Source organism: Giraffa tippelskirchi, chromosome 5 (genome assembly GCF_054371585.1).
Source record: "Giraffa tippelskirchi isolate mGirTip1 chromosome 5, T2T-mGirTip1v1.2.pri, whole genome shotgun sequence".
Classification (NCBI taxonomy): domain Eukaryota; kingdom Metazoa; phylum Chordata; class Mammalia; order Artiodactyla; family Giraffidae; genus Giraffa; species Giraffa tippelskirchi.
This window is the reverse complement of record NC_137279.1, coordinates 5,833,341-5,971,891: the sequence shown is the minus strand read 5'-3', so window position 1 is coordinate 5,971,891 and position 138,551 is coordinate 5,833,341. Positions and strand designations below refer to the sequence as shown.

The window sequence follows — 138,551 nt, the reverse complement described above, 5'->3', positions numbered from 1 at the left end:
CAAGGAATCCTAGCTATAGGCACTGGGGCAGGTCTAATTGACTTGACTGCCACTTCCTGGTCTGCACAGTGGGGAGAATAATATTCCCTAAACCAAAGAGCAAGTTCTGGGAGATGGAGGACAGGGAAGCCTGGCGTGCTGCAGTCCATGGAGTTGCAAAGAGTCAAACACAACTGAGCTACTGAACAACAAGAGCCAGAAAATGCAGGGAGTCTTGGCACTGTTGGGCTCACTCCTGCTGTCCTGTGTTACACTAGCCCTCTGCTGACTGCCCGGCCCATCTCTCCCTGTTGGAATCCCCTCTGCCCTTCCTCTGAGGATACTGTCCTCTGTAGAATCCCCTGTTCCTCCCATTGCCAATAAACAGAGCCATGCTTCTCCACGTGTGGCCCCAGACCCCGATGGAAGGAGTCACAGTCACTGAAGCAGCTGCTCAGCCCTTCTCCCCACTCACTGTGTTCTCACTGTGTTCTCACGATTTGCATGGGAGAGGCCTGAAGCTCTCCATTTCTAGAAAACACTGCAGGTGATTCAAAGTGTGAGATGTCTTGTTACAGAAGGATCCACATCCATGGCCCACTCAAGATCCTTCATGAAAAAAACCCATCCTCTATTCTTCACCTCCAACATTAATTCCCTCTACTCCATGAGGAACACCACTGGCCACCCCAAGGTGTGTGCTCACAACTCCCCATGTCCAACTTGCCAATTCCTATTTCAAGGTCCTCCTCCTCTTCCTTCAAACCTCACTTCTATTAAAATTTGAGTGTGTATTAATTTGTGAGATTAACTGCATTGAATACCCTCTGATGAAGGCTCTGTGCCCTCAAGTTTATGACAACATGTAACATATGGTTCCTGCCCTCTGGGAGCTCTTAAGTTCCCCCGGGAACTTCCTGCTCTAAGGTTGAGCAGCAAGATAAGGCGGAAGACATCAGCAACCATAGTAAGAGGTAAAATGAAAAAGCAACAAGAGTGCTACAGAAGGGAGGGGGCATCGGTTATCCAGAAACCGGTATTTTCTCCAAAGTCTCTCAGCACGGATGGAACTAGAGACGAGATGAGAGATATGGGAGAGTGAAGGCAGGCAAAAAAGAGTGTGAGCACAAAGGTGGGACAGGACAGTGAAGACGATGAACAGGATGAGAGGTAGCACACAGCTTGGCTTGTTTGTGAAGAAATGTGAGAGACTCGGCTGAAACCTCATTAGTGTGTCTTCAGCTCTCCCCCTCCTTTGAACTCCTTATATTTTTATGATCTGAGTTAACTCAACTAGAACACTTAGCACAGAGGCCTATTCATTTCTTTGAATTGCTATCAGTATGTTTCTGACGGCAAAGATTTTTCTCTTTATGAAACATTTTCATTGGAGGGAATTTGGACAATATAGAAAATTGGTAAAAATTAAGTTACTCCTAAATCTACCATGTGGAAATACCACAATTGGCATTTTGGTTGATCCTCAAAACATTTTTCTTCTATACATCTATGTGTGTATATATATATATATATATATATATTTTTTTTTTTCCTAAAAAGTGAAATAAGACTGCCTACAATTTTCTACCTTAATTTTTAACTTTGCAGGTTTGAGTACAAACCCACGTCATTAAATATTTCTTGAAAACATTGTTGGGAACGGCTGCCTAATATTCTAACATAAGGACATTCAAGTCTATTTTATTATACCTAGTATTTCCTCAGTGTAATTCTATGTGTGCATGTGTGTGCTCAGTTGTGTCCAACTCTATGCAACTCCATAGACTCTAGCCCACCAGGCTCTGCTGTCCATGGAACTTTTCAAGCAAGAGTATCGGAACGGGTTGTCATTTCCTTCTTCAGGGATCTTCCTGACACATGGATCAAACCTGCATCTCCTGTGTCTCCTGCATTGGCAGGCAGATTCTTAACCACTGCACCACCTGAGAAGGCATAATTCTATGGAATGTCAATAAATGACTTAGTAACAGATTAAATCAAGTTAGCATAATTCTTTTTTCCTTCGGGCTTCTATAAGTCTTTGAAGAATCGCAACGTAGGTTTTGATTCTTCAAGAAGGAGTTTTAGCAAATAGTAATTCCCAAATGTATTAATAATGAATTCTTTTTTTAAAACAAGCATTTGATGGGATTCATGTTCCATGAAAGTTTAGAAAATACTGGTTTAACCTTTATTCCTTTGTAAGACATTTAGATCGTTTCCAGTTTTCTAATATCATAAATAATGCTTAGCTAGTGATCTTTGTGGGATTCCCAGGTGGCACTAGTGGTAAAGACCCCCCCTGCTAATGCAGGAGATATAAGAGACTCAAGTTTGATCCCTGGGTCAGGAAGATCCCCTGGAAGAGAGCATGGCAACCCACTCCAGTATTCTTGCCTGGAGAATCCCCTGGACAGAGGAGCCTGGAGCACTACAGTCAACGGTGTTGCACAGAGTCGGACACGACTGAAGCTACTGAGCACGCTTTTATTATTTTATTTATTTATTCATTTATTTATTTTTTTATCTTTGAACATAAAATCCAGGCTCCAGTACTCAATGTTTCTTTAGGATAGATTCCTAGAAGTAGAATTGTGGGGTCAAAGAGTGTGGCTTTTACACTTTTTAATAAATAATCATGTTCCACCCACTCTGCCTGATGACCACCAGCCTCCTGACCTCTGTGATGGTACTGAGTGGTTTTCGCACCTCCCTGTTGAATAGCCTCCTGCCCTTCCCTTAGAAAGCCCTCAGCAAATGTTTGATGATGGTGATAATGATGTTAAGGAAGAAAGAATTATCTATTAGGGGAGAGGATAGATTCAGAGCAGGGGGAATTACTTCCTTCAGTAGAAAATGTCAGTATAAAATAGTCCTCGATGCAGGTTATTGCACGTCAGCCAGCCTGAATTCAGCTGTTCAACTCATTCTCTGAATGACCTTGGCCAAATTACAGTGACAATAACACCTAACTCATAGGTGTGTAGCAAGAACTAAACTAGAAGATAGGTGCAAGGCTTACAGCACAGGCCTGGCCTCATAGAAGCACTGAATAAATAGGACTGTTACATCACCATCATTGGCTAATGTCTAGAACCCAAAGGAAAAGTGACCATTTCTGTAAGAAGATGAAATCGTATGAGTTACACAAGATCAGAGTCCATAGCAGCTGATTGGAACAAACCTTGCCTCTGGGGAGACACCAAGGAGCAATGGCCAGGGAATGGACTGGGTCAGTTAGGGACGGCCACAGTGACAGCAAAGGTGGCCAGTGGGGAAAGACGGGAGTCAGCCAAGGCAACCAGAGACATTTCAACATTACAGTTGAAAAAAAGTCAAGTCTCTTTTGGCATGGCAAAGATTAACATTTATCTCAACTCCTCTCCCCTGGGAAAACGCCGTGATCCCATTTCCACTTCCAGAGGTAATCGACCATCTCCCCCTGGACACAATGTAGTGGCCACTAGCCGGCTCTTACCTGGCAGGTCCCTGTCACTGCCTAAGTGACTGTGGGCCCTCCAGGCTGGGAGCCCCAGAGGAGACACCGGCAAGAACAACTCATGCCTGGCAGCTCCCTGGGCCCTCTTGTTTATTTCTTTATTTCAAAGGATTCATACTTGTTTCATTCATTCACTAACTACATTTTTCTGGCTTCCCTGGGTGCATCCAACCCAGAACCAAATGCTTGACCATTTGACTGCATTTCTGAAATCTGAAAAGAACTGTAACTGAACGCTCTGAAATGAGCCCAGAGCAGGGGCACTGATGGTAGCAGACTGAGTCCCACCCCCCTCTTCGGAGCTTCTTTCTCCCCTCCATGCTCTTCCCCATTACTCTCAGCGCTACTGAGAGTTAACGAGTGTTAAAAGCTCTTAGATCTATTTAGAGGGAAGGCCAATTTACTGTGATTAAATGCAAGGTAACGTTCAATTAGCAGAAGATAAACACAACATATCAACCCACTACGATAATTTTTAAATCAAAAGTTAGAGCACACATAGGCTGCTGCCATAATAATTTACTAATTTAATGACGATGGGGCTTTTTAAGATCTTGCCATTCTCTAGGAGTGTGTACGGAGGACACCCCTAATGTTAATTAGAGCTTGCTTCATTAACAACTTAACCAAAAGGCCACACTTTGCGAAATTATTTGGGAGCCTACAAGGAATGAGAGTTGATGAAAAGAAATTACCAAGAGTGTCTTTCCCATCAGTTAATGAAGAGTATGATGTATAAATCATTAGCAGGGGCCATATGGTGACAGTTAGGAAAAGAAAGGAGAATTTGGAATTTATGGGTGGGAGCAGGGCAGATGGCTGGGAAGAATGTGTGAAGGCACATGCCTCGTCATATATGTGCCCCCTGTGGCACCAAAGACCCGCTCTGCCATGTAGACTGGAGGGTGGTTTTGTTTGGCAGACTACACCTCTGGGCTCTGCCTGACAGTCAGAGTCACCTCCCACCGAGTGCCAAAGCTTTGACAGACAGTAAGTGCTCCCGAACTTATGAGGAATTCATTGGCCGGCACTCCAGTTGCAAGGACGTCTCCCAGGTTCAGCACAGTCCTTTCTGCACCAGGTGGCCAGCTCCTTTGAAGATGCGTGCACTGATCCATTACCTGTTCAAGCCAACTTGGGATTCTAGAGAGCAGCGCACCCTGACAGTCTGGGAAAGGGGTTCCAAAGATTGCTGCACACAGGGATCAATTGGAGGTCTTTTAAACATGCAGTTTCTGGCTCCCACCCCCAGACATTTAATCCAAGTGGGGTATGCTATGGACTAAATGCTTGCATCCTCACCAAAACTCACAGAGTGGAACGCTACTTTTCAAAGGGATGGTATTTGGAGATGAGACTTTGGGAAGATAGATAGGGGGAGGGGTCTATCTTTTGGGTCTTCAAGCCATGAGAATGGTGTCCTCATGGTGGGATTAGTGTCCTTTTAAGAAGAGTCATGAGAGAGCTTGCCTTCTCTCTCCATGTTCTGCCATGTAAAGGAGAACACAGCTGCAAATCAGACACCAAGCCTGCCAAGCCCTTGATCTTGGACTTCCCAGCCTCTAGGATTGTGATTCTGAAGAAGAGAAAATTCCTATTGCTAAAACCACCCAGTCTAATGGTATTTTTGTCATAGCAGTCTGAATGTACTAATATAGGGTATATCATCTGGAGACTTTTTAAAGCTCCACCTGCCTCAGTGTTTCTAACATGTACCAAAATCTGGAATCATTGGTCTAGGACCCAAGCCCAAAGTCTAAGGCAGATGAAAGGCTCTGATTCATACTAAGTCCTGGAAACTGGGAGGAGAATACCCCCAGCAAGGCTGCTGACCATCGAGGGATGTGGTCTTTGGAAAAAGCAAGGTCTTTAGAATGAATAAAGCTTGGGTTAGAACCCCAGTGCCACTTCTTACTTTGGGTAGTTATCCTCTCTGAGTTTTCTGCTCTGTAAAATGGAGAAAGCAATGCTTTCGTGAGAAGTTATGTTAGTATTAAATAAAATAACTATATAAAGAATACATAGCCTGAAAAACATAAGTAGAGCAATGGTTTGTTTAACCAATGAGACTTAACTCATTGACACTTAACTAGCAGGAAAAAAAAAAAAAAAGAGGATCATGGGCCAATAGTATCTAGTGCTTGTCTGAAATTGCTAAAGGAACTGTAGAAGTGCCTGCAATAAACCCAGGATACTGTGGTAATAAGTTTATTTTGTGGTGTGTCAACTGGGAACCAGACGCTACTGTAGGCACTTCATAAAGACTTCTTAGACTGTTGATTGGTAAATGTGTCAGTCAGGATTTTCAGACAAGGAGCAGGCCAGAGCGAAGCTGTTCCTAAGGAATTCCACTAGTCCAGAGCGCATGCTATCCATGGCAGTAGGCCATGGAGGTTGAGAGAATACCTGTTCATTTCCCGAGAGGATGCAGTGTGATCTGGTGGAAAGAGACCTGGTTAGAACTACTAGTCTGCAACTCCCAAGCTGACCAATTGTGGGTACATTTCTTCACCACTCGGACTCTCGGTTTGTTCATTATCGTAAGGAACAGAGAAAGAGTTCACCAAGCGGAAGGCACAAAATGAGATAATATAGGTAAACGTGCAGATCACGGTGCCAGGTCCACAGCAAGAACTCAATCACCAGGTCTCTGAATTACGCATTCTGCATAAGCAGAGGGCTTCCCCGGGAGTGGGAGGAGTATGGAAGGCAGCCTGGGAGCCCAACTCCTGGACCCGTGAGGACTGGGGAACTCGCATGCACTTCCCTGTTTCCCAGCCAATGTCAGACCTAATGAGCCCTTGAAACCATCCTCTTCTGGCTCCCAGACACAGTCATACGCCCGTGGGCACTTTGTTCTAGGCACACCCCTCAGCTGGAGCTGAGAAAACCAAAAGGGCTCTGCAGTGGCCGTGCCATCCCACAGGCATGACGTTTGGCACCTCATTTAGACTGCAGTCAGAGAAAAAGTGGGTGCCACCCCCACTCAGCACCAATCCTTTCTGCAGAAACCACCAACCCCCCTAACTAGGGGATCAATGGATTCTTCTCCCTGCCGATACCCATATAGCTATTTGAATGTGTTCTATAACAGGAGGAGCTGTTGAACAAAAGGTCAGGGCTGATTTGAAGTCAGTCTTTATATCAGCAATTGCTTTTAAAGACGTCATTCTCCCAACTCTGTGAACCCTTGAAGATAAAAAAAAAAAAAAATTGTATAAATGTACAAATGACTTTATGACTTTGATTATACAACTTCTGAGAAAATATCCCTATGAACTGTTAAGGAAGACTAAAGATATTGTGATAAAGAAGGCCCTTTGAAATGCTGCTTTAAAAAAAAAAATCTATGTCATGAGATATGAATGTAGCCCAAGCCCTGATAAAAGTCGTGTCATCCTTTTGCCATGGAAGCTGCTAAGGCATGAAAGGGACCACAGGCCTGGAGATCTTTGCTGCCTTTAAAGTCTGGCTTATTAACATGCATTAGAGTCTTCCTGAAGATGGGTCTGGCCAAAGGTTATCAACAAAAACTTAATTTAATGAGCCTGGAACACGGGGAGAGGAGCCCTGCCAAGCCAACACTGGGAGGGATTGGGAGCAAGGGCATTTCATTTTCTGAAAAGGAGAAATAAAGACAAACTCATTAAAGCAGAAGGTACTGCATTGCTGGTTTTTATCCTCAGAGCACCACTCTCTGTGGGGGTGTTGCTCACTCTCATTTTGGGGACTAAAACCTCACCCCACCCAAAATAGAAGCAGATGATAATAAAGGCTTTGGGGGTAGAGGAGAGCCACAAGGAAGGCTGTTCTATAGGCCAGCAGCAGCGCTGAGATGTGACAGCCACTGCACACAGGGGGCCGAAGGGCTCCTCGGGGGCAGAGGCTCTGCCTCCTGAAATCTGGTTACCAGTGGATCTGGGCCATTGCTTCCATCACGGCTGTGTGAATGCAAATAAGAATTCTGGGAACCCTGAGGACAGAGAAAACTGCTCAAAAAACAGAGCACAAACACTTTCCAACCATGGAAGTGAATTGTTCTGAGGCTAGAATGCTGAGGACATCTTTTGGAGTAAATCACACGGGAGTCCCAGACCATATGGCTACAAAATTCAGTTCATTTCAATCACTTAGTCGTGTCTGACTCTTTGTGACTCCACAGACTGCAGCACGCCAAGCTTCCCTGTCCATCACCAACTCCCGGAGCTTGTTCAAACTCATGTCCATCAAATCGGTGATGCCACCCAATGATCTCATCCTCTGTTATTCCCTTCTCCTCCTGCCTTCAATCCTGCCCAGCATCAGGGTATTTTCTAATGAGTCAGCTCTTCACATCAGGTGGCCAAAATATTGGAGTTTCAGCTTCAGCATCAGTCCTTCCAATGAACCCAGGACTGATCTCCTTTAGGATGGACGGGTTGGATCTCCTTGCTGTCCAAGGGACTCTCAAGAGTCTTCTCCAATACCACAGTTCAAAAGCATCAATTCTTCTGTGCTCAGCTTTCTTTATAGCTCATCTCTCACATCCACACTTGACTACTGGAAAAACCATAGCTTTGACTAGACAGACCTTTATTGACAAAGTAATGTCTCTGCTTTTTAATATGCTGTCTAGGTTGGTCATAGCTTTTCTTCCAAGGAGCAAGTGTCTTAATTTCATGGCTGCAGTCACCATCTGCAGTGATTTTGGAGCCCAAAAAAATGAAGTCTCTGTGTCATTGTTTCCCCATCTATTTGCCATGAAGTGATGGGACCAGATGCCATGATCTTAGCCATGATCTCCTGAACATGGCTACAGGAGACAGGCACAGGGTATAAGTTAGTGAACCAGGCCAGCAGTGAGATAACAGGGCATGCTGAGGTGAGGGCAGGGGCTCTTTTTAAGGGAATAGAAGATCCTCAGCTTTAATGAATAGCTGCCCCTCCTTTGATTATTTAATCAGCTGGAAACTAGAGTTTTTATGTAAAATCTCCTGATTTTAAAGTCTTGATAGCTATTTTATTTTTAAAAAACTTTTTGTGGGCTAAGTAAGACAATTCTGTGGAATGGATATAACCAGGAGTCTGTCAATTGGGGCATTCTGACAAGCATCCGATGACAGTGGATAGCCCAGCCCAGTACTGAAAGTCACAGGACTAAGTATTGCTAGGAGGCTGAATGAGTCATGTGTTTAGTTGTTCAGTTGTGTCCGACTCTTTGCGACCCCATGGACTGCAGCCCGCCAGGCTCCTCTGTCCATGGAGGTTCTCCAGGCATGAATAATGGAGTGGGTTGCCATGCCCTCCTCCAGGGGATCTTCCCAACCCAGAGATTGAACCCAGGCAGATTCTTTACTAACTGAGCCACAAGGGAAGGAAATGAGTTATACCATTTGCATTTATTTGTGGAAGAAAATATCATCCAGTGAGGACTGTCATGAATGGTCATGCATGTGGTATATTATACAACAGCAGGAGGCATCATTTATAACAAGACTATATAAAAGGCACCTCTTGCAGAGTGCACAACCTGCTCAACCACACCCAGCAGCCTTGGTTGTAATGCACCATGATCCTTCATTTCAGTAAGTTCCCGAGGGACAGAGAGCAAACCCAGTCTAGTTCCAGTCCACTGACTCAGATGGACCAGCACACTTGTTCTTGACCTTCCAAAGAACTTCCATCAAAATCTATTATAAAAATAGCTCTTTGGCATTGTAAGCACTACCCAGAAAGAATGAATTTTTCCCCTCACTTTGTTGACCACAAAGCAAGATGACCTCAAAAGCTGCATCAGCATGGACCCAATAAACTGTACTTTAGTAGTGATTTAGCCTAAGTATAACAAGTATGGAATTTTTTTTTACATAGAAAAAAATATGTAAGTTCTAGTGGCTTTCTTTGTGGTAGGTTTGTAAGAGCTGCCACTTAAGATTGATTGTTGGGCTATATGTTTTGTCCTGGATTAATACAATAAACCTTCACGGGGTATAGAGGTGCATCTCCAGTAACCCAGAGGCTTCAAAGACAATGACAACATTGGCCGGTCTTGGAGCAGGAAGCCAACTGCACATATGATCTCATGGGAAGGAACAGAAAGGGAGTTTCCAAAATTGTCAGAAGGAAGTTTTCCTAACATCCTGAATCAAGAAAGGGTTATTCTCCTTGGAAGCTCAACAGGAACATAAATACATGGCTGCAGTAAGTATCTTCAAGGAAGAGAAATATGGGAATGTGTTAGTGAATGTGATGAGCTGTATTTCAGTGGCTTAGAAAATATGTAACCAGTAATTCCCATAAATATTTAATAATAAGCCAGATATATAAAGACAAAGGAGGATGCAAACGCATTTGTTACACAGTATTAAAAATGTATCATAAACCTTTGTTGACTAAAATGATATTTCAGTTTACATAATCTCCAAAGACAGAGTTTCATTCTTGATGATAAACAGTGACATTGCTTAAAGGAGGGGATGAAAAAGAAGACTGGAGCTCTCAGCTGACCCTGCTGTCGCTGGCCTTGGTGGAAGTGATGGGGCATGACCCGTCTCTGGTCCACTGGGTCACTAATGAGGACCTTAATACACACTCATCTGCATAGGGGCTGTCCTAAAACATAGTTTTCAGAATGTAAGAAAAATAAAATCTGTAAGACACCAGTCTCCTCTATTAAGACTTGGTCCGTCTGCAAATAAAAACTGAGTGGTCAAAGTACCAATGACTCTATCTGACTTGTTCCATGCTTTCAGTTCAGTTCAGTCGCTCAGTCATGTCCAACTCTTTGCGACCCCATGAATTGCAGCACACCAGGCCTCTCTGTCCATCACCAACTCCCAGAGTCTACCCAAACCCATGTCCATCGAGTCAGTGATGCCATCCAACCATCTCATCCTCTGTCATCCCCTTCTCCTGCCCCCAATTCTACCCAGCATCAGGGTCTTTTCCAGAGTCAACTCTTCGCATGAGGTGGCCAAAGTATTGGAGGTTCAGTTTCAACATCAGTCCTTCCAATGAACACCCAGGACTGACCTCTTTTAGGATGGAATGGTTGGATCTCCTTGCACTCCGAGGGACTCTCAAGAGTCTTCTCCAACACCACAGTTCAAAAGCATCAATTCTGTGGCACTCAGCTTTCTTCACCGTCCAACTCTCACATCCATCCATGACCACTGGAAAAACCATAGCCTTGACTAGATGGACTTTTGTTGACAAAGTAATGTCTCTGCTTTTAAATATGCTATCTAGGTTGGCCATAACCTTCCTTCCAAGGAGTAAGCGTCTTTTAATTTCATGGCTACAATCACCATCTGCAGTGATTTTGGAGCCCCCCAAAATAAAGTCAGCCACTGTTTCCACTGTTTCCCCTTCCCCATCTATTTCCCATGAAGTGATGGGACCAGATACCATGATCTTAGTTTTCTGAACGTTGAGCTTTAAGCCAACTTTTTCACTCTCCTCTTTCACTTTCATCAAGAGGCTCTTTAGATCTTCTTCACTTTCTGCCATAAGGGTGGTGTCATCCGCATATCTGAGGTTATTGATATTTCTCTCAGCAATCTTGATTCTAGCTTGTGTTTCTTCCAGCCCAGCGTTTCTCATGATGTACTCTGCATATAAGTTAAATAAGCAGGGTGACAATATACAGCTTTGACGTACTCCTTTTCCTATTTGGAACCAGTCTGTTGTTCCATGTCCAGTTCTAACTGTTGCTTCCTGACCTGCATACAGGTTTCTCAAGAGACAGGTCAGATGGTCTGGTATTCCCATCTCTTTCAGAATTTTCCACAGTTTATTGTGATCCACACAGTCAAGGCTTTGGCTTCTCAATAAAGCAGAAATAGGTGTTTTTCTGGAACTCTCTTGCTTTTTCGATGATCCAGCGGATATTAGCAATTTGATCTCTGGCTCCTCTGCCTTTCCTAAAACCAGCTTGAACATCTGGAAGTTCACAGTTCACATATTGCTGAAGCCTGGCTTGGAGAATTTTGAGCATTACTGTACTAGCATGTGAGATGAGTGCAATTGTGCGGTAGTTTGAGCATTCTTTGGCATTGCCTTTCTTTGGGATTGGAACGAAAACTGACCTTTTCCAGTCCTGTGGCCACTGCTGAGTTTTCCAAATTTGCTGGCATATCGAGTGTAGCACTTTCACAGCATCATCTTTTAGGATTTGAAATAGCTCAACTGGAATTCCATCACCTCCACTAGCTTTGTTGGTAGTGATGCTTTCTAAGGCCCATTTGACTTCACATTCCAGGATGTCTGGCTCTAGGTGAGTGATCACACCATCGTGATTATCTGGGTCGTGAAGATCTTTTTTGTACAGTTCTTCTGTGTATTCTTGCCACCTCTTCTTAATATTTTCTGCTTCTGTTAGGTCCATACCATTTCTGTCCTTTATCGAGCCTATCTTTGAATGAAATGTTCCCTTGGTATCTCTAATTTTCTTGAAGAGATCTCTAGTCTTTCCTAGAGATCAACTAGAACAACTTTCTAGTCTGTTGTTGTCCTCTATTTCTTTGCATTGATCACTGAGGAAGGCTTTCTTATCTCTCCTTGCTATTCTTTGGAACTCTGCATTCAGATGGGAATATCTTTCCCTTTCTCCTTTGCTTTTCGCTTCTCTTCTCTTCCCAGCTATCTGTAAGTCCTCCTCAGACAGCCATTTTGCTTTTTTGCATTTCTTTTCCATGGGGATTTTCTTGATCCCTGTCTCCTGTACAATGTCACGAACCTCTGTCCATAGTTCATCAGGCACTCTATCATATCTAGTCCCTTAAATCTATTTGTCACTTCTACTGTATACTCATAAGGGATTTGATTCCATGCTTTACATGGGAACAAATTAAAAAATGACCTGCCACAAACATTAGACCAGAACAGTGTGGGAGCTTAATAAACACCTACATGAAATGTTAAAACGTCTGCCTCAATTGTCTTCAGCATGAGTCAGGCATCACTATAAAAGCGCTTCTTGCTTCCTTTCTAAATTAGGGGCAAATTGCTGGCTTAAAAAAGAAAAAGGGAGGGGACTCCGTGTGATCAGTGATTTATTCATGGGGCCAAGAGAACTCTTCCCCTCTAAAATGATGTTTTTCCTGGGTTTGGACCCTTCGATCTTCCTCCAGTCTAAGAATATATGTTTCTCTCCTTTTCTTTCCTCTGTGAATTTTTCAGTGGTTTCCATTATTGCATGGCACACTCAGTCTATATGCTGACATCTCTGCAGGGTTGCCCATCCTCAGAGACTTTTGCTGCTCCAAACTCCTAACTGATGCTTTTTCTCACCTGAAGAGCTGAGCAATGTCTTCTTTAGAGGAAGGCCTTCCCTACCCCAACAGGAGGCTGTGAGTTGAGCACTGGGAAGCAGTATCACATGCAGTTGGTCATGTCCACAGTTCGTACACAGTAACTTTTGAAAGAATGAGGAGAGATGGGTGGATGATCGAGTGTCCCAAGAGATAGCCTGTTTCTATATAGAGACAAAGACCTTAGCCCATACTCTTAGAGGGCTTTGTGTTGCTTCAGACTCTAGAATTATTATCCATAAACACATGCAGATTTGGGGAATGGAGATATATAAGAGGCTCCCAGCTATGACCCCCTGGACATGGGTTAACTTGTATGTCAGAGAATTCAATGTAAGCCCAGGGCTGATGCCTCAATATAAAAGTAGGCAGCAAGGTGGGACTGAGCTTTCAGCACTATATAAATAACATGATGAGATGCCTCTTAGCCTAAGGCCCAGAGTCTGGAGGGAAATATCAGTTGGGATTGAGGCATGGAGCCATTCACTTGCTTCTCTGGCGATTATGAGAGAGAAACAAATTTAAAGGGGTTATGTTTACTCGCAGAATCATTCCTTTAGGTAAATGTCCAATGGTCTCTCATTCCCTGCCCACCAATCTGCTTAGAAAAGTGGTGATACTCCAGAACTCAACTCCAACACCACATTCTTGAAGAAGGCTTTTCTCTCTGCTCTGTGTTCTGGACCTACCTCAGTTGCTTACGTCACGCCACTTAAGGGATATATCTCCTATCAGAACGTGAGCCCTTGCAGGCAAGGTGAAGACTTCTTCAGCTCTGCATCGTTAGTACCTAGTGCCACTATGTGCCTGACATATAGCATGGAATCACTGTGTGTGTATGTCTGTGAGTTAAGTCGCTTCAGTCATGTCTAACTCTTTGCAACCCTATGGACTGTAGGCCACCAGGCTCCTCTGTCCATGGGATTCTCCATGCGAGAATATTGGAGTGGGTTGCCATGCCCTCCTCCAGGGAATCTTCCCAACTCAGGGATTGAACCCATGTCTCTTGAGTCTCCTGCTTTGGCATGTGGGTTCTTTACCACTAGCGCCACTTGGGAAGTCCACGTAATCAACAAATATTCTCTAATTCGGCTTGTTAAATGGCATTTCATTCTGATTTCCAGTCTCCTTCCCCTGCCCACCCTAGTAGTGTGGGTATTTATTTCTGACACTATTGTTTCCGGTCCTCTGCCACTCCCCATTCAGGGCACTTCTTTTTTCTATTTCTTCTTCCACTCTTACCGTTTGTCACTTGGCTCCCTTCCCTCTTCTCCAGCCCTGGTTTTGAGTCTACCAATGACTCCCATGGATATTTCCTAACAAAAAACTCCCAGAATTTCTTGAAGACAGGCTATCCTTCAGTTGTCTGACATCCCTTGGAATAACTAGAGAGAGGAAAGGATATGGAACAAAAATCTCTCAGGAGAGTACTAGAGAGGAGAAAAATAATAACATTTATTTACTGATGGGCTAGGGAGCTGGATAGGGAATGAGGGACCTTTTGGTGACAAACCAGCTTTGAACTTCACCAGAAAATACCCCCAGATCCATAAAGAGACCTGCAGCCACTGGTCAGGGATCTCCTCACTCAGCACAATATGTAGACATAGGTGGCCAGCTCTACTTTAAAGAATGAGTCCTGGGTTTTTTTTTCCCTACTCAGTAGGGCTCAACCAAAATCCATACAGTTTTTTCTTTCTTAGAAAAGAATGCTCTCACGAAGTCCAGAAGTCAGGACATGAATAGAATCATCCAATGGCAGACTCCATTAGAAACATCTCAATGCTCTCTAAACATAGTCCTCCCCGAGATGCCAGATTCAGCAGTTCTGAGATGTGCCCATGGAGCCTGTGATATTAATCAAATTCATGAGGGGAGGCTGAGGCCAGAATGCTGAAGGCCAATGCATCCTAACATGCTCTTCCCCCATTAAGGCGGGGAAAGCAAGCCTCAGTGTAACATGACATCATCAATCTAAGTAGGCAAGTGGAATAGATTTCCCGATTACCAGGTTAAGTGATGCATCAAACAGGAGCAAGCCTGGTCATTGCTAATCATTTAAATTTAGGAAGACTGAGCTCAGTGACATTATCAGGCCCACATTAAAGAGTGACTTCTCTCTGCTATCAGGAATGTATTGGTGTCTCCTCCAGGATTTATGACTCTGGGAAACTGCAGGATGCGCTGAGGCAGCATCTATCTATGGCACCAGCTGCCCATCTGTCATCCCACAGCCCCAATTGTGCTCAGCCTCAGGGTGCCAGGGCCTCAGATCTCTCCTCTCTGCTGGGGTCCTTGGATGGTCAGGTCTACAGGCAGACTAAAGAGGAAGCACCCAGAGATGAGTTCAATTAAAATATTCTTTGCTATATCATTAAATCTCCAATCAGCTTATTTCCCTCTGGTTTTCATTTTGGGAAAACACAACACATTCTCATACTCCAGACTACAACAGCCACCTGAACCCAAAGATGGTTTTTTCCCAGGACACACATGCTTCAAACTCATTGCCAGAGATTCTATTTAATTTGCTCTACAGTGGAAACCAGGTATCTAAATTTAGGATAAAATTCTCAAGTGATTCTCAGTCATACACATCACTGATAAACACTGATATCCAAGGTCCCCTTTGAGGAAAATTAGGCAGTAGAGCAGATATTTGGGGACTACCCACCAATAAAATCACTAAACAGACTCACAGCTGGACTTGAGAATCAGAGTAAAGGCATGACTTTGGAGCAAAACTTTGAACATTATCAACTATCCCAGTGCTTCTCAAACTTCAGTGCACCTATGAGTCACACGAAAAGCTTGCTAACAGGCAGATTCTGATTCAGTAGGTCCAGAATGAAGCCTGAGTTTCTTGTCTCATAAACTCCCAAGTGATGTCAGTGCTCCTGGCTCATGAATCCCACTGTGGGTAGTGAGGCCCTATAAAAATGGCGTTTAACCTTGACCTCACATTAGAATCATCTGGGATGCTTTTAAAAATTCCAATGCCATGCTCACCCTAGACCGGTCAAGTTGTAATCACTAAGTTTAGGCCCATGCATCATTATCTTTTAAATTTCCTCAGATGATTTATTTGTACACCAAGGCTGAGAATCATTGATCTATACTGATGAACAGCTCTGCTCTTGGGCAAATTCAGTAATTACCGAGTCTTCTATGTTGAATAGTTTTGATGGACATTTAGTATAGAAATCTACCCTCACCTGAAATGCATGGGATCCAGAGAAGCTGACCACGCTTCTAGATCAAGGTAAGGGTCTGAGTTGTCCTAAGCCCCACACCCTTGTCCAATGGTAGTGGAAGAATATACATGTCACTTAACATGAGTCAATGGGATGTAAAGAGATATTCCTGTATATAGTCTTATAGATATATGTAAGCTAATAAATTTGTTATTACTTAAGCTAACTTTACTTGGATGAAGGTGTCTAAACTCATACTGTCACTTGCTTTATGTAGAACAAAGGACTGAATAATGCAGTTCAGTTCAGTCACTCAGTCTTGTCCGACTCTTTGCAACCCCATGAACTGCAGCATGCCAGGCCTTCCTGTCCATCACCAACTCCTAGAGTTTACCCAAACTCATGTCCATTGAGTCGGTGTTACCATCCAACCATCTCATCCTCTGTCGTCCCCTTCTCCTCCTGCCCTCAATCTTTCCCAGCATCAGGGTCTTTTCCAATGAGTCAACTCTTCGCATGAGGTGGCCAAAGTATTGGAATTTCAGCTTCAACATCAGTCCTTCCAATGAACATCCAGGACTGATCTCCTTTAGGATGGACTGGTTGGATCTCCTTGCAGTCCAAGGGACTCTCAAGAGTCTTCTCCAACACCACAGCTCAAAAGCATCAATTCTTCAGCACTCAGCTTTCTTTATAGTCCAACTCTCACATCCATACATGACTACTGGAAAAACCATAGCCTTGACTAGATGGACCTTTGTTGACAAAGTAATGTCTCTGCTTTTTAATATGCTATCTAGGTTGGCCATAACCTTCCTTCCAAGGAGTAAGTGTCTTTTAATTTCATTGCTGCAATCACCATCTGCAGTGATTTTGGAGCCCCCAAAAATAAAGTCAGCCACTGTTTCCACTGTTTCCCCATCTATTTCCCATGAAGTGATGGGACCAGATGCCATGATCTTAGTTTTCCGAATGTTGAGCTTTAAGCCAACTTTTTCACCCTCCTCTTTCACTTTCATCAAGAGGCTCTTTAGTTCTTCTTCACTTTCTGCCATAAGGGTGGTGTCATCTGCATATCTGAGGGTATTGATATTTCTCCCTATATAATGCAGTAAATTATGCAGTAAAACCCTACTATTGTCCAAAAAATGGGGACAGGTCTACCAAATTTGGCTAAAATCATTCTATCTCCCTTAATATTTCCTCACATCCATTTCTCCCATCACCCTCCTCTCTCTATGGCAGGGTAGAAAAGTAAAGTGAATGTCTAAGGACTGTATTTATATTTCCAACCTCTCATAAGAAGAATGACCTTGGAAAAGTCCCCAGGTTTATCTAAGCCATGCTTTGCTGATATTTAGCAGGATAAGAATATCTGTGTCACAAAGCTTTCATGAGCATCAAATGAGATAATGGATGGGCAAGCATCCTGCAAATGGTAAACTGCTATGAAAAATGTCATCTATAGCTTTTTTGTGGTTGTTTCTTGCTGTTAGGAACAATAAGCAGCGGTTTCAAAGGTGGCAGTTTATTCATAGCACTAGCTAGTATGCATCCATGCATTGTCTCATGAAGAATCCAGGCAAAGCTGGGTGTACTGCCAGTTCTGGCAGCATTCCCATCTGAGGAAATGTCCCTGAGTTATCTAGAGCAATCAGGTTGGAGGAAGAGACATAAATTGCACTGTTCCTTACAAACAGGGGGGAGTCAGACAGAGGGGGAGAAAGGGAGGGTGCAACCTAAATGATTTTTAATTATTTTCTGATTCACTACATCATTAGAGAGACAGAGAAGACTCTTAAGACGTAAGACATGGTGATCTAATGTCATTGATTTTCACATATATTTTACGAGTTATGAAATACGATGAAGCTGCGAGAGAAAAGCTTTTCAAATATAACACTAGAGAATCTCTAAGCCCATTTATAAGAAAAGAAAGTCAAATTCAGGCTGAGGCTGCAAAAGCTGGGCTAGAGAACTCCCTAGCTACCCAAACCTACTGCAAGGGTGGCTGACTGTCCCCTTCTCAATGATAAATTTAGGAATTAGTTTGTGTTTGCTAAAATATAAGTTTCTCTATACCATTTGCCTCTGTATCCTCAACCTCTAGTATAGCAAGCCCTCAGTATATTTCAAATGAATGAAACTTAAATGTCTAACACTGCACTGGGTCTTTCAGGAACAAAGGAGTATGACTCCCTTACAGTGAGGTTATAATTATTTGGAGCCCTACATGCAAAAATAATTTAATAAGAAACATAGACAATGGTGCAAATTACACAAGTAAGCCCCAAAGAGCTACTGTAAACAGTGAAGTACTAGCTTTAACCTAGCAAAGAAAAAAGTAAGTATCGGCTAGTATTACATAGGATGACATTCCAGATGAAGTAGAATATATACTTAATTCTCCAGTGCTTAGCATGCAGCCTTGAGCGACTATGATGTCCTTACATATTCAATCAAGCAGCTTTATTCCTAGTCAATTAATCTCTTCATTTTATCCAAAGGAGAACATAAGCAAATGTCAATCAACCCATCTAAAGTATAAATGATCTGCAATGTTAAAATACATTCAGTGACAGATGCAGAGCAGAAAGATGTGTGCTCACCTACCCCCTCCCCCAGCCCCCGCTGCAAGAACTCCAAAATCACAACTAACTGCTGAACAACCATTGACAGAAGGATGCTAGAACCTACCAAAAAGATAGCCCATCTCCAAAGGCAAAAGAGAAGCTGCAGTGCGACACAGGAGGGGCACAATCATGATAAAATCTAACCCCATACCTGTCAGGTGGGTGACCCACAATCTGGAGAACAATTATACCACAGAGGTTCTCCCACTGTTGTGCAGGTTCTGAGCCCCACCTGAGGCTTCCCAGCCTGGGGATGTGGCAAAGGAACTAGGAATCCCCAGGGAATCTGACTTTGAAGGCTAGCAGGATTTGACTGCAGGAACTCTGCAGGACTGTGGGAAACAGAACCTCCACTCGTGGAGGGCACACATAAAACCTGGTGTATATGGGGACCTGGGGAAAGGAGCAGTAACCCCAAGGAGACTGAACCAGACCTGCCTACTAACGTTGGAGGGTCCCTTGCAGAGGCATGGGTCAGCAATGGCTCATCATGGGGACAAGAACCCTGGCAGCAGCTATTCTAGGAAGCACCCACTGGCATGAGCCCTCCTGGAAGTCATCACCATTAGCCCTTCCATAGACCCTGTAGACTCCAAGGCTGGGTCAGTTCAGATCAAACAACTACCAGGGAGGGAGTGCAGCCTCACCCATCAGCAAACAAGTAGGCTACTACCCAAGGCAATACAGATTCGGTGCAATCTCTATCAAATTACCAACGGCATCTTTCACAGAACTAGAACAAAAAAATCCCAAAGTTTGTTTGGAGATGCAAAAGACCTCGAATAGTGAAAGGAATCTTGAGAAAGAAAAATGGAGCTAGAGGAATCAGGCTCCCTGACTTCCGACTCTACTACAAACCTATAGTTATCAAAAGAGTATGGCGTTGGCACAAAAGTATTTCAAAATATAGATAAATGGAACAGGATAGAAGGCCCCAAAATAAATCCATGCACCTATGGTCAATTAATCTACAACAAAGAAGGCAAGACAATGTTGGAAAGACAGTCTCTTCAATAAATGGTGCTCAGAAACTGGACAGGTACGTGTAAACAAAAATGAAATTAGATCATTCTTTAATACTATACACAAAAATAAGCTTAGAATGGATTAAAGACCTAAATATGAGACTGGACACTATAAAACTCCTAGAGAAAAACATAGGCAGAATACTCTCTGACATAAATGGCTGCAATATCTTTTTTGATGCATCTCCCAGAATAACGTAACTAATAACAAAAATAAACAAATGGGACCTACTTAAACTCCAAAGCTTTTTCACAGCAAAGGAAATAATAAACAACATGAAAAGACAACCCACAGACTGGGAGAAAATATTTGCAAATGATGTGGCTGACAAGGGATTGGTCTCCAAAATCTATAAGCAGCTCATGAAGCATAATATCAACAAAACAAACAACCCAATCAATAAATGGGCAGAAGACCTAAACAGACATTTCTCCAAAGAAGACATACAGATGGCCAACAAACACATGAAAAGATGTTCAACACTGCTTATTATTAGGGAAATGCAAATCAAAACTATGAGATATCACCTCACACCAGTCAAAATGGCTATCATCAAAAATCTACAAACAATAAAAGCTGGAGAGAGTGTGGAGAGAAGTGAACCCTCCTACACTGTTGGTGGGAATGTAAATGGTACAGCCACTATGAACAATATGGAGGTTCCTTAAAAAACCTGAAAATAGAGCTACCTTATGACCATGCAATCCCACTCCTGGGCATATATCCAGAGACAAAACATGGTCCAAAAGGACCCATGCACTCTCCCCAGTGTTCACTGCAGTGCTTTACAATGGCCAAGACATGGAACAACCTAAATGCCCATCGACAGGAGCAGGTAAAGAAGTGTGGTACATGTATACAATGAAATATTACTCAGGTATCAAAAAGAATGAAACAATGTCATTTGCAGCAACATGGATGGACCTAGAGATTGTTATACTGAGTTCAGTAAGTCAGACAGAGACACAGAAACATAGGATGACATCCTTATATGTAGAACCTAAAAAGATATGACACAAACGAACTTGTTACGAAGTAGAAACAGACTCACAGACCTAGAGAATGAACTTATGGTTGCTGGCAGGGGAAAGATCGGGAAAGGGACAGTAAGGGAGTTTGAGATGGACAGGCACACACCGCTATAGTTAAAATAGACAACCAACAAGGACCTATTGTGTAGGACAGGGAACTCTGCCCAATGTTAGGTGGCAGCCTGAAAGGGAGAGGAATTTGAGGGAGAATAGATACATGTATATGTACGGTGGAGTCCCTTTCCTGTCCACCTGAAGCTATCACAGCATTGTTAATTGGCTATACTCCAATAAAATAAATAAATAAATAAACCAAACATTCAATGAGGTTTACCATACAAGAGCATATTCGTATTCCAGCTTTGCATTAAGAATAAGACTGGGACGACAGGAAAGGTGGTAAAAGTGAGACCCAGCATCCCCATGAGAACAAAGCCTTCTTGTATTGGAGGACTCCCTCTGTCAAGTCATTCCAGGCATAAACTGGGTGCAGGCAACATAAAGGGGAAGTTAGAAGGATAGAACAACTTCAGCCATAACAAGGTCTGTGATATTCTCATTGTATTGCTATTCTTGCCTTCCCCAACCATACCAACACCAAAGACCTAGGAAGAGAAACCTACAAAATGATGATTCAATAACAACAACACTGCCATTTATTTAAGAACATTCTATTCCAAATAATCAATGAATGATTTAATATTTTTATATTATGGCAATAACTCTATTCATATCCTGCCCTTATTTCACTGATACTCTAAGGAACACAAAGATTAAGTAATTTTCCAAATCTTTTAGTCAATAAGTAGTAGAATCAGGATTAGAACCTAGATCTATCTGACTGCAGAGACAGTGCTCTAAACAAGATGGTACATCACTTCTCTCTCCTGTTGCATTTCAAAATCATAGTTTCTGTAGGAAAAGAATAAGGCACCACTGCTTTAAGACTTGCTTGGAAAGAGACAGCAGCCCAGGTATGGGAAGGAAGCCATTTCCTCTTGTTCTTCAGGGTCAAGGAACTCTCGTCAATAATTTGGGAACATATGATCCACAAGACAACTGTAGGAAAGCTAGGTTTCAAAAGATAACTGGAGTTTACTTCAGCAGTCAATTAAGTTTGGAACCCAGGCATCCTTGCTATGGTGATACAAGGGCAAAAATGATATATTAAAGCCAAGAGAATGATTGGCTGCCTCAAATAAAAAAAAATAAATTCAGAGTTCACTAAATCTGCACATGGGGTGGGGGCTGGGGGAGAACTGGAGAATCATGCTCCTTTCATAAGATAGGGAATTCTCACACACCCTTCCCCCAAAGAAAAGGCCCGTCTAGTCAAAGCTCTGGTTTTTCCAGTGGTCATGTACAGACATGAGAGTTGGACTATAAAGAAAGCTGAGTGCCGAAAAATTGATGCTTTTGAACTGTGGTGTTAGAGAAGACCCTTGAGAGTCCCTTGGACTGCAAGGAGATTCAATCCAACCAGTCCATCCTAAAGGAGATCAGTCCTGAATATTCATTGGAAGGACTGATGTTGAAGCTGAAGCTCCAATACTTTGGCCACCTGATGGGAAGAACTGACTCATTGGAAAAGACCCTGATGCTGGGAAAGATTGAGGGCAGAAGGAGAAGGGGACGACGGGAGATGAGATGGCTGGATGGCATCACTGCCTCAATGGACATGAGTCTGAGCAAACTCCGGGAGTTGGTGATGGACAGGGAGGCCTGGCGTGCTGCAGTCCATGGGGTCACAAAGAGTCAGACACGACTGAGCAACTGGATTTAACTCGTGACTGGAAAGACAGAATGTGTGTGTTACTTCCAGGCAACAAAGGTTAGAAGAAATCAACACATGTTTTTGAAAATAAGAATGACCACTTGAAATACCGTTTGGGGAGATGAATCTGTTAGTGAAGTACGGACACACTAAGGAGGAAGAAGCTGTAGTCAGTGTTTCAGGGATTCAACAAATGTTTGCTAAAGTGACAGTCCATTTAAAGTTTATTATAATGCAAGAAATGTTGAAAATGATGATTGATTAAAAAAAAAACAACCCAGTGGAATGGATATAAAGCAGGATTGAAAGGTTTGTTCTGAGGTATAAGGCCTCAATACTTAAAGAAGACTAGTATCATAAATTGACCCTAAAAAAAAAAAAGATACAGATATCCAGTTAGAAGAAAAGTTAAAAAATAATGGCTTTTGTTTACTGAAATATCACTGTGTGCTACTCATTGTAGTACATGCTCTACAGACCCTATCTAATTTAGTCTCCACAAATACCCTGTGCCTTAGTGTTAATTATTCTCTTTTACAATCAAGGAAACAGAAGCTTACCTTAAATAATTTGCCAGAAGTCACAGAGGTGTAAGTGATGGTGTCAGGTAATGAAGTCAAGTTTAAGCACGTTGAGTGAGACAACATCACAAAAGAAATGTTAAAATACAATTTGGAAATTGAAATAGAAAGAAAATCAACTAGAGGTAGTATTGGCATGACTCTATTGTCTCAAGGTACCACCAAGTACTCCTGGCTTCTTAACAGCATACCAAAGTGAGGGTGTGAGGCTGGAAAGACAAATTCAGAATTTTTCATGGCTCTGCCCAAGAAAAGGCTAATAAAGAAATACCAAAAAAAAAAGATGGAAAAAAGACCAGAAAATTTTATGTACTCCCATAAATTAAAGAGTAGTTGGCCAATAAGATGGCCATTATTTAAAAAAAAAATAAAGTAATAAGTGCTGGTGAGAAGGTGAAGAAGTTGGAATCTTAGTGCATCGTTAGTGGGAAAGTAAAATGATACAGCCACTGTGGCAAGCAGTAGAGCAGTTTCTCAAAAAGAAAAGCAGGCAATTATGATCTAGGAATTCCATTTCTGGCATATACCACCCCCCTAAAGAACTGAAGGCAGGGGGAGGAGTCAAGATGGCAGAATAGGAAAATGTGGAATTCTCTTCTCACAAGTACATCAAGCATACGTCTGCAAATGAAAAAGTTCTCACAGAGTGACCGCTGAGCACAGGTGGAAGACCTCAGACATCTGAAAGGACAAGAAAAATCCTCACGCCACTTGGTAGGATGAAAGAAAGAAGAGGTGAAATGGGAAGGGACTACCGTGTGTCTCTGTGGAGAGGGGGCCGGGTTCACGGGCCAGCCATAGCCCTGTGCACCCCAGCCTGAGTCATGTGGCTCTTTGTGCAGAGGGAGCTGGGTGCTGGAAAGTGGAGTTTGGAGAGCAGACCAATGGAGGGGACAGCTGTTGGATATTAAGAGACAGCCTGAATGGACGGGAGTAAGAAATTCCCATCACTTCTGGCAGAAGAAGCCTGGGCCAGCAAAGAAGCAAGGTGCCATTGCAGAGTGACGCACCAGGTTGGGGGGGACTGCCATGGTAACCCCCTGCCCCACCCCCTGGCCCCTGCCTTCATAATCACTGGGAGAGGTACTCACCTGAGCAAAAACAAGACCTAGAGCTGACTGTGGCTCAGTTCATCAGGGTCTTATTGCAAAATTCAGGCTCAAATCGAAGAAAGCCGGGAAAACCACTAGGTCATTCAGGTAAGATGCAAATCAAATCCCTTATGATTTTACAGTGGAGGTGACAAATAGATTCAAAGGACTAGATCTGGTAGATAGACTGCCTGAAGAACTACAGAAGGAGGTTTGTAACACTGTACAGGAAGTGGTGACCCAAACCATCCCCAAGAAAAAGGAATGCAGGAAGTCAAAGTGGTTGTCTGAAGAGGGCTTACAAATAGCTGAGAAAAGAAGAGACATGAAAGGCAAAGAAGAAAGGGAAAGATAAACCCAGCTGAATGCAGAGTTCCAGACAATAGCAAGGAGAGATAAGAAAGGCTTCTTAACTGAACAATGCAAAGAAATAGAGGAAAACAATAGACTGGGAAAGACTAGAGATCTCTTTAAGAAAATTGGAGATACCAAGGGAACATTTCATGCAAAGATGGACACATAAAGGACAAAAATGGCGAAAAACTAACAGAAGCAGAAGAGACTAAGAAGAGGTGGCAAGAATACACAGAAGAACTGTGCAAAAAAAGAGAATTCTCAGAATGGGAGAAAATATTTACAAATGAAGCAACTGATAAGGGATTAATCTCTAAAATATACAAACAGCTCAAGTAGCTGAATATTAAAAAAAATCCAATCAATAAATGAGCAGAAGACCTACATAGACATTTCTCTAAAGAAGATATACAGATGGCCAACAGACACATGAAAAGTTGCTCAGCATCACTGATTATTAGAGAAATGCAAATTAAAACTGCAATAAGTTATCACCTCACACAAGTCAGAATGGCCATTATCAAAAAGTCTACAAATAAGAAATGATGGAAAGGGTGTGGGGAATGTAAAGTGGTGCAGCCACTAGAGAGAATAGTATGGATATTCCTTTAAAAGCTAAAAACAGAATGCCCATATGACCCAGCAATCCCACTCCTGGGCAGATTCCTGGAGAGAACTAAACTCCGCAAGATACATGTACCCCAATATTCACGGCAGCACTGTTTACAGCAGCCAGGACATGGAACCCCCTAAATGTCCATCAGCGGACGAATAGATAGAGAATGTGGCACATGTATACCACGTAGTATTATTCAGCCATAAGAAGGAATGAAACTGTGCCATTTCCAGATATATGGATGGACCTAGAGACTGTCAGAGAGAGTGAAATAAGTCAAATAGAAAAACAAATACAATATTGCTTATATGTGGAATCTAGAAAATGGTACAGATAACTTATTTGCAAAGCAGAAAAAGAGACACAGATGTAGAGAACAAATGTATGGATACCGAGGGGGGGGGAAGGGGAAGGTGGGATGGATTGAGAGACTGGGATTGACATATATACACTACCATGTATAAAACAGATAACTGTTGAGAACCTACTGTATAACACAGGAAACTCAATGCTCTGTGGTGACCTAAATAGGAAGGATATCTAAAAAAGTGTAGATCTACGTATACATGTAGCTGATTCACTCTGGTGTACAGCAGAAACTAATAAAACATTGTAAAGCAACTATACTCCAATAAACACTAATAATTAAAACAATCTGAACCCCTGCCAAAAAAAGTTGAGCTCAAGGACTCAAAAATATTTGTATGTTTGTTTCAGAGTAGCATCATTCACCATAGTCAAAAGGTGAAACAACATAAATATTCATCAAGAAATGAATAAATAATCTAACTATGGTACATACATGCAATGGAATATTATTCAGCCTTAGAATGAAATTTTATCACATTCTACAACATGGATGCACCTTGAAGACCTTATACTATGTATGTGAAATAAGTCAAATAAAAAAGATAAAATAATGTGTAAGTCTACTTACGTGAAGCACCTAAGAACAGCCAAATTCATAGAGACAGAAAATAGAGGAGTGGCTTCCAGAGACTGGGGGAGGAGGGAATGGGCAGTTATTCCTTAACGGGTACAGAATTTGAGTTTAGGAAAATGAAAAAGTTCTGGAGTTGGGTGGTGGTGAGAGCTGCACAATGATGTGAATATATCTGATGTTACTGAACTGTAACGGCATGGCAACCCACTCCAGTATTCTTGCCTGGAGAATTCCATGGACTGGTGGGCTACAGCCCATGGGGTCTCAAAGAGTTGAACATGACTGAAGCGACTTAGCATGCAACATGCATGCACTGAACTGCAAACTTAAAAGTGGGAACAGGAAACAACTACTGAGTTTCTGAGTTTCAACATAATAAATACAAGGAAAAAATTAAACAGCTAAAGTGGTAAATTTATAATATATGCGTGTATGTGTGTGTGTATGTGCATGTGTGTGTATTTTACCACAATTTAACAAAAAAGAAATTGGCCAAGCATAAAGTTGGAAGATGAACAGTTTCTCCTCTCTCTGTGTTGTGAGGCAGGAGAGACCCAGCTATTTAATATGTTCACCCAAAGGACAGTCCAACAAATCATCCTAAAGTGGCCGGCATTAGGGAAACAAGTTCAGCGTGCGGTTGCTGATTTTTGTGCTATGATCCATCTTATTAAAACAGAGATGTACACCCATGGCGGATTCATGTCAATGTATGGCAAAACCATACTGTAAAGTAAATAAATAAATAAATAAAAATATATAAAAAAATAAAAATAAATAAAACAGAGGCACTAGGATCAACAAATCGATTTCAAGAATCTGGTTGACAAATTCATTCGTTTAGTCCCTCCAAGAAACATCACCTTAAGTACAGTCATAGCCATCCCTGGACCCAAGGTGGCATCAGAGGGAATCTCAATTAATCATAATTGGGATTAAGGAATTACATAGAAGACTAAAAATAAGAATGTCTTCAGAGTGAGAGTTTTTCATCTTGGCACTGTGTGCCTCAGGCAGCATTCCAGCTCCAGTTTCCTGGAAGTATTTAGACACAGGATAGGACCAGATCTTCTGGGTTAAGGTAAAAGCAGGGAATGGACACCATCACTCAGAAGCCTCCTTCCCCGCCCCGTGACCCTGTAGGTAGGTCGTTTAGCCACGTGTTGTTTTCTGGAAAGTGTCTCACACAGACTTGGAGATTCCTCAAGCCTTCCTAGCTTGAGCAAAAAGACAAGGCACAGAGCTCCCAAGCTGGGCGAACACTCAGATGGGGTGAGGGAAAGCGGGCAGCATTTAGTGGAGACAATTCTCACAAACATTTCTCATCTCAGAGATGTTACAGCTCCTGACGGCTTCAATCTTTCATTTTAGAGATTTCTATTGATTAGGTAAGAATCACACACGTTTCGTCCACTGCACAGAGTTATCAAAGCAAACTTTTCCCCTAGGGCCATTTCCACAGGGGATGGGAATGATTGATTTTTATTGGTTCAGCTTCTAGGATACTCACATCTCAATCCAGCCAATTTTCTTTGGAGAGAGCCCACTCCAGTCCACTTAATTGTATTTTCTAACCAAAGACTTGAGAGAGATTTGTCATCTTTACAGTCCAGAGGGGATGAATCTCCAGACTCCTCTCCCAATTGTGTGTGCTGGTTTCTAAAGTTGGTGATCGAAGAAGGGAGTCAGGCTTCGGGGAAACAGAAATCACATGAAATTATAAAGCTGAAAATACAGTGACTGAAATGTAAGCAAAAAAAAAACACCTAATCTGGGCATCAAGGATTTCAAAGGTCTGAGAAGAAACAATTTGCTTTATGCTTTCAACTTTTATTGGACAAAAATTACTATAACAGTCTTTTACTTGGATTTGAACAAAGAAAAACCATACATTGACTAAGAAAGTCATCCCTTCAGTTCTCTGACACATCCTCCTTTCTGTTTCCCTTCTCTTGGGGCTCACTCTGGACTCCCACGAACCTCTCATCACCCCAACCCCTGCTTATTTTAACTTTCATTTAACTCATACCAAATTTCCCAAGTCTCCCTGTCTCAGCAATAGCTTGCTCTGGGGTGTGGAAATGAAGATCCAGAGAAAATTAAGAACATTAACCTAGCTTGGAACTTTGGAAAAATTAATGACCATGGTAAAGGGAAGTCCTCCTCCATTCTCTTGCAAATGGAAAAGGAGCCTAACTTAGAATGAGATTCTCTAGCACATGGACACTTTCCAGCCCTCAATTATGCACTTTCTCCTATTAAATATGCAAGCAGCCCTGACAGTTTCTTCACAATGAACTTCTCTTAGCCCATAGATTCTGTAGTATGTTGCATCTTTCTGTTTTGTACATCTATTTCTTTTCATCTTCCCTATCACACTGCAATATTCCTGAGGACCAAGTAACTGTTTCTTAGCTTCTTCTACAGCAACACAAAAACAAAAACTCCCCACAACGTTGGGCGAGACTTCGAAAATGTTACAATATACTGTTACAAAGTGATAATATCACTTATGATTTTTTTAATAAATTTTTGTCACAATAAATTGTACAACCAAAGAAGTACTAGACTTCAAAGAACTCACCAAAGAGTTGCTTGATGGTTTCCTTTTCCTTTCTTTTCTTTCCTTTTTCTTTCTTTCTCTTTCTCTCTCTCTTTCCCCCTCTCCTCTCTCTTTCCTTTTTTTTTTGTAACTCTCACAGCCATTTTGTAAACCCCTGAAAATATTAGCTAATGATCAATCATAATTTTCAACACATTGTTATCAGCTTATTTTTTAACCTATGTTTTCATACTACTAAACTTGATATACTGCTTTATTTATCCCACTGGCTCAAAATCATTTTTTGATGACTTCAAAATTACTGCCAATGATTCCCTCCAAGAAAATACTTTACCTCTACCAAAGTAAAACAAAGGAACAGGCTATCCTCAAACTGGAACACAATAAATTTTGACCATTGATAACTGCAATCAGTTCCATCAAGGAGCAGAGGGCAGGTCCCCACACCAAACAATTTTCTGTGAGACCGCCTGAGGGTCCTACAATTCAACTCAATTCTGATACTATCTATCTGGACATAGCATCAGATTCCACAGGTTAAGGGATCAGTCCTACAAGACTGCCCCTCCCCTCTTAGACATCAATCACAAGTCCCACTTGTCACCTAGGCTTGTAACCAACCAGCTATAGATTGAAGGTTCCGACACCCCCTCCTCCTCAGGTTTGGTTAATTTGCTAGAATGGCTTACTGAGTCAGAATAACATTTTCCTTACTAGATTATGTTTCCTTGCTAGATTATGGGGCTTCCCTCATAACTCAGCTGGTAAAGAAACCACCTGCAATGCAGGAGACCCCAGTTCGATTCCTGAGTCAGGAAGATCTGCTGGAGAAGGGATAGGCTACCCACTCCAGTATTCTTGGGCTCCCCTTGTGGCTCAGCTGGCAAAGAATCCTCCTGCAATGTGGGAGACCTAGGTTTGATATCTGGGTTGGGAAGATCCCCTGGAGAAGGGAAAGGCTATCCACTCCAGTATTCTGGTCTGGAGAATTCCCTAGTCCATGGGGTTGCAGAGTCAGACACAACTGAGTGACTTTTACATTCACTTTTCACTTACTAGATTATTAGTTTATTATGAAAGGACATCACTTTCTCTGAAAGTGTGTCAATTTGGCCAAATTTCCATGTGTTCACCAACTGAGAATCTTTCCAAAGTCCATCTTTTTGGCTTTTTATGGTGGTTTCATTGCACAGGCATAACAGATCAAATCACTGACCACGAGGATTGATTTTTCTTTGGGGGATATGAAAGCCTCTGCTTGTGGTCCAACATTCTTGAAGTTAACTTCTATATGCAAGGTAAGATCAGTGCCTTTGGCACTACAACTGTAAACACAGCACATCCTCGGTCCTCAAGGAGTATTACTGTCTACAGGCGAAGAGGAGGTGCTTACTCAAAGACAAGAGAAACTGTTTCTGTGAGTGAAATGTTTATGTGCTAGGAGAGAAAACAGGAAAGAAGCAGTTGTTACTTTAGTTGTGTATGTTGTGGGCAAAGAGACCCTAACAGAAGTTCTCATGAAGGGAAACTTTCAATATCTATATCCATCATTCAGGTAAAGCTACTAAAGACAAGCTTCTTGAATTTGTGGGTAACACAGAGCAGGGCACGATGGCCAGTGAACTGATTAGCAAAAGCAAGATTCTGAAATGATTCTACAAACCCAAATGACAGGGAAAGTTAACAAGATGAATCTACACAGTTATGAATGTGGAGTAACAAATGGGTTCACACCAGTGCTTATGGGGGAGAGATCACAAGAGTTGTAGCAGATCACATAAACTCAACAGCCATAAAATTTCATCCAAATATTCCTCCCAGAGCTCTTTCAAACCCCTTCATGTACCTGCTCATCTTTGAGGTTCACACAAACTCTATGAGGGCTGCGCAGGCAAGTTTCACTATTCCCACTTTAGCAGGGGGACATGGTCACAGGACATAAACGACTTGACCAAGGTTCTGCTGCAACTTAAAAAAAGTGAGAACCAAGCTTTCCTGGTGACTCAGACAGTAAAGAATCTGCCTGCAAAGGGGTTCAATCCCTGGGTTTGGAAGATCCCCTGGAGAAGGAAATGTCAACCCACTCCAGTATTCTTGCCTGGAGAATCCCATGGACAGAGGAGTCTGTCTGGCTACAGTCCACGGGGTTGCAAAGAGTTGAACACAACTGAGCAACTAAACTTTCACTTTCTTTCACCTTGGATCACATAGATTTGATCACACAGAATGACTTCACAATCAAGGAATCTCAACAACAATCAGAATTCCATGGTCAGTTTCAGGCACATTTTATAAAGGATGTTGACAATAAAGGATCCCTCCATCCATTGGAGGTAGTTAAGGTGATGAAACCTCTGGACATCATGGCATATAAGAAATGTTTGGAGGAGTTTTGCCAAGAACAGAAAAGACATAAGAACTACTGTCTGCAAATATCTGAGGATCTGTGATGCGGAAAAAAATTAGACTCATCTGTGAAGGTTCACGGGGCAGAACCAACACAACTGTATGAAAGTGACAGCAAGAGGAAGCTTTCAGACACTGTAAAGGAGGGCATTCTATCATTTAGAATTAGGAAAGATGAGCCTGCAAGAGTGAATCCACCATCCAAGGGCAGATTAGAGCATAGGCTGCGGACAGTCATAAATTGCAGTCGTTGAAAGAATTCCTGCCTAAAAATAAAAACTTCATGGCTTCTCAGATCTCTTGCAACTGACTCTATTACTTAAATAAAAAACTACTTCACTAGGAAATTGACATTCCAATGCTAGACCTTCAAAGTATGCTTAAAGAACATGCTGACACCATGAGTTAGCACCATCTTCATCTGGGTCATAAAAACATCATAAACAGTCATAAGGCTATTCACATAACATGATTTTTGCCATTTGCTAGTCTTCATAACCTTCCATGAATGAGAAAGGGGCTTGAATGACTATCCCAGAGAACTGAAGTGACAAGTTTAAGGTGATGTGGCAAGTTAGTAGTGAAATCAGAGCCAGAAAACTAGTCTTCCCTTAGATTTATTGAGATCTCGGTAACAATATTAGTTTTTAAAAAATTGACTACTAGTTCTAGCTCTTACTATGGGACAATTACTTCTTTAAACCCTTTACATCTGTGATGTCACTCAACCTTCACAAAAACCTATCAGATGAGAACTATTACATCCCCATTTTATAGGTTAAGAAACTAAGAGCAGAGAGGTTAAGTAACTCACCTAAGAAAACAGGTCCTTCGTGGCAGGGTGAGATTTCAAACCTAGGCAATCTGACTCCAAAACCCATTACTCACAACCACTAGCTTTGTTTTCCTTCCAGAAATTGTTTTATTTGTGAGAGAGAAAGGGGAAGTCCCCATACTTATACATCACAGCTTCTGTGGAATGTGTTGCCAAAGGAACCAGATAAGCAGGTTTGGAAGCCATGAGAGCTGGGAAAGACTCTACCTTAGGAGACATCTCCCTGTCTCCTTCAGCTTATCCCTCCCAATATGAAGGATGGCTGCAGATGCTTCTGCTCACCGATGGGATGACGGAAATGAACGGAGCAAGCTGCAAACTTGAGACTCAGCAGTTCTGATAATCAGCCCGGACTGAAATGTGGCCGAGGTTCAGGCAAACTCTGTGAAGCAGGGGTGGTCCACAGAAGAGTAGAAGGCAGAATCCACGTTTGACCCTTTACCGGAGAGAGAGAAAGACAAAAGTGAAATAATGGGTACCACAGATAACTGTTTATTCCTTTCCAGCACAACAAGCAAATAAACTGCCACTGGTGCCTCCAAACTTCATACAGGGTAATATTCCTTTAATGGAATGCTTTTAGAGAAGAGTCATAAAAATAAATTGAAAAGTGCTTTCTGCTGGCTACAGCTGGCATAAGCAGCATCTGAGCAAACAGGATAACACAAGGCTTAACTTAGCATCGCCATTTTTATTACTCACCCGCGACAGGTCTTACAATAGTATAAATTCACTTAAAAAATGGACTCTTTTCCCCATCACCACCCCTCCTCTCAGCACCGCGCACCCAACAGCCTCCTGTGTTCATTCTGAGCAGCATAATTACAGGTCTTTTTATGATTTAGGTTTGAGACCAATTAGCTGATACTGCAAGCCTTTCAAATGCCAGCTTCCCTCTCTTGGCACTCCCTGTTCTGCTGGGATTTACCTGCGCGCCTGTAAAAGGCAAATGTTTTGTGAGGAACGGAGAACTCGGGTCTGTTGGTGGATAGGTTCCCTCCTCCCCCCTCTTCTCTTGCTCTCATCTGCCCTTGCGTCTTGGGTGCACCTGGTCTCTAAAATTGTCACAGTGTGAAATACGCACTGAATATTCATGCCGGGTGCCCACACTGCTGCTGAGAACAGGTAGTTGCGTCGTAGAGCTGCCAGTGGCTGCCTCCTCCAATCGCCTTTCCTATTGGTGGAGCTGCAGCTGCATGCTGCGTGGTGCTCTGCCGCCATTTTGAAGCCTGGTAGCCATGACGGAAGAGTTCAAGACTCCGGAAAGGCACCACCTGCGAGCCTGGCCTCCCCCGCTGCCCCGTCCCTAATGTCTTCCCCTCCGCAGTCATCATAGACTAAGGCTACAGCAATGGTCGTAACGTCATATATTCAGCAGAGATCTACGTCATTAACGAACAAGCACGAATTGTATAAAGCCCCATGGACCACTGGAGGATTCAAGGGTGAATAAGGTTCCCTGCTCTCAATGTGTTTTTAACCGAATGTAAGGAGACTCAACTTACTCACATAAAGGATAACTTAGGATACAAGGCAGGATGTGGCAAGTGCTCTATGGAATAGACAGTAAGTTCAAACAAAGATTTTGCCACGGGGACCTGAGCAAACAGAGTCTCTAGCCATCTACCCTGTAGCAAGCACTTTTCAAAAATTGTGTTCAACCCTTATACAACCCTTTAAGATACATATAGTATGTATAATTATAATCCTTTATGGTAAATATAAGGCTTCTCTGGTGGCTCAGACCAGATGCAGGAGACCTGGGCTCTGTCCCTGGGTCAGGAAGATCCCCTGGAGGAGGAAATGGCAACCCACTCCAGTATTTTTGCCTGGAGAATCCCACGGACGGAGGAGTCTGGTGGGCTGCAATCCATGGGGTCCCAAAGAGTAAGACAGGACCCAACGACTAACACTTTCACTTTTAGTTTCAAGGTATACATAATTATATGTTATACCTGAAGCATTTTCAAAATTAAAAAAAAAAAGCCTCGCAAAAACCTTTCCAAGATCACACAACTAGTAAGTGACAAAAACTGAAATTGTGATTTCTGGTGGGACACCAAAAGCTTTACCATCGTATCTTGTTTCCTCCCTACAGATCAGCAGAGATGAAGTTTAGTGTACATTCTGCTGGTGGTTGTGGAATGGTTGTAGAAGGAAGTATAAGAATATTCGAGAAGGAAAAGTGGGCTAATTTGGATAGAATAGAGGAATTAAGAAGACCATAAAATACACAATATGAAGCTAGAAAGAGATTTACAAAGCTAACCTGAGATACATTATTAAATTAACAATCCAACAATATATTGGGGTATTACATAGCCATTTAAAAAACTCTGAAGACTAGGTAGAATTATGAAAGATGCTAATGCTGTAATGTTAAGTAAATGAAATAATAGGAAGATAAAGCAGAATACAAAGTACTTTCCGGTTGCAACAATGTGGAAGTAAGTATTGATAGGGTTTTGCATAAAACTTTTAGTTAATATTGTTTTAGAGGAAAAAAACAAGTCCATCCCCTGGGCATATGCATGACTATATTTACACTTTTCCAGACAGATGGTTTTCTTCCCTCTGCTAACAGATTTCCATGGAGAGAAATCTAATGCCCTCACTGTGTTATTTTAGTGCCTTGCAACCCCATTTCCTCAAGTCTAGCCTCCATCCCCTACCGATGCAATTTCACCCCACAGTTGGCTTCTGTCTCTGTGAGCTAACCACTGGCTTAAAATTTTTAGCATGCTTTGGGTTCCAGAGATAGTGAATGTAAGATTGACGTTCCCCCCAGCTCTCTTTTTGTATTCTGAACCCTAGCTCTGATGATACTCTTGATATGACTGAGAAGGTAGAAGGAAGGGAATGAAACAATCTAAGCGTCATAACTTACCAAACCGATTATTTTCCTATCTTCTGCTTTTTTCATGCTACTTACAATGATTCCATTTAATCTCCCAATATCATTCATATCTAGTCACTGAAAAGCTCCCTTACTCTCTAAAATCTATCTCTCTACTATTTACCAGTGATAGTGTTGTTGTTGTTCAGTCACTCAATCATGTCCGATTCTTTGCGACTCCGTGGACTGCAACACACCAGGCTTCCCTGTCCTTCACTATCTCCCTGAATTTGCTGAAACTGATTTCCATTGAGTCAATGATGCCATTCAACCGTCTCATCCTCTGTTGCCCGCTTCTCCTCCTGCCCTCTTTCCCAGCATCAGGGTCTTTTCCAATGAGTCAGCTCTTTGTGTCAGGTGGCCAAAGTATTGGAGCTTCAGCTTCAGCATCAGTCCTTCCAATGGATATTCAGGACTGATTTCCTTTAGGGTGGACTGGTTTGAGCTCCTTGCTGTCCAAGGGACTCTCAACAGTTTTCTCCGGCACCACAGTTCAAAAGCATCAATTTTCTGGTTCTCAGCCTTCTTTATGGTCCAACTCTCTCATCCGTGCATGACTACTGGAAAAACTGTAACTTTGACGATATGAACCATTGTTGGCAAAATGTTGTTTTTGCTTCTTAATACACTGTCTAGGTTTGTCATAGCTTTTCTTCCAAGGGACAAGTGTCTTTTAATTTCATGGCTACAGTCACCATCCACAGTGATTTTTGGAGTCCAAGAATATAAAGTATGTCACTGTTTCCATTGTTTCCCCATCTATTTGCCATGAAGTGATGGGACTGGATGCCATAATCTTGGGTTTTTGAATGTGGAGTTTTAAGCCAGCCTTTTCACTCTCCTCTTTCATCTTCATCAAGTTCCTTTTTTTTTTTTTTTACCTTTAGATCCTTTTTGCTTTCTGCCATTAGGTGTCATCCGCATATCTGAGGTTATTGATATTTCTCCTGGCAATCTTGATTCCAGCTTGTGCTTCATCTAGCCCAGCATTTCACATGATGTACTCTGCATATAAGCTAAATAAGCAGGGTGACGATATACAGCCTTGATGTACTCCTTTCCCAATTTGGAACCAGTCAGTTGTTTCATGTTCGGTTCTAAGTGTTGTTTCTTGACGTGCATGCAGATTTCTCAGGAGGCAGGTCAGGTGGTCTGGTATTCCCATCTCATTAAGAATTTTCCACAGTTTGTTGTGATCCACACAGTCTAAGGCTTTGTAGTCAATGAAGCAGAAGTAGATATTTTTCTGGAATTCCCTTGCTTTTTCTATGATCCATCAGATGTTGACAATTTCATCCCTGGTTCCTCTGTCTTTTCTAAATCCAGATTGTACATCTGGAAGTTCTCAGTTCACATACTGTTGAAGCCTAGCTTGAAGGATTTTGATCATTACCTTGCTAGTATGTGAAGTGAGTGCAATTGTGCAGTAGTTTGAACATTCTTTGGCTTTGCCCTTCTTTGGGATTGCAAGGAAAACTTTCCTTTCAGATGTCATTACTATTATCCCTTTACATCTTCCCATCTATCCTCATGCCAGAATAGTATGACTCTTGACAAAGTTAGATAAACCCCACCCATTTCCTTTTATGAATTGATATCAATAAGCCCTATTAAGAGAGTTCTTTGCCCATTCTGATTCTCTGTTCCAAGGATAGTACTGAGCTCTACCATACATAGTCACTGCTAAGATGGGAAAATTAAAACATAGCCTTGAATAAAAAGGGTTATATGAGAGGATACGAATATATCAGCAGAGATAGATAGATGAATGGATAGATAGATAGATAGATAATGGATGGATAGATAGGTAGACAGATAACAGATAGAGATAAATACAAGCCAGGATCACCTAAGCAGAAAAAGGGATGCTATGAAGCAAAGTTAATAACCAAACCCATTGGTAAGTCCCCAGATCTGTGGCAGCCAAATGGGAAAGGCAAAGCCAGAAGAGAAATCTGAGCTCAAGAACCAGCTGTAGAATTTTCCAAGTGAAAATCAGAATCCTATGTAAGGAGTGGCTGAATTATTTGGATGCATTAAATTTTGTTGCTGCCTCTTTACAAGGTCCATGATTTCCCCCTTCCCTTGTCTCACTAGGAGGCACTCTGAATCAGACACCTGACCCTCACACAGGAGGAGGTCTGACACCATCAGCTGTCAGGCCCTTGTACTTTTTCAAGATGCCCCCTTTACTACTTCTGACCCTCACCCACATTCTGCCTGGTTCCATTGCACTGCTTGTCATCGCTCCACACTTGAGAGCTGCCTGTCTCTAGAGTGCAGTGGCCCACTTTCTCTGACATGCTCTCAGTCACTCACAAAACTCATTCTTTGTCACATTGTCCCCAGCACCCCTTGGCAATTTGTAACTCCATCTTCAAGGCTCCCATAGCATTTTGTCAGAGGGCTTATCAACATGTTATAATTGCTTGCCTAAATGTCTCTCTTCTGGACTCTATAAGGAGTCCCTTATAGACTGACTACTTTTCTTGTCCCCATGCCTAGCATTTTGCTTGGCATACCATAGGTACTCAATGTATATTTCTTAGATAAATGAATCAAATATAGCTTATTCCATGTTCACCTATTCACTTCATTATCCTCTAAGATCTTGCAAATCAAGAGTGGCAATTTCCTAAAACAAACAGTATGACACTTAATAGATGTCGCTATCACAGTTAACAGCCAGCAAATAGCCTCAGTCAGGAAAAATAATTAACGTGCCCAGATACTGTGTTTCTGTGCAGCTCTTTATTCCCAGGGCAACTCCTCTAGGTAAGAACTCTGTCTCTGAAAGCACATGCAAATATATTTTCTGAGACTAGTTCTGGAGAGTACAGTGCAAGATTGTGAAATTCGAAACACACCTGGGAAATTCAGACATGATCTCAATAATAAGAGCTGTAATCAAGGAAGAAACCCTTACTTAAGCAAATAATTTGCCTTGGGAGTAAAAAGCTGAACACGATGTTCTTCACACACAGGGACTTCAGTTGGCATTTTGTCTTCACTCTGCATAGATCTCGCTGAACAAATCACCAAAATAAAATATTTACACTATGCCTACCATAGTAGAAATGGTCTTCCAATCAGAGAAGAAATTGATGTGGTGGGAATAAGAGAGAGAGCGAGTAGGATAAAGAGTGCTTAAAATTAATAGAAAGTGCCATCCAAGGGCAAAGCAATTTGACCCAAATTCTCCCCAAGTGAGGGTAACATGAATGGTAATGAATTAGGTCTTAACTCTGCAGTTTTGTGGATGATTTGCAGACATCAGATTGTGCGATGTTATAGACACAATCCTCAACTTTCAAGAGAGAGAGAAAAGTTGATGCAGAAAAATACACTTTGACTAGATAAACAATAGCCAGACAACTGTATATCACAGCAAGATATAATGTCAGGTGTGGAATCAGATAAATTGCAAATAACAGTGGAGAAACAACTGAACCTTGAGGACTATCAGCAGATAAACCAGATGAAGTGGATAAAGGCTCATTGGGTGGAGATGAAGGTGAAGCTTTCCTGGCAGAAAAGCAGGGGTAAGTAGACAGAGGAAGTAGTGGATTAGCGATGGAGCCTGAGCATCTAGATTAAAAGCTGCAGTCAACTTTCCAAAAGTCAGAGAAAATAATAGCAAGAAACGATAAAGTATAATGGTAGTAGTGTCAGTTGTGATAAGCAGATAATTTGTTACCCCATACAGCCTGAGGTCCCTTTCCAGAGGCAAGCAGAAATCCAAGTTCCTGGACTTATCAACCTGTACGGTCAACAAGAGAAGATGCAATGCAAAGAGCAGCAAGAATCATAGACAGTTTGCACTGAAAGGGACCTTTCAATTCAGTTCAGTTCAGTTCAATTGCTCAGTCTTGTCTGACTCTTTGCAACCGCATGTACTGTAGCATGCCAGGCTTCCCTGTCTATCACCAATTCCTGGAGCTTGCTCAAACTCATGTCCATGGAGTCAGTGATGCCATCCACCCATCTTATCCTCTGTTGTCCCCTTCTTCTGCCTTCAATCTTTCCCAGCATCAAGGTGTTTTCAAATGAGTCAGTTCTTCACATCAAGTAGACAAAGTATTGGAGCTTCAGCCTCAGCATCAGTCCTTCCAATGAATATTCAGGACTGATTTCCTTTAGGATTGACTAGTTGGATCTCCTTGCAGTCCAAGGGACTCTCAAGATTCTTCTCCAACACCACAGTTTAAAAGCATCAATACTTCAGTGCTCAACTTTCTTTATAGTCCAACTCTCACATCCATACATGACTACTGGAAAAACTATAGCTTTAGCTAGATGGATCTTTGTTGGCAAAGTAATGTCTCTGCTTTTAAATATGCTGTCAAGGTTAGCCATAGCTTTTCTTCCAAGAAGCAAGTGTCTTTTCATTGAAAATCTTTTAATTTCATGGCTGTAGTCACCACCTGCAGTAATTCTGGAGCCCAAGAAAATGAAGTCTTTCACTGTTTCCATTTTTTCCCCATCTGTTTGCCACGGAGTGATGGAACTGGATGCCATGATCTTAGTTTTTGAAAGTTGAGTTTTAAGTCAACTTTTTCACTCTCTTCTTTCATTTTCATCAAGAGGCACTTTAGTTCTCTTACTTTCTGCCATAAGGGTAGTGTCATCTGCATATCTGAGGTTATTGATATTTCTCCCAGCAATCTTGATTCCAGCTTGTGCTTCATTCAGCCTGGCATTTCACATGATGTACTCTGCATATATATGAAAGGGACCTTAGCAATTATATACAGCAGCCTCCTTTTCCAGGACAACAGACTATCTTGTTTTCCTTCCCACCTCACTGGGCATGTCTTCTCAACTCCTTTTCTGGTCTCTGTTTCTCTTTCCCTCTTCTAAATATTGGGACGGGTCCCTTTCTTCCGTAAGCACTCATTCCCTAAGTGATCTCTTTCAGTTTCCAAGATTTAGATATCTAAAAGATTACTTCCACATCCGTATTCCTAGCCTTGATGTCTCTCTCAGCTGAGCTCCTAACTTGTATACTCAATTTCATGCTTGGCGTCTCCCATTGAATGGCTTCCAGGCATGTCCAAAAAATAGAGTTCTTGATTCTGCTTTTTCTACCCAGATCAGTCCCTCTCTGGTTTCCTCCATCTAAATGAAGTTACCTCAATCTACCCATTTGCCCAAGCCAAAACCTGGGTTCCATCTTTGGTTCCTTTTTTTTTCTCTTTCTCTCTCATCAACCATATTTCATCTGTTGACAAGTCATACTAATTAATTTGTTAGTGGCAAATTGGTGTATCCATTCTATTTCCACGGCCACTACCCCGACTCAAGTCACCATTCAAGTTCATCTAGAGTAGCTGCCCACTTAGCCCTCGCTTCTGTTCTGAGAGCATGTCCTTGAAGTTCATTCCCTACACAGTGGCCAAAGTGACCTTCCAGAAAGATTTTTTAAATAGTATAAATGGGATAAATCATTGTTAAATGCTGACTGATACACAGAAACAATTGTTGGGCAGAACTTAGTGGCATGATAATCCTAAGTGAATGTAACTTCAATCCGGCCAAATCTTTCTATCGCATCATGGCCCGCTGTGCACTCAGTGTTTCTGCCGGCCCTGCCACGTGTGCTAACATTGCACCACCCCTTCTTAGGGGCTGCTTGGGCTATACATCTGCCTGCTCAATTTTGAACACAAATAGCAAGCATGCTTTCCATTACTTTCTCCTCCCTCACTTCTGGAACGTTATTTCTAAATTGTCATATGAATGCTGCCAAAAATCTGGACTTTAGAAATATGCAAATGGTTAACAACATTGCTCACATTTCTTTTGGATATCGAGTGAAGCACGGTCATTGCTATAGAGCCTCCTAGCCTCCTTCTTCCTAGCAGAAGCAACTCTGGGTTTTGGGGACTTTCTCATTTTCATTAACTCCCCACACCACACACACACACCTCTCAAATTGTAACATATAGGTCAGTGTTTATGTCCAAAGTTGCATTAAACCCATTAAGCTAGGGATGAAGGGGAGAGAGAACGCTGCTTGTTTGCCTACTTATGAGTGTTAGAATAAGGGTTCTAACGTGCCCCAGAGACTCTGGATTCTGAATAATATAATGATGTGCACTGCTCAAAGCACTATCACAGTCATTATGTCATTATTCAGCCCAATAGTGCTACAGCTCTAGGTCCTAACACCTCTATTTTGCAAAAGAGAAAACTGAGGCTCACAAGGCAAAGTCGCATGGTAACATTACGGAACCGTGACGAAAAATCCTGAGAGCATGGTAAAAGCACTCACATCGACCCCTGAATGAGGTTAGGGGGTAGTATTTCAGCAAGGTTCCCTATTACTTATTGGAAACCAAGGGAAACCCCTCCCTGTCACGGAGCCCCTTGCCCGGCACCCTTTCCCGTAGCTGCAATGAGCACCTGGTGACCCCATCCCCAGGGGCTCTATTTCCTGGAGGGAGATCCCCAGGTTGTCTTTCTGCCTCCTCCCTCACCAGGACCGTTCTGTGGGTGCAGGCGTCCTTGCTGCAGGGACAGCCTCACATTCACAGTCCCGGGCCCACCCCGGGGAAAGGCCACTGATTAGACCGTGGGCTCTTGCCACCCACATTCCAATCTAAGGCCGGAGGCCCTGTCAGACGGCCCCTCCATCCTCATCAGCTCTCCCCACTGAGTGTTACCATGCAGACAGAGAAGAATGACAGTTTTCATCATTTCCTGCTAAACGATTCCATGCTGATTCAGCCAGTTTCAACGCCACAGCGGTGCAATGCAGAAAAGGGGGGGAAAGACCCAGAATAGAAGAGCAAGTGCTTATCAACCATTTTCAGGTATTGTTGTAGGTGGGCCCTTTCTTTCCCTTCACTCAGAAAAGCCCTTGTCACCCTTTTCAAGGACAGATGGCTGCGTGGAAGAGGAGCCCCCTCAGAACCATCCCTTCGCTTACCTGACTGATTTCCCCGTCAAGGGCTCTTTTTTTGGAAAGACACAATTGTTTCTCATGCCCTTGCAATGGGAATGCTTGGTGTAAAAACCAGTCGGCAGAGCAGAAATAGAGTGTTCCACCAAAGAACCGAGCCATGACCTTGGGTAAGTCATTTCCCATGTCTGGATCTCAAGTCCTCTCTGCAGAGCAAAGATCAATCCTCTTCAAATGGATGCTACACTATGCAAACTATGAAGCATTGGAAGAAAGCAAACTGCATGGAGTTGTCTTTCTTCAAATCCTCCATTTACTTATACTGTAGGATCTCCCCACATACGAGCCGGAGGGCAGGGTTGCCAGATAGGGGCTGCCATGCCTGAAAGACGCTCCAGAGCGAGTCATGCTCTGGGGAGGACTTTGTCTTGCATCTTCTTTCTGGGTGAGAGCACCAACGGGTATTCGTCCCCGCACTTCTGCTTCTAGCGCTTTGCCACTTCTGAAGACCTCTCACCACCCTGGACAGCCCAGGCGTCTTCCTCCAGCTGTGGCCCAAACTCCCTCTCCTGCTTTATTCAGTCAAACCTGGCCTTCAAGGAATAATCCCCATTTCTTTAATCCCTGCCAGATCACACTAATTCACCCCAAAATGGATGTGTTCCTTCTCTGTTCTCCCCACTGCAACTTTTAATTTAATGTAACTAATTAAGCTGAGCTGATAGAGCCACCAGGTTGATGGTTTGCTTTGGTCTAACAGCCCAGCTAAAGAGTGATCCCATGGTGGGACTTCCCTTTCTTCCCTCCATATTGTGAAATATGTGGTTCTCTTTGCATGGGGTCTTCTCTTTTTCTTTCCTCCTCCCTGTTCCTACGTAACTCCTACTGGCAGTATAGGTCAGCCTTACAATCACTCCCTCCACGCTGTCTGCCCTCACTTATCAGACCATCTGCCTAGGGCACCCGCCCCAACACCTGCCCTTCGTCTTCATCACCGGCACCCCTGTAACTCCTGCTCACTCCCTGTCTGTCCTTTGGGAGCAGGTCCCTGGGAGCAGGGTTCACCCCTGTGTGTTGACCTCCCCCCCATGTCCCCAGGGCCAAGCACGTTGCCTTGCACAGAGTAGGGACCGCATAAAGAGATGTTGAATGACTGAATCATGGTGACCAAAATGATGTATTTTGGCACTGACTTGGAACTGGTAGCGCCTCGGATGCCACCCGGAAAGGGCCTCCACTGAAGCCTGGCATCCCTCTGCAGCGTTCCTGACACAGACACAACTGGCTCCTGCAAGACTGGGAGCAGGTGTCCAGATGCCATTTCTTCACAAGCCCATTGATGTGCCACTTTGGCGGTTCTGCTAGCAAGTTCCTCCTCATCCAAACTGGCTCCTCCGCACACTGACCGTTCCCTTCCTGCCCGCAACGGAGGGTACAGATGTTCTATGACAAGCGCTGTGGGTGTGCCCAATGCTGATGGGAGTGGTCCCCCTTGGCATTTCTTGATTTCTTTCTGAAGTCGTCAGTTGAGCCCCACCACCTCCTGTCTCCACTCCACCGCCTGGCGTCAGATCTCCATCATTCAGATGGAGGCTTCCTTAAGACTATCTGACTTTCACTTCCTGATTCTCCCCAGGCACTGCCTTTCACACCTCCATTGACTCCATCCTCCCCGTTCCATACCCAGACTCAAGTCCTTAAAGTTTTGGTAGAGCCCTCTGGATGCTCTTTTCTCTGAAAGGTGAGTTGAGACGTTAGTTAAACTGAGAGTGTTTTCTCTTAGGAAATGTAGACATTAGTCCAAGTATGGAGCAACATGCCCCTCCATGAAGGACAAACCATGCCCACACAATCATCTCCTTTCCCGCAAACATTCCACCTACGAGTGTCTCTCTTCTCTAACTCCAACAACCTCAGTCCTTCTGCTGTTTTTCATATGGCGTGATTTCCAAAGCTTCCACAGCTCCAGCCATCCTTCCCGGGATGATTATTAACAGGGACTTCCCTGAAAAATCACAAACCTGACCCCAGCCAGATCCACCTGAGTCCCTAGAGTAACATATAGGTCCCAGGTTTTCATTTATACACACAGAACACTAAGAAGGTCCCTATCACTATCAGATAATTATTCTTTCTCACAGTGTAATATGTTATGTGCAGCAAGGCAGAAGTCGCCCTGGGGAAGGACTAGGATATATACAATCTGCTCTCCATTTAAAAAATGAAAAAGAAAATTAAAAAAAAAATTCCACAACTTCTCCCTTTCTGTGCTGTTAAGATAAACATCCTTTTCCCCAGTTCCAGAGCTCGAGCTGATGGTGAATACTTTTCTCCCTACAGAAATCACTTCTGAAAAGCAGACATTTAACGTTTCCAATCTGTCTCTGAAGCTGAGATTAAATTACATTCTGTTTTGAAGGAATTGAAAACACACTTGTTAATATAATAAATGCCTTCCGATGGTTCTAGAATTTGTCTTTGTTAGGCACATAATTCAAGAATTATCTATTATGGTAAAAAAAAAATTGAGCCATCTGGGTCTGTGCTAATATCTGTGAGCAATAAGTCTTCGATTTCCTGCATACTTCATTACTGGCGATACACAGAGAGCAATCATTCCAAAATCAGAGCTTGTTTTCTGTTGTCGGACTATTGTTCATCAGGATTTATGAAGCAACAAAAAGGCATTTTCTTGATTTTCATAAGTTAAGCTAACAGTCCGGTGATGACAACCCCATTAAAACTCAGCAAGTTAGATGTTTAAACCATGGAGTTTTATACCATATCTATCATTTTTACAAAGCGGTTTTCTTTCCTCCAACTTTCCATAGAATCTTTTATCAATAGAAAAGACAGGAAAAAATGCTTATTTACCATATATTTGTTAAACCGTATACATTTGCAATGTATCTTACCTGACAATGTGGAAAGGATATAAAGCGTTATCAAACTGACCAATTTTGATGATGTAGAGATAAGAGATGGTAGGCAAATAGCATTCTCTCCGAATCAACTCTGCCACAGTGCTTTTTAATGCGCTTCTTGCTGCGGATGGGAGCAGGGGAGAGCCAGCTCACTGGTAGCTGGGGTCAGCCACACAGTGTCCTCTGGAAATAGCATGACGGCCTATCTCAGGGTTATTGGGTCTACACTTTACAAATGCACAACCTGTACACTGTCTGTTGTGAGTCTTCTTGTGACTTAGGATGCTGGAAGCATTCAGTACCAGTTGAGACTTTGGGAATAAACGCAGGAAAGGAATCTCTGACTGGCAAAAAAAAGAGATACCTTGACTTTAAAGCCTTGCATTTAGGAAGTTCCCATTGGCGACAGAGGAATTCCTGTTAGGTACTGAGAGCGTTAGTTTATTCTCCGTGGCTCATTTCTTCCTCAGGGCTGCCTGTTGGATTTACAGCAAAAGAGTTAATCAGGGCAGAAAGTTTTTTGTTTTTGTTTTTTTTAAGAAGGAAGCTCTTGGCATCTAAGAGTCAAAGAGAAGGCTCTCAGGTCAGTTCCATCTTAAATCAGCCTACAGCTTGCTAGTAGCCATGACCTTAGTAGCGGGGGCCTAAGAGGCACTCGTGGATGGCACTGAAAGCAGAGAAGGAGTTTGAAGACATTTCATTCTGAGAAGAGGTGAGCTTCCCAAGTGGTGTGAGTTCATTGTGAACTTAGGTAGAGGCAGAGAGATGGATTGAGTCCCCAAGAGCCCCTCAGAGCCTTATCTCCAGGCCTCTTCCATTATCTTGCTATTCTAGAAACATGGCTGGAAAGGGTGAGGAAAACGGGCTCACATTTTTTTGTGCCTATTGTATTCTACACACTGTACTAGACATGTTTGTATATGTGATCTGTGGTTTTCAAAGATGCCCGATCTGCTGTTCTCCCAAACATAGCCTCCCATGAACTCAGAGCTACAATTTCCAGCTGTGATGGGGAGACGTGAAAAAAACCGTGTGCCCAATTGTGCTTCATGATCTGCCCCCAGGAGGTGACTGATGTGGATCCGGCAAAAGCACAGTCACTTTGATAGATGCCTGGCTCCTCCAGGCTCTGTTTTTAAGAAACTCAAAGTCTTCCTGTGGGATTGCCTAAGATTCCAGAAAGCCTGGGCTTTGTTTCTCTCTGCCATCGTTGCAGCTGAGGTCAGATGCCATCTTCTGTGTGACAAACTCCCTTTCCTGAAATGAAAGCCAGTAGAAACAGCTCCCAAACCCAATCAGCGTGGACCGCTTGGTAGCTGAATTCCCTTGTCCACCCGTCTTTGCTTCTTGCTTGTTCTCTTGGTGAGTTATGCCATAAACTTCATTCCCAGTCATTCTATCATTACCCTTTATTGGGCTTCTCTTGGGATACCCAGTAGAATAATGGAACACAGACTCTATTTTTTCTTTTCTTTTTTTTTATGAAACTGCCCTGTAATAAAATAATTTTTAAAATGATAGATTAGATCTTAAAGTATATGAACAGCGTATGTTATCGCTTGCCTGAGAGACTTCATCCCTCCTGTATGGTTCTGACTCTGTTTCTGATTAAATAAAGAAAAAAATGCTGTTGTGAGCATTTGGCTTCTGATTTTCCATAATTCTTATTTGTAAGCACTTTTGTGCTGGTTCCTCCTTATGATTTACTAAGTGCTCTGCTCTTTGAGAGCACTTAGCAGAAAGAGGTGCAGGGAAATTACATCTGGCAATTATGCCGGTAAATTTAACTCCAGGGTTTAGGCTGTGCAGGTCATTCTTTGCTTCAGGTTTCCTGTCCTTGTCCCTGGCAACAGGTTGCCTGAGGGCTGCTCCTGACCATGTTGAAAGAGGCATGAGGCAATTTGATTGCCTGCTGTTAAGCTGTCATTTAGGGCTCTGATGGCCCTGGGAAGGCATGAGTGGGACGCATTCAAGAGCCAGAACAAAGACAGTCCTGCCAAGGCAAAGCTCAAGAAGCCTACATTCCAAGAAGTCTTGTGGTCTTAGTTTCTTGGGGCGCCAACTAACTCAGCCCTCAAAAAAAGAATATGGCCAATTTTTTTTTCTGCCTTAGAGAAGATGCCAATAGTCTTGTCTATGATCTGCTCCTCTCACTTGCCTAAGCATTTTGTATGCCTTTTGCATAGAACAACCATCGAATGTATCTCCAAACTCAGGTACTTCTGAGAGTAAAAGAAGGACCTTGACAATCACATAAGAAAAATGGATGTTACCAAAGATGCCTGGGCGGACCAGGGGTGAGTGGACACCACCTCCCAAAGATCCCCACTCCTCGGGTTAACAAGAAATGGGGACATAAAATAAGACTGGAGAATGAGTGGTTTGAGTCATCAGCTCTGAGTCTGCTTCCCCGTGCTGCCTTTTCCAAAATGCTGGTGGTTTCAACCTTCTTCCTGCCAGGGAGAGAGAAGACATTTGATACCATGTATACTCAGTCTTCTGGGGAGTTGGTATGGTGAAGCATCAAAACATGTGGGCTCTAAAGCCAGACTGTCTGGGTTTAAATCATAGCTCCCCACTTACTAGTTGGGTGACCTTGGGAAAGTTACTTACTTTTCTGTGCTTCAGTTACTGAGTAAATAAAGAAGAGAGAACTCAGGAAGATTATAGAAACGGAAACACATCTACCTGGAAACAAGGGGCAAGAGGAAAGGAGGTGGCTGCTTAACAGGGGTTACCATTTTTTGTTAAATGCCCACCAACATCAAACCCTACATGATGACTTTTACCTTAATAACAACTCTGCAAGGTACATATTCTTATCACCCTTACAAGCATCAAAACCGTTGTTACATCTGTTTGACAGACATAAACATGGAAGCTTGAAGACATCAAGTATCTTGCCCAAGGTCATAGAGCTGGCAAGAATTATCCCAAGCAAACTATCCAGGCTCTGAAGTCTGCTTTTCTTCTAGAATACGTCTCAACTGGAGTATGCATGTTTACAACAAGGGTATTCTGCTTCAGTGAGACCCCTGGTCAAGCTTAACTCACCACTGCCTCAAGAAGTTTACCCCAGATTGGAAGCCCCTCTTGCCAAAGCATTTCTCCTTCCTCAAGACTTTAATGGTATCACTGTGTGACCCAGGATGAGTTACTTCATCTCTCTTTGATTTGGTTTCCTCATCTATAAAATGAGGCTTATATACACACCTGCCTCATGGGAGTTTTGTGAGCTTTCAGTGAATGAACACATGCAAAGCCCTCAGAACGCTGCCTGATACATGCAAAGCACAAAATGATTTGCTGTCGGGATCATGCTCAGGGGACATCAGAGAGCTAGAGAGACAGTAGCCGCCTCATTGGGTTGGAAGGAATGTGGAAAACTTCAGAATTCCTCTGCCAAAGAAGAAAGAGGTAAAGAGGTAAATGGGACAAACAAAAAGACCCTCCTTTCCTGCCTCTATAAAGAACCTTCTCGAGATTCTGGCTCATATGTCATCCTTTCCTTCAGTTTCACAGCAGCAGCAAGGAATTGGTCCACATTCAGCCTCATTGAAACCCAGGTGTGTGGTTTCTGCCCTTGCCTGCTGACTCTCCTCCTCCCACGTTGCCTGCACATTAGCAACATTAACCAGCTTGAGAACCTCATAACCCCGCTGACTGCTCTGTGTCTCTGGGAAAGGCGAGCCAGAGCAGAGTCCAACCTGAGAGGCACACACATCTGAAGCAAGGTTCTTCATCTAGAAAATGAGGTTGGAGGTTGGACTCACTCAATGATCTCCAAGGCCAGCTCTGACACTCTATGGGTCTGTGATTCAAAGGTGCCCCCGGATTACCAGGGCTGAGCCGGTTGCATTTCTCATGCATAATAGACTAGAGAGAAGCAATTGGTGGGAATTAAAGTCTCAAGTCCCAAGCACTGCTGTTTGTCCTTGACGCTTATTGGGAAGCCGAAGGTCATACTTTGCCAGAGTCTTAAATATGAGTCTCATCCATAAACCTCATTCAGGCTGCCTGGAGAGTCAAAGGCTCTTATTCCAGAAGAGAGCAAGGTGGGGAAAGGACAGAGGACAATGGAATATTTTAATACCGGCCAGCAGCTTCTAGAATCGAATGGCCTTGTTTAGCTTTCTTTTGCAAGTGTGCTGTTTGATCTCCTTGCCATTGGGTTGGAAACTAAAAATATTTAACTTGCAAAACTCCATGGTGGATGTGGTTTTTCCATCCACCAACTTTTAAGAGGCATTTAAAATCCTGGAATGCTATGATAACCAGAGACCGTGGGCTGAATCCTCAAGGGCAATAACGTCCTGGAAACAGGGATGAAGGTCACAGGCATTGTCCTGTCCAGCCTATGGAGTGTGAACTTGAGAATGAGCTGGGAGAGTGGAGAGGGAACAGAAGGCAGGCTTGAGTGCAGACTCTGTAGTGTCAAGTGATGCTTTCCTAAATGTCACGTTCAGCATGGAACTGGGTCAAAAGGGAGAAGGGTTGCTCCTAGTCCCTGGAGACCTAATTCAATTCCACGTGCTGTTGGGATTCCACTTCCCCTCAAGCAAGTTGTGTCTCTACCGCATTATGATGGCACATTCTACAGTCTGATGAGCCCTTTGCCATGGGGTGCTCCTGCCAGGGAACTGCTTAAATCCTGTCTATACCAAGTGTCTCTCTGATTCACATCGTATCCCTTGGCTCTCCTGAAGTCACTTGTTCACAAGGTTCACTGATGATTTCCAGAGATCAGCACTCCATACACACTTACAAGAAAGAGTATAATAGGTTGACAAGCACTGAAACCCACAGCCAGACGTCCCCGGTTAAAACCTCACTCTGTCTCACGTGAACAAGTTACTTAATGTTTTGACTCAGCCTCTCCTCCATAAAATGGGGAATAGTCTACCTCAGCAGGTTGCAGGAAGGACTGCAGTATATGGGTATTTATCTATGTATCACCTATTTTTTTCCTCATTCTCATCAAATGAGGGCTAGATATATTATGTCAGAGACTCCTGGGAAGGCTTTTAAAGCTCTGAAAATCCTCCTTCACCATTTGAGGTCTTCTGCCCTTCACCATCTGAAGTTTAATTCCAGATTTTTCTGCTGCAAAAAGGAAGAAGAGGTTACTTGTCTAATGATGATCAGCGATTATCTCACTCTCTTGGGGAGATCAAACCCTGTCCTGGTTTGAAAGGAAGAGGAAAGGAAATAAGAAGGCGCTAAGTGCTGTGAAGCAAGAGGTGAGGAAGCCAGGGGCAGGGAGAGGAGAAAGGGGCCAAGACGGAGTTGCTCAGAGGCCTGAGAGCGGCTTTCCTCGATGGAGTAGATTCGCTTCTCTGGTGTCGCTAACTGTGCCCCTTCCCCTCCGTCATCAGAAACCCCCACGTCTCTCCCTGCCCTTCTCCTCTCCACCCCCCACCAGCTCCAGAGTGTCCTGACCCCCGAGCGGCCCGTTCAGAGCTAAGGGAGAGAAGGAGGTGGGATGAGGCGGGATTTCAGGTGATCTGTGCCCACCATCTCCAGCACTGGCCCTGCTGTGATGACCAGATATTCAGAAATAAGCCTGGGACACACTTCAAACCAGGGCTAAGACCGACACCGACGCTGCATCCTCCCAGCTTGGTGCAGAGTGGCAGGGTGGATGGAAGCTGCCAGCGAAGCGTCTAAGAAAGGGGGCTCCCACGTCCAGTGGAAAAGAACAGGGAGCCCCCTCCCCTCATGCTGAGATTCGCTTCCCACTCTTGGCAGCTCCAAGGCATTAAGAGTTGTGTCAATGGCACATTTTATTTTTTTAATCAACTTTATTGGAGTGTAGTTGTTTTACGATGTTGTGCCTGTTTCCACTGCACAGCAAAGTGAATCAGCCCCATATGTACCTACCCCCTTCCCTCCTGGACTTCCTTCCCATTCAGGTCACCGCAGAGCGTTAAGTAGCGTTCCCTATGCTATGCAGTATGTTCTCATCCATTGTCTACTTTATGCATAGAATCAACAGTGTACTTTATACATAGAACCAAGTCTATGTATTTTATACGTAGAATCAAATGTGTCCATCTCAATCTCCCAAGCCATCCCCCCGCTTTCCCTCTTTGTATCTATAGTTGTTCTCTCCATCTCTGTCACGACTTCTGCTTTGCAAATAGGGTCACCTACACCATTTTTCGAGATTACACATATCTGTGTTAATATATGATGTTTGCTTTTCTCTTTCTGACTTAACTTTCACTCTGTATGACACTCTCTAGGTCCATCCAGTACTGTTCACAACAGCCAGGAGGTGGAAGCATCCTAAATGTCCATCAGCATAGGAATGGGTAAGAAGATGTGCAACATGTATGCTATGGGATATTAAAAGGGAGCAAAACTGGGGCGTTTGTAGAGATAGGGCATGTTTCATTGACTAGGCATTAGTTCAGAGGCCCGGGTGGGCAGGCTCGAAGCCCCCATTTTTCATGACCTGCGGCAGGTTCCTTCTTCTCCTCCTGTAGCTCATGTTTATTTTCTCCACCTCCAGAAGAAAAAGGCCCTGGGTTGTAAAAGGGAGTTGAATTTTGGGAGGAGAAATGTTTTTTACAAAAATAATGGGGTAAAAAATGAAATAGTCAATTTGTAGGAAAACAGAAAATAGGAAAAAAGCAAGACATCGGCATATTGACCTAACCCAACAAGTTCCCTTCTCAGGGGTAGTCTTGTTGAACAGCCTTGTGAATATTCTTCCAGATGCTTTGTAGGTACATGTAAGCACTTGAGAATAAATACAACAAGGTTTTATGAATAAAGTAAATGTATGCTATGCTTATGACTCCGAGACTCCATGTTCTGCTCAGTGATAGATCATGGATACATTTGTTTTAGGGTTGTTGTAACAAAATATTAAAAATTAGGTGGCTGATACACCTTAAATTTATACAGTGAAAAAAGTGAGGTGAAGTCACTCAGTCATGCCTGACTCTTTGCTACCCTATGGACTATAACCTGCCAGGCTCCTCCATCCATGGGATTCTCTAGGCAAGAATACTGGCGTGGGTTGCCATTTCCTTCTCCAAACTTATACAGTGCTGTAGGTCAATTACATATTTATGAAACAAGAAGAAAATGAATTAAAAATAAACAAAATATTTTGGAAAAAATTTTTAAAAAGCTAACTTTATTGAATATTCTGGGGTTTTTACTAAATACACTTCAAATGTAAGGGAGAAGAATGTATCCCTTGACTCCAATTCGCCATTGGTCAAGAGTGGCCCCATGAATATCCGCTGTAATTCTAGGTTGGGCCTTTATGAGTGCAAAACACATTCTCACCTGCATTCTGCATGATGTTCCACAGCAAAAAGTAAAAGAGAAGTGGTAAGAACCAAAGACAAGCACTGTCTGATCTCACCTGCATGAAGCTGGTCACCTTACATGCATGCAGCCAGTTTTTACAGAAAGCCCTTGAACTCTCAGCTAGTAGCATAGTGCTTTCCACAATGAGAGAAATGGTCTATATCTGCACTGTCCAGTGTGGTAGTCACTAATCCCTATATGGCTCTGGACTGTTAAAACGTGGCTTGTGCAACTGAGGAACTGAACTGTTAATTTTTGGTTAACTTTAATTAATTTACATTTAAATTTATGGCTAGTGGCTACTTACAGGATGTCATCGGACTGGAATAAAATGTGGATGAAGAAGATTCTGAAATGGTGCCTAAGTGGGGCCAGCATATCTTTTATTATGTACCAAGCACCATAAAAATTTAGAATTTTTCTATGGTATCCTAAGATCCTTACATATATTATGCCATTTAACTCTCATACCAACACTATTGTCATAGACATTGCTATTCATGTTTTATAGCTGAGATGACTAAAACTTAGAAAATGACTAATGCTAAGTAACTTTCCTGCATTTCCATAGCTAATAATTGTCTGGAGCCAGGATTTAAAGCCAGGCAATATAATTCCACAGGGTGTACTTTTAATCATTACACTATCAGATCCCCTTTGCATCAAATTCCCATATATATATGAGTCTGTATCTGAATTTTATTTTCCCTATTATGCACCAGTACCACACCATTTAAATACTGCAGCCCTAGAGTGTGTTTTGATCCCTGGTAGCTTTTTAGCACTCTATCATGCAACATTTTAAAATATGTTGGTCATAGCTAACTGCCTTCTTTATGTGAGACAGAAATAATTAGAGAGGCAAAAGATGACTAAGACACTTTGCAAGTGAAAGTGTTAGTTGCTCAGCTGTGTCTGACTCTTTGTGACCCCATGGACACACCAGGCTTTTCTGTCCAAGGAATTCTCCAGGCAAGAATACTGGAGTGGGTAGCCATTGCCTTCTCCAGGGGATCTTCCTGACCCAGGGATTGAACCTGGATCTCCTACATTGCTTGGAGATACTTTAACATCTGAGTCACCAGGGAAGCCCAATATGCTTTGCTTTGGGCATTATGTAATCAAAAACTCCACTAAAAATAGGTGTTTATTAGCCCACATATTAAGACGTCTATAGGCAGGCATTTCCAGAATTAGCTAATAAAGTTGCTCAGAGACATAAATTTTCAGGTTCATTTATCTTTCTATTTTTCCAGATTATTGGCATTTTCTCTAAAGCTTGTCTGTCCATGGTCCAAGATGAGTATAATACCTCTTTTTTTAAAATTGATTTTTAATTGGAGGATGATTGCTTTATGTATATACAATGGAATATTACTCAGCCATGAAAAGAAACACATTTGAATCAGTTCTAATAAGGTGGATGAACCTAGAGCCTATTTTATTGAGTGAAGTAAGTCAGAATGAGAAAGACAAATATCCTATAATATCACTTATATGTGGAATCTAGAAAGATGGTGCCATAGAAATAGAGTCACAGATGCAGAAAACACACTCATGGTTACCAAGGGGAGAAAGGGAGGTGGGATGTTTTGGGAGACTGGGACTGACATATATACACTGGTGTATCTCAACTAGATGACTAATGAGAACCTACTCTGCAGCACAGAGAACTCTAGTCAATGCACTGTGTGACCTAAATGGGGAGGGAATCCAGAAAAGAGTATGTATATGTATATATATAACTGACTCACTTTGTTGTACAGCAGAAACTAACACAATATTGCAAAGCAACGATACACCGATAAAATTAGTTTAAAAAAAAACTCAGAGAAACAAAAACACCCAGTATGTACCACCTGTAGTTATTGTTAACAATCATGCCTTGTATCTTTCCATACTTTTGTAGTGCATATTTATATATGCTTTTTTCAAATGGAAAAGTATTGTATCTTACTTTTTCTTAGTCTCCTTTTTTAAAAAAAATTTAAAGATAGATAAGGGGCATTTCCACTATCAATAAATAGTTCATAGCTTGACTTTTCTTAAGTATATTATTTTTAAAAAGTATGCTTAACCTAATCAATTCCCTATGGTTCAACATGTAGGCTTCTTATTAATATTTTAGAGACATATCTTTATGCATTCCCAAAGGTAGGAAAATCCAGTCAAAGATATGCACCTTATTAAGGTTGTTAATACAGTTTGCCAAACCGCCCTCCAGAAAGCTTATATCAATTTACACAGCCCTTAGCTGTGTATGAGCTCCCCTTATCCCCCACTGCCTTACCCACATTAGGGGCTATCATTCATGGTAATCTCAGCCAAGGGCAGCTTTTGTAAAAGCCAAGCTTACCTTTCTGACTGCATTTTATTTGTAACCCTTTGCAGCTCCCATGAATTCCTGCTTCGGCCAAGGTGGTGAGAGGGGTTTCTGGCCTCACTCGCTGTGCTGACATTGATTCAACAGTTTTGCCGAAAGGACAAAGCTAACGGATGTGATCGCTGGGGAGACCTGCTAGCAACTGACCATGTAGAGGTTTGGGGGAAACAGCAGTTTCTCCGAAGTGCCTCGGACATTCTGGAGTGAGGCGATCCCTTCTTTAATTGCCATCACCTTCCTCTCCTGCACGTTATTTCCCTTCTGGCCTGAGATTTCCCCAGGTAGGGGCTCATTTGCATTTCCTTATGCAGTTCATGCTAGTGGACACACAAAGGTGAATCTGAGAGCAAATTTAACAAACTGGCAGGAGAATCTATTCCGGACTGTTCTGGAATAGCCTAGTAGAGTAGGGTATTTTATTCGCTACTAAATCCTGTGCAAACAACAGGGTGCTTTATTTCTTTCCATGCAAGCTTTAATAACCCAACCCAGTCATAATGAATTCTAGGGCAGAATGAATATAAAAGAGTAATGGTGATTAGGTAATTATCAAGTACAGAGAGTATTTAACCTTCCCAGTGACGGGACTGCCTAAGACTAGCTGATACCGTGTATGCACTCTGGAAATAATTAATAATTTTAAAATTATCCAATCTCTACTATTAATCAAGAAATAAGGATCCAGGAGCAGCGTCAATCAAGCTGAGTTTTTTCTCCATTTAACGTCAACAAATATGCTGCTTCTCTCTGGTATCTTTGAATGTGTTGGCCTTTCTGATTTTTATTTTAGGCTGGCCAGACTTAAGCTGTTGCAAGTCTCTCAGAATATCTCAACAAGCTGAGACACATCACCCTCTAAAATTATCCACCCCAAGCGAAATGCCAGGGAGTAACCTTTGGCCTCTGCCTTTTTTAATTGCAGCTCAAGCCATTTTTAAGCTACAGGCTGTGACAGCCCCATGTTCTGCTCCCCTTCACCCATTCTCCAACCCCCCACCTCTCTTGGGCGGTCTACTCCAAAGAGATTGTGTATGTGTGTGTATGTGTTTGTGTGTGTGTGTTATATAATGTATGCTGCTGCTGCTAAGTCGCTTCAGTTGTGTCCGACTCTGTGCGACCCCATAAATGGCAGCCCACCAGGCTCCGCCGTATGATAGTCTAGCAAAAAAAAAAAAAAAAAAATAGATGTATGCCTTCTCCCTAACATACAATTTAATTCCATAATAAAGGCAGCTATACTTAGATGGGTCTTATGAGCCCAAATATACATGAATGCCTGTGTACACCTACAAATACTCACACATGCAAATATTACCTGGAGAGTAGAACAACTTATTATGCTAAGTAACAGCATATGTACTACAGGAAGATTCGGAGTAGAATAAACTAGAAGGGATTATAAATCTCTCCAAACCCCTTACAGAGAAGACAATCTTGAGACTTTAAGAAAAGCAGTGACTCTTTCAGGATCATACAACTAACAAGAAAAGAAGAAAAATAATTAAAATACAACTTTCTGACTCTTGATCCTAGAACTCTTTTCCCTAAATGGAACTGAGTCTAAGGCCAGGATATTCAAATAATGCAGGGAATCTAAGTACCAAAACATCTGTTTCTGTACATGCTGCTTCTTCCTCCTAGCATGCTCATCAGGCTTGGCTTTCATCCTTGGACAACTGACTCTTTCAGACGCGGATCAAGAAGTACCTCCTCCAGGAGACCTTCCCTGCTGAAGCATTCAGGGTCAAGGCCCTTTCTGTGAGCCCGCATAGTCATCTGTGCTTAATCTTAAGATAGCAGTTTTCAGAGGGTAGCCAGGGTTGGATTTCTGGCCTTTTAGGTCTCCTGTGATTCTAAGATAAAGAGGTTGCATGTTATTCCCCGTTGCACCCTCAGCCATCAGCCTCATGCAGAGGGCTCAAAGAGGCATCACCAAATTATGCAAAATCTTCCAGATTTGGGAAGCCATGACAAGGTCAAGGGGACACATCTGCAGAAGACCTCAGGCCAGATGACTGGTCAACAATCTGGGACAAGTAGACACCTAAGAAAGTGAAGGGAAGTCTCCGCCAAGAGGTGTTCCTGGCAGACAAGCCCAGCACAGGCTCGGGCAGTCTTGCTCCTTCATGAAGCAGAAATGTTCATCAGAGAGAAGCCCATGATGGGCCAAGGGGTGACAGAAAGGGACTCCACTTGTATCGCAAAGCAGATAGAGGGCGGGAGGCAGCAGTGACCCCAGAAAGCAGCCTAGAATGGACAGCAGTCTGGATGCCTCCTTGGGATCTGCAGCTTGCTTCTCTGAAGGGGACAGTTATGGGGAAACATGAGAAGTCTGGATGTCTGCCTGTTGAGTACCCTGACTATTAGTGCAGATACAGGCTCCATGTCTGGCAATGTAGGTGGAGGCTAGGGTGTTGAGAGTCTATGACATATACACAGTCCCTCCGGGCTGGACTCTCAGGAAACACAGAGCGTTGCATGGGCTTTTCTCATGCACCCCTCTCTTCCTCATTGGGCTAGGCTTGGGTCCTTCGGCCTGCATCCTGGAGCGTCTTTATTCTTTGCAAGCATTTGCTAAGAACGGCTGGTGCCAGGCACTGGACTAGGCATTGGATTCTACAGCTCGGAGTTTCCTAGTCTTCTGTTATCATGAGAATCATGTTTTTTTTTTTTTAATTACAGATTCCTGGACAAGCCTTCTATATCTGCTGACTTAAACTCTAGGGGAGGGGCTTCAGAATAGGTATTTTTTCCAAGTAACCCAAGGAATACATACCATCCATCATTATCAGGAGACACCGATTGAGATGATAATGCGCTGGCCAAAAAGTTCATTTGGGTTTTACCACCGTTGCAGAAAAAAACAAATGAACTTTTTGGCCAACCAATAATAGTGATAATAACTAAAATAAAACAAATAAATAATAATGACTTCTGCCACCAATGAGTACACATTTAGATGAGAAAAAGCATTCTTTTTAAAATTTTCTAAAATCATTTATTTGTAATTGGAGGATTAAGATTAGAATATTGTGTTAGTTTATGCCAAACATCAACATGAATCAGCTATAGGTATACATATGTCCTCTCCATATTAAACCTCCTTCTCACCTCCCACCTGATCCCACCCCTCTAGGTAGTCACAGCTCACCAGATTTGGGCTCCCTGCATCATTTAGCAAATTCCCACTGGCTATCTATTTTACATATGGCAATATATATGAAAAACATTCTTTAAAATAAGCATTCCTAACTCAAGAGACAGTCGTCACTTTCTAAGAACATACATGAAAAAAACTAGAGTTCTGTCTAGTCCATGACATTCATTTGTGTGATTTCGGTACAAGCATCTCTTGTAGGGACTGACTTCGAAATCCCAAGATGGGGACAGGTAACCAAGGAAAGGACTCCAGAGTAGCTACAGAAAATGTTGGCCCAACTGGAGGACCTTTGGCAGATCAAGGCTCAGGAAATGAAAATGTAAGCTTTTATAAACAGAAAAGAGTTTCTTTGGGTTCTGGGAAACATTTGCAGATAGTGTGGAGAATGAGTAAAAGCAAAAATCAGTCACCCCAGCAGAAGCTTATGATAGATGAGACACTTAGTATACATTAGGGAGGCAAAAATTTTCCCCAGCTTCAGCCAGTAATGCAGAACTTGGAGTAGCCGAGCAGATAGTTCTCAGAAATTACTGGACAATCGCAGTCCTCTTTGGCTGTAAAATAAGCATTGCCACCACATGGGTGACCCAATGTCTGCTCTCTGCATCAGCATCTCTGCCTCCTATCTACCATTACCCTCTTCCCTTGGAGGACTCCTCCCCTTTCCACCTGCTGGGCTTGGCCTCCTTTCAAATGCTCTCGCCCTCCTCTGGAAGCTTATCACCAGCCCATGAGGCATTAATGCGTGTACTGATGGTAAAAACACAACGAAGTTATTTCCACATGGTGCCAGGATAATCGGAGCATTTGTTAGGGGGGAGAAAAAAAAATCAGTCTGAATGGCATTTGGTAGCTACAAAGGCTAGATAATGGACTGCATTTATCACTTTTCAGAGAGTACATTTTAGTGTTAAAAATTATTAAATATTGGGGATTACATGGTCCAGGGTTTTTGTTTCAGATTTGCTTGTTTGCTTGTTTGTTTTGTCTTGCTTGGCAATGGGGTCTATTTTTCCCATGAAATATTATGCAGAAGCCTGATACACAATGTATGCATGTCAAGCTGCTGTGGATAGATAGAAGTGGGGAAAGAAGCAGATTCCTGCTACCCTGCCCACTCATGTTTTCCCTCGGGATCCCCTAAATCACCCTACAGGTGTCCAAGACCCTGAAAAAGTCTGCTTGCAGTCCTCCAAGCCCCTTGTGCCACAAAGAAGGAACCTGAGACCCAGAGATCGGAATGGGCATGCAGAATTCTTGCCCAGGGCAGCAGAACTAGAAGCATAACTCCAGTCTCTTGAATTGCAATCCACTGCCCTTTGCCTCCGCGCCTAGAAGCCAGCCTTGGCCAAGGAGCCAAGGTTCCTCCAGGGGTTCTCACCACCCCAGAACAGTGGGGCAGGGTGGCAAGAGGAGGAATCGAATGCTTCCTAAGCTCTTTCTACGCATGCTGCGCCCACTCACTGCTTTCCTTGTAGGCACTCTCCCATTTCTTCAAAATCCTCAGCTGGGTTAAGGTTAAAAGGATGAGTTAACCCCTCTCCAGCTAGACAGCTATCCCAAAAGAAAATAAAATGGGAAAGTTGTGGTTTGCTTCTCAAGTCCACCATCAATGTCTGTGTGCTGCAGACCCACCGACCAAGGTGGCAATCGTTCACTAGCTCTGGGCATTGCTTTTTTTTTTTTCCCTTCTATCTCCCTCTCAATTACTGACCCAGTCCACATCTCTGCATTTCTATCTGTCACTGTTCCCCACTCTAAGAATATCAAATAATCTTAGCTTCTGTTCAGACTCATTCCCCTGCCCTGGAGATTCTCTCCTTTTATAATCTGCCTATAAGGTATTAATACATTAGTTACCTCAGAGTGCACTCTATAATGAGGGCCATGGACATTCATTTAGCTGAATTTGATGGCAACAACACATTGACATTGGTAAGGTTAATCATCTACCACTTTATTTCATTGAACGAGTTGAACAACACTGAACACATTGATCCACGAGGTCCTACAATTCGTCTTGGCTGTTACTTTAATGGTGCCATGGCATCAATGCCCTTTAAGTAATTGGCACCAGGAAGAGATGGACTTGGCCTTGTCACGTCAGATTAGAGCTAGGTTGAATTGTGAACGATTTTTGCCTTCTCTTGATTCTCTCTTTCCTCTCATTTTACATCCTTCTGATTGAAGAGGCAGGAAGGGGCTCATAGAGGCCGAGAGAGTGAGTCTGGCTGTATTGTGAAGAGACAGAATTATGCATTCAGGAATGCAAAGATCAACATGTTTGAAGCCCTGATTTCCTTCAGGTCATCATGCCTGTGTGACCTGGGGTGGGCTTCTAAGCCTCCTTAGATCTCAGTATCTTCATTTTAAAAATGAGGACAATTAATACAATCTACTCACATCCACCTGTTTCACAAATGATAGGTCCTAGTTCCAAGACGTGATGCTTTACCTTTGGTGTGAGGAGAGGATGGAAGAAAGAGACTAAAGCAGGCCGGGACCTCACCGGAGCCCTGCCCACAGGGACGGGCAGGTATCAGCTGGAGGACACTGCAGAGCAGAGGCTAGCTCTGAGGCAACAGCTGGAAAAGCTGGAAGTAGAGTCTATGTCCTTGGTGAGTGTGCAGGTTTGCCAGGAGTGGGCAATGAAATCCTGACCGGGTAGGCAGAACACAGGAGCCAGGATTATGGGTGAAGCCAGACACGTGGTCAGTACTTAGCAGTGTGTCCTTGACACGTTTGTCTAGAAGGAGTGAATTCGGGGTAGACTCTGTGTTCTGAAGGTGAGCCTTGGGTGGGTGAAAACTGTGAAAGGGGGTGTTGACTAACCCTTTGGAAAGGTGGGCTCCGGCTGGGGGACCGCACAGAGCTTCGCAATCTCTCTGCTTAGTGATACCCCTTTTTATCTTAGCTGGTGGGATTCTAGTGGTAACTAGGCCACTGAACCCCACCAAAGTCTGAAGCCTACAAACTCACTATACTAAAAATTGTTGCTGTTTAGTCCCTAAATCGTGTCTGACTCTTTTGCAACCCTATGAACTGTAGCCCATCAGGCTCCCTTGTCCACGGGATTTCCTAGGCCAAATTACTGGAGTGGGTTGCCATTTCCTCCTCCAGGGGATCTTACCAACCCAGGTATCAAACCCATGTCTCCTGCATTGGCAGGTGGATTCTTTACCACTGAACCACGAGGGAAGCCCATATTAAAAATTAAGTCGACTCGAATTTCTGCCTTAGTCAGGATTGGCTAAGAATTTGTGAGAGGATGAAGAAAGAGGTGAGGTCTGAGCTAGCAAGGAGGAGCCCGTGGCACGTGAAGCCTGAGGAGGTCCGCACACTGGACCTGCCTTTACCGCTGGCTTGCCGGCCGGCTCCATTCATACTCCGGTCACTAAAGAGCTCTGAGCTTTATTTCCCTCCTCGGCAAAAGAGGAAGTGACGTGACTCCACAGGGACTTTGGAAAATTGGTTGCTGTAACGTGTGGGGTGGGATGGAGCCTGGCTGGCTGGGGGAGGATCGGCAGCATCAATTTCCGTTTGAAAAGAATGAAATGAGGCAGAAGAAAAAGACATGAAGTATGTCTAACATCGTTCATTTAGCAGACCTGCTATGTACCAGACGCTAAACCTGGAGTTGAATAAACAAAGATAGACCATATGGTAGCCCTGCCCCCAAGTTGCCCACAATCTAAGAGAGGAGACAGACTGTATATTTTGATGTCAGCTCTGAAATATTTGGTCCCCAAGAAAGGAAAAAATTACCGAGCTACAGGAAGAGAAAGTGTGGGGCCTCTTTCTTTCCATCATCTTGCTCACCCACCACAGCACACTGATGCTTCTCCTGGGACTGGATGCAGGAGTTTCACTCTGGAGGAAATTATTAGGGAGGCACACTTGGCTGCATATCTAAGCCATGTTCTCTAGTAAAATTTACCAATAAAGTTTATATTTTTATATCCATCTGTTTGACAACTGTGTCTTATTTCTCAATTGATTCTGAATTCAATTGAGGAATAAAGGGGGTGTTGTTTATTGGTTTTCACAAAATCCAACATGACACAGGTTATTGTACTGCAGAAAGATGCATAAAGCATAGAATTAACGCAGTAGGGAGGGATTTATTTTATGTGGTGTGTGTGTGTGTGTGTGTGTGTGTGAATGCATGCATGTGTGCACATGCATATGAAGAGAGGGTGTGTCAGGAATGATTTATAGAAGGGGGGATGGGTCACTATCCAAAGGATGATTGGAAAAAGGAGAGACAAGAAGACGGCATGTACAGAGAATTGAGAAGGTGGGAAAGAGCATATGTAAATAAACCAGAAAAGGTAAAAGTGATGTGCAAATTTTCATTAGGAGTATTAGTATCATTTTGTCAACCTTGTATTAAAGAACCCAGTTTCACAGGATAGCATTTCTCAGCTCTCTCCCTGTCAGAGTTGACAATGCCCTAGTAAACAGAGAAATACTCCGTCAGAACTGTCCCTGTACTGATTGGGATGACATTGCAGAATCTTTAGAGACATTGCTTCACCTCAACCACTCTGAAGCTTGAGTTTGGACCTCACTGTGCATTATCAGGGCACACTGCATGGGACTCCAGTTTCCCCATGTAGAAAAGGAGCAGTGATATCATCTCTAAGCCTTCCTCCAGCCCTGACCTTCGTGGAGCTCTTATCCTTTCACATTGTTTTGTTTTGTTTCAGTCAATTCTTTCTTGACCTTTCCAACTCTCAACAGAGCTCTCCATTCTCAAGGTCTGTATAGATTAATTATCAATATTTCAGATCTTACTTTGCCAACTCATGGAAGCACATCCCTGTAGAACATCACTTGACTCTTATTTCCCCACTCCTTTATTATCCACAAAGGAGAGTGTATTAAATTTGTAGAGAGGAAAAAATATTGGGCTGAGCCAGTGTTTGGTTTTAAAATCAAATACAATTCTTGAAGCCCTTCTCCTTCCCTTAAGGACTCCCATTACCCAGTAGTCATACGTACGGACTCATAAAAAAGGTTAATGCCAAGATTGTCTCTATCCTGAAAGTAGGACAAGTGTGGAAATGTTTATTCCTCTAGGGCAGAGTTTCTCAACCTTGGCACTATTGACATTTGGGCTAGATGATTTTTTTGGGGGGTGGGGGTATGGTCGGGGTTAGCTTGTGCCTGGTAGGATGTTTAATGGCATTGACTGTCTTTACTAACTGGAGGCCAGTAGCACTCCATCCCCAGTCATGATGATTAAAAATGTATCCAGGCACTGTCCAATGTCCTTTGAGGGTCAAAAGTGCTCTTTGAGAATCTAAGAGGTCACTTTTCCTCTAGCTGAGGTGATTGAATTGATCATAAGGATGTGTGCGCATCTTTAGAGAATGTACTTCTTTTTTTATGTTATTCATTCCTGTATTCATTCAACAAATTAAGTTGCTACCAGAAATGTTTGCTATACTTCTTGGCTATTGAAATTGTCATTTTTTGGATCTGTTTTAAGCCTGACAGTGCTGGTTTTCTCTTGGCCACAGTAGCACCTGCTGTTGTTCATGTGTATGGTGTGTGGGCTCAGTCCAACGCTTTTGCGACCCCGTGGATTATAGCCTGCCAGGCTCCCCTGTCCATGGAATTTTCCAGGCAAGAATATTGGGTTGTTGTCCCTGATCTGGGTAGAGTGGCACCTGGTTGATGGCGCCTGTCTCATGTCAGTGAGGGACGAAACAACTCCTTGTTTATCCTAGCTTGGCTTTTGCTCTGTGCCCATGACTGGTTCATGCCCTAGACTCATGGACTTAAAAAAAAAAAAAGAATACTTGTGTTGCTATTTCCTACTCCAGGGGATCTTCCTGACCTAGGGATCGAACCCGGGTCTCCTACATTAGCAGGTGGATTTTTTGCAACCTGGGAAGCGTTCATCATCTTAGGAATTGCTCATTTTCAGCTCTGTGCTTCCAGACCTGTCACTTGTCCACAGGAAATCATCTGCAACAGCGAAAACACCAAGGTAAGGCCTGAAGGTAAGGCCTTAAATTCTAGTTCCGTTTCCGCCAGTTCCTAGCTGTGTGAACTTAGAACAGCAGGAGTATGTGTGAATGTCATATCCTGGTCTGTAAACGGGAAAGACAGGAGGCACTCACCTACTTACTCATCCGGTTGATTGAGGGGAAAAGAAGAGCAAGGCAGAGGAAGTGATGAAAACGAGAAAGCGCTGTGCAAGTGAGAAAGATTGTTATCATCATCATCATTATCTGTAAAACAAAAGAATATTAACAAGAACTGCTTGTCAAGCAGAGAGAAAGCCAGCTGAGGGAGAGAAAAAACTACCACCTAGATTGGGACAGGATAAGGAGTTAGAGGAGAAAGGCATAGTCCTTTGCTGATGTGGGGGCAACTAAGCTTACTTCGTCTTCCTACATAGCTCAGCGGTAAAGAATCTGCATGCAATGCAGAAGATGTGGGTTTGGTCCCTGGGTCAGGAAGATTCCTTGGAGAAGGAAATGGCAACCCACTCCAGTATTCTTGCCTGGGAAATCCCTTGGACAGAGGAGCCTGGGGGCTAGAGTCTATAGGGTCACAAAGAGTCAGACACGACTCAAGCAACTGAGCGCATGTGCAAGCTCACTTCCTCCAGGAGCAGGAGCCTAAAGATAAGAAGCACCAGTGTGGCTGTGAATGGCGTTCCCCTGGGCTCCAGAGCAGGGCTGCTTAATGGGGCCTGGGTCCAGATTTCTAAGTACAATTCTTTTATACAGAGGAAAAATTAGAAAGTACCTAATATATGTTAGGTATATATATTAGGTACTTCCTGTGTGCCAGTACTAGGCTAGGAATGTTTCTGAAGATACTTTCAGAAGCACTGTGTCTAGAAAGGATGGAAGAGCTGACAGTTCTCTCACACCCATCTATGCCACCCCAATAGTCCAGTAGAGCGTTTCTCTATCTCTTAAGAAAAAAACCTGATGCGCTTGGGAAACACTAGAACATGAAACAGCATGGTCCATAATTACTTTCATAAGTTGTGATGCATGTGCCATGGTTCTGTTTTTATGTTATAATAATGGCATGTATGCAATGCCTAGTACAGGCCAGGTACTAACCTAGACACTTTACGGTTTATGCATTAATTAACACAAACTGAACGTGAATATGAATATGAGCATTATCATACAGAGAAGCCTGCAACCCTCCTTCCCTGCTACCTAACCATTTCCATGGGTTCTATGCCTCTGGATTTTCAATGAGAAGTGAGTGAAAGTGAAAGTTGCTCAGTCATATCTGACTCTTTGCGGCCCCATGGACTGTACAGTCCATGGAATTCTCCAGGCCAGAATACTGGAGTGGGTATACTGGCCATTCCCTTCTCCGGGGGATCTTCCCAACCCAGGAATCGAACCCAGATCTCCCATATTGCAGGCAGATTCTTTACCAGCTGAGCCACAAGGAAAGCCCTTCAATGAGAAAAGTATGTCCAAAAAGGGGAGCCGACCAGGCAGTCCCCAGTAAGAGCACTATCAGCGGTGGTGAAAATGACCCCACTGCAGTTGATAGACAAGGAAGAGGACAAGAGATGGCCGTGAGGCTGGCAGGTGCACTGGCAGTGAATGGCAACCATGGGCAAAGGGACAAGGGTGGCTTGTCAGAAACTTCAGGGGAAGTTGGAGAAGTCAGCTTACGAGATACCAGAGAGATTTCCTCTTTTTCACCCAGGTAGAGATTTTAGGAGACTGAATGTTGTCATGATTCTTTGAGTGGGAAGAGAATAATTTAAAAATAACCCTTGTCTGCATGTGTGCAGAGGGCCATGACATACTAATGGGAACATCAGAATCCTCTAAAGAGACATTTTCTCTGGCCCTGAAATAAAAGTGTTCTACCGCCCAACAGGAGCAGCATGATGTTCCCGTGACATTTACTTAATGCCCCTCACCAGCTTCCGATTAAACACATCATGGTACCCAGAGATCTCAGTGTTCATACAAAGCTGGTGAACACAAGTCATTTCGTGTACCTGAAAGTTGTGAATTTTTTTTATTTTGCCTGAGGTCAAGGCCTTTTTTCCAAGCCAGCAAACATTTTATTTTCACTAAGATGAAGTAGGAAGAAGAAATAGCCTTCACTGATGTGCTGCCATTGGGCCGTGGTTTAAATCTGAAAAGATGGCCCCATTCATTGTAGGTATGGCCATTGCTTTGATCATTTAGCAGCTGACTTGACCATCAGTCTCAGGTCCAAAAAACATCTTTGGCAGCTAAAGAGTCCTTTTTCAACCAAACGCCATGCCTCCTGTATTTAAAACCACCTAAAATCTATCTTTTGGCATAAGTGAGAACTCCCCAGTTCATCACTTCATGTATCATTCCACTTAGTCCTTAAAATGATCCTGAGAAGACAGGAATTATTATTATTAATATCCTTATTTTCCAGCTGATAGAATGTTGCTGTGAGTAAGCAAATAACTTTTCCAAGATCAGGAAGTGGTAGAGCTGATTCTCAATCTGAGTGGTCTTTGTTGTTCTCAAACTCCAAAGGCCTTGATCTTCATCCTTCACCACACTGTGTTCAATTCTCAGCTACAAGTTTGGTCACTTCTCGGAAGGTCTCTTCTGCATCATCCCCTAACAATAACATCCCTTCCATGGCAACGGCTGAAGTTGGTAGTGTCTATACTCCCATAACTCAGTCTTCTGGTGGCTACTTCTTTCAGAGTTGCCAGTAGCCTTTGGTGCATTGGCTCAAGACACATAAAGCACTCAGGAGCCTCAGGAAGGAGACAGCAGTGGTATAAAACTTTGTGAGGTCAGATATGGGGTCTGTCCTTTTTCACCTTTGCTTTTCCTTCTAAATTACTGTTGATTGTGGAGCATCTGCTTCCTTCTGAGATGCATATGCTTCCCCCTGTCAATCTGAATGCCTGCTGAGTGGCCCATACAGAGCTGCATACGGACACACAGCTGAAAGTTGCCTTTAGAACCACTTCATAAATCAGATCCACAAGCTCAGCTAGCGCACCTCTTGGAGTGGTAGCGAGTGGTACCTCAATAAAGGTAAAGATAGAAAATACCTCCCCAAGTCACCTGATAGCCCCCAAGTTTCCATTGCTCTAGGCACAGGTGACTAGCAAGGCAATAAGCAAGAAAACACTTTGCCTTCTTGCACTGACTGGATCTCCATCCTTCCTGGTAGTGGAAGAAAGAGGGACTCCGGGGTCTCAGGATGAGCTCACGAAACTTCAAAGAGGAAGACTCAGATCTCAGCAAACCCTGTGTCCCTTTATCTGCAGGTGCCACATATGCCAATCCCTCTCCACCTCTCAGTAAGTCACTAGTGTTCCCGCATTAGCCCTCAAACTTCTCTTATCGATGAAGTCTTTTCAGACATAGGCTCTTTTACACACACCTTTGTTAGGTATCTTACATATACTCACTTTTGAAAAAAAGTATCAGGAGAATTACTTTGAGTTAAATGATTTTGCTTGTGTTGGTGGTCATAAAAAATTGACAACAAAATGAATAATAAAGAAATAATTATTAAAGCCAACACACCAAGAGGTCCTAGTGTGAGCAAAGGAACACTGTGTGGCCTGGAGCAGCCAGCCCTTCATGGAGAGCATAGAGATGCATGGCTGACCGGCATCCTCTGGAACGTGACTTTGGGGAGGAGCCTGGGCAACCTGAGAGCGGAGCTGGACCCCAGGGGCCTGTCGAGGACACGGGGGACATTTCTCCTGCCTAGAATTTCAGCACATGGAGTCAACGAGCAACAAGAGGACACAGACTGTTTAAGCCAAGAACTTTAAGTGGAGTATCTTTGTTTTTACAGGTTTATTAAGTTACAAAAAAGATCTTCACGACCCAGATAATCACGATGGTGTGATCACTCACCTAGAGCCAGACATCCTGGAATGTGAAGTCAAGTGGGCCTTAAAAAGCATCACTACAAACAAAGCTAGTGGAGGTGATGGAATTCCAGTTGAACTATTTCAAATCCTCAAAGATGATGCTGTGAAAGTGCTGCACTCGATATGCCAACAAATTTGGAAAACTCAGCAGTGGCCACAGGACTGGAAGAGGTCAGTCTTCGTTCCAATCCCAAAGAAAGGCAATGCCAAAGAATGCTCAAACTACTGCACAATTGCACTCATCTCACATGCTAGTGAAGTAATGCTCAAAATTCTCCAAGCCAGGCTTCAGCAATACGTGAATCATGAACTTCCAGATGTTCAAGCTGGATTTAGAAAAGGCAGAGGAACCAGAGATCAAATTGCCAATATCCGCTGGATCATCGAAAAAGCAAGCGAGTTCCAGAAAAACATCTATTTCTGCTTTATTGACTATGCCAAAGCCTTTGACTGTGTGGATCACAATAAACTGTGGAAAATTCTGAAAGAGATGGGAATACCAGACCATCTGACCTGTCTCTTGAGAAACCTGTATGCGGGTCAGGAAGCAACAGTTAGAACTGGACATGGAACAACAGACTGGTTCCAAATAAGAAAAGGAGTACATCAAGGCTGTATATTGTCACCCTGCTTATTTAACTTCTATGCAGAGTACATCATGAGAAACGCTGGGCTGGAAGAAACACAAGCTGGAATCAAGATTGCCAGGAGAAATATCAATAACCTCACATATGCGGATGACACCACTCTTATGGCAGAGAGTGAAGAAGAACTAAAGAGCCTCTTGATGAAAGTGAAAGAGGAGAGTGAAAAAGTTGGCTTAAAGCTCAACGTTCAGAAAACTAAGATCATGGCATCTGGTCCCATCACTTCATGGGAAATAGATGGGGAAACAGTGGAAACAGTGTTAGACTTTATTTTTTTGGGCTCCAGAATCATTGCAGATGGTGATTGCAGCAATGAAATTAAAAGACGCTTACTCCTTGGAAGGAAGGTTATGGCCAACCTAGATAGCATATTTAAAAGCAGAGACATTACTTTGCCAACAAAAGTCCATCTAGTCCAGGCTATGGTTTTTCCAGTGGTCATGTATGGATGTGAGAGTTGGACGGTGAAGAAAGCTGAGCGCTGAAGAATTGATGCTTTTGAGCTGTGGTGTTGGAGAAGACTCTTGAGAGTCCCTTGGACTGCAAGGAGATCCAATCAATCCATCCTAAAAGAGATCAATCCTGGGAAGGTCTGATGTTGAAGCTGAACCTCCAATACTTTGGCCACCTCATGCGAAGAGTTGACTCATTGGAAAAGACCCTAATGCTGGGTAGGATTGAAGGCGGGAGGAGAAGGGGACGACAGAGGATGAGATGGTTGGATGGCATCACTGGCTCGTTGGACATGGGTTTGGGTGGACTCCGGGAGTTGGTGATGGACAGAGAGGCCTGGCGTGCTGCAATTCATGGGGTCGCAAAGAGTCGGACACGACTGAGTGACTGAACTGAACTGAAGGTATAACTGACACGTGATAAACTGCACACATTTAAAAATACACAATTTAATAAGGTTTGACATTGGCATATATATATGTATATAACAATAAAATTATCACCATAATGAAGACCACATGCACACCATACCCGTCATGCCCCGAGATTTCTTTGTGCCCTCCATCCTGCCCCTCCCCAACCTCCTCCCAGGCAACGACTGACTTGCTTTCTGTCGCTATAAATTTGTTTGCATGTTCTAATTTTTTAATAGACTCATTCAATAAGTATTCAATAGTTCATCCTATTATACTGGTAAATGAGATATGCCACAATTGGTTTATCCAGTCACCTGTTGATGCGTATTTGGATTGTTTCTAGTTTTGCACAATTACAAATAAAACTGCTATGAATATTTATATACAAGTCTTTGTACGGACATGTGTTTTCATTTCTGTTGGGTAAATACCTAGTGGTGGAATAGCTAGATGGTGTGGCAGCTGTATGTGGAATGTTTAAGTAACTGTCAAGCATTTTATAAAATCTTCATACCATGTTACATTAGCACCAGCAGTATTTGAGAGTTTAAGTTCTGACACATTCTTGCCAACACTTAGTCAATCATTTTAATTTTAACCATTCTAATAGGTAGTGGGATAATATTGTTACTTTAACTTGCATTTTCCTAAAGACTTATAATGTTGAATATATTTTCATATGCCTATTTGCCATTTGTATATCTTTTTTTGTGAGTGTTGGTTCAAATATTTTGCCCATTTTTTAAAACTGGTTTGCTAGTCCTTATTATTGAGGTTGTGCAGATCAATTTGATTGAGGATTAATAGACACACATCTCAGTGAGGTTTGAAAAACTTATACATCCACGTATCTGCCATCACAATCAAGGTAAAATCTACAAAGTCCTGACTCCTTTTTTGATGGTCAATCCCACTCTTCCAACTTTTACTCTTTTTTAAACAACTTTGTTGAAATATAATTTACATACCAAACAAATCAGCCACTTAAAGTGTACAAGTGTTTTTTAATATATTCACAGATTTTACAATCTTACTATAATCATTTTCATCACCTCAAAAAGAAAATTCATACCTATTAGCAGTCACCCCCTAAGCCCCATTTCCTTTCTTCCACTTCCAAACCACTAATCTACTTTCTGTCTCTGTATGTTTTCCTATTCTGAACACTTCCTAGAAATTAAATCGTAATAAGTGCTTTTTCTGACTGGTTTCTTTCAAGTAGCATAATGGTTCAATTCGCTTTGTAACATGTGTCAGTATTTTATTTCTTTTTACTGCTAAAGAATATTCTATTGGATATTACCATATGGCTATACCACATTTTATTTCTCCATTTATCAATTGGTAGACATTTGGTCATTTTTTCAGCTATTATTATGCTGCTATGAATATCGGTGTACAAGTTTTTGCATGGATTATTGAGATAATAGAAAATTATAAGTTAAATAGATCTATACATATATATTGGTCTCTGCCCCTGGTCCCTGTCACAGAGCTCCCAAAACCTTTGTAATTTCCTAAGTGAAAAGAATATCAGGAACATCTTTTGTTCTCATGAGGCAACTCTGGGTGGGCTCCTGGATGGGGGCTGCTCTCCAGAAGACCAAGCCATGCTTACCTTGGGATTTTCAGCCTCCTGCCCCCAGCTTCTCCAAAGTGTAGAGGGGCTAGAAATGGAACTATTAATTGATCATGCCTATATAAAACCCCAGTACCAGGGGGTATGATGAGCTTCCAGATGGCGGACACATCCACAAACCAGGCGGGTGACACACTCCAGCTCTCTGAGGACTGAAGCTCCTACATCTGGGACCCTCCCAGACCTCACTCTGTGTATCTCTTCATCTGGCTATTCATCTATATTCTTTAACATACCCTTTAATAAACTGGTAAACAAGTATTCCCACCTGCTAGAGTGGGTGAGCCACTCTAGCAAACTACTCAGATTTTGAGAGAGAGGAGGTCATGGGAACTTCCAATTTGTAACCAAGTAACTTGGGGATCTGCTTCTTGCAATTAGTACCTGAAGTGGAGGGCAGTTGTGTGGTGCTGAGCCCTTAACCTGTGGAGTTCAATGCTATTTCCAGATAAACGAAGTCAGAACTGAGTTGGATTATAGAACACCCAACTGGTGTCATGAAGAATTTCTTGACTTACACACATATTACACACATATTTGGTGACCAAAAGTGTCAGCAGTGAAGTGTTCTGTGTAAAAGGAGATGTAGAAGGGAAGACTGAATTTTACCAAAACAGTTATGTTTTGCTTTTCTAGAAACTGACAGACCATTTTCCAAAGAAGTGCACCATTTTACATTTCAACCAGCAGTGTGTAAGGATTCTGATGTTCCCACATCTGCAAAGACACATAATTATCTGTCGTTCATTATAACTATCTCGGCAGGTATTGAGTGACAACTCATAGTGGCTTCGCTTTGCATGTTTTTGATGGCTAACGATGTTGAGCGTCTTTCCATGTACTTATTGCCCATTGGTGTATCTTTTTTGTGATGGTGTCTATAAAATCATTTACTTATTTTTAATTGAGTTATTTGTTTTTTAACTATTGAGTTGTTAGTGTTTTTACATGTTTTAAGTCCAAGTTGAAAGGAAATGCCAAAGAATGCTCAAACTACCGCACAATTACACTCATCTCACACGCTAGTAAAGTAATGCTCAAAATTCTCCAAGCCAGGCTTCAGCAATACGTGAATCGTGAACTTCCAGATGTTCAACCTGGTTTTAGAAAAGGCAGAGGAACCAGAGATCAAATTGCCAATCAAATTGCTGGATCATCGAAAAAGCAAGCGAGTTCCAGAAAAACATCTATTTCTGCTTTATTGACTATGCCAAAGCCTTTGACTGTGTGGATCACAATAAACTGTGGAAAATTCTGAAAGAGATGGGAATACCAGACCATCTCACCTGCCTCTTGAGAAACCTGTATGCGGGTCAGGAAGCAACAGTTAGAACTGGACATGGAACAACAGACTGGTTCCAAATAGGAAAAGGAGTACATCAAGGCTGTATATTGTCACCCTGCTTATTTAACTTCTATGCAGAGTACATCATGAGAAACGCTGGGCTGGAAGAAACACAAGCTGGAATCAAGATTGCCAGGAGAAATATCAATAACCTCACATATGCGGATGACACCACCCTTATGGCAGAAAGTGAAGAAGAACTAAAGAGCCTCTTGATGAAGGTGAAGGAGGAGAGTGAAAAAGTTGGCTTAAAGCTCAACGTTCAGAAAACTAAGATCATGGCATCTGGTCCCATCACTTCATGGGAAATAGATGGGGAAACAGTGGAAACAGTGTCAGACTTTATTTTTTTGGGCTCCAAAATCACTGCTGATGGTGATTGCAGCCATGAAATTAAAAGACGCTTACTCCTTGGAAGGAAGGTTATGGTCAACCTAGATAGCATATTTAAAAGCAGAGACATTACTTTGCCAACAAAAGTCCGTCTAGTCAAGGCTATGGTTTTTCCAGTGGTCATGTATGGATGTGAGAGTTGGACGGTGAAGAAAGCTGAGCGCCGAAGAATTGATGCTTTTGAACTGTGGTATTGGAGAAGACTCTTGAGAGTCCCTTGGACTGCGAGGAGATCCAATCAATCCATCCTAAAGGAGATCAATCCTGGGTATTCATTGGAAGGACTGATGTTGAAGCTGAAACTCCAATACTTTGGCCACCTCATGGGAAGAGTTGACTCATTGGAAAAGACCCTAATGCTGGGTAGGATTGAGGGCGGGAGGAGAAGGGGACGACAGAGGATGAGATGGTTGGATGGCATCACTGACTCGATGGACATGGGTTTGGGTAGACTCCGGGAGTTGGTGATGGACGGAGAGGCCTGGTGTGCTGCAATTCATGGGGTCGCAAAGAGTCAGACACGACTGAGCGACTGAACTGAACTGAACTGATATATATACATATATATAGCAAAATTTTCCTTCCATTTCATAGGTTGTCTTCACTTTTATAATGGTGTGTTTCAGACAACAAGAGTTTTAATTTTGTTGATGTCTTATTATTGAGATATTTTATTAATTTATTTTAATTGGAAGATAATTACTTTACAGTTTTGTGATGGTTTTTGCCATACATCAACATGAATCAGCCACAGATATACATGTGTCCCCCCTATCCTGAACCCTCTTCCCACCTTCCTCCCCACCCTATCCCTCTGGGTTGTCCCAGAGCACTGGCTTTGGGTGCCCTGCTTCATGCATTGAACTTGCACTGGTCATCTATTTTACATACAGTAATATACAAATTTCAATACTATTCCCTCAAATCAGCCCACCCTACCTTCTCCCACTAAGACACAGATGTATTATTGAGATTTAAGAGTTCTATGCATATTGTAGACATATGCATATATATATATATATAATCCTTTATCAGTTATACATCTTCCAAATATTTTCTCCTAATTTAATTTGTCTTTTCCTTCTGTTAATAATATCTTTTGAAAAGCAGTTTTAATTTTCATGAAGTCAGATTGGTCAACATGTTCTTTTATAGATTTTCTTTTTGAGATATTATCTCTGAAAACTTTGCCTAATCCAAGATCACAGATATTTCATACTATATTTTCTTTTAGAAATTATATAGTTTAGGTTTTATATTTAGACCTATGATGCATTTGAGTTAACTTTTTTTATATTGTGCAAAGTATGGATTAAAGCTTCCACTTTTTTAAATATATTCAACTGTTCAGCACCATCTGTTGAAAAGACCATCCCTTCTTCACTGAATTACCCTCTTACCATTATCAAATCAGTTGTATAGATACATATGGGTCTTTATAGGCTTGTATTTTCATAACATCTATGTTTATACCAATTCTACCATCTTGCTTTCTACAGCTTTCTTAACCTTGAAATCATATGATGTTATTCCTCCAACTTTGTTCTTTTTTAAAGTTATTTGGCTCTTCCAGAGGCTCTGCATTTCCAGTAAATTTTAGAATCAGCTTATCAACCTCTCAGAGAAGGCAATGGCACCCCACTCCAGTACTCTTTCCTGGAAAATCCCATGGACGGAGGAGCCTGGTGGGCTGCAGTCCATGGGGTCGCTAAGAGTCGGACACGACTGAGCGACTTCACTTTCACTTTTCACTTTCATGCATTGGAGAAGGAAATGGCAACCCACTCCAGTGTTCTTGCCTGGAGAATCCCAGGGACGGGGGAGCCTGGCGGGCTGCCGTCTATGGGGTCGCACAGAGTCGGACAAGACTGAAGCAACTTAGCAGCAGCAGTATCAACCTCTACAAAAATAAAAAATAAAAATCTGCTGGGATTTTGATTGGGATTGGCTTCCCTGGTGGGTCAGACAGCAAAGAATCCACCTGCAATGCGGGAGACCTGGATTTGATCCCTGCGTTCGGAAGATCGCCTGGAGGAGGATATGGCAACCCACCACAGTATTCTTGCCTGGAGAATCCCCGTAGATGGAAGAGCCTGGCAGGCTTACAGTCCATGGGGTTGCAAAGAGTCGGACACGACTGAATGACTAAGCACACAGCACAGTACTAAATCTATAAATCAATTTAAGCTAATTGACATCTTAACAATACTAAGTCTTTCAACCATAATTAATTATGTATCTCTATTTAGGCCTTTAACTTCTCACAACAATATTTTGTAGTATTATTGTATAAGCTTTTCATCCCTTTTGTCAGATGTGTCACTAGCAATTTCATATTTTTGATGCAATTATAAATAGTACTGTAACTTAATTTTAATTTCCATGTATTCATTGTTATTATATAAAGCTATTGCTAATTTGTATGTATTGATCTCATATTCTACAATCTTGCTAAACACACTTACTTAGTTCTAGTAGATTTTTATAAATTTCATCAGATTTTCTTTATCAGTGATTCTCAGCTAGGAGTAGTTGAGCCCCTGGGGGTCGTGTGCTAATGTCCAGAGACGTTTTTGGTTGCCATACCTTGGGATAAATGGATACAGACAATGATACTGGCAATTAATGGTTAGATGCCAGGATTGCTGCTAAACATTGTACAACACATAGGAAACACCCCCCACACACACACACAACAAAGAACTATTGAGCCCAGAATATCTGGCAGAGATTGAAAAAAAAAACTGTCCTAAATAGATAAGCATGTCATCTGCAAGTAAAGATAGTTTATTTCCTCTTATACTATCTGCATAATTTGTACTTTTTTAAACCTGGTTATGCTAGTCAAATCTTCAATGTGGGATAAAAATGAAGAAAACAGACATATTTGTCTTGTTCTTGGTTTGATGGTAAGGCATTTAGTCTTTCACTATTATGTATGATGTTGGCTATAGGTTTTTTGTAGATGGACTTTATTAGGCTGAAAAAGTTCCCTTCAATTCCTAGCTTGCTGAGTGAGTATTCAGGAATAAATATTATATTTTGTCACTTTATTTTTTTCATTTATTGAAATGATCACATAGCTTTTCTTTATTGGTTTGATAATATGATGATATACTTCCTAGGATAAATCCACTAGTTCAAGATATATTCTTCTGTTTTAAATACATTGCTGGACTGGATTTGATAAAAGTTTATTTTGAATTATTGCACCTATAATCAGAAATGTATTAGTCTGCAGCTTTTTTGGTTTTTGATTCTTTTAACCTGTCATGTCTTTGTCTAGCTTTGGTGTCAAGGCAGCCTCAAAGAATGTGTTAAGAAGTATTTTCTCCTTTTCAATTTTCTGGGGCAGTTTATGTAGAATTGGTATTATTTTTCCTTAAGTGTTTTGAAGAATTCACTAGTGAAGCCATCTAAGCCTGCAGTTTTCTTTGCAGGAAGATGTTTAACTACAAATTCAATATCTTTATTTGATATATAGCTATTCAGCTTATCTGTTTCTTCTTGAATGAGCATCAGTAGTTTGTTCTTTTCAAGGAATTTGTCATCTTTAGATGTCAAATTTGTAGGAATGAAATTGTTCACAATATTCCTTCATTATCATTTTAATGTCTATAGACTGCAATGATGTCACCTTTCATTTCTGACATTGGTAATTTGTGGCCTTTCTTTGTTTCCTGACCATGTGACTGGTTCTAAGAGATGAAGAAAATTGAGAAAACCCTAGCCATACTGTTTTATATTTGGGGGATTTCTGCTTTGATCTTTATTTTCTTTCTTTTTACTTTAGTTTTAATTGTACTTCCTTCCCTATTTTTTGCTATGGAAGTTGAGATCATGTGACTTAAGACTATTTTTTCCTAATACAGATGTTTAGTGCAATAATTTTCTCCTAAATACAGCTATAGAGCATCCCACAAATTCTAAAACACTGTGTTTTCATTTGACTTGGTTCAAAATACTTCTGATTTCTCCTTTGACTAATGAATTATTTAGAAGTACATTATGTAGTAGATTATGTGTAGATTGGAAATTTGGTGTTGACATGTATACATTGTTATGTTTAAATATAAATCATCAACAAGGACCTACTGTATAACACAGGGAACTCTGCTCAACACTCTGTAATAAACTAAATGGGAAAAACATTTGGAAAAGAATAGAAGCATATACATGTATAACTGAATCACTTTGCTGTACACCTGAAACTAACACAACAATGTTAATCAACCATACTCCAATATAACATTAAATTTTTAAAAAAGAAGTGCATGATATAGCTTCTAAATCTCCAGAGATTTTCTAGATATCTTTCTGTTACTGATTTTTAAATTAATTCTTTTATTGTGGAGCTTGAATCCTTTAAGTTTGTTGAGACTTGTTTCATGGCCCAGAACATAGTCTTAACCACCTACATAATGGAAAGCAGAGAGCAGCCACAGCACCAGCATCTGGGTCAGGCTTCCATCTCTAAGGTACACTTGATACTGATCTATGTACAATCAAAACTAAATATCCTGCTGTTATCTGATAGAGTTGTTCTGTAAATGTAAATCAAGCCAGTTCAACTCTATTTGTCCTTGCTGATTTTATGTTTCAGATCTGTGACTGTATAGTTTTTAGCAATTTTAGGGGAAAAAATGTTCATCATGTCTCCAAATATACTTTCCGACCACCCCCTCTTTCTTCAGGGACTTCAGTCTCATATATATCAGGCGTCTTGAGGTTGCCCCTCGCTCCTTCCATTTTTTTTAATTCTTTTTTCTTCCCTAGGTATTTTATTTTAATTAGTTTCTATTTCTATATCTTCATACTTAAAAATCTTTTCTTCCCCAATGACTAATCCGTCATTAACCCCATCTGGTATATTTTTCATGTCAGACATTGTGTTTTTTAAATCTAGAAGTTTATTTTGGGTCCTTTGTATAACTTCTTTGTTTGTACTTAACTTTTTAGGGGCTTTCCAGGTAGCTCAGTGGTAAAGCAAGAGACATGAGTTTGATCCCTGGGTCAGAAAGTTCCCCTGGAGAAGGAAATGGCAAACCACTCTAGTATTCTTGCCTTGAGACTCCCATGGACAGAGGAGCCTGGCAGGCTACAGAACCATGGGGTCACAGTCGGACACAGCTAAGTGACTTAGCACACACATAAGCAACCAATACCCTTATCAAGTCAATCATTTATGTCAGTTCTTGATCATGTTCAATTATTTTCCTCACCATACGTAGGTCATTCTTCCCTGTTTCTTTGCATGCTAGTAATCCTTTTATTGGATTCTAAGCATTACGAACTTTTCTTTGTTGGTTGCTGTATTTTCTTATTCCTAGACATATCCCTGGGCTTTGTTATCATACACACTTAAATTAATTTTAAAAAATAATTTGATTGTTTGTGTTCTGTTTCTAAGATTTGTTAGGCAAGACCAGATGAGCATCCAAGGCCTTAAAACCATTGCTTCATTTTGTTTATTTTTCCTTTGGCTGCTTCAGACAGAATGCTAAATTCAATCTGTATCACTCCATCTTGTCCAGAAGCAGGAGTCTTTAATTGTGTTATCTTTTAGATCTCACAACTACCCGATAAGTACTAAATCTGTACTGAAATTTTGCTTATTGTATGGAAAGATCATTTGAAGGGCAGAGAAGTTACTCAGTCAAGTTTGCATAGCTCCTAAGTGAGGCATGTGGGATTCACACCTAGATCTGTGTGACACCAGGGTCTATGCTCAGTCATCACAATACTTACCTTTCTAACATTGTGATACTGTGGTATTTGTGGCCTTGTCCATGACCAGCCCCAAACCTTCTCCACTGAGATCCATTTCTAGCCAGCTTCAAACACCCTTATTCATTGCAGTCCATGCAAGCAAATGAACAGTGAGGGAGGAGATGATGTGAGTAAGTAGCCTCAGATCCCAGCAAGTAGATGGATGCTGGAAAAGGAGCTCCAGGTAAGTGATACCTAGTAGCCGCGTCTCCCCATCTGCAAGAAAGCAGTCTTTTAGTCACAGGACAGCCATTCAAGAACAGGCTTCCCATCCCTGATGGAAAAAAAAAAAAACAACTCAGTAAGGTTATAAGCAGGGCTGGAGAAAAGCTCAAATAAAGATCAAAGAGATTATTGTTTTCAAATATGCTTCACAGAACTGTAATTGGGCGCGTGATAAAGGCAAGAGTCTGTTCTCCAAGCAAGTGCGCCGTGGATTAGAGGGTACACAGAAGAGGGAAATGAAGAGCCGGGTCCAGTGCAGGTCACCAAACCTTCAGCCACAACAACAGGGAGACTGGCTCAGCGCCAAATTCTTTAAGGTGGGGTGCGATGGCCTAAGTATTCCTTGCTTTAGGATACTGTCTTAGAATCTGGGCGGACTTCGGATAAGATGAAGAGAGGAAGAGAGACAGGAGACCAGCTGTAGAGAAGCAGAAATGAAGATGTGTATGTGTATGTATGTGTATACACGTATGGACTTAGAAGTGGGATAGTAAGCTCTACATAGAAGTGTTAGGTGTTATAACTCTATCTGTAATTATGGTTTGTTCATTCATTCATAGCTTATACCCCACATTAGAATGTGAACCCTGAGGTGGACCTTGGCCATCTTCCTTGCTACTGTATCCAGAGCACTTGGTACAGTCTGTGACACAAGATCATTATTTGATAAATATTTGTTAAATCAATGACTGGGACATTTGTCCCTACCTCATAATTAAAGATAGGTGCAAGAATTCTGGGTAGGAGAGTCATACAACTGTGACCAACAGGATCTCCGTTCTTAACTGATAGGTTTCTATGGTAAAGTTGGACAAAAATAAGGGCTGTAGTGTTCTGGTTCCACACTCCCCACCCTCCTTGCTTGTACTCTCAGCCCCTGCTGGCCAGAATCGTGCATGAAACAGCTGGTTGATATTCCTTGTGCTTTTCAGCACAGTCATGTGCTATTGGGTAATAAACCTCCACTTTCCCAGAAGAAGCAGAATTGCAAAATGAATAAATAAGAAATACACCCTGTATCTGTGTGTTTGTTCGATGATCAGGTTTTGTGCATTTCTTTGCCACGTTGATGGAAGTGAGCTAGGCTTCGGAGCCGAGTTCCCCTCTATCTGGATTGCCTGAGAACCAGCCTGGTGGGACAATTAGCAAGCAGAACCACAGTGTATATGAATGCCCCTTATTAAACATACAGCCCAGGGTCTCCAGACTCACGTTTTTCTGACATAAAAGCAACCTTAGTTCAGGCTAAACTGTGCCAGCAGGTGGCTTGGCACTGAAGTAAAGCGCTAGCATTTTCCTTCACTGCCTCCTCAAGAGCTGGCCACAGAATCTGCCAAGGGGTGGGTCTTGGGCTCCTGGCAGAGCCTCTGACCACAGAACCCGGCTTCCCTTCCCCGTGCATTGCATCCCCTTCTTTGCTTTGACGAGAAGAGCTTCAACCAAAACCAACCAAACAAACAAACAAAAATCCCACTCTTGTTTGTCTACCCATAGACCCTTCCTGGAGGCAAGAAGCAGACTGGGTTTGTCCCTTTAGGGGAGGCTTTGAGTGTCATCACCCAACATCTGGGCTGAGTCCCGGTGGTCCCATAACCGTGAGTCTCAGCCGCAGCTCCCAGACCCAGAAAGGCAGTTAAGGGAAGTCAGACTGCATGTGTCTATTAGATCTGGTAAGGGTTCTTGTGAGAATTTTGCTCCTCTCCGTCAGGGACTATGTCTCTGTGTTTCTTCTACGTGTTTTCGCTTTTTCTGTTGGGTTGTCAATTTCCCGTGTCTTTCCTTCCTCCTCCCAGGTCTAGAATTCCTCTTCCACTGCTGCCACTGTACATCAACATCTGGGCCCAGGAGCCCAACCCAATTCAGGTTTAAATTTTTGCCACTGACTCTTTCCCTCCCTACTCTGGGCCCTTTAGGGCAGGTAAGTGTTTATCCCTTCCCCAAGCCCGCCACGTCCTTGTAATATCTGACTTTCTTTCTGCCTGGAAATTCTTTCCGCACCTTATATAATTGCCATACTCCATCACACTTCTTAAGCATGAGGCCTTCTTAACACATTAGCCCTTCCTATTTCACTACTTTACTATTTAGGCTTAATTTCTTAGAATTACACCCATTCTTACTAGAACGAGTGCTCCTCCAAGGTAGGAACTATGTTTCATTTATCTGTAGCTCTTGTTCCAAGCATGGGGCTTAACTATTAGGAGGTAATTAATGAAAAATTAAGTGACAGAAGGAAGCAAGGAAGGAAAGAAGGGGTCTGAGGTCTGCCGAGCATCACATGCTTTCCTCTGAAGGCTCCCTGATCCTAGGATTCTGAACATACCCTTCCTCACCTAATGGATGTTGTTTAGTCGCTAAGTTGTGTCTGACTCTTTGCAACCCCATGGACTGTAGCCTGACAGGTTCCTCTGTCCATGGGATTTCCCAAACAAGAACACCGGAGTGGGTTGCCATTTCCTTCTCCACACCTAATGTATTTTTTTTTTTTCAATAAAAAGTTACCAGGTAGAGACAGTCTTTTTTATGCTTCAGTTTTTTGCATCCAATGACAGTCTTATGTGTAGAATACAAAGCAGAAGCAAATATAGGGGGTTCCCCCCAATGGAATGCCCCCATCAACTACTGACAATCCTCTACCAGAAATCCCTTGCAGTCTTGCCCTTCAGCCTTACACATGACCTGACTTAGGCTTCCACCTAAGTGAAATGCCCATTTCTGACAGATGTCAAGTGTAAGAACTCCACCTCTAGACGGACAGAAACAATTTCCATAACGGGAGACAGGCAACTGCTGGCCTTCAAAAGGAGCAAACCACCTACTTCCTTGGATTATGACAGGTCCACACACTCACTAAGCATCATTCTTATTCTTGTTAACCATGAAGTGCCATGGTGCTCTCACCTGCCCATTCAGTTTTTGCATTTTTCATTAAGTTATTCCAGTATGTGGAAAATTGTCCATGCACCTGACTCCATTCCAATGGAAAGACTAGGCTCTATTATGCAGCTGTTCCTCTTCTGGCATCTTGACACTTAGCCCATCCTCAGGCTTAGTATTCATCTCATTGCCTGGGGCAGTCCCAATTTACACATGTTGTCCCAGCGTAATTATTAATAGCACCCCCTTTCATTCTCACAAGTATCACGGTGTGGATGATGAATTATATGGTTACTCTACCTATCTCTGGTTTTCCCGACTTCTGTCTCTGAACTGACAGCTCACTCACTTGTCACACCCACCTTGTAATATGCTGAGATAGGACAATTCCCATCCTGACCTACTTCTGTCTGTTCCACAGCATTTGGGTTGCTGGGCAGAGTCAGTGAATATGTTAGAATGAAATTCCAGCCTTCCATCCATGCCCCATAGACAAGTATGTTTATACTCAACACACCACATACACACACACACACACACACACACACACACACTCATGCACTCAACAGTTGAAGCAACATTAGCATCCTTGTTTTTAACAAAGAGACCTCCATGCAGTAAAAAGAGAGGGAGGAAATTGTCTGGCAGCATTCTAATGATAGATATCAAGCAGTGACATAGAAAAGAATTATAAAGGACCAAAAAGATAGGGCTCGACAGTGATCAAATCCTTTTCCTCCAATGGGATGCCATTTTTCTTTTAAATCCACACCATAAAGCGAAGAGATATTTTTCACACAGACACTGGCACAAATAATGCTCACAAGGTCTTCCCAGCAGATGCTCATTACCTAAGCCAGCCACCAAAGAGTTCTCACCTAAATGAAACCCCATGAGCTGCTTACCTCACGGAAAAAGAGAACATTTGCCTGTTAGCGGTGTTTCATCAGTGTGGCTTTCCATTCTGTTTCTTCTGAAACCTGCAGAAGCCTAGACGGCATTTGATCTGTTAAACATTTTATGCTGAAAATATCCCTGATTTAAAATGACTTCATTACCCCGTCAGAATGGCTCCAAAGAGCACTGCAGGGTTACCAGCCTATCTGTGATTTCTATGGGTATTCATCCTCACTCCCTAAACATTGCTGAAAAATCTAATTCTTCCAAGAAGCCTTCCCTGATCAAGAAGGGTCAAGATGAGGTGCCTTTTTTTCCTCTTAACAATCACTTCTAACCAACACAAGTATCAAAGTCAGCACAGATAAATAGGGACATAGTTCTGACCCCAAACCAAACCAGTCTGAAAGAGAAAGTAACATCTAGCTCACTGCTCCTCTGTGAATGCCAGGGCTTCCCAACCTGTACTTTATAACTGGGGTACTGGTGTGCCAAGGTCAATCCTTAGCTCATCGGGTGGCCAGGCTGGGTCCTGAAGCAGCTAAAATTCACGTACAATTGTCTCAGGGGTTGAGCAGCCTCAGTGGTTTTACCCCACTGTACTATTAACATTTTCTATGTGTGTCATGGCATAAAATCATTAGGAAGTACTGCCATGTATCAACATATGGCCCTAGGATCAAATATGAACCTTCGGGTGAATTCAAAGGAAAACATTTGTCATTAGTACTATGATTAAGAAGTCAAAAATATTAATAATACTAACAGGTAGAGAAATGAATGAATAATGTAAAAACACATCCATTCTAAACAGAATAATGAATACCTTGAGTGTTAACACTAAAAATAAATCACATGCTGTCCACTGTGATATTAATCCTCATACTGACTCATTTTCTTTGTTGGTCAGACTTGCGCAACATTACCTTCTGAGCTCATACTCTCTCTTGACTCCAGGGAAGGGATCTAATGGAAAGGCAACTTGCATAGAGGAAAGAGGACTGATCTGGAAAGCACCTTGTCTCTGCCAACAATGAGGAAATCATGGATAACTTTTTCAGCCTCTCTAGTTTTCTCATCCCTTCAATTAGGGAGTTGTTGGAGTCTTTCTATCACCAAAATCCTCTTACCACTGCTATGACATTCGTGAACATCACTGTACATGAAACAAAAAGAAATGGCAAGTGTATCTGGTTTATTTAAATACCAAAACCCACTACCATTCAAGTCAGACCTACTTCACTAAGACAACCAATGCATGCTTGGTAGCTCAGTCATGTCTGACTCTATGCGACCCCATGAACTGTAGCCCTCCAGGCTCCTCTGTCCATGGGATTCCCCAGGCAAGAATACTGGAGATTACCTAAGCCAATTCCTTGCTATTTCCTTCTCCAGAGGAGAAGTTGACCAATAGACGAGACATAATACAATGGTAGTAGAGACTCCCAGCTCTCACCCATAAATAACTACCCTCTCCTTCTAGCTGCACAAGAGGATTATATTTCCTTGGCCCATTACAGTCAGGCAGATCACGTGACTGGTTCTGGCCAATAGATTGTGAGTGGAAGGGATGCATTTCACTCCTGAGTCAGAATTTCAATGCCAGATAAGACTCTTCAGCATACTCGCCTTCTTCCAGAATTAGAGATAGTATAGCAACAATATCATGTTCCATCAGCTTGGGTCCCTGAGTAAACTTGTGAAGCAGACTCCTCCACTGATTTTCATGAGAAGTAACACTTTGGCTTTGGGAAATTTGGGGATTGTTCATAGCATTATCTAGCCTGTCTTGACCGATACATTAACTCCACCCAATTACCCACTATAATCATTTTATGTTGTTATTCTTGTTTGCTTTTTTTTTTTTTTTTGAGAACAAGCCTCTGGGTAAAACAGAAGGAAATGAAGGCAAGTCATGCCTTTTATTATTTATTAGTTTTGGCCATGTTGCTTTGTGCAGTTATTTTAGAGTACTCTTCACAACATGAGTTGATGATTCAGATAACAATAGGAAACTCACTATTCAAGCTAAGATTACCAGAAGGAAATATATAAAGAATCGAGAAAAGCAACCACATTTTTCATTACTGCGGAATGCTCATCTTTGGTCCCTAACACCCCATGTCGTACTCTTGACCTCTTCCTTAGTGAAGACCTGGAATGGCCCTGATACATTTGTCTTTTGCTTCCCTGCACTTCTATTATGATGTGAAATTCTAATGCCAGAGCCCCCATCAGCACCTCTGCTCAGTGGTTCGAAGTGGGTTGAATTGTAGCCGGCGGCAGGGGGTGATAAATGTAGCGTGAGCTGCCTTTCCCCCAGCAAACTGCAAATTGCCTGAGCAGTACAGCCCACAAAAGGTTCCCGTGGAGTGAATTTATCTTGCATTGTCGAGTGGAAAGGGAAAGAGGAGAGACCAGGCATCCTATTTTTGCAAAGTCACATTCGATCTTGTTCAACGTGCAGTCCACACATCTTTTAAAGGGGGCTCCAATGGAAAAGAGTACCTAGGAATGTAGAACAGATAAAGGGATTTATTTTTAACGCTGTTGGAGTTCACAACTGTGTGAGCCTTTCAATTTCAAGTCACTTGCTCCTGAATAATAATAATGTGTTCTGCAGGAGTGCACGTTACATCACCCAATAATTCAGGGTGGAGAAGACCAGCCATGGAGCAGAGGACATACCATCAAAGGAAAAGCTCTCTCTCCGTGATAACGCGTATTCATTCAGGAGGGGAAAGCTATGCTTCTATCAGTGCCCAAGTTCTCCTCTATCCTCGCTTCTAAGTTGGTATGCCTAAGTTGGTGTCCCTGCTAGAGAAAGTTCCGTGAACACTTCATGGATCTGTCAAAGCGGCTGCCATTTTGGGATCCTCCCAAGTGTTGGAAAGTAATAAGAACCTTGATATCTGACTAGCTTCATTATAGCAGGCTTTAGAATGAGGTCTTTGGGGCAAGTCTTTCAGATATAGATCTTTCCCTGTCTCCTTCAATAACTGTTAATAATAATAGTTTTTTGTTTGTTTTGCAAAAGCAAGAGTAGTCATAGGACTTCATAACATTATTGTAGCCACAGGTCAGAAGATATTCTACCACATGATTCTCTCATTTTTGTTCTATGTTTTCAATTAAATCTGGGGAGGGAGGGGCTATTTAGTTTTCCTCACTATCCAGAATGCATCCTCTTCTCTAAAAGGCAGACCTGAATCCTTTGGCCCATTTTTCCAGATCCACCTGCTCCATAAGGACTCCCCTGACAACTTCTGCCCCCAAAGATTTTTCTTCTGCCAAGGAAAGTCTGAGTATTTCTGGTCTGAACCACTCTCTTTGCCTTTGCTATAAACATGTGCTGTCCTCCTTGTATTCGTCACAGCATTTTATACATAGTAAGTGATCAAAATCAAAATTCTCTCAGCTGAAACAGTAGTTAATCTCTGGATGGTTAATAGCTTGAGCTCAGGAATCACAAAACTGGGTTCAACCTCAACACCTAGTCACTAACATGGGCACGTTTAGTGGTCCCCTCCATATTTCTATTTCTTCATTATAAAGTAGAAATAATGATTATACTATCTACCTCCATAGGGTCAGGCTCAGTGGTAAAGAATCCTACTGCTAATGCAGGAGACATGCGATCGATCTCTGAGTCAGGAAGATATCGTGGAGAAAGAAATGGCAACCCATTCCATTATTCTCGCCTGAGAAATCCTATGGACAGAGGAGCCTGGCTGCTACAGACCTTGGAGTTGCAGAGAGTCAGACACAACTGAGTGACTAAACAACAGCAGTGGGTCATTGAGAGGATTGAGTGAGAAAGTGCGTTTAAAGGATTTAGCACAATGTTCATAAACTTCTGTAACTCTTAGTGTTAACTGCTATTATTATCATTTATAATGTATTGACACTCCCTTTGTTGCACTGCGCCCTCCCACCCACAGCCCTTTTAACTGGAGACTTCTATGGCACGGCAGTAATTTCACTCTAGGATTTCTTGTATCTAGTATTGGATTATGGAAAATAAAGGCAGAAGTTTCCTGTTACCATGTTCTGGCACATTCGGTTACAGGAACATCTCTGGGAAATGTTAGTACAATGATGACATAATGAAATTCCTCAAGACAAAGTAGTGAGACAAATACCTCATCAGAACAGAAATGATCAAGAACATCTGATTTCTAGCTGTTGCCCCAATGAACTAAAATATCCATTACATAGATTATAAGGTCCACGCCTATAGATTCCAGATATGTGTGAAAGAGCTGAGACAACTTGTCGGCCCAGCGAGCTACTCACAGGTGGAAGTCTTCAGGGGGATCCTGGGGCAGGCCCTGGGACAGATGTCTTTCCTCTTTGTTTGGGTTAAAACAGGCAACTAGAGCTGAACAATTCCAGGGTTAATCCGAGGATAAGTCCACAGAGCTCTCGTACCCCAGTTCTCCATTCCAAGGATTGAACCAAGCTCGGAGTGTGTAGAACTAGAGTATACACTGTGGAAAAAGTTCCATGTATAAGTGGACTTGCACAGTCCAAGCCTGAGTTGTTCAAGGGCTGACTGCAAACTTTTCACAATTCACTGTGGCATTTTGGGGAGACATGGGAGAAAATCCACCACTCCATGGCGCTTGGTTACTACCTACTACTATATTTATAGATGTGTCCATATATCAATAGATGCCAGTATTTTCCCCCAGTTACTGTGGTCTGGGAAGAAAACTCTTTTTATACATCATGGGTTTAGAAAATAATAGTCCGCAAAATTCTGTTTTTTTTGTTTTGTTTTTTTTTTAACTTCAAGTCACAGGTTATTTCATGAAGGCCATTCAAAGTCCAAGCAAAGTGTTGTGCTCTCCAAACTCAATAAGGAGGAAGTCCGTTTATCAAATACCCAGAACCAGCTAAAACTCTGGCTTTAAAGACCAATTTGTCTGGCAGGGCTGTCTTCGGTCTCAAGCACAAGAGATCATTTTTATTCTGGCCTTTCAGCCCATGAAACCTGACTTGCTATCCCAGAAGACCACATCCTGCCACCTGCCCCAATACCATCCAGTCTTACCTGCAGGGCCCAGCCTCTAGGGAGGTTCTCTCTTAAGACATGTGATCATTTTTAATTAAAAATTTCTAAAGCAATAAACATTAACTTTAAGATCTTTACAGAAAAAGAAGTTTGAACAACAACACAGTACACAGCCCTTTGGGTATTTTGAAAATCATGCTGAGATAACAGACCATTTGCAAATTTTCAAAATGATGTTTCAACCACCTTTATAATTAACAAGGTTAAAAACTAAGAAATGAAGAGTAAAAATCCAACTGAGTTAAAATGTGAAGCTGTTTCATTATTTTAACGGTGCTTGAGTTCACTGATTTCCAAATTCCTAAGATGATTTACTAAATCAAATCCCTTTTGTTGTTAAGTTATGAATCATTGCTTTCTCTACATATAAAAAAGTTCTATTTGCCAATTTGCAGATGGACTAGCCCATCTATAATGGTCCTTGCTCTATACAAAAACGACTCCTGTGGCTCAGTCGCGCCTTCCATCGTTTTTCTGGTGATTGAGATGGAATGATAGGGAGACAGACCCTCACCTCTCTGGAACTCCCTTTTAGAGACTAATAGACAGTGAAGCCGTAGACTTGTGCCTTTCCTGAGGCACAAATTGAGGGAAACTGGACATACCAGACTAGAACCAAGTCCACAGCCATGACAAGTGATATTCTCTAAGCAGTAGAGCTAACCACTGGCAGGCAATGAACAAAACTAGACCTAGATGGGGTATGACTTCATGGCAAGCGTGTTTGCGGGGCCCGCCAGTGTGTAACAAGGGTGCTTGCAGGGCCCCCCAGTGTGTAACAAGCATGTTTGTGGGGCCCGCCAGTGTGTAACAAGGGTGCTTGCAGGGCCCCCCAGTGTGTAACAAGAACTGTTATTTCTCAGCAACGCTCTTCCATGAGCAGACTCATCATCAGCATGTAGACATGCTTAAATGTTAGACATATTAGGGCACCTGGATTTAATATTGTAGAAATGAACATAAAGCATAAAACCCTACAAAATATTATTCATTAAAGACACAAAAGACAAATCACAAAAAAAAGGAAAGACAAATCACAAAAAAAAGGAAAGAAAAATCTGAACAGCTGGTAAATATAGGAAGTCATACTTGACCTCCCTATTCATGAAACAATGCAAAACAAACCCCTCCCCCCCAAAAATGCTACTTTATGTCTATTATATTGTAAATTTTTGAAAAGAACAGAATAATTATTAAAACACCTACTATGTGCTAAGCCCTATTCTGAGAAAAAGTCGTAATCCTCACAATACCTTATGAATCAGATGCTAGTTTCTGTCCAAACTGTAAAATTACAGTTAAGAAAACTGAAGAAAACAGATTTGAAGTTTCTTAACCATAACTAGGGCTTCTCTGGTGGCTCAGATGGGAAAGAATCTGCCTGCAATGCAGGAGACCCGTGTATCATCTCTGGGTCAGGAAGATTCCCTGGAGAAAGGAATGGCAACTCACTCCAGCATTCTTCCCTGGGAAATCCCATGGATAGAGGAGCCTGGAGGGCTACAGGGTTTGCAAAGAGTCAGACATGACTGAGCAACTAATACTAACAACCATAGGTGACATAGCAAGAAAAGGGTTAGAGCCAAGACTGAATACCAAACACTGGCAAGGATGTGGGGAAATGGGACATTTACACACTGCTAATGGGGAATGAAGTTGGTGCAGACATTTAAGAATGCAACCTAGAAATGCATAGTAGAGTTACGGATGCTTCACCCTATCACCTAGCAATTCTACTTCTAGATGTGTACCCCATAGAAATCTTCACACAGGTCCACCGTGAGATACAGACATTTTAGACGTTCATTGCAGCTGTTTGTGGGTATTCATAGCTAAGGAAACAGATACATGTAATATACTTAATATAAGTGCATAACAGAATGGTCCATCTTGGTCAGAAATAATGAGCAGGATAGATTTCAAAATATGATTTTAAGCAAGCAAAAGTAAGATTTATAGCACAAAACTGTTTATGTAATCTTTTTAGTATACACAAGCAACACACTTTTAAGGCTATTGGTCGTAAACAAGCAAATGAAAGTTGGGTCACAATGCCAGGCAAAAGTATGACCTCCAGGAAAATTTTACCCCCTAATCTCCAGATCTTCTAATATGTTAATTTACATGGCAAAAGGGATTTTACAGGTGTAAGTAGTTAGTAAGCATTTGACCTTAAAATAAGGAGATTATCCTGCATGGTTAGAGTGGGTCAATGACCCCTAAAAGCAGAAGGAAAAGCGGAAGAGGAAGTTGGAGAGATTCCAATAGAAAAATTCTAAGCACAAGGAGGATTCAACACACCACTGCTAGCTCTGAAGACCAAGGAGACTATGAGCCAAGGAGGGCAGATGGTTTCTAGATGCAGAGAATGACCCCATCAACAGCCAGCAGAGAACCCTGTGCAGTCCACAACCCGAATGAGCTAAGAAACAGATCTCCCCTCACCTTGGAGCCCCCATATAAGAGCCAAGACCAATCAATACCTTGATTTCAACCATGTGAAACCCTGAGCAGAGAACCCAGCCAAGACTGCTGGATTTTGACCTAAAGAAACTGAGATAAGAAGTTTGTGTTAACTTGAAGCTACCAAAAGGGAAAGGTGAAGGGAGAGGGGAATAAATTAGGAGTTTGGGATCAACATATGTGCACTACTGTATATAAACTAGAAAATCAACAAGGACCTACTGTATAGCACAGGGAACTCTATATGGGAGAAGAATCTGAAAAAGAAGGTGGAGAAGTATATCTATAACTGAAACACTTGGCTGTACACCGGAAACTGACACATTACAAATCAACTATACTCCAATATGAAATAAACTGTTTTCAATTTGAAAATAAATTAAAAAAGCTTGTGTTATTTAAAACCCTATGCTTGTGTAATTTGTTAAGGCAGTAATAGAAAACTAATTCATTGAGAATATATATAAAATCCACAAGAGCTGGAGCCTGTAGAGTGAAGGATAGAGACGTAAAGAGAGGGAACAGAGCAGTAACAATTAAAGATCAAATAATAGAGGCTTCTATGTGGACTGATTTTAATACTGTGCCATGCACTGAGGATGCTGTTGGACACAATTCTGCGAACCTGAGGTCAAAAAGCCTTCTGCAGGAAGAAACACTTGCTAACTCTTTGTTCAGAAAATTTCGGGCATACTCTCTGTTTTAGGTGAGCCGCAATTCTGCGTGGAAGAGGCAAGCTGCACAACAGTGGCTGGACAGGCCTGACCTTCTCAGTCTTTAGGAAATAGAGGTTTGCGTCTATCAGAAGTGGTCTTACCCAACCGTGTTGGTGGGAAAGCCAAGCAGGCAGACCTGAGGTCTGAGGCCCGTGGCGAGTTTTCCTCACTGCCCTCTGCTCATCTTCTCTGGTTCTCCAGTTTCATTCTGCCTCCTTCTTTCTGCACTTTGAATTTCGCATCAGCCTAGCTCATTAATTCTACTGCCAACTTTGTTCCTTTTTCTAACATTCCCCTCAACCACATGCAATTTGAGAAACCCCTTTCTTGGACTTCCAAATAAGCAGCCTATCTCTGCGCACAAATAAATGTGGATAATTAGAGTGGGGTTTGAGTAATTTAGAGTCAAGGCCTCTGTGTGTCATGGCTTATAAAATTTAATCTGCCTGAAGCTTCTAGCAAGATATCAATTACTGTCCCCACAGTGAGAAAAGGACTTGATGTTTTCAGTGAGCCATAACTTTGCACATGAGCATATGATCACATGCACACAAATATACATACCCAGACCCACCATGGCTATCCAAAAGCCCAAGGGAGGGGAAAATCCTGTTTCGGGTTTCCAGACTCCCCAGGGGAAATCTCCTTCCCTGTCCCTCGTGAGATCGGTTTCCTCTGTCCGTTCCAGGAAAATGCTACAAGCTCTGGGCTTTCAGTCGATTCGTGCCCTGATCCCAGATGGAGAAAGCTACCCCGAGCATCCGTCTGATCACATTTGTGACAGTAATTATCCAGGAATCAGACATCGAGTCATTGCCAGTGAAAGAATTATTACTGGAAAGAGTTAGTGTCCACTAATGAAGTTAATGGGAGGTAATATGACAGTTATTAGACTGACACGGCTCTCCTCATTGTTGAAGAAAGAGGAACGGCCATCAGAGGCTGCAGTGGACAGGCAGGATTAACCTTGGTCAGGCAGTGTTTACGACGCATCTCCTAGACTCTGTTCTTGCAGTCTCAGGAATGGGCCGAGTTATGATTAGAGAGGTTGTATTTCTTGCTGGAAGTCAGCAAGGGTTGTTCAGAGGAGAGCTGCCTACACTTCAACAATACTGACAGTTTTGCAATTCTCTGACCACAAGATGACGTTACACAAGGCTCTGTTTTTGCCCAAGCTGTTCCCTCTGCCCACATTTCTTTCATCTATAAAATTCTTATACTTCCTTTTATGCCTAACTCAAATATTACTTCCAGAGAACCTTCACTATAAATCTTCCAGGAGGACCTAGCCTCCCCCACCTCAAAGTCCCCCAGTGCCTTACTGGGAGTCCATTGACCTCCCAGGGTTGCATTCTACTGGTGTGTTGATGTGTCTCTGTTTCCTGTTGCCCTGAGAAAGCCTCAGCAGCAAGAGCTGTGTGTTCCACGTCATCAGCACCCAGAAGAGTACCTCTTGGTTCACCAACATCTGATGAAAGAAGAAAGGGAGGAAGACAGGAGAATGGAATGAAGGGAGGAAAGAAAGGAAGGAGGAAGGAGGGATGGTAGAAGAAGACGGGAGAGAGGAAAGAACCAGCTTCCTAGTTCAAACTCTGCAATGTAACTGACAGCAAACTATTTAATCCACCTAGTCCTAAATGTCTTCATAGTCCACATGAGGGGGATCTTCCTTACTGCTTCTGACTTCGTGGGCTGGGAGGTAGATAAAGAAGATAAAGTGGATATAAGACAGCACTTTGGGCTAAGATGAAAGCATTATAAGTACAAAGGATTTTTATCTCTGTGTTGCCCCGGATAGACAGCACATCTTTTTGGTCTTGTATAAAAATATCCTTTGCTGTGATTCCACACCTCTGTGTGCGCCTGTGTACATGCATTGATGGTGCTGAGAACAAACAAATCCAGTTTGACTCAGCAGAAAGAGCCAGAGCTGTGTGCGTAACCAATGATACTCTGCTGCCTGCAGAGTTTTCTTTTCCTTTAGCTTCATTCACTGTGGTTGGCACAAAGTGAATATCTTTAAGGAAAATCTTTGAGTTAATGGTAAAAAACACTTTTGAGAAGACAGAGAAGAAGAGAAAAAAAATGAAGGGCAGTCATTCTTCCCCTTTACTAGTTCTGCTCTCAGACGGACGTGCACCACCTTTACCACCACGAAATAAAACCTCACTTTCCGGACGATCCACTGTGCCCTGGGAATTGAAGCCAAAGAGTTCCTCTGGCAGGAGCCTAAAGAAAGGAGCCTCCAACGAGGTGGCCTGAAGTGGTTGAGGAATCAAGGATGGGGAGCTTCCTGTTCTCTGAACCCCGCCCCTTCCCCTCTTCTAACTGCCAGGCCAGAGAGAGGCTGAAAAGAGACACACGCTGAACTGGCAGAGCTCAGAATGCATCACACCACGGAATTTTAAAAGCAGAGACTAAGATCCTTCTTGAACATCAGCAGAGCTTACACATTAGAGTCTTTGGGAAAAAAAAAAATCAATAGGATGTGTGTGTGTGTGCATGTATGCACACATGCATATATATATATATATATATATAGAGAGAGAGAGAGAGAGAGAGAGACTTTAATAACTTGGCTTCCACAACTATGGAGGCTGAGACACCCCAGTATCTCCAGCTGGCGAGCTGGACACCTAGAATAGCGAGTGTAGGATGACAGTGTAGTTCCAGTCTAGATCTGAAATCCTGAGAACCAGGAGAGCTCATGGTATAAATTCCAATTCAAAATCCAGCTAGCTCAAGACCCAGGAAGAGCCAGTGTTTCAGTTTGAGTCTGAAAGCTAAAAAGAGCAATGTCCCAGCTCCTAGTCAGGAGAAATTCCCTCCTATTCAGTCTTTTTGTTCTATGCAGATGTTCAGCTGATAAGAGGAAGCCCACCCAACATTAGGGAAGGCAAACTGCTTTATTAAGTCTGCCAAATCAAATGTGAATTTCACCCACAAACACCCTGACAGACACCCACAATAAATACCAAATGTCTGGGCAGCCCACGGTCCAATCGACTTGATAAACAAAATTAACATCACAGGTTACAGCCCTCTCCTTCTAGCCCCCCTACTATGGGGTATACCACGGGTGGGCATCCCAAGACCTGGAGGCATAAAACTCTCCTAGCTACAGTGCTCATAGCATCTCCTCTAGAATGTCACTAGGGGTGCAAGACTACCCCTCAGCAAACCCTCGCTGATGCCACAGTGCTAAATGGATGCTCTCTTCAACGAGTATGCCCTTTGAAAGTAGGGGCCATGTCTCTTTCATCTTATATTGTCCCATTTCTCTATTGATGTCTTTCAGAGCACCCAGAAAGAGGCTGACGCACAATAGGCTCTGTTTTAAAACTAGCGTTCACATCTCCTTTTCATGACCCTACCACTACAACCAAGTTACCTATAGCTATTTCTTGGGCAGTTCTCTTACTTTTATATGTCTTTGCTTTTCCCCTAGTTGTTCCCTGGGCCTGGAATGTCCTCCTGGAATGCCCTCCTCAGTTCTTTATCTTTCAAAGACCAGACAAAATGCCACCTGCTGATTACGTGCGTGTGTGTGTGTCCAACTCTGCGACCCCTGGACTATAGCCCACTAGGTTCCTCAGTCCATGACATTTTTCAGGCAAGAATACTGAAGCAGGTTGCCATTTCCTACTCCAGGGGATCTTCCCAACCCAGGGATTACAACCCTGTCTCCTTCATTTCCTGAGTTTGCAGGCAGATTCTTTACCACTGAGCCACCTGGAAAGCCCACCTAGTAACTATAACGACATCTATTTAAGTTCATCCAGTGAGCCACAATCCCGGTGGTGGTGATAGTTAATTTTAGGTGTCAGCTTGACTGAGCAAAGGGATGCCTAGATAGTGGGTAAAACATTATTTCTGGGTGTGGCCCTGAAGGTGTTTCCAGATGAGGTTAGCATTTAAATCAGTAGACTGAATAAAAATCGGGCCCCCCAGTGTGGGTGAGCATCATCCAATTTGTCGAAGACAAAATAGAACAAAAAACAGAGAAACGATGAATATTCTCTTCTTGGGCTAGAACAGCCATCTCTTCCTGCCACTGGACATCGGAGCTCTTGGTTCTTAGGGCTTTAGACTCAGACTGAGTCTTCCACCACAGACTCTCCTTCTCAGGCCTTCAGGCTTGGACTGGAACTACACCACTGGCTCTTCTGGGACTCCAGCTTGCAGACAGCAGACTATGGAACTTCTCAGCTTCCCTGATCATGTGATCCAGTCCCTCACTCTATCTCTTGCTACATAGCTATCTATATGTACAGCCTCTTGGTTCTGTTTCTTGAGCACTGTGATTAACACAGTGGTACAATAGGATGCCATTAAGCTGTAGTGGCAGCTTCAGTATTGAGGATTAGGGGTGCTCTGGATCAGATTTAGTCTCTCACACTGGGCTGTGTGAGCTAGATTGCAATCCTGAAGACTGTATTTCTCTCTGCCTGATTAGTCTATTAGTCTTAGGTACACAAATGTTGGAGAAGACTCTTGAGAGTCCCTTGGACTGCAAGGAGATCCAACCAGTCCATCCTAAAGGAGATCATTCCTGGGTGTTCATTGGAAGGACTGATGTTGAAGATGAAACTCCAATACTTTGGCCACCTGATGTGAAGAGCTGACTCATTTGAAAAGACCCTGATACTGGGAAAGATTGAAGGCAGAAGGAGAAGGGGATGACATGGTTGGATGGCATCACCAACTCAATGGACAATGAGTTTGAATAAACTCCAGAAGTTGGTGATGGACAGGGAGACCTGGCATGCTGCAGTCCATGGGGTCATAGAGAGTCTAACACGACTGAGCAACTGAACTGAACTGATGCAAATGTCCTTCTATTTTCCCTGGGTTCCAAGTGTAGAAATACTCCAGGACCTAGAGCCTCCTCTTGAATGCCAGCTTCAACCAATCTGTGGGGATATAGACCAGGTAAGACCAAGGGGCAGAGTGGGAAGAAGAAACCTATTCCCCTGACACCAACACAAAGCCTCTAAAAGAAGAAAATGAAAGCAAATACACTCTGTTCCTCATCCATTTCAGCTCTAGACAGGGGATTCTTAAATTATATCACTGTAAGCTTCACAAGACTGATTAGGTCAAGGCCAACGATAGGCCCTGCGTCTTCAAATTTCACAAGGCTAAGACAATTCTATGAAGTAGTAGCATGGACCTGGTCCAGCCCTGGGAATAGACACTCTCTAAGTGTGTGGGTGAATAGATGATGATGTTAACTTTCCAGAGGCCTAGAGACTCTAGGGCATAGTTGTATGAGCTATGGCAGTGGAAGTACCTAGTTTTGGAACAGTGTTAATGGCCCTAATGTGAATAGTATCTTGTTGAGTCCTCATCTCTGCAAAATTGCAGAAGATAACCTTAAGTAACTGCCTTTCATACCAAACCACTTACCAACATGACTTTATTAGCAGCCACAGATGTGATTCTGGGCAATAGCTTCCTCCTTGAGGGTGGCTGGTACCCCAGCTCTGACTATGCTGCCTGCTCAGGCCATTGAATAGGAAACTGGAGTTGGCCTGAGACAGCTCACTGGCAATGACTTGAGTATTAATTGTAAGTAATTTGGAAAATGTCTTGGTGACTGTGCATGCATTGAGTGGAACCAATTAAACTGGGGAAGCCAGGCGCTTAAGAGGCCAGGCAGCTGCTTTGCAGAGGGCTCACGTGACAAAGGACCTGAGATCTGCAGCCCCAGTACCTGCATTAACAGGCAGTGGCCTCTCCTTGAGGCTGCCTGGAGCCGAGCTAGTAACACTAAGCAGAAGGGAATGAAGCATGGAACAGGGGCTGAGAGAAGAAGAAAGCCCCCATCATTTTTACAAAATTAATCACACTTCTAAGAGTACTAAGGCTATCGCTAACTATTATCTGGCATTAATATACAGAGGCTGATAATGGGAAAGGGTTGATGATCTCTTAGACTAAATCAGGACATACTTAGGCAAGACACTTAAAGTAAAGGCAATTAGCAAATCAGGTCAAAAGCAGAGGCCTACAGTCAAAGGAAGGAAAGGAAGGAAGGAAAGTCGCTCAGTCATGTCCGACTCTTTGCGACCTCGTGGACTGTAGCCTACCAGGCTCCTCCATCCATGGGATTCTCCAGGCAAGAATACTGGAGTGGTTTGCCATTTCCTTCTCCAGGGGATCTTCCCGACCCAGGGATCGAACCCAGGTCTCCCGCATTGGAGGCAGACGCTTTAACCTCTGAGCCACCAGGGAAGTCCAGTCAAAGCCATGCTGGAATTTTTCAGCCCAGTTTAGGATCTACTAGGTTCCGTAGTGGAGAAAGCAGGTGTTCAATAGGTAAACTCTCCTACAACACTATTACCAATATAGTAACCTTACTACATTCACTCTTGACCTCCCCAAATCTCCAAACCTCTAAGAAACTATATCTTAACTGAATTCCTACTTCCTATACATTTTATGGCATATTTTTGGTTTACATAAACTTGCATCATGTTTTGACATCTGTTTTATCTCTATAGCTCATATGTCTTTGGTTTTATTTTCTAGTTGTCTTTCTAGTTTCTGTTTCCCATAACAGGGATCTGCAAACGTTTTCTCAAAAAAGCCAGTTAGTAAATGTTTTAAACTTGGCAGATCATATGATTTTTGTGGCAGCTACTCAGCTCCGCCATCATAACACAAAAGTAGCCATAGACAATACATCAACAAACATGGCTGGGTTTCAGTTAATCTTCACTTATAAAAATAGGTGGATGCAGACTTGGCTTGTAGGCGGTAGTATGCCAATCTCTGCCCTGTGGGGACTGAATGAGAAAGAAGATTCCCCTGACAGTTAAGCCTGTATGACTGCTGTGGACTTTCACATGAAGGAACACGTTCCCTGCCACGATGAGAATTCAAGCAGAGATAGACAGCCACTTGAACTCTAACCCTAATGACAAAGCTGGCCCTGAGCAGTTCTGTTACAACTGAAGTCAGCTCAAATCACTTTTGTGCTCAGAACCTTGACTCACTTAGAGGAAAAGATAAGAAGGGTCAACACCATCCATACCCTCCCATCAACTCTCTGATATCATTTCCTTCTGCTCTCCCCACTTATTGTTCCAGCCACTAGCCTCCTTTAATTCTTCCAGGAAGCAGGAAGACTTCTGCTTGGGATCTTCGCACTTGTAGTCCCCTCTGCCTGGAACATTCTTTATCCAAAAATTTACATGGCTCACTTGCTCTCTTCCTTCAGGTCTTTACTCACAAGCCACACTCTCAGTAAAGTCTTCACTGGGATGTTACCTGGCATCTCGTACCCCCTCTTCTGCTTAGCGCTTACCACTTCCAAGCATCATATATGCAAGCATTTACTTGTTATCTATTGCTGCATCCTGCACACCTCGAGAACATAGGCTTCTCAAGGGCAGTTAGCTTTGCTTACTGGGTAAGCAAATGTATCCCTATGGCCCAGAACACTGTTCAGGACATAATCAATAAATATTTGTTAAATGAATGCATCCTGGCTCATAACCCTAAGAAGTTCCTCATTAAACGGAGGCATTCTCAATCAAATGGGGTTTCTCTTTTGTCTGAGTATACCTCCCTTTACTCACTCTCCACCCTAGGCATCTGCCTGCCTGGGAAAGATTAGAAATTCCTGTAGAATGAATGTAAAGGAAAACCGCTGAGGCAATATCAACTTTAAAAGGCAAAATGTAGATTGCTGGGGCTCTGCAAGAGCTGGCAAGCCAGGTTATTGTCTTGAGGAAGGAGGGTCCATGGCATCTCTGTATCCCCCCCAGCATGCCAGCGGGTCTCAATCAACAGAGGCGTTTTCCCTAGGTGTGAGGGCCTGTTCTGGGAAGGAGAAGCTATGGCAGACAAGGAGGAAGAAAAGTCCCAGCCCCCTCCCCAGGGGCCTCTTGGAAGAATCTCACTAACAGGCAGCCTCCCACCAATCAGGGCCTTTTTGTTGTCTTTTGTTGTGCTCAACTCTTTGTGACCCTATAGACTGTAGCCCTCCAGGCTCCTCTGTCCATGGGATTTCCCAGGCAAGAATACTGGAGTGGGTTGCTATTTCCTTCTTCAGGGGGTCTTCTGGACCCATGGATCGAACCCACATCTCCTGCATTGGCACACATATTCTGTATCACTGAATCACCAGAGAAGTCCAGCTCGGGCCTGAGCAGAGATAATTCCTGGAGTGTGGTTGGGCAGAGGGCAGCCTTGATGATTAGGTCGACAAAACCTCCGCATGTTCCTGGGTGGTATGGCTGCTGGGTTGAGAGTCACTGGGTCTGCCAGGGTATTACAATATAACCCCACAATGGGCCTTGGCTGTGAAACTTCTGTCCAGCAGGCCAGCTGGAGACACAGCACGAAGCTCGGTGGCACCATGCCAGTGGGAGCTCTGTTGGAAGTGGAGGCTAGGCCAAGACAAACGACCCCGTAGGGACATCAGCCACCCACTTCAGCACTGGAAGCAGATGAAGGACGTTAACCCGGTGACTCGGCAGACAGAGGGGCTGGCAGCCAGCACCGGCAGGAGGACCTCGCAGAAGGGCTGGGGAACCATTCCTCACTGCTGTGGACCTTGATTAGATCCTGTCAGTCTCATTTCTGCTTCTTGAGCACATGGGGAAAATAGTGTTCACTAGCCTCCCTTTCAGCTAGGCTGAAACACTGTGACTAGGTTCTGGTAAATGGAACATGCATGGTATCAACGCCCACCGTGCAGAATTCCTTTATATATTCTCTTCCCCAGAAAAGCACTACTGTCATTGAGAAATTGAGAGAGAGATTGACAGAGAGAGAGAGATGTCTTGAAGATAAAAATAGATGAAAGGAGCCTGGATTCTTAGGTCATCACTTAGTAAAAAGCCACACTCCCTACATGGCACTATGACATGAAAGAGAAATAACCCTTTTCCATGTTATGCCACTGAGATTTTAGATGGTTGTTTGTTATAGAAGCTAGCATTATTTATCCTGACTAATACATATGCCCAATGCTGAGCCACACACCGCTTCATGTATGGCCAAAGGCCAGAGAAAGAGGTTCTATGAGATAGCATACTTTTTCTTTTTTTTTTCCTAGAGAGAGATAGAACATTACCTCAAGGCATTATTAAACTTTTTAACTTTTAAAATTGACTAAGGTTATATTAGACTGGACATTGCATTAATTTATTTTCCTATTAAGTGGGCGCTCAGGAGAAAGACCAAGTTAATTACAGACAAAAGTAAAATTTCAGACTTTATTCTTTTTGCACATTTGCATTAGGATAGAAGTTAAATTTGTGATCCCATTACAAACAATTTGGGAGAAAGGTTTGAACAATAATTCTAAGATTCTAATTCTAGCTTCTACAATTCCAGTAAGTGAAAGTAAGACTTGGGAAGGAGGAGCTCAGTAGAAGTGTATAAAGGCTTCACAAAGAGGGCTTGCAGTTCAGTCAACAAATGTCTTGACTGTTTCTCAGCCTCCTATGAACCTGTGACCTTGAGAAAGTCACTTAATGAATTTGAGCCCCATTTTCCTCACCTTAAATGAGGGGGTACCACCTTTGCTGCAACAATTAGGTCCTAGTCTACAGATCACTTAACCCAGCACCTGACACAGGGTACTTGCTGTGTCAATGATTAGCAGCTAAAACAATCAGTAAAATCAACAAAGAGTGAAGTCTGAGAGAATTCATGAAGTATGGAGTTGAAAGGAAACTTCTATACTGTCTTCTCTACCTCTTGAAAGGATGCTGTATTTTTTAACACTTGAGAAGAAAATTCTCTCCTCTCTAGTCTACCTGTCTATTTCTGTCTCTGTCTCTCTGCCTCTTTCTTCCTTTCTCTCACACAGAAATACATACTTGCTCCCCTCATAACAATTTTATTTAGATTCAAATATGCGATTGAAATATTCTGCACAAATAACTAGCCCAAAGTTTGGAATGCCACAAAGTCGCAATTCGACATGCTACCTCTTTCCAAATAGCCATTTGGGACAGTTCACAATACCCCAGGAGGATTCCCTCTTCAATAGAAAACAGGTCTATTTCTCCCAAGGAGGAATGTGACCCCACCTCTCCCCTGAAGAGACTGCTATCACTAAAGATGTATAGGCAGACCCTGGATGACCACCCATGTAGGGTGTTGGGAGAGGGAAAATCATACATTTTTTCTGACTGCCTTTGATCTGCCCAGCTGTGAGAATAACCTCTTGCTTCCTGCAGACCCAGCACTACTAGTGTCTGAAATAGAGAGCCACTCTGGAATTCTGTAGTCGCCCACTCCTTATGTAAATGGTGTCCGCTGTGTCTGTGTAGACTTTGCTGTCAGGGATCCCCTGGGCACTGGGCGGTAGCCTTCTGACTGCCCCTACTAGGTGCAAACCCTTCTGACTGCTCCTACTAGGTGCAAACACTTCTGACTGCCCCTACCAGGTGTAAACACCACCAAAGTGCCTTTGTGGCTGGTCACTGTTTCTTTATGTCATTTCCAACTACCCCTCAAAGCTCAGTTCTTAGCCCAGCTTCCCCAAAATTTGACCCCTTAGTTTAGCAGTTTCCCTAAAGACAGACTTAACTTTTCAGCCCCAACACAAACTTGGATAGATCTTCTCAAAAACAATGTAAATATCTCAAATACAATATATATATATATATATATATATATATATATTGCCTAAAGGCCACTCTACAATTCCACGTCCCCATGTTTGGAGTTTAACCCAGCCTAGATCCACCCAGAGTTCTGATTCTTCTACCTCCTGGTCTGTGGTCTCTGCTCTTGTCCTTTCCTGACAAGACCAACAGCGTGCTCCTCCACCGTGCGGAGAGGGCTGTTGAGCTGTTGAACGTGCAAGACATCGTGCAAACACTTTCATCAATGAGTTGGGGCTTGTCAGTCTTTCTGAGTGTATTGCACCTTTTTCAATATCTGAAATTAACATCCACATGATAGTGCTTGAGCATTTTGCTGATTAAAAAATACAGAGTGACAAGAAGTCACTATGAATTTTATTATGTCTTTAAATGACTTTTACTTTATTAATCCCAATAGCATTGGCCTTCCCTGGTGGCCCAGATGGTAAAGAATCTGCTGGCAATGCAGGAGATCTGAGTTTGATCCCTGGGTTGGGAAGATCCCCTGGAGAAAGGAATGGCTACCCACTCTAGTATTCTTGCCTGGGAAATCCCATGGACAGAGGAGCCTGGTGGGCTACAGTCTACAGAGTCATAAAGAGTTGAACGTGACTTAGCAACTAAACAGCAACAAATAAACAATTTTTAGCGTATTGAATCTAGATTAATCTTTGCCTCCGCCATGTAGCCATAGCTCACAGGTAGATTCTTTACTCCTAAGGTGGGCTTGCCTGGTGGCTCAGATGGTAAAGAATCCCCCTGCAATGTGGGAGACCTGGGTTTGATCCCTGGGTTGGGAAGGTACCCTGGAGGAGGGCATGGCAACCCACCCCAGTATTCTTGCCTGGAGAATCCCATGGACAGAGGAGCCTGGCGGGCTGCGGTCCATTAGGGTCGCAAAGAGTCGGACACACCTGAGAGACTAAGCACAGCACAGCAAGGTGGGGAGTCAGACGCATGGTGATCTGAAAATTTTTTTCCACCATCTTACGCTTGACATCTGACAATTCCCTGCATATTCCTAGGTGGTACACAGTTTCTTCCTCACCAATTCACTTTGCCCTTTTCTCTCTCTTTCCTCGGGAAGCCATGTAAAAATGCAAGCAAGTGTGGCATTAATGCAGAGATCACCTAAATTATAGTAATTCAATCTATAGAAAATAATGGATTTGTTATTTACAAGTATTGGCATTTTCATTATTATTTCAAAGGAATTATATACTTCTCAAGTGATTGCAGCACACCAGGATACCATGACAACAGACCAGAAACCACTGGATAGATAGCTTTTATACTAGTTTAAAAACAGTATAAAAGATAAAGATCAGGTGTTACTTTTGCCAAGCAGTTTATGTACATTTTCTCGGTTAATCATTGCAGTAAGGAGCTTTTCCCAGAAAGGAAATTGGGACTGAGGAACACTAACTATCCAGCTTCAAATTTTAGGGCTTGTAAGTGGTTTCAAACTCAGTTTTGTTACCAAAACCATGTTTCTTGATTATCTGTTTTTCTAGAGCAGTCCTAAAGGAAATGGAATTTTGACCACTGCTAAATTACTTTATTTTTGCCCCTGCTCTCATTATCAAAATAGAAGGCTCAGTGAGGTCAGCTATAAAGATTTTTCCACTGGTGAGAGTTTTTAAGAAACAGATTTGGGTTCCAAGTGGGCCACTCAGGAGGTCCATGTGTTTCTCTGCTTGTTTATTTCAATAACTTCAATGCAGTAGATGTACTGATTAAGATCTTAGACTCTAGCGTCAGACTGCCTGAATTCAAGTCCTGACATCACCTCAAATTAACCGAGAAGACCTTGGCATGCCTGTGTGCTCAGCTGTGTCCGAATCTTTAAAATCCTTTGGACTGTAGCCTGCCAAGCTCCTCTGTCCATGGAATTTTTCAAGCAAGAATACTAGAATGGGTGTTCATTTCCTCCTCCAGGGGATCTTCCCAACCCAGAGATCGAACTCTGGTCTCCTGCATTGGAGGCAGATTCTTTACTGTCTGGGCCACCAGGGAAGCCCTTATATTGGATAGCATGTGGCACAAATTACAAATGGGGACTCAGCAAATGCTGTACACAGGGTTGGCTATCCAGTAGGCATGAATGACTCCATCTCAAGTAACTTATAGGCTCGTAAAGGAGATAAGACACGCCAATGAGTATTCAACTTTTTATTGATTTAACGTTTGGTATGATGAATATGAGAAGGATTACCCCAGATGGAAAAGCAATTTAAGCAAAGACAGTGAAAAAAAGAAAGAAAGGAGTGGGTTATGTTTGGGTGGACAGTGAATCTTTTCACAAAGTTGTCAGAATTTCTAAAGCTCTGGTAGAAATTCAAGTGGGAAGGCAGAAGTAATGAAAATTTGGTTCCATATTAAATTACAGAAAACAGCACACAGAAATGTCATCCAATTTGCTGAATCTTTCAATCAATCACACATCCAATAATAATCAATCACACATCCAATAACTGTAGGTCCCTCGAATCAGGGTCTCAGGCTCCCGTCATTTCTCCATGAACATCATTCAGGGTACACCAGGAATCACCAGGAATCACCAGGAATCAGGATTTCCAACCATGAAGAGGTCCATCAGTCATTCACAGCAGTTAGAAGTCAGCCACATTCATTTCCTAAGGCTGCTATAGTCAAGTACCGCAAACGGGGTGGCTTAGGAAAACATTAAAGTCTTCTTTCACAGCCCTCGAGGACAGATGCTGGAGATCAAGGTGTCACCAGGGCCAGGCCCCCCTCCAAAGGCTCTAAAGAAGAATCCGTCCTTGTGCCTTCCATCTCCTGGTGGCTCCAGGTGGCTCCTGGCTTCCGGCAGCGTCTCTCCAATCTCTGCCTCTGTCCTCACACAGCAATCTTCCTTCTGTCTCTGCCTGCTTCTCTTCTTATGAGGACACCAGTCGCTGGATTTAGGGGCTACCCCCAATTCAAGATGATTTCATCCATAAAGACCCTATTTGCCAATCAGGTCAGATTCTAAGGTCCCAGGTAGACATGATGATTTAGAGAACACCATCCAACCCACTACAGCAGCCACGAGGCTAAACACCAAAGAGCCACACGTCAGCGGCCGTCTCTGCTGCCACGTCCTTGACGCCGGGCATAACCGCTGACAGCCCCCAGGATCCTCTCATGCCCGGCTGCGTTCTGCCAGCTTTCTGACACCCTCTCTCCAGGGGTCAGGTGGTTGCATTCCAAAGGTCACACTTGGAAGGGAGAATAAAATTTATTTTGAACAGATGCTCCACCGAGCAGAAGTCTGAGGTGACAGCTTGCACTTCCCCTCTTCCCAAAGGGCCGTCCTCCACTTGCAGCAAAATACTCCGAGGGAGCCGCGAGCTAGGGAACCGTGACCCCCCATTAGATGCGCCGGCTGGGAAACATGACACGTGGCGATAAGGAGCAGGGGACGAAGGGGAGCGCGCCTCTGGGGCACCGGGCTCCATCTCTCATCAGCCGGGATGACACAGGCAGCAGCGCAGAGGAAATGAATCTTTTCTGCTGGTGCCCGAGCGATGGTGTTGACCGAGGAGCAGGTGGGCGGGCTGGCTCAGGAGAGAGCTGGTTCTTCGATCCATACCGCACACTTAGGCATTTCGTTTTTCAGGTGTTAAAACAGGACATTTTAAATCGCGTTCTGGATAAGTAGGAATCCCCTGAACACGAAGGCCAACTGTTGTGTGTGTTCACCTGGACATTCAGGAGAGCGCAGGTTCTACGGTATTTTTCGATACCCAGAAGGGTGCCTCATCCTCAAAAGGCTAAGCATTTAAAATTTCTCAAGGGAGCTTCTGCTCTTCTGCTCCAGATATAACATTAGTGATAGGGAGGAGAGGTTGAATAAACTCTTCACTTTTGACTGATTTAAATTTAAGGCCAGACATCAAAGAACCGAAGTCCCCTCCTCTGCTTCATCGCAGATTTTTGGGGGGAGAGCCCTGATGTTAATGATTGAGATCCAGATGGGCAAGTTAAGTTGTTTACTCCCTAGAGCGCCTGACATTCTATAAAACAGAGAGTTCACGGAGCAGACAATTGACATTTTTGGTCTGGCTGGTCAGCATTTACTGGAATCTTTGCAGACTGTTGCAAGGGAGGCTGGGACTGTCAGTCTGTTTGCTGTGGAACTGCATGGCTTGATGTTTATCTAACAAGAATTACTAAAACACTGGTTAATTCTATGTATTGTTTCCATGGTCTAAGAGAAAAAGTGTCCTGACTTGGTACGCTCAGGTAGAAAAAAGGCGAACCTGACTGAAGACAGTCATTTGACTTGTTTTTGTACGAGCTTTTACATTATCTTTAAAGAAAAACGAAATCAAGATGCCCCTCCACTGCAATGAAGTGAAGATTAGGCAGCAGCCAAGCGTGAAGTGTTTACCATCCAGCCCCTCACAGCGAAAGCTTCTAACTTGTAGCTGATATGATAACAAAATGAAGCTTGACTCCCCAACCACGGTTTCAAAAACTGAGCTAGTGTAGGGTAGGGGTTAAATCATAGATTAAACGTAGTAGAAGTGACTGAGTTTGAATCCAGGCTTCACCACCTACTAGCTAGTGACCCTGAGTCTCAGTCTCTTTATCTGCAGAATGGGGTAATGAAAATATGCCCTCGGGTAGTTTTTTTGTGAGGATAATACAACATTCACCCTTATAAGGTTCTGAATAGACCAGCACATAATAGAACTGGCTCTCAATAAATTCCAATAATGCTTAAAATTCATTTCATAAAAGCACTTGCAGGCAGGAAGGAAAATCAGAACTAATATATCCTTAACAGGGAACACTGCTCAGCGTTTAAACCCTTTTAGTGAAGAGCACACTAAAAATAACCTACATCTGAGGAAGACCTCAAAATACTATCTAACCCATCTCTGAGTCTTGAAGTTGCTACAAATTCATTTTATTGATGAGGAAACTGGCCTCAGAGAAGTTCATTAACCCACCCAAAGTCACAGGCTCCTGCTTCCCACATCAGAATGCCTGTTGTAACATGATGAAATTACGTCTTCTCTATTCATGCAAGATGTGTTCATTCATTCATAAATATATATTTTATTGGCACATGCAGAAGAAAGTGGGGCAAGCTGGAGGGGGGACCTTCCTCTAATGAATGGGGCTGAGGGAGGCTGATAAACAAATAAGTGCAAAACACAAAGTGTTACAGGTGCTAACACAGAAGCCCACGTAGGAAAGGAGGAGAAGACCAGACTCTAGACTGAGGAGCTACTCATCATGCAGAGAGAATGGTATGGTATGAGCCAATCCAAGGATATAAAAGAATCCAGCATATTCTGAGAACTTCAAAGAGTTGACTTCAGGTGAGGGGGCCATGGGGAGGGTAAGTAAGGACCAGAGTATAAAAGGCCATGGATGGCAGACAGAGGAGTTTGCACCTCATTCTGTAGCAGCCATTTCTGGAGTTTTAAGCAAGGAAACAACACAGTTTGCCCTTCAGAAAAATCAGCATGGAAGCAGCTGGGCGTGTGATGGATGGAGGGGAAAGACAGAGGTAGAGAGACCAAACAGGGGTCTATTGCAGAAGACCAGATAAGAGGCAGGGAGACCAATCAGGGCTCTGTTGCAGGAGACCAGATAAGGGAGAATAGCAGCCTGAGCTGGGGCAAGAACTGCTTAAAACGTCAGGAGAGGAGAGAGAGAGAAATAAGTTAGACTGCGGATGGGGTCTCTAGAAGTTCGTGTCCATTCAGATAGTGACACGGTAACAGAAAGAAAGAGGAGAGGGTAAGTCCTAGATTTTGAGCTCAAAGGACAGATAGTGGAGGGATTTACTCAAAGGGGAAATAAAAAGGAACAATGCAGTTTAAGAGGAGAGATCACTTGGTTGGTTTGGGATACGATGGATTTGAGGGACGCGTGAGGCATCCAGGTGTTATGTCTAGTGCACAGGACTGCTCAGAATGAAGACCCAGGCTGGAGACACAGATGTGCTAGGAACCAAGACAGAGGAAGCAAGTGGAAACTTGAAAATGCAAGTAATTTTCTATCAAGTAAGAACCTAAGACACCCACGTTTAAGAAGTAGATGAAAGAAGAGAACAAACATACAATCGCCATTCAGGAGAAACAGTCAAGACAGTGAAGGGAACGCAACAAAAATATCATCTCCAAGGCCAGGGGAGGGCACGGATTCAGGGAAAAGGGGGTGATGGCATCACCTGGCACACAAAGGTCTAAGAAGTGGAGAGGTGAAGAGTCTGTTGTTTGGAAATGGGAGGTCCCTGGTGAGATTTGTGCGAAGCGAGAATAGGGTAGGAGACTGAGGGCTGAAGGAAAGGGGTGAGCAGGTGGAAAGAGAGGGTGGAGAATTCTTCCTAGAAGTTGGCTGGGAAGGAAGCAGGAAGCAGAGGGCATGGAAAGAGACGCAGGGCCATGCTGCCTTGCTTCTGCCTTGTTTGTTTGCTTTTAAGAGCTGAGATGCGTAAGAATTTTCAGAGTCACTGGGAAATGGATGAGAAGACTGGACAGTTTTGGAAATGCAGTTGGCTCTCTGTATCCAAGATTTCTGCAACTGCAAATTTAACCCACCAGAGATAAAAAATATTTTTCAAAACAGCTTCAGAAAGTTCCAAAAAGCACAACTTGAATTTGCCGTGCACAGGAAACTATTTACATAGCGTTTACACTACATTTACAACTATTTACATAGCATTTAGGTTGCATTAGGTATTATAAGGAAACTAGAAATGATTTAAAGTCTATGGGAAGGTGGCTGGTGGTCAAGTGGCTAAGACTCCCTAGTCCCCATGCAGGGGGCCCAGGTTTCATCCCTGGTCTGGAAACTAGAGCCCACGTGACAGAATAAAGAGGTCACAGGCCATAAGCAAAGATCCCGTATGCCGCAGTGAAGATCGAAGACCCTGATTGCCCCTAGCTAAGACCTGGGGCTGCCAAATAAATAAATATAAAAAATAAATTAATTAAAAAATAAAGTATATGGGAGGACGTGTGTAGGTTATAGCAAGTACTGTGCCATTTTACATAAGGGACTTGAGCACACCCAGATTTTTACATTCTAGGAGGTTCTGGGACCACTTCCCCGTGGATCCCGCAGGAGGACTGTGTACAAGTGGGAGAAGACCAGTGCAGCAAAGCTTATAAAACGGAGAGGGAGAAGAGGTCAGGAGTGCAAGCGGAGGCCAGAAGTCCTCTCCTGTTTTTCTTCTGTCCTTGCCTTTCATCCATCCCCATGTCCCTTGAAACATCACTTCCTTGGGTCAGTACTCCCAGTATGTATTTCTTACAGTGCCTTGATGAATAATTCCACCTCTGCAACCTCATTTCTTGAAGTCAAAGCCTGGGGCCACCATTTACTGGCTATAGGGCTTTGAACACATTGCCTCTTTGCCCAAAGTATTAGTGAGAAAATAAAATCAGTTAAAGTGCACTGAACAGTTCCCAATAGCCACAAATACCAAATGGATTGAGGTTATGTCTATTTTTTACTGCATTTTGCCATGGTAGCATTTATCACAATTTATATTTTATATATAATCATATGTTTAACTATTTAACATCTGACAATTCCAGTTCATTATAAGATCCTTGAGGACCCGGGGCAGTCTTTTCCCCCCTCATTATATTCTGAGGGATCAGCAGAAACTAAGCCATCAAGGACTATATGAAGTGTCAATTGAATTTATTTGAACAAATATACTATTTGACTGGGGCATCTCTGTTGGCTCAGGAGTAAAGAATCTGCCTGCAATACAGGAGACTCTGGAGATGCAGGTTCAATCCCTGGGTCTGGAAGATCCCCTGGAGGAGAAAATGGCAATGCACTCCAATAATATTGCCTGAAAATCCCATGAACAGAGGAGTCTGGGGGGCTACAGTCCACAGGATCGCAGAGTCAGACAGGACCGAGCACGCATGTGCACACTATTTGACCAAAAATACTATTTGATCAAAAATACTGAGGGGGAAGAGAGTCATTGATAAGATGTACCAAGAGGTCTAGATTAAAGAGAAAATGAGATTTGAAGCGGGCTTGGTGACTCTGGAGAAGAGTTTAGAGAAAGTAAAAGTGGAAAGAAGCAAGTTCAGGTAACAGGAGATTTTATCCCAGGACAGCAAGTGAAATTGAATTCCTCATTCAAAAAAGAAAGAAAAAGTTACCTGCGCTAATGATAGAAGGGTGAGATGAGCTGTTGGGATAGATTTACACTCTTATTAACACATCCTTCTGAAATGGTGAGGAGCAGGGTCTTCAGTGGGTTTCTATTCCTGCTCCTTTCCACTTCTCTAAGTGTAGGAAAGTGCCTCAGTAACTTCATTTCTAAAATGAGGAAGATATACCTTCTTACCAACTTTTGATGAATAAATAAAGTATGAATATACAGCATGGGCTTCCCAGATTGCACTAGTGGTAAAGAACCAGCCTGCCAATGCAGGAGATGTAAGAGACCAGGGTTCAATCCCTGGGTCAGGAAGATCCCTTGGAGAAGGGCATGGCAACCCACTCTGGTGTTCTTCCCTGGAGAATCCCATGGATGGAGGGACCTGGCAGACTACAGTCCATAGGATCACAAGAGTCAGACATGACTGAAGTGACTTGGCACACAAACACTCACAAATATAAAGCACACGGTATGTAGTAGGTATTCAATAAATTGTAGCTGCTTTTACATAATAATTATTATTCCTGCAGCATAATTATATTCCTGAGTGACTGAATGCAAATCAGTCCATATTTGAAATGCATTGCTGTGTTTGCTCGATAAAAGAATCTAATGCTGAAGGCTTTTGTAAAACATAAAATCATTCAATGGTGTAGTGACCCCCGATTAATTAATTGATGCAATTCTTTTATGAAGGCTGGGGTATGATAATACATAGTAATGGGTCTATACTGTTGGCATCTAAATGGAAAATAATATACCTGAGACACAGGTCCATGTCCTTCATGGGGCAATTACCAGGAGAAGAGTCCTCAGTCTAGAGACTGGAGCTGAGGAGAAAGTCTTGTGAGACAATAGAACAGTCTTCTCTCAGGTTTGATCATGAAAGCATTACCTTGTTTAAGAAAGATGTCTTGACTCATGCATTACAAAACCAGCATTTGAATCTTGACTCCACCACTTACTAGCTTGTGTGACTTCGAGCTAGTCAATCTGTTTGAGCCTCAGTTTCTTCACCTGAAAAATGGGCTTAATAATGCACATCATATAGAACAGTTGAAAAGACAAAATGAAATGATGTATGCAAACATCTTTACAAACTGCCTGGCACATAGTAGAGATTAACAAAAGATGAGTGTTTCAGTCTCTGTGCTTGCGTGCATTCTCAGTCACTCAGTTGTGTCTGAGTCTTTGCAACCCCATGGACTGTAGCTCAGCAGGCTCCTCTGTCCATGGGATTCTTCAGGCAAGAACATTCTCCAGGGGATCTTCCCGACCCAGGGATCAAACCCGAGTCTTCCACATTGGCAGGCGGGTTCTTTACCACTCAGCTGGGAAGGTCAGCAAATTTCCCCTACCTGTGCAGATGCAGACTGAGATCTAAGAAATCAGAATTCCTGGCAAAGGGCCATCTGAGGTTTGCAAGGACTTTGGTACTAGAGGCTAGAAGCTGCAGCCCTCAGGCAGATTAAGGCAGCATGCGGTATCCATACAGAATAGTGCCAGAACATTACAAATATGCCTGTATTTCCCAGGCTTCTTTCACTCTCATTCTCTCTTGGTGTTTTGTAAAGCCTTGCTAAAGTTTCATCTTGCCTGTAAGGAGGTAGGATTTCCAGCAAAGGCATTTGGACATTTGGGGCCAAATAAGAAAGGCAGAGCAAGCCAGCCAAGTAGACCAACGTCTGGGAGATCTCAAAGCAAGAAAACCCCAAGTATGGCCAGGTGTGTAGTACTTGACCTGTGGCCCTTCGCACATAATGATTCCTTCTCCAGAGCTAATCTTCTTGGATCGAGGTTTGAATTCACAAAGAATTTTCTGCTTACATCTGTCCGGTTGACTTCTGCATGAAGTTAACACTTTCATAGACACGGTTTCCTTAAGACACATTGAATTTGCCAGGGCCTCCTAGTTTCACCGCTGAATCATCAGATGAAAACAAAAACGAGAAAAAGCATCAAGGCCATTAATTACAGAAGGTGGGGCAGGGGAGTCAAGCCTCCCTGAGGCCTCCTTAGCTCCTCTCCCTCCCAGTTCCTGCAGCTTTGGTAGCTGATCTTCAAAATGCAGTCCGGATGTCCGGTCCTGCAGCCCCGGGAGCTGGGGTTTTCTCAGTGCTCATCAGCCAGTCCTTTCCTGGGGCTACCTCTCCAAAGTGGCTGGAAGACAGGCCAGCCAAGGCCTCAGGCAACCCATTCTTGCTCTGGCCCCAGCCTCCCCTGCCCTAGTCCCCAGGTTTAATTTTGTCTTCATCAGAAGTCTACAGAACGACACTTTTAGCAGATCAGAGGGACATAGTGAGCATGAGAGAAACACAGTCACAGGGCAGGTGCAGGTGATATGATATCCGCACAGAAAGACCAGCTGCTTTCAGAGGTGTTTTGGAGGCTAGGAAACAGCATGGCCAGAAACCAGCTTCGGGAGATGCAAAAATCCGCAAACAAGGCTCAGCCAGTGTGGAGGTTGGAGTCACGACAACCTGAGTGAGTTGGATCCACAGAAAAGAGCCAATTCTGGGAGTGCTGAGGTCATCAGGCCCACCTAGCCCCCTTCCCCCGACCCCTACCTCAGTGCAGTACACTTCCCAAAACGGAGAGAAGGCCCAGCCATGGTTCTATTGTCTGTGTACCTCAGAGGCATACCGTACAGTCGAAACATAAGACTATTAAAGTGAGTGAATAATATTAACTTATTATTCAGAAGTGCAACCATCCAGAACAGAGGCATAAGCAAAGAAGAACACTGAATCATAATATCTGTCAAAAAATCCCTGCCCAAAATGAAGGGGGATTCTGGGCTGTTGGCAATTATCTGCAACTTGATTTAAGTGGTGGTTACATGGTATTTACTTTGTAGAAAGTCATGGAGCTATGCACCTATGATTTGTGCACTTGGCGCTATGTTATATCTCAATTCTCAAAAAAGTTTTCAGAAAAGTTCCTGCCCTAGAATTACAAAATTTTATATATAAGAAAACTCCTATTGCCTTCCCTCAAATCTATTTATTCTTATTGTAGATAAAATTCACAACAAAGCCGTTTATATAATTTTGTGGTCCTCAACAGCTATCAAAAAAGGGAAGTGATTATATATAGGGAGGGGGCAGTGCTAGATTCTAGATTCTCAGGTACATGGATAATGAGAAAAGTCTAGCATGAAAAAGTAGAATAGAAGAAAACAGCAAAACTTAAAAATTAAACTCAAGAACACACAAAATAAAGCTACATCAGGCTTGTTAGCATAGAAGCAAATAGGTCTATAAAGCTACAAAGCCCTAAGACAGCATTGAGATCCAGCCTCTCTAGCTGTGTGGCCTTGGGAAAGTCATTTAACCTCTCTGATGCTATCATCCTTATATTTGAAGTGGAATTAATAATACCTATCTTGCCAGGTTGTTTTTTGCAAGCAGATTCTTTACCATCTAAGCCACCAGGGAAGCCCAAGAATAGGGTAGCTTATCCCTTCTCCAGTGGATCTTCCCAACCCAGGAATCCAACTGTGGTCTCCTGTATTGCAGGCAGATTCTCTACCAGCCGAGCTACCAGGGAAGCCGGAGGGCCTAAAGTGTTCTCTATTGGTAAATGGCAGAAGTAAAGTATAACAATGTTTTAACTTATTAATCAATTCTATTAAGGTGTAATTTAGAAACAATATAATGTACCCAATGAGCTTTGACAAAAGTATATCTTCTTATAAGTGCTAACCGAAAAAGATAGAATCATTCCAGCACCCCATAATGTTCCCTCATGCCCCTTTGAAGTTAGCGCCAGCCACCCCAGGCAACCACAAAGCCGTTTCTCTCAATATACGTTAGTTGTGATGGGTCTTTTTTGTTGTTGTTGTCTAGTCGCTAAATCACGTCCAACTCTTTTGCAGCCCCAAAGACAGTAGCCTGCCAGGATCCTCTGTCCATGGAATTTCCCAGGCAAGGAAAATTGCCTGGCTTGCCATTTCCTTCTCCAGGAGAAGGCAAGAGACCTTCCCGACCCAGGGATCGGACCCCCATCTACTGCATTGAATAAAGATGTGCTACATACATATGGGCTTCCCAGGTGGCGCAAGTGGTAAAGAACCTGCCTGCCAATGAAGGAGACATAAGAGATGCAGGTTCAAACCATGGGTCAGGAAGATTCCCTGGAGGAGGGCATGGCAACCCACTCCAGTAATCTTGCCTGGAGAATCCCATGGACGGAGGAGCCGGGTGGGCTACAGTTCACAGGGTCACAAAGAGACAGACATGACTGAAGCGACTTAACATGTGCACTATACATATGTATATATATATATATACATGCAATGGAATATTACCCATAGATTTTAAAAAAATGAAATTCTGCCTTTTGAAACTATGAGGATGGACCTAGAGAGTATTATGCTGGTTGAAATAAGTCAGAGAAAGACTAAAGCTCTATGTGTCACTTATATGTGGAATCTAAAAATAAAATAAATGTATATAACAAAACAGAAATAGTCTCACAGATAGAGAGAATAGTGGGGATATAGTTGCCAGTTGGGAGAGGGAAAGGGGGAGGGGCAAGATAAGGGTGTGGGATTAAGAGATACAAACTACTATGTGTAAAATAAGTGAGCAACAAGCGGATAGTCTACAGCACGAGGAAATGGAGTCATTGTTTTATAGTAACTTGAGGTGGGATATAATTCATATAAATACTGAATCACTGTGTTATACATGTGAAAATGACATATACAATATTGTAAATCAAATATACTTCAATAATAAAGAAAGCAATTCAGATCCAGGTCAAGGAGGGTGATATACTCAGAAATTTGGAATTTATTTTGTATGCAGTGGGAAGTCATAAAAAATTTCCAACAGGCAACTGATATAATCAAAGCTCTGCTGTAGGAAGAGTACTTTAAAAGCAATAGATAAAGATAACTTTGAAAGCCAGATAATAACGTTAGGGAATCCAGTTAGGAGACAATTTCAACACTACAAGTAAGAGAAAATTGGGTGCTGAACCAAGGTAATAAAAAGAAGTCATAATTTGTGGGACTCAATCAACAGATCTTAAAAATTACTGGAGGTTAAGGGTGAAGGGGCAATTTTAGATAATGAAGACTCTGAGGTTCTAAGCCAGTGGCTGACAGACTTGATAATGTCATGCCACAGCTCAGAAAGATAAAAAAGTAGGAGCTGCTTTTAAGAAATCTATGATTCAGGATTTGGGCCTGTGTTTGTAAAACCCCTAGAACCTTAGTTGGCCATGCTGCCCCAGAAGAAGCTGAAATATTTTACTCTCTGAAGAGAAATGGCCTTAGAAATATGAAATTGGGGTCATTTGCCATCTGCAAGGAGAAGATTGTTGGGAACATAGGGAAATAATTATTTTGAGAAAGAATGAAAATAGGAGAAACATTTCAGTGACATTTAAGGGGTAGAAGAAATAACAAGAGTCGGTTAAGGAAACTGAGAAGAAAATGGCCCCAAAAAGTAAGCAGAAAATTGAAAAATTCAGTATATGAATACCTAGGAATCTTTTGAAGAGTGGGGTGTCAGTGTTGTCCAATGTTTCAAAGAGGCTGAGTATTTGAAACCACTAAGAAAACTGAGTGCTACGTTCCACACACTCTATCCTCAACATACTCTGTCAGGGAGAGGTGAACCATATTTACAAAATTTTCTTTTTATAATCTATATACTCTTGTAAGATTTCCAAGTTAAAGTAGTAAGCTTGAGTTAACTTTTAAAATCATTGAAAAACATGGAATTCCCTAAAGACAAATGAACCAATGGAGCTTTTTTCCAAACTTCTTTTCCCAACTAGATAAGCCTTTCTTCAAGCCAAATCTTACTCAGAAGCTCAATTCCTAAAATAAATAGAAGCTGCTCTGATGAAAGATAAAGGAATGGAAGAAAAGTAGTGAATACTCTGTGATCTCTCCAAGACTGATCAATAGTTAGCAGATAGGTGGATTGATAGGCAGACAGAGAGAGGATAGATAGATCGATAAATTGATAGATCGATCGATAGATAGATAGATAGACAGATAAACAGATTTTAACGTCTTCATATTCCCAACAGAACATAGTCTTCACAAGAGCAAGGACATTATCTGTCTGGCTTACCACTAGATCAGTATGTGGCACTAAGCACTAAACAAAAATCTCTGAGCCTCCTAACAGCGGTACAATGGGGAAGAAATAAAATTCACATGTATTGACTGTCTACTATATACAGAATTCTGGGCTATCTGAAATTATGTGAATTAATGTTATATAACAACCCTGTAAGTACATGCTATTATCCACCCTGTATCTATAAGGAAATACCTGCTTGCAGAGCTTCCCAACAGATGCATAATTTGGCCAATGTAGAAATCCAGCCCAGAGGTGTTTAGTGCCAATATGCAAGACCTTCCTTCCTCACACCACCATGTCAGGTCACTCTTCCCCCGTCTCACTCCGGGATAATAACCTGGCCTCTGACAGTTGTTCTGGAGCAACTCAAGTAAGTTGTCTGACTCTTGGTTAAGAAGCTCTTTACACCAAGGAACAGAGGACACAATTGAGAAAGGGTAGAGAATAGGAGACCAGCAGTAATTAACTCAGCTCTTCTTACTGATGGTGCCGGTGCTTGGGATGAGAGGATAGGTAGGCTTCAATCAATAAAGAGCAATTTTGGCTGGGATCAGTCTGGGGGCTCTGCTAACCTGAGCCGGGCTTGGCTGATACTGTTAAAACGCGTGCTTGCATCTATGGATAGCTGCCAGGCTGGTATGTACTAGCTCACCAGAGCTGCTACAACAAAGTACCACAGATTGGGATAAAAAACAGAAATGTGTTTTCTCACAATTTTGGAAGCTAGAAGTCCAATATCAAAGCATCAGCAGGTTTGATTTCTCCTGAGGGCTCTCCCTTTGCTTTGTAGATGGCCATCTTCTCCCTGTATCTCCATATGGTCTTTCCTCTGCGCACACACATCTGTGTATAAATTTCCTCTTCTTATAAGGACATTAGTCATATAGGATTGGGCCCAATCTAAAGACTGAATTCTAATCTAATTATGTCTTTAACGACCCATCTCCAAATACAGTTACATTCTGAGATCCTGGGGGTCAAGACTTCAACGTATAAATTTGGGGTGGAACACGGTTCAGCCCATTATAGTCGGCAACCAGCCAGATAGACTAAGAAGTATGAGCTGGCCTCACTGTCTCTGTTCCACACGATGTCTCGTCCTCTGAAAGGCTAGCCTGAGTTTGCCCACAAGACGGTGAATACAGGCATTCCAGGAGAGAAGGGTAAAGAGTGCAGGGCCTCTCCAGGTTTGAGTTCAAAACCAGAATATCATTTCTGCCACATTCCACTGGCCAAATCAAGTCACAGAACCAGCCCAGATTCGAAGGATAAGAAAACTAGGGGCCATTTTTGCAATCTACCTTCCTACTCCCACACCTAGGCAAACCCATCATATTATACAGTTTTCACAATTAGGTTGAGACCTGGGAAAATTATGATCTGATGAAATTTGTTCTTCAGCCCCACTCTTGTAAACAGCCTTCTTTTAAACGCCTCTCTTCTCTCTCCAGCTCTTAGACATTCCCCACCTTCCCTTCTACATCAGAACAGAGTCTCATAAAGTCATTCAAACTGGGAGTAAATGAGTGGGGTGAAGGTGGTGGCTTTTCAAGAGATACTGCATTTCAGTAGATGCCTAAGTCTTCAGCTAAGGAATGGAGCACTGTGGCAGAATTTCTAGCAACATCAAGAAGTGGGGGAAACTTCCTTAAGCCCATGAAAGTTGCTTCACTACGTTGAACAAGAAGAGTCTTCTGTTTGTTACTTTCTACATGCTGAGCACGAAGCCCACATCCAGCAGCTGCTCAGTGAATGCCCAGTGAGTGCTGTAAGGGTGACGTGAAGGTGAAGGTTCTAAGGTCTTTCTGTGTGAGTGATCATGGAAGATTATTACTGTGAAGAGGAACCGGAAGATCTGGGTCCCAGGCTCTTCTTAGCGACCACTCGGTGGTTGGACTTTTGCGCAAGCTATTTTCAGTTTCTCTGAATCTCAGTTGCTTTTTCATTTTCAAAATGAGAGGTTTAGTGAGGCGATCTCCAGAATTGCTTTCAGTTTTAATTTCCTCTGAATTCTAATAAAATCGTCACGGGAAAAGAACAATGGCCTAACCTCTCTCTCCCTAGCCAACCAATCCATCCACATGTTTACTCAGAGTGTGCAACCTCATGCCTGGCTGGCGCTGGGTGTGAGGCCCTGAACTAAGTCAGCATCACTACTAGGACCAGCCAGGGACAGGTCACAACTGTCCTAGATTATCTAGATGCTTGTGAGTGACTCTAGGGAGACAATGAAGCTATTAAGTTTAGGAGGAACTGTTGACAGGTTTTCATCTGCCGAGTGTTTTCTGCCTCTCAGAGTAGTAACTAGGGCTCAAAAAGGCCGGAGTCCTTCGTCCTCCCACTCCCAGCTCTGCTCTTCCAAGCAGCCACCATTTCTGTGTATACATTGAAATGCAGTCTGTTGTATACATTTTCTCTATATACACAATACATCTGTCTGCCCTGGATATACACAGCCATCATCCAACTTTAAACACCAGTCTGTCTGTACAATGTGGGTGGGTTGAGTTTGGACCTGACCAGGACAAGGCCGTGCACCCATACATATTTAATAGTCCTGTCTTGATAATCTGCCATTACAGCAAATGTGAAAAAAATAAACAGGGACAGGACTTTATTTTTTTTTCCTCCAAACTCTACATCAAAAGTTATTGAGCGATTTTGCTGTGCAATAGCCAGAGGTAGCGATAACCACAGAAAAAGCTCTAAGCTCTACTGACTCTGTGGAAAGTAGTTCATACGCTTTATCATCTCTTAGGACCTGTCAAGCTCAGTTAGTTGGGTGGACATGGATTGCTTCAAACGGCATTTGCTAGGCATTTGTTTTCCAAACACACTACACCTGTTCTTTGGAAGGTTAATCCCAGGAGATAAAATGTTTGGAGGTTGATTTGGGGCTTACCAAGTTGTTCTCCTTTAAAGCCCAGTCTCCAAAGTGGAAACAGAGACTGAGTTCAAAGGTAGATTTCCTATCAGAGCAAACCTAAGCTTCAGTTAAGCTTCTGCTGGACATTAACCAAAAGTGAATGCAATTATTTTTAAGCAGAGAACTTACTTCTGTTCACAAATAAGGCTGTTTCTCCATTTACCATGAGACTCCCAAACTCAGGGTCTCCAGTGTGCAGGACTGCACTGACAGCCTGCACAAAGATATTGAGTGGCATGGAATTTCAGGGGGTTCTCCTGAGGCCTTGAGCAAGGTCATTGCCGTGTGTCTTATTAGCATGCCAATGAAGAACATATGCATGGCAAAGTCTAAGACAAGAGGAAAAACATGAGCAAAAAATACTAGCATCTTTTAAGTTTCTAGTCTCCCCAGCAATGAGCCAGGGTGCAAATAGATGCAAAAAAAAAAAAAAAAAGAAAGGCATGTTTCTGGCTCTGGCAATTGAAAGGACTGGTCCTGCAATAGCTCAAGTGTAATAAGAGGCAGAATACAATTGAGTGTTTGTTTACATGGAGGGGATGGTAACAGACCACCTGGGAAGTTTAAGAATTTCAAGAAGGTGAACTGTTCTGTAGGGTGGTAAGGGAAGGTATGCAGGCGGACTCCTAACATGGCCCCAGGATCCTCATCCCCTGGTGTGAAAGCTGGTGTTTAATCCCTTGTCCTTGAGTGTGGATGTGCCTAACCTAATCAAGTGAATCCTTTTCTGGAAGAGTCTAGAGGTCAGAGGCAGAAGTCAGCAATTTCAAGTTGCAGCAGATGGTCTCCTTTTTACCTCGAGGAAGCAGAGAGAGGTAAGTAGAGGGGGTCACACGGCAAGAAATGGCAGACAGGCTTTAGTAGCTAGAAGAGGCTCCCACAAGAAAGTAGGGACCTCCATCCTACAACCACAAGGAGCTGAATCATGCCAACTACCTTGTGAGCCTGAGGACCTGAGCTCTGGAAAGAAACCTTGATTTCAGTCTGGTAAGGCCCTGAACCGAAAACTTATCTAAGCTGTGCCTGGACTCCTGATCTACAGAGAATGTGAAATAATGAGTAAATGCTGTTTTAAGCCAATAAGTTTGTGGGAATGTTTAATGCAGCAATAGAAAATGAAAGCAGAAGGCTTTTTCGACCAGAAATAACTTGAGCGGAGCCCAGAAGAATATGCTGACAACTTGAAGAAGTTTAAAGAGGGTGGGAAGCAGTTATGCTGTGGGCAAAGGAAGAGGTAGGAAATATAAGCAAAGACCCAGAAGTAATCAGGCGCATGGTCGGGTGCATTAAAGATAATGTCATGAACAAAGAGACCTTCACCTCCTTATTCCTCATTTTGATGCAAGTAGCATGTTTATCTGTTGAGCGGGTCATGAGCCATCATGCTCATGATCCATGAGAAAACTGGGGTCTAGAGATGTTGTTTGTGAATCCCAAATGTGTGTATAGATGATTAACCAGGGGCAGAGTTAGTTTTCTGAAATGAAAATCTGATTGAAGCTTATGAAATACTTTTCATTCCTGCAGCCCAGAAGATAAGATCTAATTCCTCAACCAGAAGAGGAGACCTTTCGTTCTCCTCACTCAGCCTCCCTGTTACACTCTAGCCAAGCCAAACTGCACACGCACGTCCACATAGCCCCTCTCCCCTACATTCCTGCACTGGGCAGATGGTTCTCTCCACGTGGACTGCCTTTCCCTACTCTTACCCTCCCCCACCCAGCTTCCCATCCCAAGCTTGCTCAGTTATGATCTTCCATTCTTTCTTTAAGATTCGAATCAAAAGTGATTTCTCCTGTGAGGCCTTCCCCTGTGTTCCCACTTAGTACCCCAGGTATAATTTTTCCTTAATGATTCTGTAAGACATTGAACATGCCACCATTATCACTTAATAATGATAACAGCAATAGTCCTGATAATTGCTCACATTTTCTGGGCGTATATCTAAAGCCATGTACTGTCCCTTTTTACATGCATTACCACGATGTATTTTTATCACACTTTTTGCATGTTTACAAGCTTCTCTACTAAATGGTGCATCTCTCAAAGGCAGAGATGATGGCTTTTTCATCTTTGTATCCCCCAGAGCTTTGCAGAGTGGAGAAGGCACTCAAAATATATTTAATAAATGAGTTAGAAGAGTCAGAAGTAGGGCTGAGATTCCAGTCTATGGATCATGTTGCAGAATTACATGCTGCCATACCATCACAATAAAATGAATGTCCAAAGTCTTTGTGGAATTACAAAATACTTTGTGAGTGGAAGGTACAGAAGACCAACTCATTTCCCCCGTCTGAGCTTCTTTCTTATTTCCCACCCACTTCTTGCTGCCAAAAGTATTTAGATTATGTAAAAAATTATAAGCAGTTCTTGTCAACTTTATCTAGCCCAGGAACCCAAGAATATAAGGAGGAGTGAATATATGTTCATGACTGTGGGAAGTATCAAGAAGGCTGGAATCAGGGCGTCCAATGAACAGGGCGTAGCAGTCTGGACACATGGGTGGAGAACCCAGGAATCCCAAGCAGCAGAGGTAAGCAAGCTCCCAGGTCACGCACCCAAAAAGACTTAGTCCTTAGAATTCTGTGCTGAACTCCAAGCATCGCTTTGGTAAACAAGGCAGTTGATGTGTCTCTTAAAGGAGCTTTCACAAACTCATTATCAATTAAGCAAATGGAATCTCCTTATTCAAATCCTGCTATTTAGAGATGGGTAACAGCATCGTTCTGTGTAGCACTCTTTTACTCTTGCTCTCTTGCTTTTGTATTTATAGGCAGAAGTTGAATATTAAATCGGCTACCAGCAACATCGCATTCTGCTCTACTGACCCTAAGTCTCAGCTAAAAAAGTCAGAGGCAAGAATTTTTTCCTCTCAATTTAATACAACAGACTCTATCAGGACTTCATGCTTCTTATCTTTTTTTTTTCCCAAACAGCAAGGTGTACAATTCTTTCTTTGTTTCACAATTGCCTGTGCCTTCGCTCCAAATCTCCTGCCTTCTCCTTCTCCTCCCGACCTCCTCCCTCCCACTCACCGAGCACAGATAGCTAGAATGTCTCTAAAGGTGGGCTGCATAAGCAAATATTAGATGGGGTGAGAAGGGAAGAAAAACTATTAGCATCTCACTTGCATAGTTGGCACTGGGCTTAGAAAGAGCAATTTAAGGCCAATTAGAGGTAACCCTTAGAAATAGTTAGCAAGACCCGACTTCATTTTCTCTGGAGAAAAAACAATCTTACAGCTTTTTACCTGAAGAGAAGAATAGACTATTCTTTTAAATTATGTTTGAGAATAATTCTTGCCTCCCACCCAGTTCAACTCAAGAAACCCTATGGAAAGCAGGATCGGGTACCAGAAGGGACACAGAGCTAGAAAGAAAGAGTCACTACCCTCCAGAAACTGACAATCGAGTAGCAGACTATGATTAATTGATATATAAATAAATGACTCTGAATAAAGCAGAATCGGGATAAATGCTACATGAGAGATAGAGGCAAAGATGTGTGAATAAGAAAAATTATGTATTTGGGGGGGGAGCACCGTCTGATGCATCCTCTAAACTTCCCTTTCCTGGAACATGGGCAACCAAAAGTTATTACAGCTAAAATTAAGGAACAATGAAAAAAAAAGTATTGTTTCCTACTATCAAATAATGATTGCATTCTTAAGAAATACCACATTATCAAAAATAGCATAACAAAAATTATTCTAATGGAGGAAAAAGATATTTGAGGCTAGACACTTTTAGATGTGCAATAATAGTTATTTTTCCTCCAGAAATTTCAGCAATTGAAAATGTTTGTACTAGGTCTAAGTGTATTTTGTTATTTCAGGCAATATCTTGGTTCATCAAAACTGACAAAAAGAAACCTAAATACTCTTGGGCACATCTGAGTAGTACATAAAATAAGACCAAAATATGTAAGTTCTGAGATTATCAAAATCAATTGCAGCCCCATTTGTGGCCGATTGCCTTACTCATTGCTAAATATTCTGGTTTCAACTCCCTACAGTGCCCCTCCCTGTGAGACGATGATACATGCCAGCTCTGTTCAATTCCTGAGCGACCACGTGACTTGCTTTGGCCAGTGAAATACAGGCAGACATGATGGACATCACTTCTAGGCAGAGGCTCTCAGAGCTCCACCCTGTCCTTTTCCCTCTGCCACCACTACCAAGAGTATTAAAAAAAAAAAAAAAGTGGAAGTAGCTCAGTCATGTCCGACTGTTTGTGACCCCGTGGACTCTACAGTCCATGAGATTCTCCAGGCCAGAATACTAGAGTGGGTAGCCTTTCCCTTCTCTAGGGGACCTTCCCAACCCAGGGATCAAACCCAGGTCTCCCACATTGCAGGCAGATTCTTTACCAGCTGAGTCACAAGGGAAGCCCAAGAATACTGGAGTGGGTACACTATCCCTTCTCCAGGGGATCTTTCTGACCCAAGAATTGAACCGGGGTCTCCTGTATTGCAGGCGGATTCTTTACCAACTGAGCGACCTTAGCCAGAGAATACTCCTTTAGCCAGAGGTCTGAAGGAAGACAACATGGAGTAAAGATAACATGGAACAGAGCCCCAGACAACTCAAGATAGGGATGCACAGCAGTGAGGGAGAAATAAACCTTTGCTGTTGTAAGCCAGGAAACTCCAAGGGCCATTTGTTATAACACAGTTTATTCTGACTAATCCACAAGTTCAAGGCATAAAGAAACATGAATTGAACAGCCACAATTCAAGTAAAACACTTTGCTATGCCCAGTGGTATTTCCTAATTGTGATCCTTGTTAGCAATTACAGCCTACATAATACTGCCATTTTTCAAAGACTCGGTACTAGACATTTTTCATATATTATCTCATTTAATCCCTTTAACAATGGTAATAAGGTGAAGTCAAATCTCCACTTTCTAGATAAGAAAACTGAGAGTCAAGAAGGTTAAGTGATCTGCCAAGAGTTATGCACCTATTATGTGCCAGAAGCGGAAACCTAACTTAACTCTGTTTGATTCCAAATCTTACCTTCATAGCATTTTTCCACGGGGCTAATCAAGGAATAAACCGCAACTCTGAAGCCATAAAAAGCAGGGTGATGCTAATGTGATCTCGATTAAGTTCCTCAGCCTCCCTGAGGCTTGGTTTTCTCATCTGTAAAATGGAGATAGCATCATCTCCCGTGTCCTTAGAGGGTTCAATAGACAGATAGTTCCCAGCATGCCCTCTGGTATGTATCAGCCCTCAGTTAACGACCCATCTAATCAGTGGCAATCCTCATAGAGACTAGGTATACAAACTTAGACTGAAGAGAGAAAAACTCGCTCTGGGGTCCCTAGAGAAAGCAGCACCCTCCTGGGTCCTCATGAGGCCAGGACATGGCGGGGACCTGTGACAGTAGAGATTCAGTGCCATCCAGCAGGATAAGAGTTACCGCTGAGGAGAGGGCCACAGGGCTGGTGCTGGGCAGCAACAGACCTAACTCTGCCCTCAGTCTAACAGGCGAAGCACAGACGGCCAGGGACAGCCATCAGCGGGTCTCCTAACAGATGGACCCATGAAACAGGGGAACAGGTTGGGACCCAGCGGCCAGAGAGAGAGAGAGACCTTGGAGGATCAGGGCCTCTCTCTGGATGAAGGCAGAAAGAGATCCGCAAACAAGAGCGAGTCTGTGACACGTATGGCCCCCGACTAGCAATGAGCTGATGGCAGCAGCTTATGGGACTAATGACAGGAGGTAATGATGATGAAAAGCACTTAAGCAATGGGCCTCAAGTAGCCGTTGTGGTTGCTGAAAGGCCTCCGCCACCAAACAAAGCAATTAGTCAGTCACCCCGCCACCCAGCCCCTCCTCTGCCCGCCTCCCTTTTCCCACCTTTGCAGACCTTTGGCCATTCATCCCTTTGTCTGAGCAGCCCAGCCTGCAGCAGCTCAGACCCAGCAAACAGACATGTACCAGCTGGAGCCCAGCCTATCACGGCTGTCTCCCCATCCTGCAGTGCCAACGGCGGCCCGAGTTACAAAGGAGGACAGGCCTCGGGGAGCCCTTTCTGTCTCTGCAGTTTTGCCATGAATTTTACATGAAAATGCTACCTGTGTGTTTGTACATTTCTCTGCACAGCACTGTCTTTTCCCATAACACGAAGAAGAGGCTTACTGGTTTGTGCAGCTGGGAGGGTGGCTCTCAGCTGCAAGTTAGAAAACAGTTTTGAACTTGGACCTTTCTCTACCCGAAAAGGAAGATAACTAGGCTGGGAGTTGAGGATTCCTGAGTTCTTATTCTTGGCTTCTACTCATTCTTTAAGACTTCCCTTAAGCATTCCCCCTCTCGGAATCTTCTCTTCATCCATGCAGACTGTCCTCCTGGCCTACTCCCATTACAGCAGGTATCGTGAGATGTTACCAGGTCATGACTGCTTCTCATCTTCCTTTCCATCTTCCTGCCTCTCCAGGCCGTGAGCTCACAGATGGCCCAGACTATGTCTAGTCTCTCTGCCCTCAGTATCCAGCATCTTGTTGCTACACAGCACTTTGGTCAAGTTTCTGAGATATGCAACGTCCAAGTCCACAAGGTAGGGGTAATAATATCTGTCCTATTATATGTTCCAGTTTGGTATTTGGGGATCAAATATGAGAGCAAAACTGAAGAGTGTTTGGAAATGTAAAGCAATAAATAAATTACGAATGTTAGGCACTGCGCATCTCTGCTTTCCGCATTCACTCGTGCGACATTTTTGAGCACATTTTCTGCGTTAAGCATTTTGCTGGTACAGGTAGAAGCGCCTTTTGAAGTTTCTCCCACTAAACTCACTGTCTCATTCCCTCCAGCCCTGTACTGAGCCTCTGGTTATGGCCCAGGCCAGTGAAGGTGCTACTGATGAGCTTTGTCTCCCCTTGCTAATGTCTACACCAAAACCCCATGGTTATTGTCTGCCATTCATGAAAATCAACAATCCTATTTTGAGTGTCCACAAGGAGAGCATGGGACCAGGCATAGAGAGAAGGGATAAATAAAACAGGCAAGATATAGAGTCTTCCCCCTCAAGAAAATAGAACATAATATAAACAGAAAGTGAAAAGAGTTGGAAAATATCCACTAAAGAATGATGTCACAACTCAGAGAAGGGCAAGGTTTCATTAACTGATCCATTAGAAAAGCCTGAAGGAAACAGGTGACATTTGAGTTTGATCGTGAAGAACTGAAAGATTTCAGGAGGCAAGGATTGTGCAAAAAAAAATTATTCTCAAAAAAATCAGAATTATGACTTTCCTTAGAGGGTCAATCCTCAGCTTCATTGTACAAATGAGAAAATCCAGGCAAAGAGAGATTCACTAATTCATTCACGATCACTTAGTAACTGGCAGGGCTGGGATACAAATCCTGCAAGCCACGCTTTGGCAAGGAAATGGCGTACTAGAAACGGCGTAAAGCAAAAGAGACGGAGGACAAGAAAAATGAGAAAAAATGATGGGCTGGGAAGAAAAAGAGAGAGAGAATGAATTGAAAGCAAAAATCGAAATTCCCAGAGAATGGGAGACCATTTAGGAAGCCACTACAGAAGTCTGAAGCAAAATAGTTAAAGCCTGGTCAAAAGTGGTAACTGCAGGGGTAGGAAGAAATGGGAAAGTCTAGAAAGGTGATGTGTCAGTCTATTTGAGCTGCTGTAACATAGTGTAAGTCCAGGTGGCTTAGGAGCAGCAGAAATTTGTTTCTCACAATTCTGGAGGCTGCAAGCCTAAGATGAGGGGACCAGCACAGTTGGGTTCTGGAGAGAACCCACGCCCTGCCTCACAGACCACTGTCTTCTCACTGTGTCCTCACAGCTCTCTCTTATAAGAGCTCTAATGCTACACACAGGCTTCCCTGGGGGCCCGACTGGGAAAGCACCTCCCTGCAATGTAGGAGATGCAAGAGACACAGATTCAATCCCTGCTTCAGGAAGACCCCTGGAGAAGGAAATGGCAACCCATTCCAGAGTTCTTGTCTGGGAAAATCCCACGGACAGAGGAGCCTGGAGGGCTACAGTTCATGGAGTCGCAAAAAGTCAGACATGACTGAGTATGCACACACACAGTCCTATCCATGAGACCTCCGCTGTCATGACCTAATCACCTCCCGAAGGCCCCACCTCCCATTACCATCACCTTGGGAAATAGGTTTCAACCAATGAATCCAGGGGGAACAGAAACATTTAGTCCATAGCAGATGACTTACAGGCCTTGATTATTGAATGGAACGAGATGGAGGGGAGTAGAATTCTGAGATTTCAAGCCTAGAGAAAACAGGAAACAGTTTAAAAATCTGCGTTTTCCTAAGCCTACCATCCCTTTCCCCAGATTATGAGCAGGTCTCCATAAGAGACCAAAATGCACCCATTGCCGTTTTCCCCTGACTTGTGAGAAAACAATGCTGGCAAAGGGGAAGTGGGGAATGATTGCTTTCACTGTGGGGCTCATCTACCACAGCAACAATATTGTCAAGTTGGTAAATAATTGATCTCAGATGAATAAGGAGGCTTTGGAGTTATACAGCCTATCACACCTTACCCAAGGGCACATCAAACAGGGTTATGCCTTTCTGACCATTCATAGGGATTCTTGGATGTGTACACATCTCTAAATTCTGTCTCCAAATCAGAAGGCACTAGCTTTGTTGAGAGTCAGCCATGTTCAAATCTAGGATGTGCCCAAACACGACAGAAGCATTGTTTTCTGTCCCTCGGCTCTCCGTATGTTAAAAGCATCTATTAAAATGTGTCTGGGATGGAAGACACCCAACACACTGTCATTAATTTAAGGAAATAAAATTACACCATATGAAGGGTTATCATAAGGAAGATGGTGACCAGCTGTTCTCCAACTCCTCTGGGTTAGAATAAGAGAAAGTGGGAGGGAGTTTAATTTGAAATTGAATTGGGAGTGGGAACTTGACAGAAGGAAGGAAGCATAGCCAATGAGGGCTACAAGACAGACAAACAGTGGCGCTGCCGTACTGGGGGATATGGGATTATTGAGGGGTGGGGGAGGGGAGGGATTCACCCAGCCCAAGGCAAAATGAGGTTTTCTTTCCTCTCTTCCTCTGAGCCTAACAACCTTAGAGTTTCCCCACTTTTTAACCTCTTTCCAGAAAAAGTACTGCTTTTTTATTTTCACTAAGGTTAAAACAATTAAGGCATTTTCATTTGAATATAGATCAAAGCCTCCCAGCAACTGAGCGATGCAGGAGGTAGATTATCAGAGGCCGTTTTCTGCAAAGCAGCTCATAGGCTTCTGTAGTACTCAGTCCAGTCACCCCCAAATTCTGCACCTGCTTTCATACCAGCACTTTCTTCTCATTTGTAGACCTCTCCAGAGCCACGGTTGCCATCAAAACATGTTTTTAACATGTAATTTGTAACAGTAATTTACCCTTAGCAGGAATCAAAATCACCTCTAATCTCTCTCCTAGTTGTATTTGTATGTAAGCTGTGCCTCTCACTGGGGAACCAGAAGCCTGATTCTCTGGTCCAGAAATTTCAAAATACCAGAAAAAGAATGGAAAGATTTTCCTCTGGAAGAGATTCATTTGAATCCTGAAAATGGACAAAGAAGGAGGCAGTTTGTTCTCCCTACTTCTCAGGGGTGTTCCATTAGAACTGATCCTCCATTACAACGGAAACCCCACTGAAAGTGAAAAGAAATCAGAACACTCCTCAAACTGAGCCGAAAAAGAACTGACCTCCCACACTAAAATATCAGGTGAAGTCTTGTAATCACAAATGTAAGTCGAACCCCGCAGTATAGGAAGGAAGTATGGCAAATACACAAGTATACACCTTGCCTGTGAAGAAAGACCTGGAGGCCTTCAGAGGAGGGAGGGAGGCTAGAGTTGGTCAGATCAGGAGAGCGTACGTGAGGGAGAGGGTACTTGATAAACACTAGGATGGTATTTGGAGAGGGCAATGGCACCCCACTCCAGTACTCTTGCCTGGAAAATCCCATGGACGGAGGAGCCTGGTAGGCTACAGTCCATGGGGTCGCTAGGAGTCAGACACGACTGAGCGACTTCACTTCCACTTTTCCCTTTCATGCACTGGAGAGGGAAATGGCAACCCACTCCAGTGTTCTTGCCTGGAGAATCCCAGGGATGGCAGAGCGTGGTGGGCTGCTGTCTATGGGGTCGCACAGAGTTGGACACGACTGAAGCGACTTAGCAGCAGCAGCAGGATGGTATTTAGGTGGGTTTTATTTCCTCATGGAGACCAACTCATAATCTCTGAGTCTTAGGGAATGAGATGGTATCCCTTAGGAAAACACAGATTTCTGAACCAGCTTCTAAGTTGCTCTCCAAGCTTGAAACCTTGAGATTCTACTCCCTTCCATCTCGTTACATTCAGTCATCAAAGTCTGTTAACCCATCTGCTATGAACTGAACGTTTGTGTCTCCCCAAAGTTCATACATTGAAAACCTAATCCCCAAGGCGGTGAAGTAGGGTCGAGAGACAAAAGCATCCAGAGTCAGCAGAGGGGCATGGACAGGACATGGAGGTGGCCAGACTGGGCCAGGAAACCTGGGGGATGAGCATCACCGGGGTGGGTGTGACGAGGGCAGTGGGAGCAAGTGACACTGGAAAGGCAGGTGGCACCCTGCCCTCTGATGTCCTCAGTCCCACCAGCTTCTCCTTTACTCAGTGCACCTGGGGTGACTTCCCATCTGGGGGAGGGGAACAAATCGGACAACACATAATCCACAAGACCCAAGCTGGCTCTGCGTCCATTTCATCATAAGTGATCTAATTCTTTTCCGTATTAAAAGAATTTCAGGGTTTTACCTTTACCCTCGGGTTTTGCCTTCCTGATCTGGTAACACTTGACACAGAGTGACCATGGATTAGCCTGTTTCCGAAGCCCTTTCTAGCCATTACATCCATCCTTCTCTCCTTAAAGAGCCCACGTTTCCCATTTGGGTCTAGAACAGAAGCAGTTCCAATGGAAAAGAACAGAAGGAGAAATGCTTCTGAATAATAATCCTTGGCATTCAGTTTTTCCTCAACTGAGGAACGTTTCAGTTGTAAACTTGGCATTGTCCCCAAGTTGAGGACTGTCGGTAACCAATAGGAGAGCTAGAAGCGAAGGGAAGAAAGGGGGTGGGGACAAATTAACTCTATAGTCAGGCGTGAAACACTGGAGTCTGTTTCTCTGTCACCTCAAAGCAAGACGCCAAGTGCCTCTGTTTTTCCTGGCAACTCTAAAGCAAGCCTGAACCCAGGCTCCAAATCAGCAGGAATATTGGAACATAGTAAGGTCAGAGAACCAATTGGTCCCCTCCAATCAAAGAGGCATTCATTTTGTTTTTTAAGTGCAAAGTTGGTGGAGGATAATTTCCTCCCCTGCTGACAATCTATGTCAAAGCTTCAGCTCACTGGAAACAGTTATGATCTGAAATCTTTCAGGGGAAAGAAAAAAATGATAACAATAATAATAATAAAGGAAAATGAAAGAAAGAAAACACACACAACTCCCACATAACTCCAGCTCTTTTAATGGACAAGTTGACAGTCCTTAACTAGCATCTCTCTGGGACCCCTCCATAATCACAGGCTGGAAAGGAGAGCTGTGTTTCATGTGATTAGAGATTGGTTCTGCTTCTGTCCATTAGCGAGCAAAGAAGAGGAAGCATTTTCAAGAACTTGATGCCAAACATTTTTCACTACGGAATTTTACTCAATTACTCGCAAAATAGTCTCAAAGATGGTCATTTCATCATTAAAATGTCCTTTTAAAAATCGACCACAGATTTGTTGAGAGCTGATTTTGATTGGTGGCGCTTTGGAAATTATGTGCTTGATTTAGCACCATCCTCTCCTAACACCCTACCCACCACGCCCCCTCCCCCATCGCTGTTCCACTTAATTGAGTCAGCCTCTCACTTTTCGCCTGCCCAGACATTGATGAAGATATACAGCAATATACGGCAAACAACTCTTTAGCAGTTCCCTCTCCCTGTTATATCAGGGGAATCCATCAACCTGGAGAGAAAAAAAAAAAGCCCTGGGGAGGAGAGAAGAGGGGAAGCTGATCAGACCTTTCAGAAAAGGCTGGAATTAGGAAAGAGTTCTCCTTGCTGAAAGAAATCTCTTTATAGCTTGGTGTTGGTAATATGGCTAGTCCAGTAGGGAATGGGTAATGAGAGGCAGAAACATGCCTAGGATGCCCTTCAAACTCAATGCATCCAAGCCAAGGACTTTGTAGGGAAATGCACTCCTAATCTATACTGATCTTGTCTAGTGTTGTATCATCAATGGCCAGGACACTATCAAAGTTTCCATCATGCCTTCCATTCTCCTCTATTTTAAAAAAATGTAGCTCAGTGTTCCTACATATTTTTTTTAAATTTTTAATGCTTAGCTTGGTGTGTTTCTTTGTTTATCCTCATGGGTGGGATCTTACTTCCCTGACCAGGGATTGAACCTGCATTCCCTGTATTGGAAGCACTGAGTCTTAACTACTGTACCATCAGGGAAGTCCTTTATTCCTCTCTAACTAACCCAAATTCTCCTCAGCCTGCAAAAGGCAATTCAGACCCCACTTCCCCCATGTCACTTTCCTTGGCTACTTCATCCCACCCTGGTCTCTCCTTTCTCCGAAATCTATTTTCATTTACCATCACTATCACAGAGTCCAGCATTCCATTAGGCAGTGTTCTTCTCGAGAGCAGAGCCCAGAATCACAGAGACTCTTTTCACTTTCACGCATGGGAGAAGGAAATGGCAACCCACTCCAGTGTTCTTGCCTGGAGAATCCCAGGAACAGGGGAGCCTGGTGGGCTGCCATCTCTGGGGTCGCACAGAGTCGGACACAACTGACACAACTTAGCAGCAGCAGCAGCAGCTGTAAGACTGATATAGAGGCCTGCCTAGTACCGGTGACTCTATGTCAGGAGGAGGTGGGGCAAGGCAGAGGGTGTGCAGCCTCCTTGAACGTCTGCTGTAGGGACCTCCCTTCTGCAGATGAGGACAAACTGATGTATTTCTCACAGGGGGAAGGGAGTTGAAATGGCCAGTTGGAGAAGGTAAGGAAGGCGTTAAGTGGCAAGGAGGCAGAGGAGTGGAAAGGGGCCCTTGAGCCTGTGGAAGGGTCTGCTTTCCCAGAAGTCCCACAGGGCTGATACATCAAAGGGAGAAAGAGGAGACGGAGCCTGTCTGTGTGTTTTGGAAAGATGTTATCATGAAAGGTGCTCCTGAATCAAATTAATGCAACATTTTCTGTGGTTGGGAATTTGTGTGGAGAGTCTGCCTGTACAAAGAAAAGGCATTTGCGGAATGTATGTTCTCCCTAAGTATGGAAATTTGATTACAAGCATCACAGATACCCAGGACAGGTCAGATAGGAGAGGCATGAAAAGCCTTTCTTTTATAACGAGGGGAAAAATACGCATGTTTCTATCCGGTATCTTTGCACACCTCCTCCATTACTGCCCCTTCACCAAATACACACACGCACACACACGCACACATTTTGTTCATTCTCTCCTCTGTAACTTAACAAGTTATGGTTTTGCTCTCTCTCTCTCTCCAAATTGTCCCCACCCCCAGCCTGTAACGCTCATTTTCTTCTCCCAAATTATTTAAAAGCCACCAAGCATTTAATGCAGCGCTGCAGTGATGTCACTTTCATTAAACCTTCTGTGATGGCTTTGGCAAAACCAGCATTAACTCTTCTCTGAAGTGCTCCTGCTTTGGAAATCTGGTTCATGTTCTTAGTACATGCATGTTGCGGGGGGGGGGGGAGGGGGTATATGTGCAAGTATGCTGCTCTGATGGGAACCACAGTTTCTTGAGGGTGAGGCTGGAGAACTCCTTAAACACGTGGTTGTGCTGTTGTTTAGTCGCTCAGGCATGTCCAGCTCTTTGCGACCCCATGAACTATAGCCCACCAGGCTCCTCTGTCCATAGGATTTTCCAGGTAAGAATACTAGAGTGGATAATCATTCCCTTCTCCAAAAGATCTTTCTGACCCAGGGATCGAACCCATGTCTCCTGCATTGGCAGGCAGATTCTTAAGCACTGAGCCACCAGGGAAACCAAACATGTGGTAGACTTCAATACAAGTTAGTTGACCCAAAGGTAAATATTAGATCATATCCCTGTGGCTATGGTTACTTCCCACTATGTCTACTATTGAACCCTAGGACTTTGGAAGATACTGTATTCTCATGTCCCCTTGCCCCAGGGATAGAGGGGACTCGGAAAGGCCAAGAAGTACCATGGGAACTCTCTTCCCTTTTCCTGATGTCCAGCCTTGGCTCTGCCATTTCCTTTCCCACTGCCACAGAAATGTAACCATCTCCTCTGTCTCAGACAGGACATAAACGCCATTTCCCATCAGTACCAAACCAAGGGCAAGGACCCTCCAAAAGTCTTGGAATCATAGACTCTCAAGCAGTCCCACCTGGATAAGTATTTATTCCATTACAACAGAAGTCAATAAGCCCTCTTTTCCCCACCTTGAGATAGGCACAGAAGACATTTAGAAATCAAAGTAACACATGGAGAGGCTGGAGATGCTTCTATGCAACAGGGGCAGAGGTGTCACACGTCTGTACTTTGGTAAATGTGGGTCACAGGAGACTTAACCTTTGTAGGACGGAGCAGTTTTTTGTGCCTGTGTTCACAGACAAGTGGCTGTTTTTGTTAAAGGTACCAGGCTATTTTTAAAGGGCTTAGGCCCATTTTAAGAGATGCTATAATTTTCATACACAAACTTAATGGGTCTTAGAAAGAGGCATAGACTACTCAGGCTTCCTCCAATATTTTATCACCTACAAATATAAATGGCTATACTTAGAAAAGGATTAGGAAGGGCACCCCATGTTAAATAGCTAAAGGGATTCCCTATAAGATAGGCTGCATGTTCTATAAAGTTCCTCTTCTTCCTATTTTGAGTAGGAATCATCATTATAACTTGCATTATATTTCATTTATTTTTATCATAATTTTCTGGTTTTTTATGTCTACTTTATATTAAGTTTTCTATTTAAGTCTACTGGAATATAACCATAGGAGAAACAGATGTGACCAGGAAACTGTAACTAGCATTTAAGGTGGCTCTTTTGACATCAACTCTGGATGCAATAGTGGGTCATGACATCATATTGCCTTCTAAAGGGAGGAGGCTGAGTATGTGTGTCTGCATGTGTGACGATACTAACAATCACAGCTGCTGCTGCTGCTGCTGCTGCTGCTGCTGCTAAGTCTCTTCAGTCGTGTCTGGCTCTGTGCGACCCCATAGACGGCAGCCCACCAGGCTCCACTGTCCCTGGGATTCTCCAGGCAAGAATACTGGAGTGGGTTGCCATTTCCTTCTCCAGTGCCTGAAAGGGAAAAGTGAAAGTGAAGTCGCTCAGTCGTGTCCGACTCTTAGCGACCCCATGGACTGCAGCCTACCAGGCTCCTCCGTCCATGGGATTTTCCAGGCGAGTGTACTGGAGTGGGGTGCCATAGCCTTCTCCGACAATCACAGCTACCATTTATTAAATGCTCAGGTTTTCCAGGTGGTGCTAGTGGTAAAGAACCCGCCTGCCAATGCAGGAGATAGAAGTGACTCGGAGCCAATCCCTGGGTCAGGAAGATCCCCTGAAGGAGGGCACAGCAACCCACTCCAGCATTCTTGCCTGGAGAATCACATGGAGAGAGGAGCCTGGCGGGCTAAAATTCATGGGGTCTCAGAGTCAGACTTGACTGAAGCGACTGAGCACGCATGCATTAAATGCTCGGCTTCTCATCCATAGCAGCTCTATGAGGTGAAACACTAAGAAATAGAAAATTTTAAGTGACTGTCTTGAGGACATAATAAAACTGAAATGGTAGGGCCAAGATTCAAACTCCATCTGTCTGATTCCAGACTATAGACTCTTCACCACTGTGAAAGTGAAAGTCACTCATTTATGTCCAACTCTTTGCAACCCCATGGACTGTAGCCCACCAGGTTCCTTTATCCATGGGATTTTCCAGGCAAGAGTGCTGGAGTGGGTTGCCATTTCCTTCTCCAGGGGATCTTCCTGACCCAGGGATTGAACCCAGGTCCCCCGCATTACGGGCAGACATTTTACCGTCTGAGCCACCAGGGAAGCAGTTTGGGAACTGAAAGGATATATAATTTTAGGTGGCAGGGTAGCCATTTGGTAGCATATGGAGAATTAGTAAGTAGAAAAAGCTGGTTGGTAAAATGGAGAACAGAACAGAAACTTAGAGAAAATCTGAGATAAACACGCAGTGTTTGATAGAAAAACTTACTCTTCAATTTTTTTGAGCTTTCTTGAATATGTCTGTTCTTTTCCCTTGAAATCCAAGTAGTAGTCCAACAACACAGTATTATATTAGTTTTCCATTGTGGTTACTCAAGAACACGGTATCTGGAACACAGTAGGTGCTCAAAAAGTGGTTTTCAAATGAAAGGATAAAAAAGATTAATCCTGAATATACACAGAGTCCTGAGACCCGATGTTGAATAGCTAACTGGGTGATTTTCTCAGCTCCTCTATTGTTTTAAGCTACACAGCAGAAGTTTCCCAACACTTGATTTGGTACAAAGTCTTTAACTTCCTCCCACAAGTTTCTGACTCTCATAAGCACTGTAAAGCTTGGAAAAACAATAACAGCTGCGTGCTTTCTTCATAACCCAAGGAGACTCTGATACCGCCTACCACACCACCACAAGTAGAATTGCCAGATTAAATGCATGATGCCCAGCTAAATCTGAATCGTAGATAAACAACAGATAATTGTTTATAATGTGTGTCCCAAATAGTGCATTGTACATATATATACTAAAAAAAAGAAAAAATTCATTGTTTATCTGGAATTTGAATTTAACTGAGCATCATGTATTTTTATTTGCTAAAGCTGTCAATCGACAAGGATATGCTTTCCCCCAAATAACCAGTTTCAGATGTCCAGTTCTGGGATCGTCTTCTCACCCCATGAGAAGATGATGACTTCCCTCCACTCCATACTGCATCTACCCACAAGTGCACAGGCACACATATGTAAGGACAGAAACACACATCCACACACACATACATCCTACAGAAGGAAGTCCTATTACTTTGTGATGCTCACGAGTTAGCAGTTACTAGATTTAAAGCATTGTTAAGCTCGCTGAAAAAATGTAGGTGGAAATGGCAATGCTTTGACCTTTTTCCTTCGCTTTCAGTGGAGAGAAGTCTTAATATCACCAGCATTGAGAGGGAAAGACCACTTTACTAGACTTCACCCAACACCTGAAAGGGTTTTCAGCAAATCTAACTGGAACCTGCTACTTTGGCCAATTCTTCCAATTATGAGCAAAAGCTCCTGCTACCCACCCTTCCTGAGCGGGACAGCGGTGACATCACAGCATCTCTCTGGTGGGAAGTACCTACCCCTGCCTCCCAACCACACTTCCTTTGGGAAGATCAATATAGAGAAGAGAGGTAAAGAATCATAGCCTCGGTGCTTCTTGCGGCAGTGTTCCCCACTCCCAAACCACATAACCATCATCGCCGCCTCCTGCCCGATACAACTCATGTCTAGGGGGATGCGGCCACCTCCCCCGCAGCCATGTTCAGAGGCTGCAAGTGAGAGGTAGTGTCTGCGTGACATACTCAAGGCCCCAGGTGTCCTCTGGGTCACAATCATAACATAAATTCTTTATCGTTTGAGACATCCCAAAACTTCCCTCATTCCACTGCCACAGCCATCGTGTGGCTCAATCGAGAGACTGCCCCAAGGTCGCGATGAGACACTGATAGACCAGGGCCTTTAGAGCTGGGACTCAAGCTCTGACTTTGCCCCTCCCAGCCCAGAGCTCCTCCCCACCTCCTTACCTGGCTCCGGTGGGAACGTGTGGCCTCTGCGATAAGGTTTGCTGGGAGATGTAATAGCCTGTCTCTGAAGAGGGCAGGGACTGGCCCCTCTTGACACCCAAGAAGGCAGAGATATTAAAAATATGTTTTCCAACAAGTGAAGAGAGCACAGTGGGTCAAAGGAGAAGGGTGGGATTCAAAACTGCCCAGCCCCAGAATAGACCAACCTTCCGTAGCCAGGGCAAGAGGTACTGCTTGTCAGTTATCCAGGGCACAGCCGATCGCCGTGGAGGGCACACGTGTTTCTAAACCATTGCACTAGATGCTAAATGAAGCAATTAGAGATGAAGGGGACATTTTAATTACCAGGCTTGGCCGGCTCCAAAGGGGCCCAAATTTCAAGTGAAAGTGAAAACTCAATTATGCTGAACGGGAGCAAGACACCTGGCATCATGGGGCTGATTATCTGGAAGCCCGAGGTGAAGGGAAAGGATGCCAAAGAACAAAGCAAAGGAGAAAGGGGAAGTCACACGACAAAAAAATTCATAAGACAGCAGGAAAATGCAAGAGATCCATAACATCCTAAAGTGTGGGATGAACCAGCCTCTCAAGGGAACACGGGCAAATTAGTCCCATTAGCAATTTTAGAAACTCCCTCTTTTCTTTCCTCTAATGGATATACGATTTTCATTTTTTAGCTTCAAACATCTCATGAACTTTTCACCTTTCCATTTTTTTCCAAAGCTGAATTTCTACTTGTCTCCACCGCCAGCAACCCCGGGACAGGTGCCACAGCAATTCTGTGCTAGCTTGTCCTTTCTGGAACTTTCCAAATGAGATTCACGCTAAGACACCCCGGGAGTAAGGGGAAAGAGTGACTGGTGTTGGGTAAGGGGTTCCAGTGTATCATATTTCATATTTGAGGAGTATTTCTTTAATAATAATAACTAAAATGCTAATGTGTACAGAATTAAACAATTTTCTTTCTCCTTCGTCTCTGTTTTAAATCTGTTTAGAAATAAATTAGATAATAAATTTGACTTAGTTCCAAAAGGCAAACCTTTGTGTAAAGATGTTTACACTTGTTATGGACGTGTCTAGAGAATGTGGGAAACATCTAGTCTTCCACATGTAAGGCTACTGCTATTTTATGTACCATCGAATGCTCCATGCCTATGAGCAGATCTGTTTTCAGACAGATACAGAGAGTCAGCTAAGCTCACCCTCTGGTCAACTGATTCACTGTCATTCACTAGCCTTGCAGCATGTTGGATTCAGATAAGCTAATTTGTTAGCTCCAGAGTTGAAACCAGAACCTGAATATGTGGACTTCTGGTCCTAGCACTTCCCCCAGGTGATGTTACGCGATATCTTTGGGGTTTTGCCTAATTTCTAAAAATAAACGTACGGTCTAATTTATCCTAAGTCAAATTCTCATCTTTTTTTTTTCTTTTTCTTTTTTTCAGTTCCTAGGCTGAATATATTTTGACTCCACATAATCTCTTTGCCCAGTACTAAGAATGTCTAGAAATAGAGATAAGAGTTATTCATTTACTCATCCTCCCATCTCCTTATTTTCACAAGACTGGGGCCAGCTAAGATCACTGTGTGATATTAGAAGGAAGCTTGCTCTTTCGCCATGGTCCACAGTGCGGGTGGGGGTAGAGGGGTTCACAGTGCTCTTGGATGAAACTTGCCTCACTGCCCAGCAGGGAGAGGGCTCTTTTCAGACTGAAAATCAGCAGCATCATGGGAAAAGAGCTGACAGCTGAATAGGAAAGGAGACAATAGTTGTTTAAGAAGAGCGGGCCGGCCCCTGAGAAACAGGCCTGCCCTCTAATGAGTGGAACCATCCCTGTGCCGTGGGCTGGGAGGACAAGAGCCTTTCAGTGAAGATGCATTGTCTTCAATTTCCAAAGCAAAGATCAGTGTCCCAGAATCATGGTTTGAAATGGTCTTCTGTAGGTCAAGGAGTCCACCCCGCTGCTTTCAGGATTTTGAATATCATCTCAACAAAAATATCTATGCAAATGTTAGAGGAAGTGGAAGGAGGCAGCCAGTATATTCCAAAAACTCCCCAAGGAGAAATATGTCCCAACCATCTCCTTTATTCGGCCCCATCTCCACCTCTCCTGCTAACAGGAAGCAAGTGTATGAAGTCATGTGTTCATAGCCCCTCCCCTGCCCTTTTCTCCTCTTTCCCATACTTTTGGTCATCAGATCAACTTGTAAACAACAGTCCTTTCCCTCCCCTTGAGACAGCTAGGAAAGCTCTGTTCCCTTTTAAACAGATGGGGAAACAGAGGTAGAATGTGTCATTGAGCAGGGGGCCCTGGAGACTGGTGAATTCTGGTTCCCAACCTACCCACACCATCCACAGAAAAGAATGAACTTTCTCTTTCTCCCTGTAATTAAATCAGGCCATCACCACTTCAGTAAAACAACATTTGTTTAGGGAGGAAAGAGGGACGCGGCGTGTGGTGCAGACTTCCCTTTGAGCGGCCCTGATGGAAACAGGACCCGGCCCATGTGTGCCCAGCAGCTCCCCTTTGTAGTGCACGCCATTCATCATTGCCTTTGAGGGCAGCTAAACGGAGGGCGAGAAAGAGAGAAAAAAATGACGCGAGCTTCCAAAAACACAGTGGTGTTTTTCCTCTTTTCTTTTCCCTGTTCATTTAAAAGTCCAAAAATATAAAATGCAGGGTTCAGTTAATCAAAGGGC

General features: G+C 43.0%; 1 protein-coding gene, 2 long non-coding RNA genes and 1 other non-coding gene across 13 annotated transcripts; 2 read left to right on the top strand and 2 right to left on the bottom strand.

Moving 5' to 3' along the window:
- Positions 1-22,632: 22,632 nt before the first annotated feature.
- Positions 22,633-26,444, bottom strand: LOC145504538 (uncharacterized). Its single transcript, XR_014052287.1, has 2 exons — positions 22,987-26,444; positions 22,633-22,793 (listed from the first exon to the last, which is right to left on the bottom strand). It is a non-coding gene; the product is annotated as an uncharacterized LOC145504538 (long non-coding RNA).
- Positions 26,445-27,437: 993 nt separating this feature from the next.
- Positions 27,438-33,160, bottom strand: LOC145504535 (uncharacterized). 2 transcript variants are annotated; one of them, XR_014052284.1, is made up of 3 exons: positions 32,900-33,156; positions 32,098-32,251; positions 27,438-27,701 (listed from the first exon to the last, which is right to left on the bottom strand). It is a non-coding gene; the product is annotated as an uncharacterized LOC145504535 (long non-coding RNA). The 2 variants fall into 2 exon arrangements; XR_014052283.1 differs by lacking the exon at positions 27,438-27,701 and having other exon boundaries at positions 31,879-32,251; positions 32,900-33,160.
- LOC145504534 (uncharacterized) lies at positions 33,035-85,826 on the top strand. 9 transcript variants are annotated; one of them, XR_014052281.1, is made up of 10 exons: positions 33,035-33,381; positions 41,591-41,785; positions 49,653-49,779; positions 50,785-50,853; positions 54,257-54,529; positions 59,836-60,026; positions 63,240-63,406; positions 76,549-76,671; positions 84,585-84,854; positions 85,550-85,826. XR_014052281.1 is itself a non-coding variant. In XM_081485604.1 (10 exons), the coding sequence occupies exons 6-10, from the start codon at positions 60,018-60,020 to the stop codon at positions 79,984-79,986; spliced, it is 366 nt and encodes a 121-aa protein (XP_081341730.1). In that variant the 5' UTR covers positions 33,035-33,381; positions 41,591-41,785; positions 49,653-49,779; positions 50,785-50,853; positions 53,122-54,529; positions 59,836-60,017; the 3' UTR covers positions 79,987-80,027. The 9 variants fall into 9 exon arrangements, 1 of the variants encoding a protein (XP_081341730.1); XM_081485604.1 differs by lacking the exons at positions 84,585-84,854; positions 85,550-85,826 and adding exons at positions 78,340-78,504; positions 79,981-80,027 and having other exon boundaries at positions 53,122-54,529; positions 63,344-63,406; XR_014052277.1 differs by lacking the exons at positions 59,836-60,026; positions 63,240-63,406 and having other exon boundaries at positions 53,122-54,529; positions 84,585-84,755.
- LOC145508141 (small nucleolar RNA SNORA48) lies at positions 63,058-63,192 on the top strand. The gene has a single exon (XR_014055399.1). It is a non-coding gene; the product is annotated as a small nucleolar RNA SNORA48 (small nucleolar RNA).
- Positions 85,827-138,551: the final 52,725 nt, after the last annotated feature.

Bases quoted from the DNA above. Each gene is read 5' to 3' on its own strand.
- LOC145504534 (XM_081485604.1), top strand. The intron at 63,407-76,548 runs GTAAGGCCTGAA...TTTATTGTGGAG, and splicing joins GCAACAGCGAAAACACCAAG to CTTGAATCCTTTAAGTTTGT. The intron at 76,672-78,339 runs GTACACTTGATA...TATGCTTCACAG, and splicing joins GTCAGGCTTCCATCTCTAAG to AACTGTAATTGGGCGCGTGA.